General features: G+C 36.0%; 1 protein-coding gene across 1 annotated transcript; it reads right to left on the bottom strand.

The window, feature by feature from the left end:
- Window positions 1-36,565: 36,565 nt before the first annotated feature.
- On the bottom strand, window positions 36,566-114,565 carry XCT (XAP5 family protein). Its single transcript, XM_089810228.1, has 12 exons — window positions 114,270-114,565; window positions 114,019-114,084; window positions 113,825-113,889; window positions 113,500-113,615; window positions 111,455-111,524; window positions 111,182-111,258; window positions 111,013-111,074; window positions 37,816-37,947; window positions 37,471-37,524; window positions 37,217-37,282; window positions 37,053-37,127; window positions 36,566-36,933 (listed from the first exon to the last, which is right to left on the bottom strand). The coding sequence occupies exons 1-12, from the start codon at window positions 114,432-114,434 to the stop codon at window positions 36,883-36,885; spliced, it is 999 nt and encodes a 332-aa protein (XP_089666354.1). The 5' UTR covers window positions 114,435-114,565; the 3' UTR covers window positions 36,566-36,882.
- Window positions 114,566-144,179: the final 29,614 nt, after the last annotated feature.

The following is a 144,179-nucleotide window of genomic DNA, read 5'->3' as shown; positions in this document are numbered from 1 at the left end:
TATGTTGACATCAATGACAAATACAATCATGAATGCAACATGTCAATACTCTCAAATGCTTAGGATACACCCCCAATGTAGTATCATCAACATTGATGCTAACAAAGGATGTTTTTCTTCTTTCTTTAGAAAGTGTTGATGATTCTTGAATTTTAGATTATGGGGCTTCATATCATGCTACACCCCATAAAGGTTATTTTATTGATTATGTACATGGAGATTTTGGATTTTTTTATTTTGGGGATAATGAACCCTATAAAATTGTTGGAAATAGAAAATTTAAGATTAAGTTGCAGAATGGGAATCATTGGATACTACATGAGCTAAGAAATGTTCCAATGTTGAGTAGGAATTTAATTTTAGCAAGAAAATGAGGTAATGAGGGTTGTGTAGTTACTTTTATTAATAAAAATTGGAAGGTTTCAAAAGGTTCCCTTGTAGTAGAAAAAGGTGTTAAAGTAAGCACCTTATATTTTTGTACAGGTCATATTGTTTCTTCTACTTTAATTATTTTAGAGAAAAATGAATGTTTAGGAATAGTTGTTGCAATTGATCAAGGAGAACAAATAGTTGTTGTTATGATCCTAGTGGGCAGCCTTCACTAGCACCTCAAGGTTTTGGTGCAATGGTTCATACCATGTGGTATTAAAGCCTCCACCCAGGTTTGAGTCTTCGAGTGGGTGGCAACACTGGCATTGCAGTGTTCGTTTGGAGCTCATACAGCCAAGGGAGGGCCAACTTTATGGGTGTACATCCAGCCCAAAGTCTAGACTTTGGAGTGTGGTGGGATGTTATGATCCTAGTGGGCGACCTTCACTAGCACCTTAGAGTTTTGGTGCAATGGTTCATACCAATTGTTATAGATTCTAATACAGCGTTATGGCACAACAGGCTTGGGAACATGAGTGAGAAAGGTATGAAATTACTTCATTAAATAAAGTTTTACCAGGTCTAAAATGTGGCAATATGGATTTCTTTGAAAGTTGTGTATGAAAAACAAAAGAGAGTGAGTTTTGTGAAGAGTGGGAAGGAAAAGAAAATTGAGAAATTAGAATTTTTGCATACAGATGTATGGGGACAAGCTTAGGTATCTTCCCTTTATGAATCTCATTATTATGTTACATTCATTAATGATGCAACTAGAAAAGTATCGGTTTATTTCCTTAGACATAAATTCGATGTATTTCAAACTTTTAAGAAATGGAAATGCTTGGTTGAAAATGAGACTAGTAAAATGCTAAAATGTCTCTAATCTAATAATGGTGGTGAGTATTATAGTTATGAATTTGAATATTATTTCTCCACTATTTGTATTCATAGAAAAAAAAAATATTCCAAGGACTTCATAGGAAAGGGAAATAATGGAGTGTGTAAAGAGCATGAGGTTACATGGTGGGCTGCCCTTAAAAATTTTGGTGGAAGCTTTCAATAATATTGTATATTTGATTAATAGAGGTCCCTCTACTCCTTTGGGTTGTGGTATGCTAGAGGAAGCATGGACTAGTAAGAAGGTGAGTTATTTTTTTCTCAAAACCTTCAGTTGTGAAGCATTTACACATAGATTCTGAAAATAGAACCAATCTAGAAGCTAAGTCAAAGAAATCTATATTTTTTGGATATGGCATAAATAAATGTGGTTATAAGTTTTGGGATTTTGAAAATCATAAAATTTTAAGAAGCAGGGATGTCATATTCAATGAGAAAGTAGTGTACAAAGATCTATTATAGTAGCATGAGAATAAAGAAAATGATTATGTAGTGTTGGATGATACTCCAAAAGATGATGTTCTAGTACTTCATCATGCTCTACAACAACCACAACAAAAAATACCACACACCCCAGCAAATGTTAGACAATCAACAAGGCTAATTAGACCTCCAAAAATATTTTCTCCCTCTTTGTACTCTATTTTACTAACAAATGTTGGTAATGTTATGATGAAGTTGTGTAGGTGGATAATAAGATTCAGTTGGAGTCTACGATAACAGAAGAAATCAGCTCCTTGCTGAAAAATTAGACTCGAGATTTATGTAAGCTGCCTACAGGTAAAAGGGTTTTATAGAATATATGGGTTTGCAAGTTGAAAGAAGAGGATGGAGGTAAGAACATATTTAAATCCAAGTTTGTTGTAAAAGAATTTTCATAGAAAAAGGGCATTGGTTTTGATGAGATATTTTCTCCTATTGTTAAAATTATTTCTATTCATACTATTTTAAATATTGTGGCTAATAAAGATTTACATTTGGAGTAGCTTGATGTTAAAATAGTCTTTATTTATGGTGATTTAGATGAATAGATATATATGGCATAGCCACATGGATTTGAGCTTAAAGGTAAGGAGAATCTAGTGTGTAGATTGAAGAAAAGTTTATATGGCTTGAAGCAAGCACCTCAAAAATGGCACCTTAAATTTGATAATTTTATGCATGAGCATGGTTACACTTGATGTTATGTTGGTCATTGTGTTTATTTTAAGAGGTTAGATGATGACAACTACATTGATTTATGTTTATATGTTGATTATATGCTTTTAGTTGGGTCTAACATATATCACACTAAGGGGTTGAAATGACAATTAGCACATTCATTTACTATGAATAATTTGAGGGCACCAAAACAAATCCTTGGTATGAAGATTTTTAGAGATAGGGAAAATAGAAAATTGACTTTATCTCAGGCTGATTATATTGTGAAGGTGTTGCAACGTTTCTCTATGGAGAATGCTAAAGCAGTCATCACACCTTTACCATGTAATTTGAAATTGACTAAGGAGATGTGTCCAAAGACACCAGAAGAGGAGGCTAAAATGTCCAAGGTACCTTATGCTTTAGTTGTAGGGAGCTTAAAGTATGCCATGGTATGTAAAAGGCCAGATATTGCACATATAGTGGGAGTTGGTAGCAGATATATGAGTCATCCAAGGATTAAGCATTGGAATGCAGTCAAATGGATTCTCAGATATTTGAGAGGAACATCCAATAGGCATTTACATTTTGGGGGCTCTACTATTGATTTATAGGGCTATGTTGACTCAGATTTGGTAAGGCATATTGATACTAGGAAGAGTACTAGATGTTATGTATTTATTCTTGGTGGGATAGCAATGAGTTGGATTTATTAGTTGCAAAAGGCTAATGCTTTATCCACTACAAAGGTAGCCAAGTAGGTGATATGGCTTCATTTATTCATGGAAGAATTGGGACACCCATAGAGGGATATTTTTTTTTTATCAATAACTAGAGTGTCATTCATCTTTCCAAGAATTCTACTCTACAGTCAAAGACAAAACATGTACAGTTCTGATACCATTTCATGATGGATAGTTAAAGTTGGAGAATATACATATAGATGATAATCCAACAAATATGTTTACCAAGGATATAAAAAGGGAGAATTTGATATCCTCTTCATCTTCATTTGGTCTTCTAGACTAAACAAAATAAAAGAATAATAGAGTCCAAGGTGGTTTGATATTCTAGTGGGACCTATAGGTTTAGAGGAGCTATGATTAGTCTCCAAGTGGGAGGTTATTGTTGTGGATTTTGATCAGTCTCCAAGGGGGAGATTGTTTTGATGTGGAGCCTAATCAAATTTGAAAGTTTATTTGGCATAGCTCCCCCCCCCCCCCCCCCATGATTATTTCTACGTGGGTTTGAAGGCAGTACTCCCTAGATGGGGTAAAGGGGTAGTGCCCCAAGTATACTCCCTATCATAGTATAGGGTAGGGTTGAGGGGCAACACCCTCATAGGAGTTTATGGGGGTAGCACTCCCAAAGCCAAAAATGAATCTACTATTGTAAAAAAATGTCAACTTTTATTTTTCTAATGGATGAATTATTCTAGCCTTAATTTTGTATGTGGTGCAAAATCTTGTATAAAATGGCTTAGGATTAGGGATTTCATAATGTATGATGAGATTGTAACTTCTTGTGGTAGTATTGAACTGTAAGGGATTACAAATTTTGATCACTAGATAATAATAATATTGGACTTGTTGTTGGTTGATGTAGCCACAAGATTGGGTGAACCACATTAAATCTTGTGTCTTGTGTTCTCTTTTGTGCAATTTATTATTTTTTGATATTGGTTATATTTGCATGTAATTGTTATTTCTATTTGTGGTTAATCCTAATACTAAATGGCTCGCTCCTTCCCTAACTCATCTTGTTGTGCCAATAATGCCCTTGGGGAAGTGGTTATAGCTAAGATATAGAGTATAAGTGGTTTCCCAAGAATATGAGGAATTAGAATGGGAGGTTTAGCCAAGTATGCCTTTATCTGATTCAAACTCTTTTCACATTCTTCATTCCATACACAGGTAACTCATTTATACATATTTTTGTTAAAAGGATTTTCTCTATTAGTCAGTTGAGATATGAACCTCCTAATTGATTAAAGATGCCCTTTAAGGCTTCTCATTTGAGTATTTTTCTTGAACATGGCATATCCATTATAGCTTACAATTTCTTAGGGTCAACCTTAATGATTTTAGCTGAAATAATGTACCCAAGTAGTTTTTCTGAGGTGACACCAAAGGCACATTTCTTATAATTTGATATTATATTAAACTTCTCCATCTAATCTATGATTAAACCTAAATCCTCAAGGTGAGTGTTTCTTTTATTTGATTTATCCATAGTATATCAACATAATACTTCATAGATTTGTGTGTCATATCATGGAAAATAGTAGACATAGCTCTCTGGTAAGTAGCTCCACCATTTTTTAGTCCAAATGGCATGATGTTATAGAAAAAGGCTCTCCATATGCAAATGAAAATAATATTTTCTTGGTCTTTAGGAGCTATTTTAATTTGGTTGTATCCCAAGAATCTATCCATAAGAGAATACATTTCATAACCCACAATGATGTCCATTATCATGTGTGTGTTTGGAAGTGGAAAATCATCCTTAGGGAATGCTTTATTAAGATCCAAAAAGTCACCCTTAGGAGATGCAAAGAGTCATTGGATGCATCGTTTATTTTATGAATATATAATAATAAAATTAAAATTATTAAATTTGATATTAAATATGTTAAACTATAACCATGATGGTTATATTGAAATGGATAAAGTGTCTATGCTCAAAAGTAGGCACACTTCTATAAACCCTTCTATCAAAGATATCCAAGGGAAATAGAGTCTTAAATGGAATCTTATAGCTTCCTATCTATGACGTTAAAGAATCTAAATAGTATGATGGTGGCTCTCAAATTAACCCAAAGATGGAGACCCTTGCAAAGTGCAACATAGAATGGAAGATTCGAGGAGTAAAAGCAAGGATGCTAGCATCCAAGAATTTCAAATGATAATGCAACGCAAACTAGCTAAGAATGAGAGTGTGAGATTATGATACTATGATATGGAAGAACAAGAAAAGTATATCTAAGCTAACAAGATGAAGATTGTAGTCCTCCTAATTAATTTGTGTGAGTTAATCTAAAAGCAATAAAGGAAATAGTAAGCTAGTATGGAAGAGTGCAAGTGAGTGCTCAAGAAATTAAAAGTTAAAAGGAATAAAAATAGCATAAACAAGATAGATGGAGAGAATGAGGAGAGTTCCTTTTAAACAAAATTGGCAATTAGCGATAAAGAGACAAAATCAAGGGTGGCGATTTATTCTCATTTTGACTTTAAGTTCAAGATTCTCAAGTGGAAAAATTAAAGACTATGTTTAAAAGGAAAAAGAATGAGTGGAGAGGATTAAGAGGCAAAAGAGATTCCACTCATCTTGAAAATCGTGCATTCAATTTGGAGACAAAAATATTTTCCTTTTTTATTTTTAAATTGAGAAATTCTCTTTTCATGTGCACACATAGGATAAAGAGATTCTATTTAATTAAAAGGGGACATATTCTTTTGATCAAATAAAGATTTAGGATAAGGTGGTCAAGCTATATGATAAAATAAAATAAATGATTAAATGATGATTTGATCAAGGATTTTTTATTGATAAATTGTGCAAATTTGATTTAAGCACAATGTGATCTAGCATATAGATTTAAAAATGTTGAAAGGAGGGGCTTATAATTTACTTCACCATTTTTGGATGAATACAAAGTGTTCATAAAAACATATTTTGATTTTTAGGAGCAATTTGTAAAATTTGTGTTTATGTCATTACTGCTAATAATGTAGATATGTCTTGTGAGTTTACTTTTTTAAAGAAATAATGATAGAAATGGAATTGTATCCCTCCACCTACCACTTTGAGATAAATACAAACATGAAGATCACAATATTAAATAATGCTGAAAATGAGATTTTCTTCAAATTGGCTTTTGTCAATCATGTTACACACGTTGTTCAATTATTTAGCTCTATAAATTATATGGTTTATTTTTTTTAATAGAGCAATAAGTTTATCATTAAATCATCTTTGACTTAATCATTAAGTTATCTTTACTTCTCTTTTAAGATACAACTGTATGCATTAGTGACATTTAATAATTATATTAGTTATTGAATATTTCATTTTTCAAAGTTTCTCACTTTAGGTTACTCAATCTCCTTTATAAAGATTGATCATTGTATTCTTAATCAATTCATTTGATCTAATAATATAATCTTTAATATTTTTAGAGCCCAAAGCTTTGCTTTCTTATTCCATTCTTCCCAGTGATAGGTTAGCTTTGCTTCCATGTGATCTTGGATTTATGAAGTTGGATTGACAATGTCTACATGGTATCAAAGTGTTGACTTGTTGCAACTTGTTCTAGTTTTCTAAAGAAATTATGATAACACAGATTTTCTCAAATAGATCATAATTTTTCATTAGTTTTTTAATAAAATAGGGGGTTACTTTTTTTATGTGCACTTTGAGCCCAAATGAACCTCACTATTGGGTTCATAATGCCTGAAAAACCTTATTTTCATATAAAATTTGAACAAAGATGACCGCTTGGGCTAAAAAATTGCCCCTAGGTGGTACAACATTTGAAAGATTCTTGAGATGTTTTAGATTATGATAAAAGAAAGTTTTGAAGGGACCCCGAAACCCTTTAACAACTAGGGAAAAGATATAGCAATAAAACCACCAGGAAAGAAGTCCTAAAACCAACAACAAAATCAATTTTTACAAGGACCTAAAACCACAAACATAGTCCAAAAAAGAGAACCCAAGTTTTACAGGGACTTGGAACCACTAAAATAGTTTAGACTAACAACCAGTTAATAGGACCAAAAACCAATACCAAGTACCACATCTAGAAAATAGGACCAGAACAAGAAAAAACCAAAGAACAAAAACCCAAGGCAACTATTGCAACTCCGTAATCATCTTGATAGCCTCTTCACAATTCACAGTAGTATCTTGGATGGAATCAGCAGCCAAAGTAGCAGCATCTTTCAGGGCTTTCTTCCTCGAGCTCTGCCTAGTTCTTTTGCTTGGACCCTTGGGAGATATAATTTCTTCATTGACTCTTTTGCCAAGGCTCATAGCAGTAGCACAAATACTAGATGTGACCTATTCCATCCTTGTTCCACTTTCCTTGATAAGCATTTTGAGATTTTGTTCATAGTTTTAGAGTTTATTAGGAATATCTCCCATTTTCTCTTCCAAATGGTTGATTTTGGCACGGTCGGTATCCTGGATGTGTTGCAGAGTTTCCAATTTCTTATTCAGCCCAATCAATTCATTATAAATCCAATAATCAACACAGAGAATGGAGTCAACTTTGAGCTTGGAAAAATGCAAGAAGGAGAGCTTGGTTTCCCTCTGAAAAGAATCAGTGGTACCATCTACAAACTCATGAGGAGGGGAACCAACCATATCTACATGTTCCTCCCTATCCTTTTGTTTCTCCTCCCTAGTCTCAATAGGAATCTCATTTTGAACAAGGTCCTCCTTGTCATGACCTCTAGTCTTTGTAGTAGGTAAGGTAGGTTTAACCATTTGATCCTCCTCTCTCACCTCAACAGGATTCACAATAAGAATATATTTGTCTTTAACCCCTCCACCAGAAATAGTCTAAATGTCCTCCTCAAAGTTGCTATGTTCTGAATTTCCTTCACTTATGTCTATCTCATTTCCTTTCTCAATTTTTTCTTTGGTCTCCGGATATCCTTCCAAATTTGAGGTAAAGTCCCCAACATCCATACCATTCTCTTCCTCACAGATATCATTCTCTGAGCTAACAATATTCTCAGACTTAGAAATCTCTTCCATAACTTGTTTCTGAGTATTAGAGGGTTTACATTTGGGGTCTTTTTCTTTTCCTTTTACACTACTCTCCTTCTTAATGTTTTTTGAGTGAGAACCCTTATGTTTTTTAGAGGGGGTAGAGGATATAGATTTAATTTTACAATAACCCTCTATGAGAAGAATCAGACCTTCATACAAAATAAAATGAGACTTCTTCTTCCTATGAGCATGCAAACTTTGAAGCAAAGAAAACTACAAATAGAAAGGGAAAGAAAGTTTATCCTTATGCCTGAAATGATTGAGAAAAAAAAAATGAAACTTATGAACCCTTTTATTTCTACCATCAAGAATAAAATACTCATGAATACATCATAGCACATCCCGCAAAATTTCTTTTATCTGGTCCACATCAAAGAAATCTCCATTCTTTTCCAATTGTTTCTCCTCAGCATTTGACTTCAGAAAATTTTTGTAGGTAGCATTGGAAATACTGGTCTATTTGGTGAACTTAATGCCATCCATGGGGAACCTCATGATCTTATAAATAAAGTCCTCTGTTAAATTCATAGTGACTCCATGAAGAAGGACCCTGTCGGCAAACTAGTTATTAAAAAAGGCATTCGTGATATGGGGTTTAAAACCATGCAGTCTCTCCAGGTAATTGGTCACCTTCCCTTTCTATTAGATGTTCCAAACTTCCTTCTAAGCCTTCTCTTCATCACACTTTTTAGGTTCTTGCTTTCATGGTTCACCCCTCATATTTGGAAAATAGCTAGAGCCAAGAACCAGAAACAAACAAACACAGAGAGCCAAGTTAAAATAAAACTAGATTTTCATCACTTGAAAAGGAGCTCGCTTATTCAATGATACGTGCAAAGGCCACATTACATTCATATGAGTGTACTTCCTTGGGGAGGGTGAGCTGACAGTCGTAAGGTCACTCCAAGAAATCATTAACTTTCTAATTCAGGAAAATCTTTCTCACTTTGAAGTGAATGGCATCATAATTACTGATAGCTTTTAAATCAACGTGCTTGTTTAACTCATCAAGTCACCTCATCTTATATCCTAACTGTACCGCATGATTGGCTATCTAGTCAGCAGCCCCATTGGCCTCTTGATAAGTATGGGAAATGACAACTTTTTCAAATTTATGTATTAGGTATTTGATCTCCATGACCGTTGCTTCTATCATCCATGAAATTGAATTTTTGTTATTCAAAATGTTAACAATATTCAAAGAGTCACCTTCCAACCATAGATTAGGGTATCCTAGATCAACTGCAATCTTTATAGTGTATAGGGCAGCAGTAGCTTCAGCAATATGATTGTTAGAGTGACCTATAGGAACTATGATCACATCTATTACATTTCCCACATGATCTCTCAAAACTCCTCCACATCCCACTCTTCCTGGATTTCCCTTAGCTGCTCCATCAAAATTCCCTTTAATCCAATCGTTGGGAGGAGTATTCCATCTTATGGTCAGTCTTGGATTATCAGTTTTCAAATTAGGATCTTCAGATCGCAAAGGAGTATCAAATTGAAATGTTGGACTAGTTTTCCTCTGAGAAATAAAATTATCCTTGAAGGCTTTAATGATATTTTGTCCAAGCACCCATCCTGGTAATTCTTTATTTCTGAATGTTCTATTATTTCTCTCTTTCCAAATGCCCCACTAGAGATGAGGAAGAGTTAATTTCTAGAGAAATTGAACATTAGGATCCTTCAAAGGACAATTTCAACTTTTAAAAGAAAGTTCAACATTGTTTTGGTGAACCCAGGTCAAGCTCTACTAGTTAAGAATTTTAGCCTAGACTTGTTAAGTATAAGCACAATTCATAAACAAATGATCTCTATCTTCAAACCCATTTTTACATAAAGGACACCTTTTAACCACATTAATGCCTCTTTTTTGCAGATTGTCTAATGTCAAAATTTTATTTTGAAGCATTAACCAATAGAAGATATTAATTTTGGGTATGAGACCCTTAATCCAAGCATAAGACCACAAAGGATGATTGCCCTTTTCCCTAGAAGAAAAGATAGTGGAAACTTTAAATAGGCCACTTGGATCAGCATTCCATATTATCTTATCTTCAAGAGATGGATAAAGAGAGATAGCATTTAGAGACACTTGAATATTATTGAAACCTTGATCAATATCGGATAAATTCACCCAGGAATTATTCTGCCAATTATGAGAAACTAAAATGTCATATCTTTTTTTGCATATATCAACCTGAGCATTATCCTAAAAATATTCAATTAGAGGATGATCCTTTAACCAAACATCTTCCCAAAATCTCACCTTATGCCCATTTCCAATTTTCCAAGAGCACCCTTTTACAAGAGTCTTCTTTGTCCCCTGAATAGCTCCCCAAATGATAGAAGGATGAATAACATCAGGAGAGGAGAAGAAATCAGCTAGAGAATTAACATTGAAAAGGTACTTATGTTTCCAAATGATACTCCATTCCTTGTTATCATGATAAGTTCTCCATCCTTTTTTAGCCAAGAGAACTTTATTCATACTTCTAATTTTCCTAATTCTCAATCCTCCTTCACTGAAGGGCTTACAAACTTGATCCCAAGAAATTAAATGCATTCTCTTTTTGTCCTCAATGCCAGACCATAAAAAAATTCTTTGAATTTTTTCAATAGCCTCTACAAATTTTAAAGGAATTCTGAAAAGGCTCAAGGCATAAGTAGGTATGCTTTAGAGACAAGCTTTGAAAAGAATTAATTTACTTGCTTGACTTAGAAGATAACCTTTCCAACCTACCAATTTCTTGTTGAATTTATTAATGAGATCAACCCAAAAGGAATTAGGGACTTTCAAGCCTAGAGGAAGACCAAATAGGTTGAAGGGAGATACCCTATTGAACAACCAAGGATCTTAGCAATTTAAATTTGTCTAGGAATAGGGGTATTGAAAAAGAAAACAACACTTTTATTCTAATTAATCAATTGACCTGAGACTGAATAATATAAATTAATGGCTTGCTTAAGACTTCTAGCTTCCTTAACTTCATATTTACCCATAAAAATAGTATCATCAACAAATTGTCCATGCGAACAAATAAGAGGGTGGGAAGAGGGTTGCAAACCCTTAATGACTCCTCTTTGGACCAAATCCCCCATATATCTCCCCAAACAGTCAGCCATAATAACAAAAAGAATGGGGGATAAAGGATCACCTTGTCTCAAACCCCAAGAGGGATTAAAAAAATGAGAAAAGCTACCATTAACCAAAACCGCAATAGAGGGAGTTGAAATCCACTGAAGAATGACACTAACAACCTTTTGTTCAAAGCCAAAAGCATATGAAAATTTTGAGAGGAAAGCCCAATCAATTCTACCATAGGCCTTGGCTATGTCAACTTTCATAATGAAGCTCTAATTACTAGAACACGACAAGGAATGGATATTCTCATGAGTAGAGATAATAGAATTAAGAATTTATCTACCTGGGATGAAGCCATGTTGCTGATCAACAATGATCGAAGGAGTCACCAGGAGCAATCTGGAAGTGAGCACTTTAGAGATAATTTTATAGAAAGAATTACAAAGGTTGATCGATCTGAATTGATCAGGACAGTCAGCTCCAGATTTCTTAGGAATCAAGCAAAGGAAAGTGAAATTTATTTCCTTCAGCATTTTTTTTGCTCCATAGAATTCCTTCACAGCATCACAAACATCTTTTCCAACAAGTTTCCAAAGTTTCTAAAAGAAAAACATGGGAAAACCATCTGGACTAGGTGCTTTGTCTCCTCCAAGAGAGAAAACAACTTTAAAGATTTCTTCATCCTTTGGAATTGAGCTTAACAATTTAATTTTTTCCTTCGTAAACAATGGAGGAATCACTTTTAGGAAATCAGCCTGATTATCCAAATTAATATTAGGGTCTGCAGTCATTAGAGAAGAGAAGAAACTCACCATTTCACTCATAATATCCTTATCCTTAGTAATTTTTAAGTCTCCCTTTTTAAGATGTGAAATGTGAGTTTTGGCTTTGTGTTTAAGGGTGGAAAGATGAAAAATTTTGGTATTTTTATCCCCTTCACTCAACCATATCAATCTAGATCTCTATCTCCAATATATTTCTTCTTTAGTAATGATGTCATGATACTGGGCCAACTTTTCATTTTCTTCTAAAAGAAGGTCAGGAGTATATCCTTCTTTCTGAATTTTGTCCTGAATTTTTTGGATTTCCTCCTTCACAGTATTTTTATTCTCAAAAATATTCCCAAAATAGTTTTTATTCCAAATTTTAACTTCCTTTTTGACATTTTTAAGCTTAGAGGCACCTCTAAAGAGAGTTGTACCTTCAATATGAATACTCCACCATTCTTCCATCTTACTTTCAAACAGTGGGTGCTGCATCCACATCTTTTCGAATCTAAAAGGAAAATTCTTCTTAAAATTAATCTTTGTTGCAATAAAAATGAGAGGAAAATGATCCGAACCAATTCTCTGACAAGCTTCCAGCTTGCAAATAAAGTCTTTAGTCCAGTCAGAAGAAATAAGAGCATGATCTAACCTCGCCTGGATACAATCATTACCCACTCTCTTATTACTTCAAGTAAACTGGGTTCCTTGAAGATCCATATCCATCAAACCCTCTTTGTTTATAAACTCCATAAGGTCCAATCTCCCCTCCAACTGGGTAGCATTACCTCCCATTTTTTCATCATCATAGAGAGGAACATTAAAATCTCCCATAATTATCCATCATCCAGAATAATCATTACTTTTAATATTGGAGATAGCATCCCAAAACCTTTTCCTTAGGTTCTTGATGTTGGGAGCATTTATATTAACAATATACCAACCCACCTTTTGGTCAACACTAGTAATATTGGCTATCATAAGATATTTACTGGCAAACAAAATTATTCCAAAGTAACAATTCTTCTTCCATAACATCAAAGTTCTTCCTGAAGCACCCTCTGAACTACTAGCATTTGTTGAATAATTTTTAAAGGCTTTAATATGCTCAACTTTCTCTTTATCCATATTTGTTTCTTGCAAAAGAAGGAAATCTGGCTTCTAATCTCTAACAAAATTCCTAATTACATCTAGTTTATGGACACTATTCAGCCCCCTAATGTTCCAGGAAATCATTTTCATTTCTATCTTTTAGGGGTAAAATCTAGAATAGTTGCTTGCCTACCATTGGCAATATTCCGCATACTCTCTAAATCTCTGGTTTTCATAGAGGTTCTTCTTCTAGGATGGCCTAGGGTACCAACATCTGGTTTCACCTTGAGTTGCTGATCCGCTCTATTTCCAAAAAATTTTGGGGTAGATTTCTGTGGTTTCACTTTGGTTTGTTGATCTATTTTACTGCTTCTAGTCTCTACCCCCTTCACAATTGTATTGCTCTTTTTTTCAGCCTTTTTCCTTTGATTTGGTTTAAGCTTTGAGTTTACTCCCTTTTCCTTTGAAACTTCTAGGATCAAAGGATCATCTCTAGAAGTATCAAATCATCCTAATAACTTAATGAGTCAAACACCTAAATCTCCCTGGATAGGGAGCAATGTAAATCTCCCTCCTTAGGTTGGATTCTAGATTCAACCAAGATTTCACCCTCCTCAAGCAAGATCTTCTCATCTACATCTTCCCACTGATCTTCCATCTTTTGGTAAATAATAATTTGTTTTGTAAAATCAGCCAGACCATATATACTTTGTTTAGGCACCATGGATTTAAATTGAGATTCATTCCCTTCTTTTTCAATATTACCTCCCTCAATATCCGGCTCAGAAACATTCCCTTGCTCATGAATGTTCTCAATAACCTTTTCTGCCTTAGCATGTTGAGCTATTAACTCCACATTTTTCTTTTGCTCTTTTGGAGGAGAAACTTTCTTTTGTTGGATTTTAGCCTTTTTCACCTCCTTTTCAATGCTTGGGAAATTTTTTCTTTTGGTAGGACAATTTTTAACCAAATGTCCTTATTTTTTACAAGCTTAGCAAGAGTTTGGGAGATCTTCAAAAATAATTTCTAGGGTTTTTTTACCAAGCTTGGAAATTAGTTCCACCTTATCTGGAAGATGGTTCAAATCAGCCAATTTAACATAAAGTCTAGCACTTTGAAGTTTAGTTCTAGCAGCCATAGAATGATCTAGAGCCAACAATTCACCAAAAGAACTAGCAATACCTTTAAAGATGTCCTCATGCCAAAATTCCAAAGGGAGGCCAGGGAGACGAGCCAAAATCAGAGTTGTTAAGAAAAAAGAATCTGAAAGATCCATATTAGGCTCCCATCCTTTAATGGTGAGTGAACATTTTCCAAAAGACCACGGTCCTCCACAAAGAACCAGATTCAAATCTTCCTTACAGTTGAAGATAAATGAGAAGAAACCATTCGACATGGGTGTTATATCTACCTCTCCTTGAATAACCCATTTTCATTTGACCATTTTTCTTAGTGACTCTAAATCTAATCTTGCCCCTTTTTCCCAACAAGATTCTTGAGATGTTGATTATATTACTTTTTATCAAAAAAATTAAAATATAAAATATAAAGCACCTTTTTAAAAATAGCACTAGAAAAGCACATGAATGTTTTTTTTATAAATCATGGAGGCAAAAAAATGTTAAAACGTAAGGGTTTTTTCTTATTGGAACCTACACAACTACTAACATAGTCTTGTGTAGTTGTAATATGTCCTTATCACGGGCATAGAGGCCCACTAGACAATGTCATTGTCTAGCTCTTACTATCACTATTTGGCCCAATGCATGTCACCACTCAGCCTCCTCAGCCCACCTGCTAGTAGCACCCACTAGCAAGGCCTTTGTCATCATCAACAGCTCACTGACATTGCTTCCCAACACCATCCACACCCCTTGGCATCCCTTTTTTGTTTTTCCAACAACTATTTTTTTTTTTGGAGATCAAGCACACTTTTCTAGTAACCATTTATTTTTTCAATGATCAAGAATATTTTTTCAGTGAGTTTTCTAGCAGCCATATTTTTTTGTAGGGATGTCCATATTGTCATTAAATTTATGCCTCTAGATTGATGATATGAGAACCGTATCAGAGTTACATGAACAAGCCTTCAAGCCCATTCTGAGCCCTTTTTGCACACCCTTCAATTTTTCAAATGTATCTTGGACATATAGAGGCAATTTTTTGACAAATCTTATATCATTAGAAAGCTCTTTCTAAGATCTATTTGCATTTGGAGGTTTGAGTTTCTTTGTTTTCTTTTTCATGGATTTTTTTTTCTATCAGTCATAAATTCTATTATGCACTTTGGGAGACATAACTTGAGCATCTGAATTTCACTTTTTGAAAAACTTTTATCATTTAAAATTGGCTTTGTTCTCTTTCAAGTAATATGGGTGTTTTTCCATATTCTTTTCTAGGCATATTTTATTCAATTTTTTTTGCATTTTAAACTTTAGTGAATATCTTGGATGTTTCAGATTCAAAGATTATTTTCATTGAGTGGAATAACTCATATTTGGTTGTTCTTTTTGTTTTGCCATATTTTTATCTCTTCTAATATTAGACATATTTTCTAATATTTGTTATAAAAATACACTAAGATAAAGTATCATTGTGTCTTGTATACTTAGGATCTACCACATCTTGTGCACTATCATACTTGCACTACTTATAAAGTACCATGTGGGTTTAATGTTCACCTTCATTTTTCATCTATCTTTGTCAAGTGAGTGTTCCTTCGATCATATCAACCTCATGATATGTGTCAATAGATTGATCATCTCATGATACCATTATGTACTTTCTATGCATCTTGATGCTCCTAATTATTAGACATGTAGTTCATGTTGGCCATCTTTTTTTATCTATCTGTCACCTCTCCCTTGTCTGTATTATGTGGGGGATGTTCTCTTGTTAGTTCTAATTCTTCCTTTATTTTTTGAAGTGACCTATGTATACATTAATTGTTAATATGTACTAAATGAATACAGTGGTTGAGTACCTATGCATTTCAATGAGATTGATCATTTACCATATGAACACTTTCATTTCTATTTCAGAGGCAACCTTTCATCTTCAATTGATCATCTCTTCAGGATTTGGCATTTTATGTCATGTATATCTTCAAGTTCAATTTTTGCATCCTAATCTGAGTAGTTTCATTTGAGGGTAGTTATGCAAATTATAGTCTTCTCTACCTAGTCATGTGCTATTTTAGTCAAGGTTCTTCAAATCAGCAATTACTCTTTGACAGTGTTTACAGCTTCTTCATGCTTTGGTGGTGTTCTTCATGATCATTTCTATGTTCTTATTTTATGGGAAATTCTCTAGTTTGGAGGCTTCTTCAATCCTTTAGGAGTCTTCAAATTCTTCTTTTAGCACTCTTTCCATCTCTTTTTCGAGTAGGTTTCTTCATATGCATTTTTCTCTATTTCTCCACTTTACAAAGATTTGATTATGACTGGGAACCTCACCAAGCCATGTTGTCAAGAACCAAGTTTTCCTTTAGCATTATAGTTTCCTTTTATTTTCTTGCATTGCTTGTAGCTACATTATTGCTCATCTTAAGGGGTGGTGTTAGGATAGAGTAATAACTTCATCATTCATTCATCTTGATTTAATCATTAAGTTATATTTACTTCTCTCTTAAGATATCACTTTATGTATTAGTGACTTTAAATAATTATATGAATTATTAAATGTTTCCTTTTTCAGAGTTCCTTATTTTAGGTTACTCAATCTCCTCTAAAAGGTTGATCATTATATAGTTTATTGATTCATTTGATCTGATAATATAATTTGTCATATTTTTAGAGCTCAAACTCTTGCTTTGTTATTTCATTCTTCTCCTAGTGAGAGGTTATCTTTGCATGCAAGTGATCTTGGCTTCATGAAGTTGGACTGAGAGCTTCTATGGGATTATACAATGTAATATTCTAATATGTTGGTATTACTTAATTTTTTATATTAAAAGAAACAAAAGAAGGTTGTGTCCCTTACAACATCCCCAAGGTGTAAATTAAAAACCAAAGAGGTTGTTTACAAGGTTTGGAATAGACCACAATATAGATAGAAAACCACATCAAGATTAGGAAAGCAACTCTTCTAGATTGCATGAAGGGAGAATGAGGGACTATAGGGTGACTTTTCTTTTATTGATTGACAAATATGCAAGTAACACTTTCATTGGGGTAGATGTGGTTGAACACTCTTTACAAGCCAATCAACACCATGAATAGAGTGTTGGAAATGTGTTTTTCTCCATCAATGAATAGATGGAACTGATTAAGAGTAGTCATCAAAAGAGGGTCCACATGGAACAAGAGATAACACTAGAAACAAGAGTTGGATTCTGATCTACCAAATCTAAGGAGGCCAAAAAGAATCACCTTAGAGGTATGGCATCATCACCAAGTGACAACACCTCTATGATGAAAGAGAGAATAATAAGAAATTTGAATATGGACAAGAATCATCAACATTTAAAGGGGACTCCTTCATATGCCAATGGTTAAGTCCAATACTTGCCCCCAATCATGAGAATTGCACCACCCCAAAGGGTTTAGAGATGTTAATGCCCACTAAAATGTAAGTGATGATAGAGAGGCACATAGTTGTTGTACCCTTGTCTACCTTTAAGAAACAACCAATAGGTTTTCCAATAGCCTTAAAGAAATAATTCTCCCAACAATTATGGGAAAGATTTGAGAGACATACTTTCACTAGACACATTGAGAAATTTAATAAGAAATTTGAAAAAGACTATCCGAGGTTTGGTTGAGAGCGAGTGGTTCTCCCAACCTCACATCTTGATCAATGCCAAATCAAAATATTGAACTAAATAAAAAGAGAAAAAGAAATTCCTTTGCACAAGGAGAAAGAGCTCAATATTATCATAGAGTAAAGACCTCCAAGAACTTGGCATCCAATGACGTGGATCTGGAAGGTAAGTCCAAAAACCAATGAATCCATAGACCAACCCAAAGTGGTGGTCAAACTCCATGTCCTTCACCACATATAGACAACACAAAACAATAATGGATATCTAGGCACATGCAAGAGTCTGGGATTTCTCCTTTGAAGAGACAGCAACAACAGATTCGACAATACAATCAAAACCTTGTCCATCAATGGGGGGCTTTGGAGGTGGGAAGGGGCAGGAAACCCTTCCACTAGTCATATGAAGAGAAACCCCCAAAACACCTACAATTAGGTGTGAAGAAGACACCATCCTGAAAAAGATGAGGAAGAGGGTTCAAGATGAGTCCCCTACGACCCTTTATAAATGGTAACAATGACTACATCTCCAAGGGAAATAGAAGGACCCAGACCACCTACAAGGCATGTAAAAGATAGAGTAGTCTTTTTTGCAAGCATAGATAGAGTAGTCTTTTTATGCAAGCATAGATGCCTTCAAACTCAAATTTTTAGTATGAGTACAAATACTCATCGGTATGTCACCAAAAATGGGCATAGACTACATAATGCTTATTACTCAAGGTATATATTATTTGATTATTGATCTTATAGTGATAGAAATTTAGTTGTGTTTAAATTTTCTTGGATATGGGTGGATGCAATCTTCATGACACATTCAACATATAGCTTGTATTTTTATTAAGTAAAATAGGTTTTAACAAGTTCCTGAAACCCAATGGTTTACAAAAGATACAGACATCAAGTCCTGAACCAAAATAATAAACAAAGATACAACAGGTTGAAGAAGGTCAGAAGAGCCTGACAAAAAGAAATAGCCTCTAAAAGAGCAGGTGATCCATAGGTAAAGAAAGGACTCGAGACCTCATTCATAACAGACCATCAAGATTTACATTTTGCTCTAATCTTTTGAGAATGTAAAGACATATCAAATGAAGGATTGGAGGATTTAACTTTTTTTCCTTTTACTAATGTCCATCCATCCTCCACCTTCCCAATAGCCTTCTGCCAATCAAGACAAATAGCCCCACACCCTCCCCCCAACACCCTCGCATCAAGAGATAAAACTATTCAAGCAACACCAACAATAGTTTCCTAAATAGCTATAGAAAAAGGGACGACAACACCAATCTAAATTTGAACCGCCAAAGGGACAACATTCAAAAAAATCGTATCAAACAGAAGTAGGGACATTAGTAACATTCTAAATCACTGCTGAAGGGACAATGATAGAATCATCAAGGCCAACAATAGAATCCTTTGCCAAAGAAGAATCCATCTAAGAAGAGCTATCCATCCCATCCACAACTATGAAAAAATTTTGAACCGTATAGTGATCCTCTGAAACCCCCAACCATGAAGAAGGTGATTTCTTCATTCTAACCTTTTCAAAGGAGCATCACACAACAAGATGGCCAATCTTATAATGTTTCCTACATCTAAAGGGAATTCCCTCATAATCAAGAAGTTGAAGCCAAGACCCCTTTGGAGAGGCCAACATTATCATTTCAGGAAGCCCCTTGGAGACATCAATCTCCATAAGAATTTGAGAATATGTTATCCTAAACACATTGGAAGACCCTAAATCAACCAACAAAAAGTCCCCCAAGGCCTCCCCCACAACCTCCAGGACTGAATCCAATCAACGTATAGTTTGTTACCTATAATTTATTTTTGTAATAGATCCTAATTCAAAAATTATGTTGATAAATACTTTATGTATTAGATATCTCTAATAATAATCTATATAATAATGACAATTATTAAATACTTATTTTATATCATACTTTTTCTATGGTAAATTATTATTATAGAATAATATTAAGACTCAAGTATTTTAACTAATCTAATGAAAATATAGATTATGTCAATTTGTGTATCTTCCCTTATCAATATCTTGAAGAGTCCAATTACTTAGTAATAAAAATTGGTTTTTATTTTCCCTTTATTAAGTTATATGGATCAATTCTCCCATTCAAGATGACAAAAAACTACTTAGGATAAACAGAAACTTCATCTTTTACATATTGCTTTTTGTGTCATCATGATTGTCCCTTGTGCCCTGAATTCTAGTCTAACAAAAAGCATTGAAAGAGGTTTGAAGGTCACAAGCATAATATTATGAATGTCCTACCCAAATACAAAAGTTTATTGGTGTTAACAGAATTGATAGTACATTTATTTTTCTCATGAATCTATGTTTCATCTTAGTTTAGCGATAATGATAATAAGAACAAGTTTGCTAAGATGATTAAAACATTTAGTGAGGTTGGTCAAGGAAAAAGAAAATATGTGTTGAAAGGACTTGATATAAAAACTCAATGATACATGCACAAATACATATACATACAAAAAATTCTACTATAGTTAATTTCAATTGTTAAATTTATAATGTTGACATCAAATAATAATATTATTGCTCAAAATTTTGACCAAATTTAACCAGCCCATTGGTCAAAAAAAATTTGGTCAAAATTTCAACCAACCTATCAGTCAAAAATCTTCCAGACCCATGGGTCATGTTCTCCTAAGAAGTGGTTGAAACTTCGACCAATGAAGGTAGAAAATTTTGACCAATGAAGGTAGAAATTTCGACTAAAATTTTGGCCAATAAAGGTAGAAATTTCAACCACTTGAGGTGGAAAATTTTGACCAATAAAGGTAGAAATTTTGACCAAGGCTGCAAGGAAATTTTGACCAATGAATGTGGAAAATTCAACTAGTGATACCAAAAAAAATTTACCAATCAAGGTAGAAATTTCAACCAAGTTTGCAACAAAATTTTGACCAATGAAGGTGGAAAATTTGACCAAAGGTAGAAATTTCAACCACTGACACCAGAAAATTTTGACCAATGAAGGTAGAAATTTTGACCAATAAAGGTGGGAAGTTTCAATCAATGAAGGTAGAAATTTTGACCAACGCCTAGGTGTAAATTTTTTCAAGCATTCTATAAAATAGTTCACATGCCTTGCATATGATATGACATTTTGCATTCATCTTGCACTCTCTCATCCGACTGATGATGGATTACGAAGAGTGATCTGAAACGATGATGGTAAAAAACACACACAATCAAATCCAAAACGAACTTGCATTACAAATGGATTGTGGAAATATGATATTGTTAATTTTGCATGCATGTCCACCATGACAATCACAACTTAAGTTGTGATTGTCATGGTGGACATGCATGCAAAATTAACAATATCATATTTCCACAATCCATTTGTAATGCAAGTTCGTTTTGGATTTGATTGTGTGTGTTTTTTACCATCATCGTTTCAGATCACTCTTCGTAATCCATCATCAATCGGATGAGAGAGTGCAGGATGCATGCAAAATTTCATATCATATGCAAGGCATGTGAACAGTTTTATAGAATGCTTGAAAAACATCGACAGTAACTAATCATAAAAACTTGCACAAGCTCTTTGTATTTTTTTTGATATGATATTTAGGAAAAGGATGAGAAACAAAACTCTAAATAAGCACGCAAGCTCTCCATGTGCTCTACACCCCATTGGTAAATCTAGTCTAATAAAAGAGGCAATCAAAAACTAGTTCACTTTGCATTTGTATAAACTTGGGCAGGCTCTTAGCAACATGCTCGCATTGAACATTTGATGCAAAGGAGAAATAGACAAGCTCACAACAATCAAGAAGGCTTTCTTAGATAAGAAGTTTCTGAGTAGACACAAATCCTCACTAATAATGCTACTGCAGTTTTCTTATTTAAATCCAAACAAAGTTGTATTATCTTGGGTAGAGGAGACTACTGTTGTTTGTGGTTAAGGATCCTTTAATTCAGTAGAATCACATGCAAACTAAATGTGACATTGCAGTAAGCAAACTATAATAAGAGCTAGGAGCTTGCCTAGTGATCAGGGTTTGAGACTAGACACTACATGAAGCATTTGTAGGCATTTGAGTCTCAAGTGTCACCAACTCAAAATCAAACTAAAAAGGAAACTTGGTGAATAAAACTAAATAAAAATAGTCTTCTCAAGTAAATATCAACATTGTATGAACAATACCATTACAGTGCACTATACTTGGTACAAATATATTGTTGGCTGAGTCCCATGACATATGTCAATTCCTAGATACGTCAATAGAACATATTGTTCTTTCCCATTCTGTTGCATAATTTGTTATTTTTAGTTTATCGATTGCTTAAATCAAACATGCATTAACATTGCTTAAATCAATTGGTATTTACCTATTAATTGAGTGAACATAAACATTACATAATTATTGTGACCATTTTTATGCACTATTTATAAATTAATTTAGATAACTATAAAATGAAAAAAAATCCTGGCATAATCATTGACAACATTATGTGCTCCCTCTTTATGGACATCCAAGGAGGAATGTTATTGTTAATAACAAAAATAGGCCATACTAAGTAAATAGATCTCATATCTCCATATGGATTGACATCGTCCACTACCAATGAAATCTTCAGATTACGAGGTTCTTCTTTAAAGTGTGACCATGTTTCTTCTATCTCTTTAAATGCAGAACCATTGGTAGGCATTCACATAATGTCATCCTAACTTCTATTGCATGCATGGTAATGCATAAATTGTGCCAAGCTAGCACACCTGAATAATCGTTGCAGACGTGGAATAATGGGATTGTACCAAAGAACCTTGTGAGGCACTTTTTTTGTTATTTGATCTGACCAATATCTACTAATATGACAATCAAGGCATTATGTTGCAAATTCATGTTGTTTATGATATAGAATGTGATCATTGGGACATGCATGTATTGTCTAATACTTCATTCCAATCTAATGCATAATGTTAGATAATTCTCAGTACGAATGAGGCAAAATATTTGATGGTGGTAAGAAAAAATCACTAATCAACCTACAACAACAAATATGTATTGTTAATATAATGAATAGTAATTGTATGCTAACATTGAAGATGACAAAAATGACATACCTTAGCACACATGACATTGCTACATTGGATATACCATTCATAACCTTTAAGTTCACTAACAACACTATAGCCTAGAGTAGAGTTGTTTTGGAGCCTTCGTATAAGGGCTCGTGTGCCTTCTCAAGTAAAGGTATATCAAAACCATCTTCATCATCATTATCAGATTCCCTAGTACCATCATTGTGAGCCTCTTCATCACCTGCCCCAATACATTGTTCTTCAATCATGTCCTCTGGCACATTATCATCTTCTTCCATGGAAGTGTTATCTTCAACTTGGATATTCACACCTCCATGTTCCTCCACTAAGAAATCCACATTTAACAATGGACGAAAATCGTGGCCCCCTTCAATGTGACCATGTTGCCTAAAATGACTCTAGGCTGTTGTGATTAGAATTCTTAGATTCTTTAAGCCCTTACACTTTTTACAAGGACAATAACATTTATCAGGTTTTCTTTGGAACTAGGCCCACAATGCAGCCATTGTCTCATTATTTTGTTCTGGGTTCATATTGTCAAGTGTGGTCTTTCTTTATAGGAAAATATATCTGCAAATAAATTGGACATGTTGTAGTTAGTTTTTATATTTGCACATATGGAAATTGTTGATTAATGTTTTCAAATGTAACTAAAATGATCCTATAATTTCTAGAAGGCCTAGATGTTTGCAAAATGTGGAGTTATAGACAATGTATCTCAATTATTTGCAAAATGCCTCAAAGAGACATCACAAGGTGAAAGTTACTTAGGTGCTATCAGCAACATGCCTTGACTAATCCTGATAGGAATGACTAATGTGATTGATGCATCAACCAATGAAGATGACTAAAAGATCGAAACATATTATATAGCAATGTTTTCCTCGAGGAAATATTATTCTAAAAATCAAATAGAGAAACACTTCAAGACCTTAGAAGTGGAAATATGATGAATTTACCATGGCTATTGAAGGGTAGCTTATAGTGGAGGATTCAAAAAGTTGTACAACCAATGAAGGGGATGTATTCAAATACAAATTCATAAACCAATCCCATACAAGGATCCTCGCTGAAAATACACAAGCCAAATCAAACAAATTTTCTTGGCATACTCTAGACAAGAACAAAGGGTAGCATCAAAATTTCAATCCAGGTAGCAATCATATAGCAGAATTAACAAATAGGCCTCTCTTCTATGCTCATGAACGACATCAAAATTAATGGTTCTAATTTAGGTTCAATAACTCTGCCAAAAGCTTCTGGGGTTGGGTTCATCCACACACAAACATTTAAAATCAAAAATTTATTAAAATTTGCAGCAGATATTAAGTTCAGAATATCACATAAGTACTAATTAAACTCAAAATACCACATAGCATCTTAAAATTAACTAAACTACCATAAATATTTAAAATACTGTAATGCAAATCAGTTAAATGTCATGAAAAATGTCCCAATGAGCTTTGCAATGTCAATTTAAAGACTCTCCAATAGTCAGAGGGAAATGTTCTAACTTCATTATTAAAATTAAAAATACTAATGTCAATAAGCACCCAAAAAGCCTTAACATCACGTCTTCAAAAATTTCATCATCATCATCAATACTATGTTATGTTCTTTCTCCCTATTGGATTTTTCCTTCTTTATCTCTATCTTTGGTTTAAGCTAAACCCAAAGAAGGGGTCCCTTTATAGAAAAATTGTAGTTATTTGTTTATACAATTCCTATTTGAGTCTCACCTCTCAGTCAAGTCTAACCTCCTTACTGGTGATCACCTAGTGAAGCATAACACTTCCTCTGTATCTAAAAACAACTTAGCTGCTAAAGCATAAGAGTAGAAGTATCTGCCAGCATCTGATAACCATTTCATTACCTAATAAAAGTGAGTGGAGCAAGGTTTATTACAAAAGAAAAAGGTATGAATGAATGCAGAAATCCAATCTTTAAAAAGGCTTAGTTCCATCATTATTTTATTGTTTCTTGTATGGTTGAATCAAATCAAGATCAATATGAATCCTTAAATGAAGAGAATGTTAGATTAGGAGAATTAAATAGGAAAAATTATTTGGAGAATACAGAAGGAGATGTTTCAACTTTCAAATATTGAGATATATATTTAACTTTCAAATATTGAGATATATTAGAAAAAATCTACTGCAAATTTAGAAATGTTTGTTATACCCTAGGGCCTAAAATCAAGTTTTCGAGCTTCAGCTTTTTAGATTTACAAAAAACACCAAGATTGAGGTATAAGACCAAGGTTGAGGTATAATACTTTTCCAATAAAGTATAACACTTGAAGTGAAGACCTAGAGAAAGAATACTATACTATTCTATCTATAATAATCTTCATATGATAATAGCTATGAAGGAAGAAAATCAATATAAACAGGTATAATCCAACGGCTATAGATCCCCTCGAGAAAGGTCCAAATATCCATGCTCTAGTCATTTTAAAGCCTCATAGATACAAAAGTAACTCTAGCTAATTAGGCTATTTGTTACTTATGTAGATAATTGAATAACCCTGTAATCAAGCCTCGGATTTTATCTCTAGTAAAAATATTTTAAGATCCTAATCTTTATAGAAATAACACTAACCCCTTTTAAATCTAAATCTATTTTCACCAACAAATTTTAGAATCCTAGTTTCAACCAAACAAACTCAAAGGCAGAGTAGATATAGATTAATAATCACAACATTTATAATAAACTCACATTCAACAAATGGGAACTTACTTTTTTAAGTGCAATAAACACACCACTGAGAACAAATGTTCCTATCACAAGGAACCATCCAATAATGACCAACCTGCCATAAATAGTAAATTTAATCAAGGTGGCAAAAAATAAAAATAAACTAAAAAACCTACTTTTCATGAAGCATATTAAAATTTTGAAGAAACCAAAATAAGGCTTACCCACATATAATATGCTTGAAGCCAAGAATAGTCAATACTATCAGTCAGTCACCCTTAAAAGCATCAATATAGATATGATATATTTTACCTATAGTAGAGTAAAGGAACCAATAACAAAAACACTAGAGTCTAGAACCACTAAAGCGAAAACATGTTGTTTTAATGTTTGTAGGAAATGATGCACAGAGAGAGAGAGAGGGGGGGGGGGCAGAGGGACAGAGGGATAGAGGTACATGCAGAAACTAAGGTGGGAGATTAAGAATTCGACAGACCAAAGATGAATCTGTGTAGCCCTTGTGCAAAGTGTGATGTATGTGTATCTTCTCATTTATATGTTTGCAAAAGCAATCTGAAGGCCTTCTGAAATACCTGAAAGGGTAACTAGTGTGCAAATTACCTGAGTAGTAAGTGCATGAAGTGGTAGAGTACTAACGCTACAAAGAAACTACCCTGCAAAGTTGTTCATCAAAACAATAGACGTAAGCTGCATCCAAAGGACCCTAAGCAAATCTTAGAAATTAGTGATAAAATAATCAATTTCATACCCCAAAATCAAATGTACATAGACAAGCATGTGATTCTTAAAATAACAAGAATTATACCCAAATTGCTACTGCATTGATTAAAGACATTAGAAACAAAAAGTGATTACAAAGATATCTTAAAATAATTTTAAAATATATAATGTAGAAAACTTTCTGGTAATATATGATAAAAAACCAAGAGCTCCTATAGATATGTGTATTCTAATCCATACCCAAAACCAAAAGAATGAAGCTAGCTCAAATGCATTTTGCAAAATCACACACCAAAGAGAACACATTATTATCCCAACCCAATTCAATGCCATAGGGACTAAGAGTAAACACAAAAGCAATCTATAGTATTTTATACTTGGAAAAGTATGAAATGGATTAGAGAAAGAAGCAACTCTGGCTTGTTAAACCAAAACAATTCATCCTATGGCTTGATCTTTGAACTAGATAAACGTCCACTTCCAGTCACATTCTCTAGTGCAAGTCTTGCAATAACATGTTGTAGCTTTGTCCCCACAACAAGAACAAGCTACAATAGACACATAATATGTGGGAAAAGAATTAATTTTGTCAAGAAGCAATATTTAAAAACCTGCTTCCTTTTACTTATTAAAGATATGTTGTATTTGATATGCAACAAAATTTCTCATTTAATGGTACCATTCCAACTATTGATATTTAGATATAAATTTTCCATTAGTATATTCTTCATTAGAGATATAACAATCAAATTAAAACACTTTTTCAAGTTAAAATTCATTAGTGAATTCTTCCTTGTTGATTCAAAACAATATGGATTTGAAAGAGTATGCAATAGATCTTATTACTAACTCATTATTAATATTCACTTTATGTGGGGAAAGATTGGCTTGTCTTGGATTTATTTATACTCAACATTATTAAGATTTTCTCTTTTCACTCTTTGAATGACTCCAGTCCCACATATATGTTTCATCCTTCTAGTAGTTTGTAAGGAGATATTTAATCCTATTGATTTAAGAACAAACAGGATGGTACGTTTTCATCATTTCTATTACCCTCAACTTGTGCTAGCTATCATTTTGTTGTTAAGAACTCACCATTTTTCCAATGCTTATACATGAACAATAAACCACTAAAACACAACGCAGGCAAGATCTGTGAATCTTCCTGCTATGAAAACTCCAGAGGATTACCACTAATAGTATATCTAAAATACACATGCAAATGTAGTCACACCCCTTTTCTTTCGGAGGAGGAAGAAAATAAGTAAATTTCCTTAAGGTCTAATCACCCAAAAGGTTTTCATCATCATCTTGCACTATTTTCAGTACAACATTTCTTGTTATTTGGGAAAACAGAAAGATAAATGAACCAAAATTTAAAACTTCATCACACTGAATGCTAGTTCACATTATTGAGAATCCTTAGTGGACCTTACCAATCAAAATTATAGGCCATTGGAAAGATTTAACTTTTGAGTCCTTTACTGCAGATTTTGTTAATGGGTATATATGTTATAATACAACGTTAAAACATTATCAACCAAGTTCATACCATTACAGTTTTGGAATAGAGATATAGCTAGGCCATATATTACTTCAGTTATGATACTTATAAGAAACTACTACAAGTACAACAAGTTCTCAAATTGATTTCACAACTTGGTGGGAAACCAAAACCTTCTTTCAAGTAATGAAAATAGTCTATTTTTATGTAGCAAGCACCATTGATTAAATTCAAGCAGTCATAGTATTTTCTTCTTGATATAGCATTAATGAAATGTTTTAAGTCTACTTCAATAGATGCATTTATCAACATTTGCTTTGCCAAGTTTGGTGACTATACCTCGAGTTTTTTCTTTTCAATTTAAAAATATAATAAAATATGAGAAATTGTTTAAGTGCATTGGCAATTATAATACAACATTAAAGCATTATCAACCAAGTTGATACCACTACAGTTTTGGAATAGAGATATAGCTAGCCATATATTACATCAGTTATGATACTTATAAGGAACTACTATAAATACAATGGATTCTTGAATTGATTTCACAACTTGGTGAGAAACCAAAACCTTCTTTCAAGTAATGAAAATAGTCTATTTTTATGTAGTAAGCACCATTGATTAAATTCAAGCAGTTGTAGTATTTTCTTTTTGATATAGCATTAATGAAATGTTTTAAGTCTACTTCAATAGATATATTTATCTCACATGAATTCACCTGTAGACTACGTATCATAACGGACAACATGTTTACTCAAGAATTAGATAAGGAGAGAAATCATTAATGAAAATAAGATATAAATTTGATCTCCTTTTATCCTCTCTTCCTTTGTTATTATGAAGATAATTATAAGCCGTATGAAGATAAGTCTTTCTAGTTCCTTTCTCATCCTCATAGAAAATGAACGGAGGGTGTGGGAGATAGAGGGGACAAAGGCGGGCATAGATGGATAGACATCACATTGAATTTTGGGATCCAATATAATTGAAGCAACTAGAATTTATGAAATCAGAGCATTGCTATAGTTCAATAGATGGAAGAACTACATTGAACAACTAGATTAATCAAATGCATGAGCTATCCTTTCATGAAATTTATCATTGAAGGATGAGAAAGGATTACCTTGATCCTTTCTCACGACTTAGTAATTATGGTGTCTATCATTGCCATAAGTCCATTATTTGGAGTAGGATGATTATTATTTTTAAGTCTTGCTCTTTTACAATTGGAATTGGTCATAGAAATACATGGCTCAGCTCTATTGTCCTTTGTGTTTGCTTTCCATATCAAATTCTTGCCATTGTTTCTGCCTTGTCATTCCACTCACCATAAAGATGGAAACATCTTTATTTTCTCCATATCTTGATTCCTTCCTTCCTGTGGCATTGACATTAACTTGTCATAAATTTTCAACCTTGGATCTCCTCCAATATGTTGAACATAATTTTTTTATTAAAATTCATTACAAGTTCTGGCCCCAAGGTGGACATGTAAAGAGGTTGGCCTATTGCTAGTGCCACAATCCTCAACTTTAACACCTATATTTATATTGGAGGTGGAAAATGGCAGTGTTGGGTCTCGTGCAACTTTACACAAATCCAATTCTGACAAGGATGAAAAACAAGCAGATGGTGGAACTGAAGAGACACAAGATGGAAATATAAAAGAATCACAAAAGTAATAATGTAAGGTGTTGCATCTAAATTAGGCTAAGAGAAACTTGTTTATGTAATACAAGATTACAATCAAAGAAATAAAGGTTCAGCTGTTGCACCTTTGATTTTCCTATATTGACTAAACTTCGATGTTAAGTATATGTTTTTGTTGTTTCTTACAATTTTTTAACCTCAATGAACACTCTTTTTACTGATATATCTATCCTCGAGTGAGAGTTATGAAAATCCTGCCATCATTGAATGCATAGTCTTGTTTATAGTTTCCTTAATTAGTGCAATCAACTTCAAGATAGTTCTTTGGCAGTTTCTCCAAAATATGGATAGTCTCAAACCATTTTTAGTAGTAACTAACATCAATATGTTTCATTTTTCAGGTCAAACATATGTTTCAAATGCTTGTAATTAAATACCAACCACAATGTAAAGGTGACGTCAACAACCCTAGGCATAATGAGCATAGCTAAAGCAATTGAAAGTTAGACTAGGCAGTCCATTATTCAAATTGGTTGAGTCCAATCTACTCTGGCTGCATGTGGTCCAAGTGTTTGTATGCAAGTAAGTGACATTTGAAGTAGTAATAAATCAATTGAGCTATCTTTCACAAGATAAGAAGCCAAGAGATTGGAACATAAGAACGAAAATAGAATCAGTTGCTAAAAAGGAGTTGAACCCTAAATCACACAACCAACTCACAGATCATAAAGTAAGTTGTAAAATTCCAGTAGTTAGATAGATGAAAGCTTTCATCTAAAACCAACAGATATTAAACTAGTCAAACATGGACATTGGAGAAAGCTCATTGTTTCTCCATGTTTGAAAGAACTTCCAAACAATTTATGATGAGGCGAATCATTAATGACTTTAGGGCAACAGGGACCAAAATTTTGCTTCTTTAAAACAATCAACCAAGAATGATCGAAAGGCAATTGACCCTGTTCTATATACCTAGATCAAAATAGAGCGAAACACAAATTTAAGATGTCAAATTCACGATAAAATTTCCAAATAAAAATTAGCTAAAAACAATCTTGGAACAATCAAGATACTGGATTATTTTCATCAACGCCAACACAGATCAATAGTAATTCTAAATTTAAATCAATCTTGGAGAAACACTATTCTTAGCCCATTTTCATCAACAAAAAACATAGATCCATAGAAAATCTAAATTTCTTGAACTTATATGCAATTTCTACCTTTCCCGTCCCCCATGAACCCCTTGACTCTTATAGTCTATTTTCTTGTAATCACCTATGAGAATAAAGAAACCCCTAGGGTTCTTGAATCTTAGCTACCTTTTATAATTCCCAGACCAGAAATCAGTCCCATTTTGAGCTATGTTGTTAGGGTTTGAACCAAAAAAAAAGAGTATTCCTTATCTTCCAATACCTTGAGAATATGTCTATACCCTAGGTATTAAAAATTATAATTTTGTAGTATTTAAATTTCTTATTTTTAAATACTATTTTTAGTCAAATGGCAATGATTTTTTGCAGCTATAAATTTAAGTTCATTTGCAAGTATTTGTAATTCTGAAACTCATCCATTCAGATGAATACAACATAGATTGATCAAACTTTAAGTTCATTTACATGTATTTTTTAATTCTGAAACTCGTCCATTCAAATGAATACAACATAGATTGATCAAACTAAAGGGAAGATTACTTCTATTATAAAAATCACAGTGATTATCTAAATATTATCATTGAACTCATGAATATAATGCAAAGATTTTAACATTGGCTTAACCTAAATGCTAATTATTAACTGTTTTGCACAATTTTGAATACATTTATCCTTCTTATTTTTATTTTTTGATGTAGATATGGACTATGAATTGTTTATGCAAAATGTGACAACTCTTGAAGCCCAAAATATAGCTATGGAGCAAACAAAGGAAATTGTTTAAATGTCCATGAATGACCAATACAGACCTCAAATATTACTTCCAGCATACATATCAATGAGAACTGAAAGGAGGTGGAAAAAACATAACCTCTATTGCATTTGTAGTTCTTCGTACTTTGGATTCAAGTCTAATTTGCAAGGCATCAGGTTCATATAATTTCACTATTAGTTGTTGCTTCTACAATAGAATTTAACTAATACATGTCACAGGATGTTGTGCTAGGTTCATTAGTTTTTATGTACGAAATGAAATTATTTTTGCATTAGTTTTTGTATAATCACCGTCTTATGTATTTTGCACGTGATATAATCAATTATTAGTCATATCCTACTAAAACATGGAACTACAATGGGTGTCATGTAATAAATTTGTTCACTGATAAATTGCAAATGATTTTTTCTGTAATATTGTTTGAATGATAACATTATTTGGTTATGGGGTTCCCCTTAGCAATGAGCATCCCGGAGAGCTTGATGGATAGTTCAATTTTTTGTGATGCATTTTGCCCATTAATAAAAAGATCTTGAGAGGCACAAGCTTACACCAGTTCATCATTGTTTTTCTTCAACTCTTAGTACCATTATCATGTCAAACTAAATTACTACATTTTGAGTTCTTGTTTAATGACTAATCAAATATCATAACGATCAATAAAAATATCATCTTTATTATCCATATTATATGAATATACTATGTACAGAGGTTGTACTATTTCTTCTTTTATTTATGAGTTTGTGCCCCATTGGACCTCCATTTCACGTGGCTGAGTGCTTATAGATGGTAAGTTTTAGTGCTTGGTTTAGTAGAAGTTTCTAGAATTGTTTAATTATCATCCATATCAATATAATAATTTCTTTAGGAAAGCTCTTGCAAATACATTTCAGAATATTTATATCGTTGTCTATCTTTGCTAGGTCAAAGTTGTTCTTTTCTTTTATTTTCTTTTATTAAAGATGTTTTGTCAAGGGAGTTGGGAATGTAGATTCAGATTTTTCGAATGAGATATCAATTGCATTTTGGTATTGAATAATCAATGGAGAAACTAACTCTAACATTAAATTTCAAATGTGACTTTCAAAATTACTTTGTAAAGAGAAATATCTACTTCTACACTGCAAACATATTTCTACTACTAAAATAAAGCTAATTGTTTAAATATTTTTTCCATCATCCATGTTATCCTTTCCCCATTCTCCACTTTTTAATCCAATCATGAAGCATTACTAAGAATGCATAAATTATCTTCTAGACTGTATAAATACTTAAAATAAGATTTTCAAATTTGGAGCTTCATCCAGGATAATGATTACACTAAAAGAAACAAGAGTGGTGCTGTGGAATTTTATGAACAGTGACTTGGTAGCCTATACCACTTTTTCTTTTTAATTTAGTATTCAAGATTTCTCAAAGTAGTAATCACATGCTTCTACTTTTGTTTTTTTTGTCTTTTATAATATTAAATTATCAATTCAAATGAGATTTCAAGTTTCTAGGAGGTACTCTTTCAATGCATGCTAGTGCTCTGGGTAGGCCATTCATTCTTAGAATCAGAGTAACCCATGTTCAATGAACAAGTATACTAGACTTGCTCAATAATGGAGCTTGATCATTTATCAATTACTAGTATTCAATGGAAGGAGAGCTACCACTTCCCATTGAGAGAGGTATTAGTGTAAATTAGGTTCCTAAAGGTTTTTGTGTGGATATTTGGCAATATTATAAGTATTTGTTCTTTTATGTGGTAGGGATGTTTAATTTCTAATTCCTCATATCATGGACCCAATATGTCGTTTTCCTCCTCATTATATGCCATTGCATAAGACTACTGAACTAACTATGTACATGTAGACTGCAAACTGGAAGAGAGACGAAACACTAGTACATATCCAGTGACTTAGATTGGGCGGTCATAGAATCTAATTTTACTCGTAATTCCATAACCTAACCTGCCATATAGTGTTTAGCCAGTATCCTAGAAATTTCAACATAAATTCATAATTAGGTGGAGCAAAAACCTAAGCTTTCCTAATGCCATCAAATTCAACACATTCTATCAATATACACAAAATTTCACAACTACTTGTACCATAAAAATTATTGAAAAGAAATCAATAATACGATTGATGAAACTAAAAACAAAAGCTAGAGCGGCATAAATAAGAGCAACCAAAACTCTCAATTCAATAAAATTAAACAACCCATATATCTTTCTAGTCTAAAAGAAACTCAGTCGAAATAGTAGATACCTTAGTTTTTTGTGAGCTTTAACATATCAGTCTGTCTGTAGTGTTTTCTTCTCATCCCTGCCATGGTTCCAATAAATTCTAAAGGTATGAAAAGATGAGCTCGATTTTAATATCCCTATCCAAGGGTTACAAGTAAGAATTGTGCTGAAAACACTACACATTATGTGTTAGGGTTACAAGTATACAGAAGGCGCGGCACAAAAACAAAAACACAAGATATTGGTAGCTACAGTAAGCACACTATATAGTCATCTTTTACTCTGCAAGCTCTACCCTAAAAAACTTATGAATAGTTAAAATAATTTTATAAATCTAAAACCCTCTAAATAAAATAAACCCTAAAATGGGGTTAAACATGGGATGCTTGAAAATTACTAGAAGACCTTGACCCTAACCCAAACCCTATGTCAAATCTCCATTTACAAAATAGCACTCGTCCTCCTCACCAGGCATTCACCAAGCACTCGTCCTAAGTCTTTGCTCGTGTGTCCCTTCTAGCTCATACAAATAGCCCAAGAAATCTAAAATACTAGTCGTGCGCCATGAGAGCAGTCATGTTACAAGACTGCCACAGAGACTATCACTCACGAGTCTTCAACCACTCTCAACACTCGACAACAAAAACAAAATGTGAGTCCTTGTGGTCACGAGTCTTCAACCACTCTCAGCACTCGACAACAAGCATCCATGAACCACGAGTCTGAGAATATTACAAGGAGAAACAATCGGCGCATATTCACAATATCAGACCTAATTGATGTATTCGGTCTCTCTCTTGAGTAAATGTGGTTTATGGTTTACAATGTCCTCAGCCCCATGTTGAATAAAGAGCCCTTAATGCGCGCAAATTAAGGTTTATGCTTTACTATGTCCTCAACCTCATGTTGAAGGAATAAAGTCTATTGTCGCTCTCTTTGTAAAAGCAAAGCACAAAAAAATTATAATTCCCTAATTAAGCTGATGTTGGTCAAATTTCAACCAACACAAGCATGGATTTTTTTTTTAAAAACATATTTTTCATTGCATATTTCGACCAATTTGACCCCATTTTAATAATGGTCAAAAATTTTGGTCTAAAAATAGAGTCGAATGTACTAGTGATATGAGGTCTTAGGGTCGAGTCTACTCAAGATCAACAAATAATAATAATTAGTCACAATACATAACAAGAGCTCTTTGCAAGCTAGTCCTTGCCTTTTGGGATCATCTTGAAATGTTTAAGTGGAAGTCTAGTGATCTACAATGTTTCTTGTGTCTATTGTGTGAAAAGAGAAGTTATAAATTTTAACAAATTTAACCTAAAGCTTTAATTAACATTTTAAGATTTAGTTTTGCAAAATAGTGTAGTGAGTGGCTATTATTAAAAATTATACAACTTAATGCAATGTATAGATTAATTTTTATCTCAAATATCAATATTTCAACTTATTTTAAAACTTCTAAAATTACTGATAAATATTTTGTTCAAAAATTATTTAATTCCGTAAATTTTAGATATTTATTTATTCAATTTTAGAATTTTATTAGCATTTTTAGATTTTTAGATTTTCTCTAGAGAAGATAATCAATTTGAATTAGTATATTTTATTGAAAGAGATTTGAAAGCTTTAGATTTTAAAGAAGATTTGAATTTAAAAATTAAAAAATAGATTTTATTTTCAAAATTATGTCAATATTATATCAACGTATATATGATAATTCATATTATTTTACTTTTTAATATAATAGAACAAATAAATTAATACCAATTATATATTTTTATAAACATCCAAATTTAATCATTAATAATGATTGTTTATTATTATTATTTTTTAAAATGGGAACCTTTTTATTTTAACTTTTTAAAACTTTCTTCAAAATAAAAAATTATTTACAATGTTGCAAATTACTCCTTTTATAAGAAGCAAGTTATTGCTATTATCTATACTTTACAATGACTATTAACAACATCGTTTTCAAAAACTAAATTTTAAAATATTTAGTGACAAAATTGATGGGATGCGTAGTAAATTTCCTTGCTGATCCAACCGACATCATTTCCTGCAAACACGGAGCACACATTTATTACACACATTTATTAGATTATTATGAATCCAAAAATCCGATTTCCGCCAAGGAAATTAGCAACTAGCCAATCACAATTAAGGATTTTGTATATCATAAATGAATTAAAAAATACTTGGATGGCTAAAAAGAAATGGCAAGGGGGTAAACCAAAAACATTAGTTCCCTGCCTTCTATAAGGCAGGGACTAATAATAACTTATGAGTTGTCTTATTGATGTAAAATACAAATATAAGAAATCTAATTCCTAGACAGCCAAATTTGAACCTAGATCATTTGAATGGTGATGCCCAATCCCAACCACTGCATCACAACCCGATGGGAAATGCAAGATCATTTATAACTTTCTTAGCGAGGATGAAGATAAGGGTTTCTCTACCTTTCAAGTTGCAACTTAAGTGCATACACCATTAACATAGGCATCAAAAGCAATCTTGCTTCTACATCCCACTCTTGTAATTTATGCTCTTTAAACGTTTAAATTTATATTTGTTCTATAGTCAATATCTAACTTGTCTGAAAACATCTAAAACGTTTGCAGTATGTTACATCTAATAGCACCAAGGCAAGGGGCATTAATGTGAATTTAGTCTTCCTAAAGGGAAAAAAATGAAAATCTCAATTCTTGAGACTGATGTTTCACTATATCTCAATATCTCAGCTGCGTCACCACCCCCCCCCCCCCCCCCCCCCCCCCCAACTTTTTTTTTTGTGGGTAAATGGTCTTTCAACCATACATCTTTAAGGGAAAAAAAAATTGTTAAAAGGAATATTGTTACAAAATCCCAAAAAGCATTTATTTTCAGGATGAGAAGTCTCATTATATAGCCCATATCTAGTCTTATTCTTTTCTTTATAACTCTACACAGATTAGTGCTTAGCAATGAGGGTTGCAACCTTCAATTGTAAGTAAAATAAGTTGCTTCCAAGTTGCTCATTTAGTTAAGCACTAAACATATGGAATTAAAGATGTGCATAACTGCAATATTTTCTCGTCTTGAGAAAAGCAAGCTATGGAAAACTACAATTCTGCCATTGTGTTCAATAAAGCTTGTATTCAATCCCCGTGGATAGTGTACCGCTCCCACTTTTTGGTTGGATCGTATATCTGAACAATAAACCAAATTTATCATATTAGTGTCTCACTACAGAGAATCAAGTCTTGTCATAAAATTAGGATGAAATAACCAGGCACAAAAATTGTAAGGGTATGGGATAGAAGCGTGCCTCCCATCTAGAGGCAGGAAAAATGTGCTTGTTCTTTTCATACCAATGTCGTTCAACTACCTTACCAGCATGTGACTGCAATAAAATATACCTTTGGTTAGTAAAAAAAATTGTTCCATAAACATTTGAACAGAAATAATATGTATAGATATGAAAGAAAATACCTCATCCTTCTCTATTGTAGCATCAGCAATGGTCCGAATATCTTCGTGAACATCAAAGTGGAAAAGCTGCAAAAGTAAATTGGTCATAATATCTGTTACAAAATCATTCAATATATGCAGCTTCTTTAGAGGAAGTACATGTCAAACAATTTTAGAATACAAACAAATATAGCAGGGCATCATGAGAGCATAGCACACAATGCAAATCATCAACTACTGTAAGAAAAATAAGAAAAATACAGCAGGAAAATTACCGGTCCACTTTTGCCTCTTGCTTTATTAATTATTAGTTCATAAAAGCTGTGTTGCTGCATTCCACAATATAAATATATTAGCATAATAAAACTAATTCTGAAATTAAACACTCTAGTTGCTTACCATCAGTGGTACATCATAGAAACCAAAATGTAAGAGCCAAACTTTCTATTTGTAATCAACAGAGCATATATCACCAACAGAAGCCTTGCAGTGGATTTTACAGTACAAGTTTTGTGAGGGTCTCACAAGTGACATTATACTCTAGTTGATTAATACTCAATACCAAACTGACAAGATGATTCAGTGGAACCATATTGATGGTAAAGGACAAGCAAGCATACATGAGGTAGAATTAGATCCTCCTTCACATATAGTAAGTTTTCTACCGAGGCAGTTCGGATCTCTCTGAACTCAGATGCAAGCTGCTGTTGTACAGCTCGTAGAAATTCAGCTATTGTATCTCCTTTTCGAACCTGCAAATGGGAATGCCAAAGTTGAGAATCAAATAAAACAGCTATTCTACCAGAAATATTGTCAAAAAGTTATCTATATCTAGCCCCTAAAGTGCTGAGGTACCAAGAAGAGGCAGTGGACCTAACAACGAAAACCCAGTCACCCATGTTTGCTGCAAATGAATTCACCGTAGCTTAACAGAAAAAAGGTTTCCAGTATCATGAAACTGCAAAAAACTGGACATAAAATAACTTGAACCAAGTATAACAACCATAGAATGAATCAAAAGCTAAATCATGCTTCGTTCACCAAAAGAAATATCCATAAAATTTTGTGCATATGCAAATATTTGTAACTTGATGAAATAGATGATTTTTAGGGAAGTGGAAAGTCAGTCGTGATGAAGTATGTAATACCTTAAAATAACCTTCTACAACCTTATGCACTGAAAGGCTTTATGATTTATCTCACCCAAATACTTCATAAGTCCCAATGAATCTTGCGGAAAGAAACATTCCCCCCTTGCAAAGAGTAGGTTGAACTTTTAGGCTTTTCTACAATAACTAGTCAACAAAACTACTTGGAAACTCATTCCAATATTTATTCATTTACAAGGCCTATTCATCAGGCCAGTAAAGAAAATATTAGCACCATTTACATCCCCAATGTAGCCTCATCTATGCCTGGTTGACATAAAACAAATAATTTAAGACACTTTACGAATAAATTTTCTATTTTAAAATGAATTTGAAACACTTAACAAATTCTCCTTGTAAATCAGATAAAATCTTTTAGTAAACATTTCTAGTTTGTATACTAGAAAGCAGTAGCCTAATCACCAGCTACAATAATAAAAATATATAAAAAGTTGTTAGGTGCATTAAATTTCCATAGTCCATAATAATGTGTCTTGATAGCTTCTTGATTTATCTGTGTTAGCAATATCTGTCATCGCCATTTCGAATCATGCTCCATGATCCATCATAAGGATGAAAAAGCTTGAAAAGAGAATAGGAAAATAGAAAAAGCCTGTAGGGATATGTTATTGTAAGTTATTTAGGGGGTTGGAGATGTTGGCATGGCATACATTTCTTTAGTTAGTTATATTGGGTCATGTGAATAATTTGTGTAATTAATCATACCAAGAGTAGCATGGGCCTTCATTAGGATTTACTGTTCCATTCTACTATCAGGAGAAAGTATATACTATATATAAAGGAAGCTGGTTATCATTATAAGAGATATGTGTGAAGTATGATTGCATGCAGTGGCTTCTTCCATAAGGAGTATTGTATGGTGCTACCCTACCTCAAGGGTTTACTATATTTTACATATATCGATTATTAGGGAATTTTTACACAAACATCTACTATGCTGCGTGAGATCTATCATTTGAATTATATCATTCATTATTTTCATATTATGTGTGGATCATATCAAGTGGTATCAGAGCTACAATTTGGGCAAAAGTGGATGTAAACTCTAGTTTTTAAAGATTTGCCTATAATTTCTAGACGACTGCGAATTTTTCAGCAAGATTTTTATTAAAGTGGAGGACTATATAAAGAAGCTACAGTCCTAATCAGGTTTTTATAATTAATAATTTAAGTTACAGCAACTCAATGATTTTTCATAAATTTTCTTTAATTAGCACAAATCAAGGATTTTTTGAAATTTTTAGCAATCTGGACAGCTCAGAAAGATCCGTCATGGCTCTATAATTTCAGTTTCTAATGTCAGGCCAACTACATTTTTTTAAATCAAAAGTTAAATCAATCAGATTTGATAGAATGGTTACCTATTGAGAGCATTTTGTTTACAACCCTAGTTTCAAATAGAATTTCCCATTTTGAATAGAAGTGGCAGTGCATTAGAGTACTGGTATAAATATGAAATAGTTTATGATAGATGTATAAGATGAAAAGTTATTTTTTCATTGAGTTCAATTGGCGAAGCTTGGCAATGGTATAAATCATTGGATAAGGATATTTCTTCTTTGGATGAACTGGAACAAGCTTTTTTTTATAGATGGTCCCTAGAAGAAGATGACGAAAAGGAGGAAGAAAATGAAGAAGATGAAAAAGGAAAGGAAGAAGAGGTGGCAGAAATGAGGAAGAAGAAAAAAGGGAAGAAGAAGAAGAAGATGATGATGAAGAAGATGGACGGAGATGATACAAGTACATGCACTTTAGCTCCAAGAAAGGAAGATTCAGTCTTTCATCACATGGATGCTTTTACAAGGAAAAGGTGATAGTCTCTATAAACCCTAGCAACAAGTATAACTGCATCAACAAGGAAATAGCAAAAAGAACATACATGTGCAAGAAAAGAACATTATGAACAGTCAATTATTAGGTATGGATACTCAGATTTATGAAGATATAAAGCTCTCTGGCAAATATGATTTGTATTCAAACTTTCATACTTTGGATATGTATGAGATCAATATTGTTCTTGGTTATCCTTAGAATATTTGAGAACAATGAATACTAATGCGCAAAAAAAGTTAATAAAGCTTTGGAATAGGAAAAAAAAAGTTACTATTATGCACAATAGAGTTCAAATCCCAAAAATAACTTGATAAACAACAATAAAAAGTACAAAAAGAAGGCACAAAAGACACAAGCAATTATCCTAGGAAAACCCTTCCACATGAAGGGAAAAACCTAGCCACACCAGGAAAATATCTCTTTTATTAATAATAAAAATGTTCAAGTAGCTTTCATTTGATTGCATTACAATACTCTTAAGCAATCACAAATAGATTGAAAATGAGACTCTTCATATAATACACAAAGGTCTCTTCACATTCCAAATACAAGACTTCATATTTCCAAACTTTCACTACTTCATATTATGCATGCCTCTTCGCATGACATGTGTTATCAAGTATTATTACAAACATCTTCTTCAGCTGAAGACGACTGTAACAATTATAACTGTCATTGTTCTATTTCATAAAATCAAAGATAAAGATCTCTATCATAGCTACAATCTTCAACACTCCCTCTTAGCAAAAGAGAGATCTTTAGTAAGGCAGGTACACATAGTTGCAACCAAGATGATAATGATAAATTCACATCACATAACACATAACATAATCCACCATAGTTACTTTATAAGCACATAAAGTTGAAGATCTCTATCATAGCTACAATCTTCAACACTCCCTCTTAGCAAAAGAGAGATCTTTAGTAAGGCAGGTACACATAGTTGCAACCAAAGATGATAATGATAAATTCACATCACATAACACATAACATAATCCACCATAGTTACTTTATAATCACATAAAGTTGAAGTCCTGGAGTCACACACATGACTTCCACCATGCCTGCTCGCAAAAGGTGGTCCAAGGTCTTTCACCTCAAACTTCTCCCAGAGAAAAATGCATTTTCACCATGCCTCAATGCAGAGGGTGCACCAAGGGCTTTCACCTCAAAGTTTTCACAGAGAAGAATGCATTTCCACCATGCATCAATGCATAGGGTGGTCCAAGGGCTTTCACCTCAAACTTCTCCCAAAGAAGAATGAATTTCCACCATGCCTTAGCGCAAAGGGTGAATCCACCATACCTACTCGCATAGGGTGGAACAAGGGATTTCACCTCAAACTTCCTTCACAAAGAAGAACTCATTAACAAGGGATTTCACCTCAGACTTCTATCACAAAGAACTCATTAACAACTAAGATTCTCACTTAATAGAGACTCCCTCTCAGCAGGGACAACTTTGTACACCACAATAAGATAGTTGATGTAACCTCCCTCTTAAGCTGAAACATCTCCCTCTGAATGTATATCATCAAAGCAAAAACCTCATATCATTGCTTTTTGTTGCACCCTGCAACCAAGAGAGATATCAATGCTTCATAAGATTAATTAAAATAGAGATAAATGTTAAAATCATGCACTATTCTCAATGATACAACAAGAATTCATGATCTATACTCAAAGATATAAACATAGAATACTTATCTCTTCCACAATTTTCTTCATTGTCATCTACAACCTCTTGTTATGGATTGAATTCTTTACACAAATCTTGTCAATAACATCTAAGACTGACATCTCTAAATAATACAAATAATACTTTCTTGTTCATGTAAGAATTTTTTACTACTATTGACATCTCTATAGAAAACAAATAATAATACAATCTATATAGAATCTTCAAAATATTACTAACATCTCTATAGAATCATCAGAATACAAATAATATCTATAAGATACAAATAGAAAACATAATCATTATTTTTAAACTTTTAAGCAACCCACACCAAATGAGTTCTAAATAAAACATGCAGATTAAGATTTTAGTGACATCTTGGCATCATAAACGAAAGAAGAGACGAACAGGAAACCAATGAACAAGGGATAAGAACTATTGGTTGACACCAATCAGAAAAGAAAAGAAAAAATTTGACGACAAAGAACACTTAACACAAATGAGTAAATATTGTTGTGTTTCCTCTCGAATTGAGGACACATGAGCTTTGCACACTATGGTCACACAAGATGACCATTTGCCAAATTGCCCAATATGAAAAGCCTTATTCGGTTTGCCAAGAGACTTGCTCTACCCGCTCTAACAAAATATTGAGAGAAGTCGAGGTGGGTACCCCAACAAGATCCCAAAATGAAATGAAATGAAGAAAACGTATGTTGAAGACACAACATCGAAGGAAAATATTAAAAAACACAATCGCAAAGCATAACTATCGAGAGATCAAAAGAAACCAAAATGAATGCCTTCAGAATCACCGTCAATTGCAAACACTATTGACGTGGAAGAGAAAAAGATGATCGACTAAGATACTCTACCAAGATATACATGTGCAGATAGAACCACTCTGATAATACACGAGAATAATAATAAAGGATCGATACTGGGCCAAGAAAAGGAAGCCAAAAATACACAAAAGGAAAGACAAGAACATCTTCACCAAAAAAAATGAAAAGACTCCACGAAGGGAACATAACTCCACACTGGAGGAAAACTCCTCCACAACAAAAAATTGACGCCCTCGATTTCATTCATCACAAGTTACGAAATGAATAATTTCAATATCAGTGACTACAAAAGAAAGCTCTCAGCACTCCAAAGGGAAGTACAGAGGATAAAGTCATCACATACATCTCTTGTGATAGGCAAGAAAGGCTCTATATAGACGTCCATCAACCATTACTCAAGAAGGTACACCTTAATCAAGATTGCCCATACCTTTGCCTAGGTGAAGAAGATTTAAAAATCTTCGTATACTCCCGACCACTCCAATATGATCCATAATGAATTGAAAATACTCTGAAGAACCCTGTCTCCTTCCCTCTCTTTCGTCATGCAACTCATGACAAAATTGATGTCACACACAACTTGTCAATACTCAGCCCTACTACAAGGAAATTCTGCAATTTCTTCTAAAGCAGCATCCTTCTCAGTCGATGACCATGTGTCCAACATGGTACTCCGAGCATATAAGGATAATGAAATCCCATTAAAAATGCTGAGAAATCTCATAGGACCACAAAAATGGAAGAGGTATCTTATTTTGAATAGAATCAAAGGCAACCACCAAAGATGAACTGATCTTTCTCGCAGCTACACAAATTCAACACTTCAATTGCCATATCCAAACCTTGCTTTGATACCATGTCGATGTTTTGCCCAAAAATAACTTGATAAACAACAACATGAAAAGTAGAGTCAGAAAGCACAAAAGACACAAGCAATTATCCTAGGAAAACCCTTCCACATGAAGGGAAAAACCCAGCCACACCAGCAAAATATCTCTTTCATTGATAATAAAAATGTTCAAGTATAGAGCTTTCACTTGATCGCATTACAATTCGCTAAACAAACACATAAATAGATTGAAAATGAGACTCTCCGTATTACACACGAAGGTCTCTTCACATTCCAAATACAAGACTTCATATTTCAAATTATTCAACACTTCATATTACACGTCTCTTTGCATGACACATGTTATCAAATATTAATACAAATATCTTCTTCACCTAAAGATGACCATAATGATTATAACTGTCATTATTCTATTTCATAAAATCCGGGATAAAGATATTTATCATAGCTATTATCTTCAATAGTTGTATTCCTATTTTAATGGTCACTTCTAGATATTGTGAATATCATGTATACAGTATAATAGATTATTTATATTTTTTGTATGTTTCTTTTTAGGAACATCTCAATTGTAAACGCTATAAGAACAATTCCTTCTTTGTAAATAAATCATTCAATTATTTACCAAATGCCTCCTGCAATATGGTATCAGAGACTCAGTTTTTTTTTTCAAAAAAATTATAATTTTGTATTATGAATTTAATTTGTTTTTTAAAAAATTATAATTTCCTATTTTGAAATTATAAAATTCTGAAAGTTTTGGACCATTTCTTGGCTGTTTTTATTTGCTCATCCTTGAAAATGTAATAGGATCTATGATAGAGATAGATTATACTGATTTCTTCTCTATAACTTATACAGATCACCAATGGTAAAGTTCTGATATAGAATGTTGATATAGAATTTTGAGTATCTCTTATATATAGAATTCTGATATATAATTTATACTGTAGTATGTATGTATTTTAATGTCAAGTATATTCTGGAGTCTTTTAAATTATAACTCAGAGTTTCGTCACCGATAATACATTGCCTTGTAATTGATGTCTCTCAGCCAGCAACTGGCAATGACATTTATATTAGCAGGTCATGTCCCTATGGGGACATGACTTGAGTAATATAATTATGTTTAACTCTAAATCAGACGGAAGTCACAATTGTCTTTTTGATAGTATATATGTATATTTTCTTAGATAATCAATTAAGTATATGAACTAATACTGAAATGCATAATCAGTAACTATGTAAGTATGTATGTATATGTATATGTGTGTGTGAGAGAGAGAGATAAACATAAATTCATATTCCAAATGTTAAGTGTACTTCACTTCTACTAAAGCTATACTTTAACACTCCCTCTTAGAAAGGGAGAAGTGAAACACCAAGGTTTCTCACATTCTCTTCACATGTGCACAGGTATCATCTTTAATGATATCTATCAGCAGAATAGGTTATCAGATTCACAATACTTAGATACAATGATCAGGAGTATTTCATTTCATAACCAAAATCACAATGTCATGAACTCAATTATGACAAGTATTATATCTTCGGCACTCCGGGACAACAACTTAATAAAGTCTAATCATAAAACTTTTGTTATCAAGACTTCCAGTTATTTGGAATAACTACACAATTTTGCAAAGATAACAAATATACCACTTGTAAGATCATCACATTACAATGATTACCTTCTGAATATATATGTCAATGAAAGATCATCACCTTTCATTACATATTTATGCAACCATAGGACAGTAGCATAAACACATAAATAAAAGAAGAAAAACTAAAACTTGATTTCAGTGTTTACAATTACAATTTAATCATACCAAGTTTGCCTCTAAAATATTCCAATTTGGGCTTGGCAAGATTTTTGGTAAATACATTTGTTGTCTGTTCATTTGTACTTACGTATTCTAGTTTGACAACATCTCGATCTACAATATCTCTAATATAATGATAAGGTATTTCAATATGCTTAGATCAATTGTGAAAAATTGGATTCACTGATAGCTTGATATAGCTTTGATTATCGCAATGGATGATTGTAGGCTTCAACAGTTTCTTGAATAATCCGACTAGCAACTTTCTTAACCATACTGCTTCTCTGGCTCCCATGGAAACAGCTACGTGTTCTGCTTCAGTAGAGCTTAAGGCTACTGATGATTGTTTTTTGCTAAACCAAGAGATCATTCGCTGACCTAAGACTAAAACATCCTGTAGTACTCTTACGATCAGTAGAGCTGCCTGCCCAATCAAAATCTAAATATCCATGGAGCTTATTTTTAACTTGATCATATTTGAGACCCATACCAATTGTATCATGTAAGTACCATAAAATGTGCTTGGCTGCCATAAGATGTATCTTCTTTGGTACACACATGAATAGACTTAAGGCATTAGTTGCATAATAGATATCAAGGCGAGTGTTTACCAAGTCATTAGTGACCCGATAATTTTCCTGTAGTGAGTAGGATCAGGAGATTCAAATTCAAATCCGTCATTCTTCAGTTTAGGTATATTTGCTTCCATAGGAGTAGTTAAGGGTTTACAATCCATTCCAAACTTAGTTAGAATGTCACCAGTATATTTTCCTTGATTTAGGAAGTTGTAATTCTCCTTTTGCCAGACTTCTAAACCTAGAAAGTAATGAAGAAGCCCTAGATCTTTGATGTTGAATTCTACTATTAGTTCTTATTTGCATTTAGCTATAAGATGTTCTTCACCTGTTATTAGTAAATCATCAACATATAGTACAAAAATAATCATATCACCTTCAACTATTTTGAAATATATGTTAGGATCAGCTTCATTTTTGGATATCCTAATTTTGAGAGGTAGTTGTCTATTCTTTGGTATCATGCCCTGGGAATTTGTTTAAGACCATACAGTGCTTTCTTCAGTTTACATACATGAGAATTTTTGTCATGAGTGATAAATCTTGACAACTGAAGCAAAAGTTTCTTCATAATCTATTCCTTGCTTTTGTGAAAACCCGCAAGCTACAAATTTGGCTTTCTATTTTTCAATGCTACCATCTGGTACATACTTGATTTTGAATAGTCATTTAGAAGAGACAACTGATTTATCTTTAGGTCTGGGTACAACATCCCACACATCATTTTTTAATATGGATTGATATTCTTCAATCATTGCATCTTTCCAAGGTTGACATGATAATGCTACTTCAACATTTGTAGGCTCTGTTTTGATGAGTTCAAAGAGTAGTGCTACATATAGCATGAATGGTTCCTTGTTCTCTTGTTTTCTCTGACTGCTTCATCAGGTTCTATATGATTTTCTTCTATCATTTTTCTTGCCCAAAGTGGTCTCTTTTTATTGTTAGGATTTTCAATATTCTTTGAATTTGGATTAGGAGGTGCAAGATTCTCAGTATCAATCTCCCTCTCATTCTCTACTGGAAGGTTCTCGTTTAATTCAATAGTAGGTTTTGAGTATGATTCAACAATGTTCTTGGAGAGATTAAAAGCAATGTCTTCTTCAAATTTAACATCTCTATTGATTTCAATAGTTCTTTGTCTAGGGACATAGATCCTGCAACCTTTGGATGATTCACTGTATCCAATGAATATGTTCTTCTTTCCTGATGGATCTAGTTTAGTTTCTTTTCTTTAGAAATGTGAATATATACAGGGTACCCAAATATTCTTAGATGGCTTAAATCTGGTTTGTTGCCCATAAATACTTCTTCAAGAGTTCTATTTTCCAATATTGAGTAAGGACATCTATTTTGCAAATAAACTGCACTATTAGAGGCTTTGACCCAAAAGGAGGTGTGAAAATTTTGATCATGCATCATAGCTCTGGTTAATTCAGTAACAGATTTGTTTTTCCTTTCTGCGACTTCATTATGTTGAGGATTATATGGTACAGAAAACTCCCTCTTAATCCCAACAGAGATGCAAAAATCTTTAAAGATTTCTGAAATGTACTCGCCCCCATTATCTAATCTTAGGGTTTTGATTTTTTATTCAGATTGGTTTTCAACTAGTGCCTTATATTCTTTGAATTTGGATAACACTTCGATTGATTCTTTTTGTTTAAGGAAGTAAATCCAAGTTTTCCTAGAATAGTCATCTATAAAAATTACATAGTAGAGACATCCGCTTAGGGAAGGTACAGACGTTGGACCACATAGATCAATATGAATGAGTTCAAGTATAGATTTAGGTTTGTGCTCACTTTTGGGGAAGGACCCTTCTGTGTTTTTACCTAGGGCACATCCTTTGCAAATACCAGAATGATCAGGTTTTAAACTAGGTAACCCAATTACTATTTTTTCTATGGATGATAAAGCACGAAAATGAAGACGACCTAGTCTTCTATGCCAAATTTCACTCGTGTTTGAGATTTCATGATTTAGGGCTAGAATTTGATGGTTACAAAGTTTGTACAAACTTTCATATCTAAATCTGATGGATATAGCATTCTTAATGTTGGAGTTCTTTGGCCAAAATAGTACTTTATCCTCTTGGAATGTGATATGATACCCTTGGTCTGCAAGGCTCGAGATGGAGACCAAATTTTATTTTATACCATGTATAAACAAAACATTCTTTAGTTGAAGAGTTATATCTGAATTTAGTTGAATTATACACGATCCAATACCTTTTACTGGATATATAGAATTATCCCCAATTGTTACTTCTTCAAAGGAGTATCCTTCAAAGCTTTCGTATTTATCTCTAAAGCCTGTAATATGACAAGATGCTCCATTGTCTATAATCCAAGTATTCTTGTTAAAGTTTAGTTAACTTGAAAGTGCTAAGTAGAATGCAAAGTTTTCATCCTTTTCCTCTCTGACTTCTGCTAGAGCTGCTTGTATTTTCATTCTGGACAGAAATTATGAGTATGACCAAATTTGTCACATTTGAAGCATTGTACTTTTGACCAATCTCTTTTCTTATATGTTTTGTTGAGTTCCTTTCTTTTTCGTTTGAATTTCCCTTTCTTTCCTTTATTGTTGGCATTAACTTGAAGAGCTTGAATATCTCCCTCTTGATTTAAACTAATCCCTCTTGAAATTAATTTTGACTCTTCTTGAGAACATTTGTTTTTAACTTGTTCAAATTTAGGAAGTTTAGGTCATCAGCTTAGTCCACGAATAAAATATTCCCAAAATAAGGGTAGTCCTTTTAGTGCTATAATGCAAAATTCTTTATCATCCACTTGACTTCTAATAGTTGCAAGTTTATCTTTTAACTCTGAGATTCTTCGGAAATAAGATGTAATCGATTCTCCATTGGCCATTTTGATGTATAGTAGATCTTGTTTTAATGGTCTTTAAACAAATCTATAATGATCTTCATAGCTTTATTGTTATGTCTTGTCCAAGTCGTTTTCTCTAGATCATTTTCTAGCATAGATTTATCTTTCTCTATATATCCTTCTAATTCCATTTCTCTTAAAATAATCATTACTAGTATTTTCCATGATGCAAAGTTTGAGGCTCCTTCAAGTTTGTCTTCCAATCTTACATGATTCGCCATTGTTTTAGATTGAAGATAAATTTAAATCTGTTATGAGACTAACTGAATTTCTCTATCAGTGTGGCTCTGATACCATGAAAATGTAATTGGATTTCTGATAGAGATAGAATATACTGATTTCTTCTCTATAACTTAAACAGATCAGCAATGGTAAAGTTCTGATATAGAATGTTGATATAGAACTCTGAGTATTTCTTATTTTAATGTTGATATAGACTTAGGTTATGATCTTTAATTACCTAAAGACTTCTCATCTCCATTTCCTTTTTCAGGGGCAGGAGATTGAGATCACTTCCTCTTATATGTATTTGAGAGTTACGTTTTATGGTCCTTGCTTCAGCATGAGACCGGCAATTCAATCTAGAGTTAGTAAGGGTATAGGTTCTCTTGCTATGCTTGAGAAGCAGTGTTTCAGACATCATTTCCAAGATACCTCGTCAAAGTTATCCCTCTTGGACTCCCTTGTTTGACTGACTGTTCTCTATGGCACAATGGTCTAGGGGCCTTCTCTCCTTAGTTCTGACTGGGCCTCGATTGAGCGGGTTCAGACATTGCTTTTACGACGCATCATTTGATGTCATAGATTTACTCCTCACAGTATCATTATTGCTGAGTTTGGTGCTCACCCCTTCAATCTTGTGGCTATATTTGATCTGATTGGGTTCCTTCATCGTCTACTTGGTTTTGTGGATTCAGTTAGTGAGCATGACAGATATTCCTACCTGGCATTTTGTTCTTCTGTTGCTATTGCACATTCTAATACTAGCTCTCGTGCTCATTACTTGTATGCACAGGCCTCTTCTCTATTGAGCTTGATTGGGATTGACATTGACATTGATCATCTCCCCCCTTATCAGTTCTCTTTGAATGCCCTTGCTCATCTTCTGCCTTCTAGACAAGAGTTAAATGAGCATATCAGACTTGACATTTACAGACAATATATTATTACTACCTAGACTAATCCTCATGGTGGCTTACGTCTAAGGATGGCCTTTTATGTAGAGCACTTTCTAGAGATCAGTGATGGAATTATTGTCCGTCCTAGTTACCTTTCTCGAAGGTGGAGTCATGCTCTTCATATCTCTTTGGGGTCTTTTAGAGTTGGTTCTCACCATCTTCGTGTCCAAACTGACCATCACATCGATAGAGGCGAATGGATCTATAAGCTGTGTACTTTGGCTGAGGTCGAGATAGAGATTCATTTTATTTTTCGATGCCCTATCTTCTATGAGATCAGAGGGAGATTTTATTGCTTATTCAGAGATTGTTTTTCTCTTACAGCTTTCTTCTGTTATTATGATCAGCAATGTCTAGTGCTCTATCTTCAGAAGGCCACTCTGCTCCATGATAGTACTCTTTAGTCACTACTTCCTCATCGGCATAGCTCGGATCAGCCTATTACTTCTTATTTTGCACCTTTATCTCCTTTACGGGGTGTAAAAAGTCTGGCTAGTCCTATTAGTGCTCATTCCAGATTGGTTAGACCTCGCAGTGGTTGCTTGCGTCAGTGAGACTCCTCTATGAGTTCTTAAAGACAGTTCAGCACTCCTGTTCACTTACAGTCTTATCCTTCTATGACTGGTTTCTTTTTACCTAGAAAGGACTCCTAATCTTTCTCTTGTCCTCTCTCTTCCTCTCTTCTTCTATCCTTCTTCTTGTTTGCTTTTCACGGACACCATTTGGTGTTCCTGTTGTTGTCAGTTGTCTGGTTGTAAACTCTTAGTCCCATAGACCCTTTGTGGTCTTTTGTTGGACATTAATAATTTTATCTCATCTTATCTTATTTATAGAATTCTGATATGTAATTTATACTGTAGTATGTATGTATTTTAATGTCAAGTATATTCTGAAGTCTTTTAATTTATAACTGAGTTTCATCACCGATAATACATTGCCTTGTAATTGATGTCGATCTCAATCAAAAATCGGCAATGACATTTATATTAGCAAGAGAGGTCATGTCCCTACGGGGACATGACTTGAGTAATATAATTATGTTTAAATCAGACGGGAGTCGCGATTGCCTTTTTGATAGTGTATATATATATATATATTATATATATATAGACGGGAGTCGTGATTGCCTTTTTGATAGTGTCTATATATATATATATATATATATATATATATATATATTCTGAGATAATCAATTGAGAATATTAACTAATAGTGGAAAGCACAATCAATAACTATGTAAGTGTGTGTGTGTGTGTGTGTGTGTGTGTGTGTGTGATAAACATGAATTCATATACCAAATGTTAAATGTACTTCACTTCTACTGAAGCTATACTTTAACAATCCTTCCTTGTATAGCTCACATTCATCCTTGAAGGCATCATTTTTTTCCAACAAAGGTCGAATGCCCTTTTTTCTACTTGTTGGTTCTCACGTGGTCATTTTTCTTTCTCTGGTTGTCTTACCTTGATGGCATTGGACCCCTATTTTTGACCATTTTTGGGCCATACTTCCTACATTTTAGCTAACTAAGCTTGTTGCTTTTGCGGCTTTGGCCTTCTTTTGCGTTTCTCTTGGCCGATATCAGTTTATTGTTTATTCCAAAGGGTTGTTTTTTTCTGATTATCTGTTTCTTTCAGTCTTCGTTTTTCTCTCTGCTTCCATTCCTAGTGCTCGTCCTTGATACTCATGGGTCATCTACCATTTCTAGTGCCGTTGTTTGCCAACTACCATTTGTAGATTGGCATTTTTTTTCTTAATCGACTAGGGTTTGACCAATACACACTGATTATTTTGTTGAGTTGAAATTCTGATTATATATTCCTAATGTGTTTTTCAAGACCTCAAATAAGTTGTCTTCAATTTTTCTAGGTGTCTCGATTTTCACACCTCAAAATTTGTGTCAATCGAAATTTTATTTTGATTATTAATTCCTGGTTGGTTTTCCAAGCCCCAAAGTGGGTTGTTTTCAGAATTTTTAGGGTGTCTGATTTTCTGTGCCTCTAATTTTGTGCCAGCAATGTCACATTGAAATATGTACTTGTACCTACCTCTGCAAACAGCACATTCACATCTATGCATTCAGCCCTCTAGTATTCTGCTTTTTTGTGCCTCAAAAAGCATGCAATAGCATCTTTAACCAACATTCTATTGAAAGGCAATCAAAAATTCAATGGTAAGAACTACAATACCTAGAAGCAGCATATAATGACGATTTTTAGACAGGTGCCTTGACAAAATTGTCTTGGGAATGACTAAATGTCCCAAGGAAGCAGGCAAAGAGACGGATAGGCTTGATGAGCAGAATTGAGAAGTTGTCGTGCTCATCATACTTTTTCGCCACTGATGATCAGATCCTGCAGGCTCCTTCGGGTAAAACAATTGCAGAAATTTAGAGTCATCTGAAAGGTTTGCATGAAACCTCAAACAAAAGTCGTGCATTTTTTTTAAGAACATGCTCTTCTCAACCATGATGCATGATTAGGTATCTCTACAAGAGCATCTCAATAAAATCAAGGATATTTGTTAACAGTTGAAAGCCATCAGACACAAAATGGAAGAAGACATGGTGGTGATCACCTTGAAGAGTATCCCATCTTATGAGAACTTCGTTAATGTTGAAGATTGTAGATGCAATCAGAGATCTGCAATACAGATCTTTATCTCTGATTTTATGCAATAGAAATGTGACCGTTATGGTCATCTTCAGCTAAAGAAGATTTTTATGATAATATTTGAGATAATATTATATGAAGAGACATGTCATGCGAAGAGGCATACGTTTGGAAATATGAAGAGACTTATTTTTGGAAATCGAAGGGACCTTCAGTTGTGATATGAAGAGTCTCTCAATTCTATGTATACATGAGATTGCTTTCTGTGTAAATATACTATATCAAGTTGAAAAAATTGTACATGAAATTCTATTATTAATAAAAAAGATATTTTCTGGTGTGGCTACGTTTGCCCCTCTAGTTAGAGGGTTTTCCCAAGATAAAGTTGGTGTCTTTTATACATACTTTGCTCTACTTTTGTTTACTGTTGTTTATCATTATTTCTAGGGTAAACTTAAACATTTTAACGCTCAACATTGCTTGCAATCATTTTGATGTTTTGTTTTCTGATCTCTATATATTGCTTCTGCAACAAGATCATTGGGAACAACAACTTGGCAATGGTACCAACTCATCTTCTAGCACTCAAGCCTTCTCAGCTAAATCCACAAGAAACTATCTCCTCAGCAGAATCCTTCCACTCCGTGATCAAAAGGCATGATGAAGGAAAGTGTTTAGTGCAACTACTATCATAAGTTTGTTCATATGAAGTTATGAGTGTGGGAAACACTTAGCTGCTCAAGCCAAACAATCTAGTTCACAGCCTCAAGCACATGTTGTAGAGCGCATCAAGCCAAGTGAATCTTCCTTTTGTGCCTTCATGCCTAAAAGACCTATAGATCATCAATATCCTCTAGCTAGTATATTGATTCAAGTGTCTCCTGCCACTTCACTCATTGTCGGGATTGGTTCACAGATTTCCAACCATTCTCTGATTCAATATGCCATTGCCAACAGAGGCAATACCTAGATTCAACCTAAAGGAAAGAAATTAACTTTCCTTGATGTGTACTATGTTTCAAGCATGGAACTCAATCTTTTGTTCATCAATCAAAATTTGAGACATTGTCCTTGGCTTGATGTGACCTTCAATTCACTATAGTACAATATCATTAATTGGGAAACTCGGTCCACAATTGTTGGTTGTGTTGAATACTATGGTCTTTTCGGACTTCTTGACTCAAGGGATTCTCAAGAGCTTTCTATGGCAGGTCATCACTCCTTTATTAGTACACTCCAGCATCAACAATATGGACACTTAAATGTGCACCATCTTTCTCATCTTGATCGGGAAGATCGTCATTGGACTGTCCACGATTTAGATCCAAAATCTTGGAAAATTGTGCAACATTTCACGCTGGGAACCAACGTCACACTTCTTTTTCAAATGGCAACTCCTGCAGAGCTTTTAAGTTATTACAGTTAGTCCATGTTGATGTTTGTGGACCCATGGCTACTCCCTTTATTATTGGGTTCAACCATTAAATGTGGACGTATTTTCTTCATGAAAAATCAGAGGTGTTTGTAGTATTTCAAATTTCAAAATCATTTGTAGAAACAGAGTCTGGTAAACATATTATTTCTCTTAGAACTAACAATTGGGGAGAGTTTTGTTCCTCTGCCTTCTCCCAATTATGTGATCAACATGGCATAAAGCGCTAATTAACAACACCCTTCAACCCTCTGCAAAACAGTATCAATGAGTGTTGAAACTGTACAATCCTTGAAATGTCCTGGTCTATGCTTGAACACAAGCAGGTTCCAAAGAGATTTTGGGCTGAAACTCGCCACACTATCCTCTATCTTCTCAATCGCTCTCCTATAGTGGCTATCAAGAACCGGACTCCAAAAGAGGCTTGGTCAAGTTGTAAACCCAGAATCAGTCATCTAAAAGTTTTTGAATCCACTGCATTTGTTTGGATTCTTGATGCTAAATGCACCAAGTTAGATACCAAGAGCTAGAAACTCATGTTAACTAGCTACAGTGAAATTCCCAAAGCCTACCACTCGGTTGGCATTGAGACAAATCATTTCATCTTTAGTCATGATATGGTTTTTGATGAGAAGCAAGGGCCATTTTGTCATGTCCCCATTTTGGAGGCAATTTGATTTAATTAATTTAATTAATTAGGTTATCCAAAATAATGAATATTTTATGAGGATGACTTATTAATTATTTTAATTAAATAAATAAGTGGTATTAAGTTAATTATTTATAAAGTTATCAAATAAATAAATATTAAAAGGTAACTTTATATTTAATTAATTTAATAAAGTGACTTGAATTATAAAATATTTTATAAAGTCACTTAATAGATAAAATAAAATAATATTCTAGAAGCTTCTGGAGAAAGTGGAGAAAAAAGAATAAATAGGCACCCCGGGCTTCATTCTAATCATCCAGTTGTTTATTTCTCTCTTGACATCAAATTGTGATTTAGTCACATAGTCTATTGTGGAGCCAAGTGGTTTCAGATAGTCAGTTGATCTTTGAGAACAAAAACTCCCTTGGATTTGCATAACTGAGGAAGTGAAATATCTTCTGAGGGTTGCACATTTGGAGGTGATACTTTAGTCACTTCAGCTAGGGCATCATTGGGCCTAAGGCCATTTTTCAGCATTTCAAGAGGCATTTTTAGCAGGGCCGAAATTATTGGAGGTCATTTCTTGCAGGTCCGAAATTATAAGAAGCCATTTTAAAGCAGAACCGAAAAAAAAAGGCCAAAAAAGCAGTCCAAAAAGTGCAGGCCGAAAAAGCAGACCTGAAAAAAGCAGGCGGAAAAAGCAGTCCGAAAAAGCAGCTCCAAAAAAAGCAATCCGAAAAAGCAGTTCAAAAAAGCAATCCGAAAAAAGCAAATCTGGAAAAAGCAAGTGGAAAAAGCAGATCGGAAAAAAGTAAAGCAAAAGGGGCAGCATTGTAGAAAATTATTACAGCCATCTACAATCAGGTTCTTCACTTCTCATTTGGCATATTTTTTGAGAAATGTAGGTTTTCAGCTGAGTACAAAATATAGCTTTAGCACTTCACTATTTTCATATTGTACTTGTCTTTGTTTGCCATTTGGCATTATTGGTATCAAAGGAAGGCTAGGATTTTGCAATTGAAAGAGCATTGTAATTTTTAGACTATCTATATTGCAAAGCTAGAGTTTGATGATCAGCTTATTAGTTTGCATGCCAATTGTTTGACAAAATGTCAATTGGCTGTAAGTTCTCTTTTCGGCATAAATAATGTTATAATTTTGCATACTAAGTGTTTATATTAATGCCATTTGGTTGTAAGTGCATTAATGTCATCCTAGGTTGCATCCAAAGTATTTGTCATAATTACTAATTGCTGTAGCTGCATATTGCAAGTAGTTTAAGTCACATATTTGTATTGAATATTGCCAAAATTAGTTGCACATTCATGTTAGGTCATTGTTTAGACAATCTAGAGTCTTTTGTAAGCATTCTCTTTGATGCAAATCGAAACAAGAGTTATTGCAGCAATCTGAAAAGTTATATCAGTCATATGACCCCTTGTATGCAAAGTGTTTGACAAAATTCTTCGAGCCTTCAATCAGCATTTTAAGGTCGGATTTAAGCAGGGTCATTACAGTGGTATCAGAGCTTGCTTGCAAAGTGTTTGACAGAATGTCAAACCACTGAAGTATAAAGATTTTTGGTGTTTGAAGAAGTTATAACTTGTTGGGGTTATTACACATTTCAACTCTCTCCAATTATGAATTCAGAGGATCTGTCCCTCCAAGCTCAAGACTTGGATTTCCATCTCCCATTACATCCACTTGATGGGAGGGTTCAACTGAGAAGGCTCCAGTTGTTGCTATTCTTGCCTCTCCACCAATTCCTTCTCTTGCAAGCTCACTCAGACATGCAGCCATACCTCCTAGTTTTGCTCATGCTTCGAGTCTTAGCTCTTCTACTCTTCGGCCTAAATGGTGAGCTAAGACAATTGGCGGTCTTCATGATGATGATCTCATCAAAGGTAGAACTACTCAAAAGAAGAGAAAACCTTCTAACTCTATAAGTTTTGCTCTCGTTGCCAATATTCACGATGTGTATGAACCTCAAACATACTCAAAGGGAAAAGAGATAGCATAGCGAGAAGAAGCTATGCGAATTGAGCAGCATAGCCTTCTGAAAATAAGACTTCTGTTTTGTCAAATCCTCCTATAGGAAAGAAACCCATTGGCTGCAAATGGGTCTACAAAGTCAAATACAAGGTTGAGGGTACTTTAGATGAGTACAAGGCTCATCTTGTTGCCAAAGGATTCTCTCAGTAGGAAGGAATTGATTATGAAGAGACCTTTGCTCCCATTGTAAAGATGAACACCATTATATTAGTCCTCACCATGGAGGCTCAATGCGAGTAGAAGGTTCATCAAATGGACGTAAAGCATGCTTCCTAAATGGTGCGTTACAGGAAGAAGTGTACATGACACCTCCTAGATTCAAGGTTGCCAAGTAAAGAACACTCGATGATTAATATGTCCAATAGTATTTCTTTTGTTTATTTTCCAAACCCTAACCTGTTGGAAATAAATGTTTGTACATTTATTGCCTGGTAGTTATTGATGTCAAACATTGCGATCTGGAGAAGTTGGAAGTATTGTAGTCTAGAGGTGTTGACTGAAGACAAGTTCTGGTATATCTATGATCATAAGAAGGTGGTATTCATCAGTGCTTCAGTGTTCTATTTTTATATCTGAGAGTCTATGTGGTCCAATTGTCTGTGTTTCCATGACAAAGATATACTATTGCACATTACAGTGCTACTATTTTGCTTTTCTAGAAGGCTTCCACTCTGGAAATAAAGGTTGAAGACATGTAAATATACATTGTATGGTATTCAAGTTTTGGTTTTGGTTGTGTTTTCTGGGGTTCTGGAAATTGTTTCTGGTTCTCTGGAAATAATATTACTAAGTGTTACAGTTATGAGTTTGTTATCTGGTCTGAACATATTGTCTTCGCCTCTGATGTGGACTGTCGGCAAGTGGTATTGTTCCTGTTAATGTTTCTAGTAGTGGCAGGAGCTATCATGCATACCTGCGACAGCTGTGTCTATCATTCCTTGCTATATCTGCTGATTTTAAGTTCATTTGCCAAGCCAAGTCTGGTTGCAGAGCATCCTTGCTGTTCCTTTTGATGTATTTTTTGTTGTCTCAATGGATTGGATATATTATTGTTGTCATTAGTAAAAATAAATTGGTTAAATAACCATTTTCAGCTTCCAAATCATCTTTTGCTCTCTCTTCTGCATATTATCTCCGACTTAAATGATTTGAATGTATTTGAAGTTGCAATGTTTCCTATTTTCTGTAGTCACGTCCATTCTCGAAAGAAATCCAAGCGCCATCGGTTGGTTAGTAATTCTGTGAGGAATACATTGGTTCAACTACATGATTACATAGTGACCAAATGAAGAATATTAAATGGCATGAGTTACTGTTGTGGACAGCTTATGTAGCATCGGGCTGTATTCTGCAGAGCTCAGAGCCCATCTATGTGGCGGAGATTATTGGCATTGAAGCATCATACACTTGATAATATGTAACAGAAATTATTGACAACTGTTGGCAATTTATACATCTCAGGAATTAGAGATCTTGTTGTTTAGTTATTCTTGCTTCACCATTTTTAAAGTGTATTGGCAGATACTCAAAGGTCACACGATTCTAAATTGGGTGTGACTTCTGCGAAGGGAAAATATTGCAAATTCTATGACTGTTGAAAGGACGTACATCAGCTGTAACAAGCTCTATGTCTGCTACAATCTTATCTTGTGTATGATCTGTGGACAATCATTACAGTGTGTGAATTTCCAAGATATATGAAGTATTATATGTATTGCAAATGCAAAGTATGTGTTGCTTGATCTGTTAAAGGGCATACTCCTTGATTGTTAAGTGTTAACAATCATTACTTAGATTATCTTTGACTGAGCTCGAAATCACTGTACTAGAGTTTTGAGCTTTCAATAAAGGATTGATTTTTTGGTGTGGCTGGGTTCTTCCCTTGAGGATGAAACTTTTCCCAGGGTAATTTTGTGTTTGATGTCTTATGTAATCTTCTGTTTGTCCGTGCTTGTTTTAAGTTATCTGCTCTCTGTTTATATTATTCTAGTTCCAAAAATTTAACAATTCCTAACCTGGCATGTGGATCTTACCATGGTGTGTTGAGGTACGGATTCAGTTGGCAACTGGATCTTTGGACAATGTGTCTACATGTTTGAGTTGATCAGTGAAGTTGTTACATTAATTGCAGATCTGGCATTAAGCTATGCGTAGCGTTTTCAAGGTCCCTTTTTCTCTTGGAATGGATCTTATCCAGTTGGATCCACTCTATGTTTTGATCCAGCTGCTTCTGCCATGGGACCTTGTTGTGTTTTATTGTTGCTTTGGCCAACTTATAACTTAAATTGTAATTTTCTTTTGGCATGGCCGGCCTTGTTGTAATCTCTAATGATCTATCTTGTATATAAGTACAATCTGTGATTTGGCAAAATGTAAGGCATGAAGCAAGTGAATTGTGAACGAACCAGTTAAGATCTACAATCAAGAAGAGCAAAGTTCAGTGCTAGTGGTAGAGAAGAAAAGGCAGTAATAGCAAGTTGCTGAGATTGACAGTGTTGTGCAGATCGGCTAAATTATCTGGAGAATCTCTCTTTATCTTTTGCAAAGAACTGTTGTACCTTGTTCCTAGGACAGTTAGTCTTGGGTGCACAAGTTTGTTGTTGTATCTTGTTACTTTGGTAGTGAGCTTTTGTTTGCAAGTCCAAAGCAATGAGCTCTGGATCTATTTCAGTGTTATATAGGCAGTGATCCTTTCCGGAGCAGTGAGCTCCTACTATCATTGTTATCAAACTATATATATATCAGTGATTCATCTTTGTGGGCAAGCAATCGCCATGGTTTTTCCTTGTTTGGGCTTCCAAGTATAAAATCTTGGTGTTCATGTGTTGCTGATTCTGTTCCTTTTGTGATTATTGTTTTATTTGGTGAATGATAAAGTTAGTTGCTTACTTAAGTGTAGTTTTGGTTCATGCTGATTCAACCCCCACCCTCTCAGCATCTAGAATGTGTTTAACATAACCTCCCGTCCTCTTTTGAACCTTTACATTTGAACATTCCCAACTGCCAAATAAGTTTCATTAGCTTTAAAGATTTGTGAAGTTTGTCTAGAATCCTTCCTACCCCCTGCTACCTCTTGTCCTCGGTCCTCCTGTGTGCCAGGCTCTTGCAACTCTTCAATTTTCCGTTTGCAGACTTTGGGATGCTCACATTCCAATTCTATATCCTTTCCCCACATATTTTCCTATTAGGATTAACCCCAGACAGAAATGACAGTTACATGCAAATATAACCAATATCAGAAAATAAAGATCGCACATAAGAGAACACAAGAAACCAAGATTTAACATGGTTCACCCAATTCCTGGGCTACATCCCCCAACAACAAGTTCAATATTATTACGATCCAGTGATTACAACTTAATTACAATCTGTAATCCCTTACAGCTCAATACCGCCGCAAGAAGCTACAATATCACCATTCATAATGAAATCCCTAACCCTAAGCCTTTTTATACAAGCTTTTGTCGCTTACAAAATTAGGGCTAGAATAATATAAAAATAGTAGCCGATGTCTTTTACAATATAAGGGCATTTTTGGCTTCGGGGACGCTGCCCCAAAAAACCCCTGCAAGGGCATTGCCCCTCGACCCCACCCTGTACTACGACAGGGAACTGACCTAGGGCGCTACCCCAGGACCCTGCAGGGGCATTGCCCCTTGACCCCATCTTGGGGGTGCTGCCCCTAAACCCCCGTAGAAATAATCTGGAGTGAAATCGCGCCAAATAAACCTCTAAGTCTGATTAGATTCCACATCACAACAATCTCCCACTTAAAGACTAATCAAACTCCACAATAATAACCTCCCACTTGGAGACTGATCATAGGCTCCATATTACAACATTTCCCACATCCTCAACTCATTTATTATCATTCATTTGCAGAATTTTGGAAAATTGTTCTAATGCTTTTGCTGATGATTTCTTCCCATGCAGATCTCAAGATGACTTTCAATCTTCCATCCAGACATCTCATTCTAGCCTCTCTATTTTCGCATCTTTCCTCTACATTCCTTTCAAATTACTTCATTTTCTCACATCAACCATCTACGGAGTTTCAATAGGCTTTTGGACTTTCATCCCCATGGCTAGTCCTGCCCTCTAATCCCACAATAAAACCTCACATCCCCTATTCTATACTCCCATCCTGCATGAAATTTTTGTATTTCCACTAGATTTTGTCACTTGACAAATGCTACTAGAACACCATTAATCACCAAATTTGACTCCTGCAACTACTCCAAGAGGATTTCCTACCTAAAATTATTGTTATAAGGGTACAGATCTACATGCAACTTCAATAATGGATGATAAGGTCTCATTAAACATGACTGTAGTGTAATGTTCCAATGTCCCTGTGTGTTACTTCTAGAGATTGCCTGAACAATGCAAGACGTATGGAGAACTAGAAGACGACGTACGGTAACAGGGAAATGGCGTTCGGAAGCAATCAGTGGTCATGCGGTAGCTAGCTGTCAACAGGAAATTGCCGTACAGTACACAGAATGGGAATGTCATACGGTAATTAGGTAGTCGTACGGTGGTTCAGGGACCCGTATGGTTAGCAATGGATGTCGTACGGTGGTCTACAGGTAGTACGGCAATGGAGTCCATACGGCTAGTGGTAAATGTCATACAGAATGTGAGCAGCCATACGGTATTTCTATGACCTATATTGTTAGCAAGAAGGCCATACGGAGATATTGGCAAGCTGTACGGAGATTGCAATTGGCAGTACATTAGGAGGTGAGGCAAAGTAACTGAGTTTTGTACGGATAGGTTATGTAACAGTGTGATTTGCAGGTGGGGGAGGGGGAGAGAGCCGTACACCATAATACATCAACTAATCTTATTAATTAATGGCAAACACAATGTAAACACCAAACAATGCTCGTACCAATTTGAAAGAACATTCACAGATTGATAGGTATTTGCAAATGATGAGAGCACTCCAATATTGCCAGATACAGACCGAGTCAAACACCGACTGAATAGGGTGAGGGTTGATCCCACCAAAACCGCGCGAGCCAAATAGGGAAGATATTCCACATCTAAAATGGCAAATTACAGAGAATCCCCAACAGAAATTCACAGTACAGAGCAAATATAGTCCCAAGCATAACTACAGACTACCTACAAACCGTGCTTAAATACCTATCGGGAAACTTTCCAAGGGTGTACAAAGATAGCCGATGGCGACACAAACTATGGAAACAAAAATAAATATGGATCCGAGATACATTAAATCAATTGGCCCATTACAAAAGTTTAATTAAATACATTTATTTTATGACGGGAACATTACATGTAGTCATGGAGTTCTAGCTTGCCATGAATGTGATGGTTTAGTTCTGATTCTCAATTGTTCTTACACCTGTTCTGAATCACCCATTTAATAGATCCCATGGGATTTCGCTTCTCTTGCATGCCACATTTATGATCTCTTCTTCTCCTTTTAATCCTCACAAAAAACTAAATGACCAAGCAAAATGTTATATATACTAGTTTGTGATTCATCCAAGGGTTCAATCATTACTGCTTCTCACACAATTGCAAGTGCTAAGGATTGTTTGAGGTTGCAACTCCTGAAAGTCCAGTTGCCAACAAAGCAAAATGTTTTATAAATCGTAAGGAGGTTGTAAATTTATAACTAGTGCCTCTAACAAAATGATAGTGTTTTGTTGATGTATATTGGATATCTTGCAGTGCTTTTTGCTTGTTTATCTTCAATTGAGAGTCTTGTGACTGATCCCCTTAAAGATACCAATAGGAACACCCTTCTCGGTCTAGCTGAGCCTAAAGTTTCAGGAATTCGCCTAAAATCACTTACATCTTGTTCACAAGTCACAAGATGTTCAATACCCCTTCAGGATAACATATCCCTCGCCTTGAAGGAGATTGATTCATCTAAGAGTGTAAGAAAAAATTTGGGGACTCAATAAGAAAGATCCAACGTTGAATAATGCCGATATATGTCATTTTGTTTACTTCAATATAGTGATGATTTTCATTATATTGAAAATCCAACTAGGAATATTGAATTACATGAATATGAATTAGTTCAACAATGTATACAATGCTAAGAAACTTGTTGTGGACCTTGGTCACTGCATTTATAATGAGTTGTGAGCCATAAAAAAAAAATTATAAAGTGACACCATTCTCTTTGGCCAAATTGACCCTATTTTACACCCTGAAGCATCAATGATATACCAAGACCAGCAACAAAGCTAAGATGGATTTTTTGTTGAGAGTTTTTCTTCCCTAGCCAATTTAGGGTTTCCCTAAGATTCCCCATCAAAAAGTAGGGAAAAGCCATGGCAGAAGAAAAGAAGGGTTGTCCTTGATCATTTCCCCCTTACTCTAATTAGTAGTAACTTGTGGTTTGTATTTGTAGTATCCTTTAGGAGGGGCTATATTACAGAAATAGAATAATAGATGCATATTTATACAGCAGCTTGACCCATCAACATTCCTAAATGACTGCTAATAAGATTAACAACAAACTACTTCATGATTGACAATTCACACACATAAACTTGACAGCTAACTGAAACTTATGGACACGTAACTCAAACACATATACAATTAGATATTGATTAAAACTAATACTCTTTGACTCACACTTGAACTGAATTTATGTTGCCAGTAACTCAAACAAGGTTGGCCACATGTGCAACATTTATTTATTTACTGCTATTGGAACATTAACTCCAACACCTCCACTTAATGTGACAACTAAAGGAGACGTTATGTAGAAATTAAACTTTGAAAATAGGTCATAGAGGAGTGAGACTTCCTCAAGTTGTTCCCACCTACTGGTATAGTCATGCAGCTACCATCCATCTCCATATGAAATTCCTCGTAACCCTTGTAAAGGTATGATACCAAGCTTCCAGATTTTTAGATCTCCCTGAACTATTGGACACCAACCACACGTGTGCCTCTTTACCCTAGTAAAGGTATAGTTTCTCTGATCCTATAGCACTTCAAACAATTCGAGCATCCATCTAGCCTCTACCACATCTTTTCCTATTTTTCAAAGCATTGATCTCTTCAAAATCAAACAAATTCTTCAATGAAACCATAATCATCTGGTGGTTCTTCTCTAGGTATCATCTTCTTAACAACTTCTCTAACACACACAACTTAATAGGAAGATGGCTCTGATACCATATTAGAAAAAATAGAGCAGATGTAAAACATAGAAAGAAAATACTTCCAGCTTAATTTTATTGAACAATAGATGCAATTTTATACAATAGCTTGACCCATCAACATTCCTAAATGATTGTTAATTATATAGACAACAAACTACTTCATAATTGACAACACCCATATAAACTTGACAGCTAACTGAAACTTATGGACACCTAACTCAAACACAACTACAATTAAATTTTGATTCAATCTAAAACTCTTTGACTCACACCTGAACTGAACTTATGTTGTCAGCAACTCAAACAAGGTTTGCCACATATGCAACATTTATTTATTTACTATTGTTGGAACATTAACTCCAACAGATTGTACATTCACAGTGACTCAAGCCAGGGAGTTTTGGTCCTTGGAGATATCTGAGTTTCTAGCCATTCAAATTTCCCCAAAAGAGGTACCTTGGGAGATGTCTTATAATAAAAGTCCATTAAGACTCTTTTCTCACTCTTTACATAGAGCTGGGTATACTGATGTCTTCTTAAAAGGATTAAGGTACTGAAATTTAAGACAGAACTGTCCAGAAGATAATGTCAAACATCTTTAGCATGACACAATTGATTAAGAGATGGCCTTTATTTTCTTCTTCATGCTTGCAAAGAGCACATCAATTAGTGCCAACTATACCTCTTCTTCTCCAATTACCTAAAGTGAGTTGCTAATTTTGCATAATGAGCAAAAGTAAAACAATGCTTTTGGGAATAGCTTCCATGTGCCATATATGCTTCCATCTGGGCATTGTGGAATGTTTACCTCTAACCATTGTGTAGCCTTTGTTCGGTAAAAATACTCCCGATCCTGTGATACTACCCCATATGATTTTATGTTCAATTCTGAAATCAATAAGAATTCTTACTTCCGTAGAAAAAATAAAAGATTTTCAGGCCATTTTCAGATGCAAGGGTACATGAAGATCCAGACTGGACTTCATTCTGGGTTTATTTTGGATGTCCACACTCGATTTATACCACAAATATTTCCATTTTGGAATCAATCTATTTAGCAGGCAGAAATTTGAGGTCTAAACTGCACTGAATTCTTTCTCTTAATAATTTGTTCCCATTTAACAAGATGAAAATCTCTTATTTCTTAATAAATTGTCAATCTTACTTGCAGTAGCCTTCGAAGCATAGACAATGCTCATTTGGTAGATGAGGAGGGAGGAAAGCACATAATTTATTAGCAAGACTTGAATGGGAGGATTCAACAAGAGATTAATCCAATTGCTTAATTTTTGCCTTCATTTTAAAAAGAATCTTTTCCCAATGTTGGGCGTTGGGTAAGTTCAAGAAATAGGCACCCCCCAAAAAGAGAAACGTTGCCCACAACTTGCCGCATAACCAATTTTCTTGAAATATCAGCAGCTTCCCTGAGGCTGCCATGAGAAAAATATATGATAGACCATTGCTATTCACCATGTAACTAGTAGGAACAAAGTAGATTTTTAAAATAGAAGAAAACCTCCTTGCAATTTGGGAATACCAAGAAGGATACTTTGCTTCCCTTTATTTTACAATGTTTGGCCCCAAGAAGAAAACAGGGAGGGAGTGGAAGTCCTTATCTTAGACTTCTAGAGAGTCTAAAAATGTTTGTGGTACTGCCATTCAACATGGGGGAAATTAATCCATTCCCAAATCCATCCAAAGTATTGATATCAAATCCCAACTTGTGCAAAGGACAATAGATCGTTTCATGGTCCAAACAGTTAAAAGTATTAGCCATATCCCCAATTTAATGGCTATGATTTTTTTGTTCTCGTCTGCTGGAGTGGATGGTCCCTTGGGTGAGGATGATATCTTCAGAGATGTGTAAACATGTGGAGGAAGACTTAGTTTTCTCGTCTGAAACAAGAGTATACCCTTTCAAACCTTTGAAAGTGATTTGTGTGACCCTTATATAAGAGGTGTTGCAAAGAGATATAGACATGTATCTATTGATACTCATCACTAATGCTTCTTTTGGAATTGAGGCCAAGAAAGAAAAATTAATCCCTCCATGGAGTATCTGATTCCATCTGGAGTCTCCGCCATTCCCAAAAGACAATTTTGATAACATCCCAAATATGTTGGAAAATAATTGTATTAAATCGACCAAAATGAGGAGTTTTGTCTCTTATAATGTTGAACTAAACCCTTTTCAGTTCATTGTCATTGCTCTAAAACAATCTCTGTTCTTGGTCCTAGAAGATTGGAAGAGGGATATTAACCATGAATTTGGATAGCTCAAAGTATTTGACCTCTTATTCTAGTTAGTATAATTGCTTCAAGAGGTTGTAGATCTACTCTTTGCTGTCTCTCACTGATTACAAATAATGTCCATTACCAGATTGAGATTTCATTATGGTGTTAGAATTTCTTCTTTAATGTTTTTTTCTTAAGCAAGTATTTGTTATTTCGGTCTACTTCAGATAGCCGATGAACTCTGGGGATCAATCTCCATACAGTCTCTTATTAAAAGGGTTGGGAAACTGATTACAATAATTTTGTCGTTGCACTAAAAGATATTCATAAGGGTCCTATTATTCAATCAGATATCTCTGAACTTCCTCAAACTCAACTTGTGGGAAAAAATACTCGACAATCAATTCCTTAGCCTATTTTGGCAAGAACGCTCCTATCAAACAAGGAGCAAACTGACACAAGTATGAGCTATCAGCCACAAACTGAAGGACAAACAAATTTTGTAAACAAATGGGTGGAAGGATATTAAGAAAATATGTCAGAGGATGTAATGTCCCCTAGTAGGACCTAACTCAATCTGTCCTGAAATTCTCTTTTGAGGTGTGAATAATGCTTGGGAATGGACATTTTCACTTTAGTGTCATGATGCAGATCCTACAACCAAATTAGTATCACAAGGTAAAAATAGATATGCTAATATTGTACAAATAGAATTCAAATTCACTGTTGAAATATTTTAAATGTACATATCAGATACCTTTGAAGTTCCATCCAATCCAACTCATTGATATTATGGATTGCTAGTCGGGAGATCATACAAGGTGCCTCAAGCCAATCCAGCCAACCCAGGAGCAGGGAATGACAACCTTTTTCTCGCCTTGCAGCCCCATTTGGGGTGTCTCTACCAGTCTGGCTTCCTAGATATTTGCATCCTTCGTATGTATAATATCTCCCCTCCAAAATGAGATGACCCAATGGATGAGAATATTTACAAGAATCTTCATGTGTCATATTGTACATAGCCAAAGTATGGCAAAGTTAACCCATAAAATGTATATTGGCTATAAGCTGAATATGCAAAATCTGACGCAAATTTGATGATTAACATACAGTTCACTACGAAATGCATCATACTCCCAACAAGTATATAGAGGTTGCAGACCAATATTTATGTGTTCTCTGAGATTGTATACTTCTCAGATTGCTCATTGATCCAATGTTGTTGTCCTTATTCAATGTCTTGTCTTGATTGATTCAAATGATAGAAAGACTGAATCAATTGTTGGAAGAATTAATTATTGGTTTGTTTGCTTGATTCTCAATTGATGTTTGACGACTGAATGATTCCTTTGATTTGATGACCTGATATATTAGTGAATGACAATTGTTTACCGTACAGGGTAAATGGATATTTATCGTGTTAATAGATTAGAATGTAACACAGAACAAATACTTTATGCATATAAGCACATATGCAATTCCAAATACAATGATGATCCATAAATCCATTTGGACAATGTACATATACTTCCCGAAGGGGTGACTCAACCGTCACGCAACCTTTTGGATAGCAACTCGACCTGTTGGCTACAATATAGTTTTTATCGACAATATCATCCCTCCCCCCCCCCCCCAAAAAAAAAAAAGTCGTCTCTGGACAACAAAATAGAGACAACTTATACATCAAAACTCACAATATGACTCAAACTACTAATTACATCAAGACTCATAACAAACTAAGAAGTAGAGGGATACGTCCCTGATAGTGCTGATGTGGTAGATGCCTTCTGTGCCCTAAGCTCATTTAGTCGTGCTCGTAGCTCACGCACTTGCTTGGTTCGTATCTCCAAATCTACTTTGGCCTACATCTGAATCTCCAAGGCTGATTGTATCATCTTGGCAATCTCTCCAAGCTCTGCCTCCTTTTCTGTTGACTCCTGTTGTAGCTAACTCTTCTCTCACCTAGCCTCATCTAGCTGAGCCATAAATGCTATCTTCTTTGACTCCCAGGTTGTTCTTTCTGACTCTCGAGTTGCTCTCTGCAGTTATGTCTACCTTCACTACTATTAACCTAGTAGCTAACTCCTGTCGAGCCCTCTCTATCGCTACCTGGTCTGCCTAGCTCCTCCGAAGAGCATAATAAGCATCACGATATATCTGGACTACCTCATGAGTCAGAGTCTTTGTGCGGCTCTCCATAATCGGCTCTCTGGTGGTGGCCCAATCCTGGCGTATCTCCAAAGTCTCTACTCTAGGGCACCCACATTCCTCAAAGCAGACTGAAAAGGCAGTTGAGCACCCTACTCTCATGAAGGATATGACGTGCTCCAGCTCCTATACCACTAAATCCAAAGCATGTTTCTGCACAGAGATCACCACTTGGCGAGCTTGAGTCACCACATTAGCCAAAAATGTCTCAACATCCTCTCCCATCGATGTCTCTGGCCCCACTATATGTTGTTGTATACCCATAGCCATCTTCACTGCTTCTATCATCCACTCAGCAATGCTATCCATTGAGGAGTGTGGTACCTCATTGATCTGCATCGGATGACTCTCCTCCACTTGTGTCTGTGTGCGAGTAGAGTCTCCTTCCAAGGCTACTGCTCGGGTAGGTGAAAGAATGCTTGACGCTCGTGGTGCTGGTATGCGATTAAACCTCGTACTCAAGTATGTGCTCAATTTCTAAGATTTGCTTGCCCTGCTCCGCTCCTTTGCTACTAGCGTTGCTAACAACGTTGCGTCTACTATGACTACTACGTCCGAGCCCACTACATCTAAGTGAACACCAAGTGTCCTCAAACCCTCACCTATTTATGCCTATATAGGTACCTCCATCACTTCCTCCTATTCTGCCTATGTAGGTACCTCCATCACTCCCTCTTGTGTCTCTACCTCATCATTGGGTATAACTGTGGTTGTATGTGTCTCAGCCCTTATCTATGGTAGAACTACGGCTATAGCTGGCAAAGCCTCTCAATTGACTGAAGGCTCAGCAACTCCTAAAGGTGCTACTATTGGTTGGACTAATGGTTGAGATGTTGGCCGTGCTACTAGTCTGGTTGCTACGGTGACTAGAGCCATAACCACCAATTGCCTAAGCTATCCAAATCCAAGAATGTAGATGCTTGCAAGGACTAAGTGTGAGGGACCTCGGAAATAATAGTGGTGGTGTTGTAATAACCTCAACATCCTCATCATCCTCCTCGTCCTCCACTTCCTCCTCTGAGTCGTCAATGTCTTCGAAGGATGTGTCATGCCTCCCACTATCAGTGTTCCCGTGCTCCGAGCTCTCTACCTCCTGCCACAACCTCTTCTATCCAGTGGCCTTTTGCCCTCCTAGAGTATCACGATGCTTCCACTGCATGATCGAAGGCTCCCCTAGTTCTATCAGACCCAACTTGATCTCGAGTATATCAACAAGTATCATTTGTGCTATATCATCAAAAAATAGGCCAATGGCGTAATGTGGCATATAGAATGTTTTATGTTGCGGGATCATGAACTTATGCATGCACTCAGCCAATAAAGATGCCCAGTCATATACTCTACCAATCATGATGTCGTTCATCATGCTCAACTATGGGAATGAAATATCTAATGCCCTATTCAATCCAGTGAGTCTACATGTTACCAAGTCCATCAGACAATGCCAGTGTCCTTCCTATATATCGAATTTCTTCAATCCTCTTCCCTTTGAAGTATCCATTAAGGCTTCGTTTTTTGCCTATTTATAATACCTTTCCCTTTCGTGAAACCTGCCAAGCCATACGGTGACTTCTTACAACCTCAATGTTTTCCACTCTAAGTTGTATGGTAGACCTTGTTAGCTATTCACACATGCTTTCCTATTGATCGTTTTGGCCGTACGGCACCCTTAATGTTCCCTTGCTCTATGGTCGTATAGTATCCTCTCCACTACATCAGCTTAACCATATGACTTGTATTCTACCTCTAATCGAGTCTTCAATACTGTATGGTATTCATATTTGGTCGTATTGTGGTCTACATTTCCTTTTGGTTCTCTTCGATTGTATGGTGACTCGCTTAGTAATGCTCTCTGCTATGTCCGTATGATATAGGTTGTTTTTCGTGCAATGTTCGTACAATGTGCTACATACCCATTTGCTGCAAAGCCCGTACACCATACGGTATAACTCTTTTCCTAAGGGATCCTGGAAATTTGTAGGTTCATACACCGTATAGTATGTGTATTTACTCATTGCGGATTTGCATTTTTTTCCTCTTATAACCTATCTATCAAGGTCGTACGACTTGCTATGCTTCTTATACTTTGTCTTCTACATCTGTAGGGCTCTAGTGTCTTCCACATCCACACGGCTCTACTTTCTCCTTCTCCATTGGTCGTACAATGCTTACTTTTATTTGTACTTTGCTTATATATCGGTATTTGCTAAGGTGCTCTCTTTAATCTGGAGTAACTTTAATGTGGGCCTTCTTTGCTCTCACTTTTTTTTTGGCATACCTTTTCTCTTATTATTATTATTGTATGTATACAAATATTACTATTATATTTATGTATTTTTTATAATGCTTCTGAGTTGTTCATCCAAGTCTCATTCTCTCCCGGGACCTTATTCCTTTCATAATATATTTTTGATTTCGACACATTTACTGCATCCATCACCTCCTTTCATCCAACATCCATAGCTTTATTGCTCCGTTATCGCCTACTTCACGAATTTTATATGGCCTAACCCACTTCACCTTAAATTTGTCTGGTTTGATCTCATTATGCCCGTTATACTTTAATACCAATTGACTTGGTTGGAACCTGTTCAATTTTAAGTGCCTATTATGCCACACCTTGTGTCTGCACTGTGAAACTTCGGTAGCCCATTATGCTTGTAATCGTCATTCATCAAGTTTATTCAGGTTGTATAATCTTTCCTTGAGACTTTCCATATCTCCCAACTTATTTTCAATCGCTATTCGCAATCTTGGTACCATGAACTTTGTTGGTACTACGGCTTCCTCTCCATACATCAGTTGGAATGGAGTGTGTCCTGTGGTGACTCAGTATGACCATAATGGCAATGGCAGCTTTTCCTCCCAATCCTCACCTTCAACTACACAAGACTTATAGATTACTACAACTAAGATTTTGTTTGTGGCTTCTGCTTGTCTGTTTGCTCTAGGATAGTACAGGCTCGATAGAGAATGGTATATTTTGAACTCTGTGGTTAGTAGCCGAATGACATGATTGACAAAGTGTCCCCCACAGTCGCTTGTCAACTATATCAAAATCCCGTACCTTGTGATGATGTGTTTGTAGATGAATCTTGTTGTGCTTACTGCAAAATTGTCTGGTAGGGCCCGCGCCTCTACCCACTGGGTAAGGTACTTTGCTGCTACCACAATGTACTTGCATCTCCAAGTTTTACTCACTTTGAGGGGTCTGACAAAGTCCAACCCCATATGGTTGAATAATTCATGTGCGTGTGAAGGGTTCAGAGGCATGAAATCCCTCTTCAGTGGTTTCTCAGCCCTCTGAAATGTATCACAACAACCCACTCCCTAGCGTCATTATGCACGATTGGCCACCATAACCCTACAAGGAGTATCTTCCGTGCAATTGTATCTGGCCCCATATGTCCTCCTACCAGTCTTACATGTGCTTCCTTCAATACCTTCAAGATTTCTTCCTCTAGAACACATCATCGTAGGATTTGATCGAGTCCCATCTTATATAGTAACCTATTAATCAATTGGAATGTTTGACTCCTCAGCACCAGTTTCTTCCTCTCGTTTGGCAACACTTCCCTCGAGAATTGCCCCGTCGAAAAATATTCACTGATACTCGCGTACCATGATGGTAATACAGCGATCTGGAACAGTTGTGCGTCGAGAAAATCATCATTGACTCCCTCTGCTGATTCTCCCGATTTGATCCTTGATAAATGATCCACGCTTACATGGCTTTTCCCAAGCCATACTAAAATTTTAAATGTAAAATTCCTACAACAATAGTAACCATTTGCTTATCCGTTATTGGATGATCGGTTTGTTCATGAGATATAACAATGCTTGATGATCTACATAAAATACAAATGGAGTCGCCAGTAGATAATGTCTAAACTTCTGCATGGCGTACACCATTCTAAGAGCCTCCTACTCTGTTGTACTATAATTCTTCTCTTCTTTAAACAATGGTCTACTTGCAAAGTACACCGGATGGTCCAATCCGTGATCGCCTGTCTGTGCCAACGTTGCTCCTATTGCAGAGTTCAATGCATCGACATGTACATGGAACTCCTTGTCCCAATTCAAATAAGTCGGAATCGGTGTTGTGGCTAAGCGTGTTTTCAATGCCTCAAAGGCTTCGTTCTGATCAATTTCCCATTTGTAGGGTTCTCCTTTGCATGTTAGTTTTTCGAGCAGGTAAGATATTTTCACAAAGTTCTTAATGAACCTTCGGTAGTATCCTTTGTCCCAGGAATGATTTTACCTCCGTCACATCCGTTGAAGGTGGCATTTCCAAGATTACCTAGACTTTGTCAGGATCCGTCTTTAATCTTGCTTTGCACACGAAGTGTCCCAATAGTTTCCCTTGCAGTACCATAAATCTGCACTTCTTCGGGTTTAGTGCGAGTCTTTCTCATTTACATCTTTCCATGCATTCTCTAAGTGCGGTCAAATGCTTGTCCTCCGCACTGAAAATTGACCAAGTGTCCAAAAAGGCTTTGAAGATTTCAACTAACATCTTATCGAAGATGTGCAAGATAATTCTTTGAAACATTGTCGAGGCATTGCACAAGGCGAACGACATTCTATTGTGGGCATATACCCCATCTTCTACTATGAAAGTTGTTTTGAGCCTATCTTCTTCTGCGATGGATATCTAGTTGTATCCAAAAAATCCATCCATAAATGAATAGATTTCATGCTCTACAACTTCTTCCAAAATACTATCGGTGAATGGTATTGGGAATGGGTCCTTAATCGTTACTGCATTCAAGCATCGAAAGTCCACACTTATCCTTATCTGAGTGATGTCTTTCTTCAGAAATATCACAATCGGTGATACCCACTCACTAGTCTGTACCCTAAAAATTATGCCTGTTTCAAGCATTCAATTGATCTCATCAGTGACCCGTGCGACATAGTTTTTGTTCATCCAGTAGGGCCGCTTCCGTACGAGTACTGCTCTTATCAGTGGTATATAGTGGACACATAATTCCGGCAGTACCCCTTTCAAGTCCTCATACGTCCACCCAAAAACATCCTTATATTCCATAAATATTTTAAAGGTTGCCGCTTTCAGAACTGGATTCAGTCATCTCCCACAAATATATTTTTCAGGTTAGCCTTGTCCCCTAAGTTCATCATCTTTATTGTAGGTTCTTCGTATTTAATAGACTTATCTTCACTAAATGTATGTGCCAGTGTTTTGTCTATTTGCACCTCTCCCTCCTTCACTTCTCTATATTCCTTCGGGAATTCATTTTCCTCTTCTTTATTTCCTTCCTCAACCCCTAACATGTAATAGCTCGGGAAGAGCTCATAGTCCTCCATTTGCCAAAGGAGTAAGTCATTCACCGAATCGAGGTCGTCATCGTTGGACCCTCCTTCCAATCTCAAGATTCCTTCTTTGTTGGGCTCAATTCATTTCTTCCCTTCGTTGTCTCCTTCGCCTTCAAATCTGACGAGGTTGCCTCCTCTCCTACCATCCATGTATGTAGGTCAACTACAAATCTATGAACTCCAACTTCCATGGGCATAGTGTTCCTTTTCCAGTCGTGTTTTACCTTCGCTTGTACTAGCCAGCCTCGTCTGAGGATGGAGTTGTACCATTTCTTTTCAACAGTATGACCACAAAGTCTAGTACGAATGGTTGTGTCCCGATCATTACAAGTTGTGTCATTAGGGTCCCTAGGGGTTTGATCCCGTGTTGATCGGTGGTGAGCAGTTGGAATGTAGGTGGTCATAATGTAGGTTGCCCTAACTTCTTTCGTGTTTCTTCCGATAGTACATTCACTCTTGACCCTCCACCTACAATGGTGTTCGTGAGGATGGTTCTGAGAATACCCATCTCCACTACTGCAAGGTGTCTTCCTGTGGTGAACACAAGTAGCATTGGGTCCGCTGCGATCGTTATGCTTCCACCTTGTGCGTCTTTTCTCGGCTCTTCCATCACCTTCGGAGATGGTGCCATGTGCAAGATTGCAGTCCGTAACTATGGCATTGTAAGAAGGTCATTCAGCTTCATGGGAACCTCAACTTGCATTACTTGTTGTAAGATATTTTGTTCTACCAGGTTCCTCCTTGAGGTGTCGGCAGTGTCCTTTGGTTGCGATTTTTCAGCCTCCATTTTTGTGTCTAATTTTGCTCGCGCTTGTTGCAACTTTTTCTTTTCCTCTTTCGGATCTTGATAAATTTTCACTTGCGAGTGATGGCTAATGTTTACTCATCATCACATGTTTCTATACTTAACAGGTTCACCTCGGGCTTAGGGCATTTTAAATCCTCATGGTCTCCAGGACCACACCATCTGCACAACAGTTGTGGTGTTCCCTTCATAGTACAGTCTCTGGCAAAGTGTCCCCAGAGGTTGCACACACGGCATTGTATCATTGGTCATCCACTCGAATCATATTGTATCCAGCTCCGACCCCCACTATTGTTATTATTATTGTTGTTGTTACTGCCTCGTCCGTGTCGGTTGTTGTTACAACACCCTCCTTAGGTTGTCGCATCGTTGGTCGTATTCATTCATGCTCCCGAGGTGGACACTTCCTACATTAGTAATACTTGTTGATGTCCCTTCATTTTCATATTGAACGGGCATTCCTTGGTGGAATATCCCGCAATTTGACAAATATTGCAAAAAAAAAAAAACGGCCAGGAGCCCTTTGTGTGGCCCTCCTCCTTACAATCCGTACACCACAGTTCCCCTGCTCTCGCTTGGCCAAGATTCTTTTTCATGTTTTTGAACTCCTTCATCATACGTAACATGTCCTTTTGTAGTGCTCGAACCTTCTTACTTGACTCCTCATCGCTAATGCTTTGGGAGGATGAAACTTCAGAGTCTAACGATTTGTTTTTTTTCTTTTTACCCATTTTTTGTTCACTTTCCAAGTCCATCGGGCGGTTATATGTTGGAGGTACAATTTTCATCTTTTTCCACAGTGGTGGTTGTAACCCTTCGACGAACCACCTTTTCTTCAACCCGTCTACTGGTTGGCTTTCCATCTTTCCTATGAGTTCCTTCAACCTCCTAGCATACACGTAGACTGTTTCATTCTTATCACATTAATAGATTAGAATGTAACACAGAACAAATACTTTATTCATATAAGCACATATGCAATTCCAAATACAATGATGATCCATAAATCCATTTGGACAATGTACACATACTTCCAAAGGGGTGACTCAACTGTCACGCGACCTTTCAGATACCAACTCAACCCATCGGCTACAATATAGTTTTTATCGACAACAACAATTAATGAAAGTGTAATTCATAAAGAGATGAGTGACAATTCAGCGAGTGTTGATTTGATGTGCTCATGAATGATGACAGATAAGTGATCCTTGAATACTTGGAATAATTTCTCCTTTATACTTTATTGGTGAAAGGATTGCCAACTTTCATAAAAATTGAGTCGTCACTTTTTATTGTTGTCTTTAAAAATAATACCCCAAATTGATCTCCCTTCCATCCTCCTCAATAGTAACCTTCTGTTACAAATGTAAATGGCGGAAAATTTGAATGAATTAATCAGAGATCAAACTGATCTATATATACAAAGAGGAGAGTCGAATAGAATAGAAACATTCTATTCTAGACTATACTAAATATTAGAAACATTCTAATATTTACAGAGATATAATAAGATACAATAGTGAGCATTAAAAGGAAACATGAAGGTTATTTTAATACCCCCCCTTAATGCTCAATCTATTTACTACACCAATAGATCCCCTGAATTTAACAAACTTGTCAGGACCAAGGGGTTTAGTGAAAATATCTGCTGATTGCTCTGAGGTAGGAACATAGCTTAACTGAATAGATCCATCTTCTACTAATTGTCGGATGTAATGGCAATGAAGCTCAATGTGCTTGGTTCGTTCATGAAACACTGGGTTCTTGGCAAGTTTGAGTACGCCCTGATTGTCTGAAAACAAAGAAGTCGGACCTACTTGAGGAATATGCATATCTGCAAGCATCTGCCGGAGCCAAACTGCTTCACAAGCTGCCTTGACAGCTCCTCTATATTCTGCTTCTGTAGAGGAGAGTGCATGTGCCTATTGCTTCTTACTGGTCCAAGTAACTGCTGCAGATCCGATACTAAACACATAGCCAGAAGTAGATTTCCTATCATCAACTGAGCCGGCCCAATCGGAATCAGTGAATCCACTGAGCTGAGGAGTAGTACTCCTTGTGTAAAGAAGACCATAATCTGAAGTACCATGTACATAGCGTAACACACGTTTCGCTGCAATCCAATGATCAGTCTTGGGGTTTGTCATGAACCGTGAGATGTAGCTGACTGCAAAACTGAGATCAGGTCTAGTAGTAGTAAGGTAGATGAGACTACCTACTAGCTGCCTGAAGAGTGTTTCATCTCCAGGAGGAGAAACAGATTGTGCGGACAATTTCAGACCAGTCTCCATAGGAGTGGAGGCAGATTTGCAATCCTGCATTCGAAACCTATCAAGCAAACTTCTGGCATACTTGGACTGAGACAAAAAAATGATGTTGGCAGTCTGCCAAACCTCAATACCTAAACAATAATGAAGCAATCCGAGATCTGTCATATCAAAAGTTCTGCATAGATCCTGTTTGATTTCTGAAGTCAAATGTTCTGAATTTCCAGTAATGATCAAATCATCCACATAGACAACAAGAAAAAGAATATCATTACCAGAGTGTTTAATATACAGATTACTGTCTGACGGACTACGCTGAAATCCTTGAGTAACCAAGTAATGATCAATCTTTATGTACCAAGCCCTAGGGGCCTGTTTAAGACCATAGAGGGCCTTCTGGAGTCTACATACTTTGTGTTTTGAACCAGCAACCTTAAAACCTGGGGGCTGCGTCATGTAGACTTCTTCCTGTAATTCACCATTGAGAAAGGCGCTCTTCACATCCATCTGATGAACTTTCCAACCATACTGAGCTGCAATTGCAAGAAGAATGCGAATAGTGCTCATTTTGGCTGTCAGTGCAAATGTCTCCTCATAATCAATGCCTTCACGCTGGGTGAATCCTCGAGCAACAAGTCTAGCTTTGTATTTGTCCAAGGTACCATCTGCATGGTACTTGACCTTATAGACCCATTTACAGCTAATGGGTTTCTTCCCAGGAGGAAGATCTGAAAGAACCCAAGTGTGGTTCTTTTGAAGACTCTGAAGCTCAGAATCCATTGCTTGTTCCCATTCTGGAATTCCTTTGGCCTCTGCATATATCTGGGGCTCAGGGATACTGTGGATGTTGGCCATAAGAGCTATATTAACTGTGTTGTGCTGAAGGCTCTTATTTCTGGAGGTTCTACCCTCAATGAGTTCATCAGGACGAAGATCACTAAGCGTTTGAGCCCACCATTTTGGCCGAAGAGTCGAGGAGCTAATATCAGATGCTGTTGGAATAGCTGGAGGAGAAGCAGGAGCAGGAGTTGTATTATCTGGAAGTGACTGAGGTGGTGTATCAGTGGCATCAGATGACTCATATAAAATAGAAGAACCTAAGCCAGAGATTGCTGAAGACTGAATCTCGGAATGTGGTGGGGAGTCAGAGAGCGGAAATGGTCCAAATTCCTCATCAAACACAACATCACGACTGAAGATTAAACGATCAGTATTTACATCAATCAGTTTGTAGGCCTTATGTGTGTGACTGTATCCTGTAAACATAAGTTTCTGGCTTTTGGAATCCAACTTAGTGCGTTTGGCATCAGGAATCCATACATATGCCAGAGAGCCAAAAACTTTCAAATGGTTGATCCTAGGTTTGCGACCAGACCAGGCTTCCTCAGGAGTCTTATGATTAACTGCAAGGTTGGGTGACCGGTTAAGAAGGTAGACAGCTATGGATACTGCTTCTGCCCAATATTTTCTGGGAACATTTCTATGTTCTAGCATAGCCCTAGCCATTTCTGTGATGGTACGGTTTCGACGCTCTACAACACCATTTTGCTGAGGGGTGTGAGGTGTGGTGAACTGACGTCTAATGCCATGAGTAGTACAGAAGGCAGAGAAAGCAGAAGAACAAAATTCCCCCCCATTATCAGTCCTAAGAGTACGGATGGAGGAACCAGACTCTTTTTCTACTAGAGCTTTAAACTGCTGAAATACAAGAAAGGCATCTGATTTTTGCTTAAGAAAATATACCCACATTTTGCGACTGAAATCATCCACAAAGAGTAAAAAATAACTGTTCCCAGTAATAGAAGGAGTATTCATAGGACCACATACATCAGCATGGACTAGCTGGAGTACTTTGTATGCCCGCCATGTTTCACCATTCTTAAATGGTGTCCTATGTTGCTTCCCTGCTTGGCAAGCTCCGCAAACGCGATGGTTCTGGGTCTGAATATTAGGTAGGCCATGGACTAAATTATCTCGAGCAAGTTGTGCTAGATATTGAATGTTCAGATGACCGTATCGCTGATGCCAGAGACTGCTAAGAGCGGATGATTCGGCGATGAAGGCATGCTTAAGGGAATCGCCTGAATCTACAAGCCTATAAATACCATGATCCTCAAGACCGGAAGCAAGGGTAGTGCAAGAAGCACGATCAATAATCGAACACTTATTTCCACTGAAAACGACATCCAACTGAGGGGAGTGCTTTATAATCTGACTAACAGACAGAAGATTATGTTTCGTGCCAGGAACATAATATACATTGAGAAACATGAGTTTTCTTCCTCCAGTCTGAATCTGAACATTGCCCTTGCCGACAATATTGTATTCTTCACCGCCTCCAAAGATTACTGAGTCAGAATAGGGAGTGAATTCAACAAACCAATCACGCCTATGAGTGAAATGTCGGGAGGCACCAGAATCGATGCACCAGGCAGAAGATTTCACATGATTTGCAGGTATGCTGGCCATAAAGGCATGGTAGATAGATTCTTTCTGCTCTGAGTGTTGGGTAGCATTGGCGTACTGTTTAATTGAGTCCGACTTCTGATGCTGCTGATACAGATGCTTATAATATGTGAATATTTCAAATGGCACAAACTTCGAGGTGAGAAAATGAAAGACTCAAAAAAATTGGAGAAGTACCCAGAAAAGAGCTCGAAAAACCCAAAAATAAAGTGTTGTCGGAATTCGGATCCGCTGGCTCGAAAATTGAGGCACAAAAAACGAGGCACCCACAAAAATCTGATGAAGACCCATTTGAGATTTCAAAAAACCCACCAAGAATATGTGATTAGAAAATTTTTGGAGTTCAAAAAACTAGGGTTTCGAGCAAAAACCTAGTCGACAGCTTCGAAGGTCAGATTTGCAAGAAAAATGGCAGATATAGGCAGATTTTGGAACAAGCGGATTTGAGATAGACGGATCTAGGCAGATAAGGGCGGATTGAACACGTTTTCACTCACACAAAATGCCGAGTTGCAAAAAAACGGCGAGTTGCAGAAAAACGACAGTAGAAACCCGCGATTTGTAGAAGATCAGACGTGAGCCAAAGAAACCTGCGATTTAAAAAACGTGAACTCGGGATTTGCAGAATGAATTTCAGATTTCTCAGAACAGAAACCCTAGACGGGTTGTAGAGAAAATGGCAGAAATAATTTCAAAATTTAGAGCAGATAATTTCGAAAGAAATTATAAACTATTCAAAACCATTTGAAGCAATAGCTCTGATACCATGTTACAAATGTAAATGGCAGAAAATTTGAATGAATTAATCAGAGATCAAACTGATCTATATATATAAAGAGGAGAGTCGAATAGAATAGAAACATTCTATTCTAGACTATACTAAATATTAGAAACATTCTAATATTTACAGAGATATAATAAGATACAATAGTGAGCATTAAAAGGAAACATGAAAGTTATTTTAATACCTTCTCGCCTTTATATCTTCCAATGTGAGGGAGAAGTTCTACCTCTTCATCATATCTACCCTTTGGCAAGAGGCGCAAACCTTTAACAATTACCACCTTTGAAAGAGTCAAAACCCTTCATCATTCCTACCCTTTTAGAGAATCACAACCTTTCATGATTACAAGCCTTTGATAGAATCATAACCCTTCATCATTGCTACCCCTTGCGAGAGTAACAACCCATAGTTGGAAAACTCAGACTTGGCAACAACTCACCAAGCCCCCTAAAAGTTTATTCGGGAAAAAATCGGCCATTTTTTAAAAATACTTAGGAACCTAAAAAACTGTTGAAGTTTAATTCAAAATACATTTTTTTGGCAAATTTCAATGAGAAGATGCATCTAATGAGTTAATCAAAGAGAACACAAAAGAAACAAGCAGAGTTTAGATATATATAAATGCATAGTGAAAACAAAATCGCATTCTCAAGCGGAATGCTGATGGCAGGGAGCATAATAATAAATAGTTTGTGTCAAACTAGATGTAAATACATCATTACAATCAGATCTTCCTCTTCCCAACTCTTCTAGCATACTATGATTCTCTATTTTACATAATATATATAGGCTTTTTGCCTTTTGTTTCTAACAAAAAAAAATTAATTATTATTTTTATTTTTATTTAAAGAGTTTTTCTGAAAAACTCGCCAATTTTTTGCAAAAACTCGGTAGTTAATCAGCGATTTTTTCACAAAAACTCGGCAAATTTTTCTCTAGCCGAGTCGCAATTAAATCTAGGAAAAATTTGTCAGTCCCAAAAATTTGACGATTAGTAGAAATTCATCGATTTTTCAGTGATTATGCCAACTATCTGACAACCTTTCATAATTACAGGCCTTTTGTAATAGTCACAACCCTTCATAACCCTTGCCTTTTGGAGTTACTTCCTTATTTTATTCTCAATTAATTCTTTCTTAATTAGCATCGTGCCTTTTCTCTTCCTTTCTCCTCCATTTTAAATGAAGTTATCTTCTCCCTTTTATACCTCATAATTGAAGGAGTAACAACATTTCAACTTGTGTCTAATGACCATTTATTAAAGCTTAACTGGAGTTTAGTTGTGTTATGTTTTATTTTATTATTTTATTATTTATATTTTAAATTTTATTTTTCTTCTTTTATATTTTAATTTTACTATTAAATCCTAATTCAAAAAGGGGGCATTACAGTCCTCCCTTCTCAAAATTCTTTATCCTCAAGCAATGTCAATTATATCCAAGTCTTTCGATGTGAAGGTACCTAAACTAATCCTTAGATCTCTTTGTAATATATTGTTGTGCAACTCTGATATTACCTCATATATGTCTTTAATTCAATTGTGAGTTATCTCAACCAATAATCAATAACAAGCAGAGTTTGTGGTATACAAAGAAGTTTTCTGTCACTTGCATAATGTCGTGGATACCTCCTTGACTCATAGCAAGAGTATGCTTTCCACAAAATTAAAATGACAATCAAAAGAATGACATACATCTAGAATGTTGTGTGTATCAAGAATGGAGCATGTGCACCTCAATTTAAATTGGAAGGCAAGAATATGGATCTAGAAACAGTTATAAGTACTCACACATAGAATAACTTGCCGAAAATATTACGATAATAGATATTTTCTATTATCTCTGTATGGTATCTAATGGTTACCTATTGTAATCTTCTATAGATATTAGAATGTCTCTAATATTTAGTTTTTTGCTTCTAGAACAGAATGTCTCTACTCTTTACGATTGTTTCTTAAGCAAACATCATCCAATCTCTTGTATAAATTGATCTCTTGATCACTGTTAATACAAGCAAATATTTTCCAATTACTTCATAATATGGTATCAGAGCCAACACTATATTTCGAAAATAATTATAATTTCTTGGTTGAAATTATCTATTTTTTATTTTTTTTATTATTTATATGCATATTTGCTTCCAACTCTTCTATTATCCGACTAGGGTTTTTGTTATGAGAGATCTAGATCCGTCAACTTTTGGTTCAATTCTACAACCCATTTCTATCCAAAACCGTATGTTTTTTCTGCACATTTTTGCCATTTTTTGTGGTTTTTTTTGCAGCATGGCCATTTTTGTCAAAAACCCTAATTTTTTGTACCGGATCAAAAAAATTACAAATTCTTGGTGGGTTTTTTGAGATCTCAACTAGGTTGTCTATTTTTTTTGGGTGCCTCAATTTTTGTGCCTCAATTTTCGAGCTAGTTGATCCAAAAATCGACAACATATTCTTTTTGTCTTTTTCGAGCTCTCTTCTGGGTCACCCTTCAAATTTTCTAAGTCTCTACTTTTTGAGAGTTGCATGTACTTGCATTTTGTTTGCATGTGTTGCTTTACCATGCAAAGTCTCATGTTTTGCCTCCCTAAAAAATCATGTTGGGTTTTAATTGATTTTTCACCACAAAAATCATGTTGGGTTTTGAAAAAAAAATGGCTTTTCGCGGTTTGTTTTGGAGCATTATGCTCATCTACAAAATTTCAGAGCATTATCCAAAGTACCATCAATAGTCTTCTCAGCAGACATCCTCTGCTCCAGATTTAAAAGGCTCCCCGAAGAAACACATTCAATGCAATTGCCCATAACGAATAGTGCGGTGCCCCTTGAGTAGACAGAATCAACCTTTCATGCTTTTTGACAGCTTTGTGCTCTGGATAGATTAACCATCAAGGGAGGGTATTACAACAATAATAGATAGTTTCTATTATCTCTGTTTAGTATCTAATGGTTATCTATTGTGATCTTTAAATATTATAGAATGTTTCTAATATTTAGCTTTTTGTTTCTAGAATAGAATGTTACTATTCTCTACGATTATTTCTTAAGGAAAGTTCATTCAGTCTCTTGTATAAATTGATCTCTTGATCACTGTTAATAACAAACAAATATTTTCCAATTACTTCGTAATAGAAAACACATCAAACATGAGGCATACATCAGGAAAGCATGCACATCCATGAAGTAATTGTGCTCAAAACACCTGAAACACAATGCATACATACAAATTCAACAAAGATGCAAAACATATCAATAAATACATATTTAGTATAGACATAAATATCCATAAGGCATGGAGTATACACTTAAAGCATGAAGCATATAAGTGAAGCATGAAGTATACACATGAATATAGAGGGACCATGTATCGTACACATGAATATACATAAGGCATGAAACATATACCTAAATCACACAAAGCATGAAGTATACACATGAATACATGTGAGGCATGAATATGCGCAAGGCATGAAGCAATATAAATGCATGTGAGGCATTCAACATACACACTAGACATGTAAGGCATGAATCATACACAAATAGATGCAAGGCAAGTAACACATGAAGCAATACACATTAATATGCACCGAACATGTAAGGTATGAAGCAATACATGTCAGACATGTAAGACATGAAACAATGCACACAAGCACAAGGCATACATGAGAAATGTTCTCATGAAGTAAACATGCTGAAGTTCATCACTCGTGAAGCAAACCCAAGGCATACATGTAAAGAACATCCATCTAGTACACATGAAGTAAGTGTGCTTATACCGAAGTAGTTGAAGGCAAATACATATAGAAATGCAATGTTGAGCTATTCAATTTTAAGTTTGACCTACCTAAGAAAAGGACTCAATATTTAGCCCTACATAGATGGCAGTTAAAGTAGATTTGCCCCACAGGCTGGCAGGATTATTGCTCTAATTCCAGTTGTAATATCCTCTACTGGGACTTAACCTCACCTAAAATTCACTTTTAGGGTTTGTGTCATGCTTGGGAATGGGAACTATAACTTTAGTATTGTCACGTAGATCCTAGAACAAAGTTAGTATCACAAGATAAACAATCAATAAGCCAATATTGTACAGATAGAATTCAAATTCCTTCAAAGTTTCATCCGTTCCAACTCATCGTCATTACGAAGATCATACTAGGTGCCTTGAGCCGTTCCACCCAGCCTAGAAGCACAAATGACAACCTTAATCCAGCCTCCCAGCCCCACCTGGGGTGTCTCAACCAGCCTGGCTTCCAAGCTACTTGCTTCCTTTATATATTCTATATCTCCCTTCCAAAATGAGATCACCCAATGGATGAGAATATTTAAAAGAATCTTCACGTCATATTATACATAGGAAGAGTTATAGCAAAGTTAACAATAATATGTATATCAGTTGCAAAGCAGAATATTCTATATCTGATGCAAATTTAGTTATTAACATATAGTTCACAACAATATTCATAATACCCAAATATATATAGAAGCTGCAGATTTATATATATGTTTTCTGAATCGTATCCTAATCAGATTTCTCAATGATACGATGTTTTGTCCTTGTTTGATGTCTTGTATTGATTGATGTTTGAATGATTAATATAGACTGATTGAATTTTTGGAAGAATTGATTGTTGGTTTGTTTGCTTGATTCGCAATTGATTTTCGACAACTAAATGATTTCCTTTGATTTGATAATTTGATATATTAGTGGATGATAATTGAATGAAAATGATGAGTGATGATTGAGTAAGTGCTGGTTTGATGTATTCTTGAGTGGATGATAGATAAATGATCCTTGAATACTTGGAATAATTTATCCTTTATACTCAAATGGTGAAAGGATCACCACCTTTCTTTAAGAATTGTGTCACCATTTTTCATTGCTGCCTTTGAAAATAATATATTGTTCCCCAACCTAATCTCCCTTCCATCCTCCTCAAATGAACCCTTCTCCCCTTTATATCTTCCAATGTCAGGGAGAAGTCACACCTCTTCTATACATCTACGCCTTGGCAAGAGTCCCAACCTGTCACAATTACCACCTTCCAAAAGAGTCACAACTCTTCATTAATCCTACCCTGTTAGGGAGTCACAACCTTTCATAATTACAACCCTTTGAATGAGTCATAACCCTTTATGTAATGTCCCTTTTTTCTGGGACATTATATTTCTGTGTGGCCAGTGCACTTCGCCTAGGTCTTGGGGGCAAAAAGGTTCTTTACGAGGTTTAGTTCAAGTTTTGGCCTAGACATTTCCAGTTCCGGACCCACTAGAGCAGTTTTGACAAGTTGTCCAGATGCTTACTATTTTTAGTAAGTAAACAGAGCTCAGTATTCTTGATATTCCGGTGTCGATTTGGAAGTGACTTGCCAAGAGCTTTCCAACGAGCTATTGCACTTGCTTATCCGAGTTCGTTTGATCAGTTATTTTAATGCCTAATGATTATGTGGGTTTTGACTAAGTGACTATTAAAGTTCATTTAATGTGTCACTTTACTTTAAAAAGGCACTATGTCACTTAAGTGACTAAAGGACAAAAAAAGTGTTTTATCCCACATTGTCTACAAGAGCGTGCATCACATTGGGAAAAGTGATAAAAGGTACAACAAGCTTCACATGAGGGGATATATGAAGATTATAATATTCAAACAAATATTAATCTGGGAACCGGAAACAGTTGCTGGTTTCTTCTTCTAGGACGCAAACCCTTGGAGAAGTGTTTGAAGGTTGGATGCAAACCTAGCCTTCTTACAAGTTTTATCTGCATTTGTCAATCTGACTGTTTTTACTGTTTGTAAGATTGGATCATTTGGTTGTTAGCATGTTATTGTATTGCTATTGTAAAATACAGTAACGTATTTGATGACTAGTCGAGTTAACTCTTGATTTATATATGTACTTTTCTGAATATTGGAGGAATAAACAAGTTTTGAGTCTTATTGTATGTAAATCTGTTGGTTACAAATCTGTTGAAGTTCTGGAATTTATATTACATATTGGTTATCTATTCGGGTTTTAAATCTGCACTTTAATATCAAGGGTTTTGGGAAAATATCCGGAAGGGGATAATACAGCGGTATCAGAGCTGGTTTTCCTGCCAGCTTGTGAAATTATACGGGCAATTAAATTACCAGTGGGTGGCAATATATCATGAAACTGGAAGAGAGATTAATTAGGTGAAATCAAGTGCATGGGTATCAAATGTTTACTGCCTATTGTTTCAAAACCATTAGCCAGCAGGTGACAGAATGGCCACATCCAAAACAGTAAATCGTGTGTGAATAGGATACGTAATAACCATCAAATTGACGTTATTCAGCACACAGCAGATCTGGGTGTTTGGTTTTGTCCATTTGTGGGAATGACATCGATTCCAGCAAGTTTTAAAATATTGCAGTGGAACAAGATTTTTTGGAGGTAAGAAAGATCTGTGTTTTTGAAATATTCAGGCTGTGTTATTATTTTGATAAAACTGGATTTCTAGCTTATTGTTATTAAAGCAAGTAATTGTGGCAAGAAAGAAATCCAAGGGAGTCTCTAGAACTCGTATCCCTTCAGGACATCATATAAGGAGCTTCATACTTTAACAGTAATAGGCAGTGAATGAAGTTTGGTGCATTGAGTTTACTGTACACAGTTGGCAATACTAGTAAAGGTGTCAGATTTACTGACATTTTGGTGATAACAGGTCGTGTTCTTGCATGTATACCGTAGGGTTCTAAAAAACAACAATCAAGTTGCAGTTATCGGGCGTCCACATACAGACTCTAATGGCATGCAAGTTGAATGTTTAACTGTGATTTAAAACGTGAGTGGGTATTTGAAAAGAAGACTCTGGCTAGCTGTGCGTCGAAGGGCATCTTAGGCGTTTAACTCATCACGTAAGTGACTAAACAGTGCCTACACTCCTTCCATGGTAGGTTCCGCAAGTGAGTTCATCAGTCAGCAATAACAGGCAGAGCTAATAACAGATATAGCGCACGATGTTGGAAAATCTGCAGAAACATTAAACATTGGCAGGTCGAAATCACTCCCAGGCATAACATACAGAGATCGGGGTGTCTATAAAGACGTGAATAGCACTAGACTTATACAGAGCAGCAACACATCACAGGGTCTCCCTCTCACCTATTCTGCTGAGTCTCACACCCACACACGCTTGAAGCAGTGAAGCGGGAAGCAGGACGAGAATATAATCTCTGGCGTCAACTTTAGGGTTAACCGTGGGTTGTGGTTGGTCTTCAAAACAACCCTTCTTGTGATCACACGGCAGTTTACAAGTTCGACAAATAAACGTCACGCATCCAACATGTAAGCATTCGCGACAAGAAGAAGATGTAGTCAAGGACGAGTTCAACCCGCAGCGAAGGTTGTAAACACAATGAGGGCCAGCTCAGCTTGGACGTCGAGTATGGAAAATAAATAAATAAAATAAACGCATGGCAATACATTCATGGCCGAAATCCAAACACGGGTCAAATACTCCTCCATTCGTTCGTTTTAAAAAATTATTTGCATTCATGGGTTGTAATAACCGCCTATTCTGAAGGTTCACCACTGTATGTATTTGCTATGATGATGCTGATGCTTAGAACTAGTTGGTTTTCGTAGCAACAATTCTTTGAATGTTAAGGGTACCACTTAGTTATTGCTCTAAATATGTGTGCTCTTAATCTGAATATATATGGTTGCTTGCTGGAACAAGGAACTCCTGATAACTGTTTTATATAATGCCTAGTTGAAAAATTGAACTCTGTGATTTAATACAGAAACTCCTTGCCCCATTTTAAGTTTATGCTCCGAGTGTGAAGGAAGGAGATTATTAAAGCCAAGACGAATTCAGAATTACCTTGAGCCACGTCTATGAACACGATAGCTCAGAATCTATCAAGAAGCATGCACAGCAGGCAAGAATAAGTTCAGCGTGGGATTAAGAACCTTCACGTGACACGTATCAGACTAGATTAAATCGTGAGTGGGTTTATGTTTCATTAGAGCCGCGGGTTTGTTACCAGACGAGTGGTATATAGGCGGTAAAAATTTTGTTGCCGTGTTAATGCATTCTTCGTGAAAGGGACAACAGTTATGAGAAGCAGATTTTAATACCTGGGGCTGGCAGCATTGAGTGGACATCTGGAGGACTAACATCCCTGTTGCTGTTACAAGAATATATTTGAGAAAAGTCAAGAATCTCCAGCGGTGATTATAAATTTTGATCTAGCATACGTTAAAAATGCAATGATTCCTATCCGAACTGATTTCTAACAGGTGCTTTAATAATCTGAACACAGTTCAATCTGTTTTGTTTTGAAACCATAACATTTGAGAAGATTATTCTATCTTGTGGTGCATTGCTATAAGCAGTGAGCCTGTGCTTGATGGTGAAACAGGTTCTGGAAAAACTATTGTTTGTCAACTACTGAGCCTTGATTTCAAACATTACTTGCACATATTAAACTGTCTTCAACACACAGAGTCATCAGCCTTTCTTGGGGGTTTTTAACCAGTACGTGAATGAAATAATGCCTAGTCTCAATTTGGATATTATTAAATTTCTTTAGTTATTAATGTGGTACAGTCATTGGTTCTGATTCAGTGAAATTTCTGAGCAGTGGTGTTTGAAACCGAATCTAAATTCATTGTTAGAAATGATATTCGTGGTTTTCCTTGGATAACAATTACCAAATATAAATGCCGAACTTATGTTTGAGCTGGAAGTTTCCTTTAATGTTGAGACAAGGACAGGACTCTTGTTGCTACTTAATCTAGTGGCATTGCTATATGATTATAATCTGCATCTCCCAGTCACGCTATAGTACAGTAACCTTGGTCACATGAATAGTTAGCTTTCAGTTTGCAGCAGTACAAAGCAGATCTTGATCAGTCTCTCAATTCAGGTATAGAAAGCCAGGAAATTGTTGAAGACACAAAACATGGCTACAACAGACTTTCAAAGAAATAAGTATTCAAGACACACTCATGATGGGCAAGTCAAAGGTTCTTATGATTGTAAAACTGAAGTAAGGAGACTATACGACAATTATAACAAATTTCCGTCAAAGCTTCAAAAAGACTTGCCTTTTATGGACTATGTGGACTTTCAGCTAGAATTGCAAAACAAGACGGATATGATGAGAAACAAATATTATGAATTGGCTCAAGATCTCCTTGTAGAGGACAGTTACAAAGATTTGCAGAGGGAAGATATCAATCAACCTGATAGTAGTGCTAAAAAGGAAGAACAGCCTTCGAATGATGATATACAAAACAATAATAATGGCACAAGTATACTAGCACATAATGTGGAGACAGAAGTATCTCTTGGAGCTGTTTACACTAGTCCTTTTGATGAACATTTTGATGGCGCAGGTAGAAGAGTTGACCAAACCGCCAACTTTGGCAAACCCCCATCTTATTTAGACAGGGAAAACACTAGCATCTTATTTGGGGACATGGAAATTAATCTGGATGAATTTTATGATGATAATAGGTTGAAGATTATGTCAAGTTTTGAAAAGGAGCAAATGGACCGCAATGTTGGCAGGATAGTTGACCTAGCACACACCGAGCTGGAGGATATATTTGAAAATGTTGTTTTCTCAGGTGATGAAAAATTAGAAAACTCTATGGAGAACAACCCATTTGTGTTGGAAAAAAATGGTCAAAAACCATTATCACTTCTTGACTTATTGGATATGCTTTTGGTCAAAGAGGACAAGATTGTCCAAGTGTTGATGAGGTTGGATGATTCTTCCAATTTGATTGAAGATCTCATGCAGAAGATTATGATAGAAGAGAGGCATGGGTTCTAGTATCACAAGTACTCTATTACATACTATCTTTGAAACGTTGAAAATGATTAAATTTGAGTACTTGCAGCTATTAATGGACAGGGATCTAGTAATAAAATTTGGAAGAGACAAGGAGCGTGAAGTAGATGAGTTATCTCTTCAATTGAGCTTAACACATTATTCCATCCACGAAACTGAAAATCAAACAAGTGGGGCAGCCACTTATGAAGAAGATGACAGTGGTTCAAGAACACAAGAAATCATGCAAATCATTGAAGGAATTCATAGAGTGGGTAGATGTAAAGGCAAGCAATGTGATTCAATCACGTATTTCCCGTTTGAGACTATGGCGAGAAAAAATTTATGGATCAGCAAGTTGATAAGACTGAAAATTCTGATTTTTATGACAGCAGCAGTACATTTTCACAAAAGGACATGTTTAGTGATACAACAAGTGAGGATAATGCGGAGTTTTCAAGTAATGGTGAACCTTCCTTTTATGAAGACCTTGACATGAACGAGAGTACTTACGGTGGAGTGGGAAATTCAAATTTATCCTTTGCATGCACTGAGGGATTTTTCAGCTTACCCAGAGTTTTATCACCTAGCTCTTATGAGATGGTCACGAGCTACTTATTAATTGGTGATTTCACTTGTTGGTATATTCCAACTATTAGTGGTTTACCTGTGTATGTTGGTAATATATTCATTGATTCTATTTGGCCTTCCAGGGTCAACGAGTTATTTGCAAGTGAGTGGGGAGATCACACATTACCCTAGATTCCACATGAGGTGTCTACATTTCTACTTCAGCAAGGTATTGAAGACAGCATTAGCACTCATGATGTTGGTGATTCACCAACCGCTCTTTCATTTACCCAGGATCATGTTGATTGGGTGGCCGGGAATCCAGGTGTTACTAGTATTTTACATCTAGCAGATTATGTTGTGTTGCTACACAGTCACATGATTATGATCCGTGTTTCAGCCTTTTGACATACCTGAGATCTAGAGATTAGGATTACTTCGTTTTCACCTAGGTGATATAGTGATTGAGTTAGATTGGTCGGATCTATCATTATCCTCAGTACAGATATTGCAAGGGTGGTACAATGGTACAAAGGTGCAAATATTCCAGGAGTTGGTCAGAGGTATCTTAGACAACACGCGAGTTCTCACTTGGGATCCTAGGGGAGCATCCTTATGTATACCCTTTCATTGGGGAGCTAGGAGGAGAATTTGGATGTTATCATCTTGTGGAGGATATTGGCATAGTGTCGAGCTCCCATTTTCACTTGACAGTAGAGACTCACAGGGTCACTCATGGAGTGAGACATTCATCCTGACTGCAGATTTTGGTACTCAAGGCAGCAACAGATGGCAGTTGGTGACCCTTAATGGTGAGCCTTGGGACCCTGGCATTCAGTTAATTGGCACATCGATTCCTCCTGTACTGTTTCGCCATTCAGGATTTGAGATGATGCATGCCGAATTACATCAACCGAGGAGTAGAATCGCTTTCTCAAGGCAAGTATGGGATCCTGGTATTTGATTTCTGCAGGTATGAGCAGATTGCTTGAGGGCAAGCAATCTTTGAGAGGGGAGGCTTTGTAATGTCCCTTTTTTCTAGGACATTATATTTCTGTGTGGCCAACTCACTTCACCTAGATCTCGGGGGCGAAAAGGTTCTTTACGAGGTTCAGTTCAAGTTTTGGCTTAGACATTTCCAGTTCCAAACCCATCAGAGCAGGTTTGACAGGTTGTCCAAATGCTTACTATTTTTAGTGAGTAAACAGAGCTCAGTATTCTTGATATCCTAGTGTTGATTTGGAAGCGTCTCGCCGAGAGCTTTCCAACGAGCTAATGCACTTGCTTATCCGAGTTCGTTTGATCAGTTATTTTAATCCCTGATGATTATGTGGGTTTTGACTAAGTGACTATTAAAGTACATTTAATGTGTCACTTTATTTTAAAAAGGTACTATGTCACTTAAGTGACTAAAGGACAAAAAAAGTGTTTTATCTCACATTGCCTACAAGAGCGTGCATCACATTGGGAAAAGTGATAAAAGGTACAAGCTTTACATGAGGGGATATATGAAGATTATAATATTCAAGCAAATATTAATCTGGAAACTGGGAACAGTTGTTAGTTTCTTCTTCTAGGACGCAAACCCTTGGAGAAGCGTTTGAAGGTTGGACACAAACCTAGCCTTCTTATAGGTTTTATCTGCATTTGTCAATCAGACTGTTTTTACTGTTTGTAATACTGGATCATTTGGTTATTAGCATGTTATTGTATTGCTGTTGTAAAATACAGTAATGTATTTGATGATTAGCTGAGTTAACTCTTGATTTATATATGTACTTTTCTGAATATTGGAGGAATAAACAAGTTTTTTTAATCTTATTGTTACAAATCTGTTGAAGTTCTGAAATTTATATTACATATTGGTTATCTGTTCGGGTTTTAAATCTGCACTTTAATATCAAGGGTTTTGGGAAAATATCCGGAAGGGGATAATACACTTTATCATTGCTACCCCTTGGGAGAGTGAAAACCTTTCATTATTAAATGCCTTGTGAAAGTCACAACCCTTCATATAACCTTTGCCTTTTGAAGGAGTCACTTCCTTTATTTTCTTCTCTATTAAGTCTTGCTTGATTCACACCTTCCCTTTTCTCTTCCTTAATCTCCCCTTTCAAATAAAGTTATCTTCTCCCTTTTATACCTCATATTTGAGGGAGTTGTAACTTTTCATCTCAAGCCCTCTGGCCATTTATTAAACTTAACTAAATTTTAGTTATGTTACGTTCATTTTTTTTTTTTTTAAATAATTTAAAATTTTATTTTATTCTTTTATATTTAAAATTCATTATTATTGTTTATTATTAAATCCTATTTTTAAAAGGGAACATTACACAAGACAACAAAACACGTGTATCGAATTGTAACATTTGGGAGAATATTGTTACAAGTTTACAACACAATCCATCACATGTCAATAGCGATGAGCCCCCTTCAAGACCTAATATGGATATAAGGCAACCTCCTTTAGCAGTTCGATCCTCCAAGAAAGTCGTGTACCAAGAGTCAAGGACTTCATACAACAAAACATGAAATTATTATTGCAATCAAAAACAATCTACATCACCCACCGACATAAACAAAATATATATGTTGATTGAAATTAAACCAAAAGAATGTTTGAAGTAGTGAACTTGGTTTTCCTATGACTATAACCATACAAACAGTTTTCACTCAAGGTCAGTGGAGCCGAGAAACTTAAAACCTCAATTTAATGAGCCATACAAAATTTTGAAAAGGATAGGCAAGGTGGCATACAAATTGAAATTACCTGCAAACAGCTGAATCCACAATGTCTTCCATGTATCCAACTCAACAAGATATTAGGACATGTTACCTTGAGTTCGGAACTGCCCCCAACTTGAAGATGAAGGCAAGTTAATTCTGGAACCGAAGACCACTCTTCGTGTACAAGGAAAAAGGTTAAGGAAAAAGTCCATTTCCCAGTATTTGGTTAAGTGGAAAGATCTGACTGCATAATATTCTACTTTGGAAGGATTTGAAATCTTCAACCATACAAATATGAAATTGATCGGAGGCGAGCAATTTCAAAAGGGCAGACTATGGTGCCCTTGCCAAAGCAGTATTGATAACTCGCCATAAACAAAAGGAAATTACCTTATTTATAAGAAATCACATTTCCTGATCAGTAAAAGGTAGGGATTCCGTATTAAAGACCACAATCAGCATAGTTAAGGAAAGCAATCATGCAATAAAGGCAATTAAGTTAAAACAGCGCTCATGTTATAGTGATTATGAAGGATTAATTAAGAATAACAATTTAGTAAGGTAGTAATCTTAAAGAGTTAATATTTAATTAACAGCAAATGAAATTAATTAAGGGGCATGTGGAAGATAGATTGTTCTTTGAGAGGAAGGTAACCACCTAAGAGACACAACCCTACAGCAAGATAGAAGGAAATTTATAAAAAAGAAAGGCATCATTCCAAGCATCATTGAACCATCAAAAAGAACATTCAATACATTCAAGGAAGCACTGAACTTCAGAACTGATTCAGAATTAATAAAGGAAGGAAGCCAGCATACTTGATAATAGTAAGATCCTTGGAAATACTTGGAAACAATAAGTATTGTATATGTATTGCTGTTATTATAAGTTTTCATTCTTGCTATCATGTTTTAATACATGCATAATTAATTATATTAATAAGGACCCCTTAAATACCCTGATCTAACCAGCCATCCGATTATCAGGTGAAGAAAAATACATGATAAGCAAGCAGCATCCCTGTCACCCCCATCACGTACGCCAACCACTGTCGTGAGGCCAGGAGGCCAAATGACCACGTACTCATTTGGTGGACTTGGGCTTGATTGGAAAGGACAATCTCTGAGCATCTTATATGATTAATTTGACTCTCCGAGGGTTTCTAGAGTGTGGTTCACTTCATGGGTTATTGACTGAAACCCATCATGCTCTCAAAGAGGATGAATAAAGAAACATGCATAGGGCGTGCAGATTCAAGTGTGCCACTAGGTAGCCAACCGCATGATGGATGTCCAATGTGCCTGCCATTTCGAGCCAAGAGGGATGGTATATCGACACTTGGGCTTAGTGTGGAGATGCTTCGGGCTGATCCTATCACGATCCTTCATTCAAACTATATTGTAATTGGACCTCTCTAATGAATTATAAGTATTTGTATTCATGTGTGTGATTAATAACCCTACTGAAGATAATTGAGATTTATGAATTACATGCATGCACACACATACATCCAATATTTTTTAATTATTCATACGGTTGTTGGACTTAAATCAAGGTTTATCTTGTTTTAAATGGTAGAGTTAGACTTTTAACTATTTTACATTTCTTATTTATTAGAATTTGTGATTTTAGGCAAGATTTAGGGCAATCCCAAAGAGGGGACGTTACATTGTCCTTGCTCCAAGGACCCCCTAGCAAACAAGCCCGCCCTTGCCTAGCTTATGTTTGAAAAAGCAAAGTTTAAGCCCAAATTGCTCTCACTGAATTTAAGAGTCCAGATATGCCATGCAGCTAGGCCCAAACAAAATACCAGCATCAAAGATGGGTGCCCTTTATTAGATTATTCACAGAAAGAATTATCATTTCCCCACCTCCATCATCCCAGTGGGGCCCTACTATCTATTAGGTCGGTCGGGGAGACCAGCTAAGTGTTACTTACGTCCAAGTGTTGCCCATGCTGAATATATTGGTGGGAGGGCCTTAGGGAAGCTCTCAGGTGTGCTTGTTGGTGCAGAGGGCCTGTAGGTAGATTGTGCTTGGTTATCGGGCTTTTGGTGCGTGCAGAGGCCCTAGGGGGCTCTACGGGCCTACTTGATCTCCCTACCCCCAGCCAAATTGTAGGGATCGAGAGGGTGAAGCCCCCTCCTTACCCAATAGTTGTCTACAGCCCCTAGAAGGCAAGGTAGTGATCGATTCGATTGAACTGTGCCAGCCATCATCGATCTAGAAGCTAGGCTCTGCACCTTTGCAGCCCTGTAATTCCCTGGGGCTGGTTTATGGTGGTTAGCCTTAAAGCGGGAACGGAGAGGAGACCCGCGGCACAGTTTGGAATCAAAGCCACAACGACGGCAAGAGGGTCTGATGCTAGTGTCGGACAGCAAAGATGTTGACATTTCAGCATGCGTGATTAGCTAGGGAACGGTAGGGGAGGTGAAGCAATCACTAGATCCATCGTTTATGATTGCTTTTGCAACTGCCCGAATCACAGCTCATGCTAGCATCAAGCGGACAAAACCAACCAACCCATGTCTACACCTATGGAAACCAATCTTCACAAGCTAAACGAAGTAAGTCTTAAATCCAGACTAGATGATCCCACCTTATACAGACAGATAATTGGGTCCTTGATGTATCTTGTAAATACTCGACTTGATATCTACTATGGAGTGAATGCATTAAGTCAATTCATGTGTGAACCTCGTGAGATTCATCTTGTAGCTTTGAAGCAAATATTGAGGTATCTTCAAGGTACTATTGGATATGAACTTAAATATGAGAATACCAACTTGGAATTACATGGATATACTAATTCTGATTGGGCCAAAAGTGTAAATGACCAGAAAAGCACATTAGGATCTTGCTTCAATTCAGGATCAGCCATGATCTCCTGAATATGCAGAAAGCAAGCTTCTGTTGCTCAAAGTTCTATTGAGGCAGTGTATAATGCAGCAGCGATGGGAGCTCGAGAAGCAGTGTGGCTTCGAAAGTTGCTTTCAAACTTATTTGGTGAAACTTTGAAACCTACTACGATTCCTTGTGATAATCAAAGTTGTATTAAGTTATCTATGAATCCAGTATTTCATGATAGATCTAAGCATATAGAAATTCCTTAACACTACGTGAGAGACATGGTGGAAAGAAGAGCTATTCAATTAGAATATATTAATACAAGTGATCAAACTGTTGACATTCTCACCAAGGCTCTCCCTGAAGTGAAAGTTGATCATTTCAGAAAGAAACTTGGCTTGATTGAAATGTAAGTTTATGAGATTGAGTATCAACCTTGTAAAATTTGTTTAATTAATTAATGATGTTTAAAGTGTAAACTCTTTCATCATATGTGTGACTCTATGACTCATGGGCCTACCCTATGTTCATTATTCAAGGAGATAATCTTTTATAATGGAGTATTGATTCTGATAATATAAGGTGACGACTTTATTATTATTAGATTACTATCATGATGAATATCATGCGACTTGATATTCAAGGAAAGATCATGTTAGTTAAAAGAGCATGTTGATGAATATCATGTGACTTGATATCTGTTGAAAATCAATATCTTCAAATTCATGGTGGATATTATGTGACTTAATATCTATGGATATACCAAGAACTAGTACGATGTATATCATGTGACTTGATATATTTATACCCACCATAACTGATAAGAATATCATTAGACTTGATTTTATTATATATATCTTGAGGATATTACTTCTTATAATGAGAATATTCATATTCACTTTGTCTTCCCTAGCTAAGAGGGAGTGTTGAGGCAAATAGCTTTGGTTCAGAAAATTGCACTGATCTCATGAGTCCATACTCATGCATATATACATGTTGATATGCAAAATATCGATATGTATATGTACATGAATAGCATCTGAATATTTTAATGAAGATTGCAGCATTCAAAACTACCGATGCATGTTATTATTGAAGTAATATCTCAGATTTGAATTCTAGAAACAATCGTATTTATACTGATTGTTATCAATTGTAAATAGACTTAGTTAAAGTCTTAAACGGAATTAGTTCTTGTTACGACTAATCATTGGGTGTGACCATTCCACCGATCAAGCACATCGGTGAATGGACATGCCCATTCACCCATGTACCCGTCCACATCATATATAATGTATATGCCGCCCAATATTGCAACATAGTAATTGATTAATGTGTGCAGATCAAAGGCATCTTAAACACCGATCTTGAATAATATTTATTTTGCATTGAATTTTATATATACTATACAGCACTTGTATACCTCATTGGCATTGACTGTACCTGTAGGAAATAGACATAATTCAGCAGCGAAAAGGAAATTTGTAAGCAAGCTTTACATGAAGAACTAATCATCGGGTGTGACCATTCCACCGATCAGGCACATCGGTGAATGGACTAATGGAGACATGCCCATTCACCCATCTACCCGTCCACATCATATATAATGTATATGTCGCCCAATATTGCAACATAGTAATTGATTAATGTGTGCAGATTGAAGGCATCTAGACGCTGATCTTGAATAATATTTATCATCATTTTGCATTGAATTTTATATATACTGTACAACACTTGTATTACTTCATTGGCATTGACTGTATCTACAGGAAAAAGACATAATTCAGCAGCGAAAAGGAAATCTGTAAGTAAACTTTACAATCCTTTAAGAAATCGCTATTAGAATCTCACAACCCAAGGATTATATTTGTTCTATACTGCCACATTGGAAGTAACAATTTAAGGGTTCAACACCTTATTCAATCCACTGCAAACTTTCCCTTATTCTAGTTCCTCTTTCCTTGCATTCCTTGAAATTTTTGACTTGAGATTCTATCTCACTAGCTATTATGAAGTAATTGGAAAATATTTGTTTGTTATTAAGGGTCATCAAGTGATCAATTTATACAAGAGATTGAACGATGTTTCCTTAAGAAATAATCGTAAAGAATAGAAACAGAAAACTAAATATTAGAAACATTCTAATATTTACAGAAGATTACAATAGATAACCATTAGATACTAAACAAAGATAATAGAAACCATCTGTTATCGTAATACCCTCCCTTAATGGTTAATTTATCCAGAGCACAAAGCTGTCAAAATGCATAAAAGGCAAATTTTGTCTGCTCAAAGGGCTATGCACTGTTCGCTATGGGTTGTAAACTAGATTGCACAGATAGGGCAACTAAGCACTTCTGACATTCAACTTTCATGTGCCCAAACTTGCGGCAATAGTTGCATTGAATGTTTTTCTTTTGAAAGCCTTCTAAATCTAGAGCAAAGGATATTTACTAAGAAGACTGTTGATGGTACTTTGGATCATAGTTCCGAGAATCACCGATCTGGCGATTCGATTCAAGTTTGACGATTTTTTTGGAGTCGTGAATCGGTTCAGCCAATTTTTTGCCATAAATTGCTGATTCATGCAATTCATGCGAAAAATCCCCTGAATCGACTGCGCGACAAGGCAAAAAATGAACTTGTTTTTAAATTAAAACACGTTTTTTTTTTTGCCTTTCGTCTTTGTTTTAACCCTAAAGGGCCTTCTAATTGTTTGAATAGAAGAGAGGAAAAGTGAGAGAGAAAAAGAGAAGAAAAACCAGAGGTTTCCAACCAACAAGAAGGGAGAGCACCAAAGAGATCAAAAGTCCATTTGGGGAGGCCATAAGATTGCATTGGGAGCATTTAGGAGTCAATAGCAACACTCCTCAACTCATTTGCACAAGATAAGTGTTGATTTTTTTGCATGTTAGTGTATTATGCATTTTTTGTTAAATTATTTTAGTTTTCATTTGCAAATCTTGAATGTTTTTTAGTTTTACTAAATTGCAAAGTAGGGTTTTGTTGTTTTGTAACTTTTGTTTATTAGTTTCAAACTTTGAGGTTTTACTTGAATTTTCTTATTGCAGTAGCCTTAACTTTCATTTTCCACAATGGGTAAAAAAGAGATGAATGTTGAAAATATACCGAGGACTCTCTTGGAAGAAAACAATTTCAAACGAAATGTATGTTTTGTAAAGAAATAAATTCTGGTGGTATTTATAGATTCAAATACCACATTGCTGCTATACCTGGACATGATATTACAATTTGCACTCTACAAATTGTTGAGGCAAAACGCACTTGTTTAGTGGCATTAGAAAAATATGAACAAGATAAATTGAATAAGAAAAGGCAACTTGAAGGGTTAAGGGCTATTGGCTCCCATGCTCCTGCAGCTGTATTTGCATCTGCATCTGCATCCGTAGGCTATGTTCGAGAGGGTTCTTCCAAGCCTCCTTTTCGTCCTAGTTCTAGTGCTCATTCTAGTGCTTGTGCTAGTTGGTCTTGTATTGAGATTGAGTCCAACCTATTGCAGCCTAGAGTGCGGAAGAACAGATTAGATAATTACTTTGTGCCCTGCACTACTCCTGGCTCACAACCCACGCTTGAGGGCATGGGTCTAAACAAGGAGATTCATGATGCTGCCGGAAAGAAATTCACAAATTTTGGTATTTTTGCAACATTCCATTTGTTGCATCTATTTAATTGATTCTTTTTTCTTTGTTTACTTTAAGCTTAAAGTAAAATTTTAATTATATCTACTTGTTTTATGATTCATTGATTAATCACAGATTCACTTTACAAGCTTACATAATGATTTGTTATCTAAATTTCTAATCATATTCTATTTGTGATAGGGCTCCTTATTGACCAAACATGATTAATGCAGTTGTTATTTGTGCTCCGGGGTTTAAAGCCCCAACTGAGACTAAGTTGAGTGGATACCTCTTAGATAAAATGGTAGACAATATGAAGGTTGAGCTTGAGGACCACCGAAAAGAATGGATTGAAAAAGGTTGCACTATCATGACTGATGATTGGATAGATAGGAGGAATATAACACTCCTCGATTTTCTTGTTTCTTGTAGAGGTGATTGATCATTCTACTTTCCTACATATATTGTGAATTGTGAATCGTGATTGACTATTTGTTGATTGCTAATTTGTTGATGATCCATGATAATTCATTGTTTTGTAGGATATACCATTTTCCTCAAAACCATTGATGATTCCGCTCATATAAAAAATGCCACATATTTATGTGAGGTTATTGAGAAAGTCATAGCAGATGTGGGGGAACAACATGTGGTGTCGATGGTGACGGATAATGTAGAAAGTTAGGTTGTTGTAAGTAAACTTTTAACTTTTCAAGTTTTGAAAATAAATTTATTTGAATTTTAAACTTTTTCTAATTCTAAGTTTCTAACATGTTTGAATTTCTAATTAACTTAAAATTGTAGGTAAACTTTTGATGGACAAATTGTTGTAGGTAAACTTTTGATGGATAGGCACCCCACCATATTTTGGTCTCCTTGTGTAGCTCATTGCTTAAACCTCATGTTGGAGGAAATTGGCAAGCTTGAGTGGGTCAAATCATGTATCGAAAAGGCAAAAAGTATAAGCAAATTTATCTACAATCATTCATTCGTCCTTAGCACAATTAGGGACTACACAAGAGGCAAGGAGTTAGCTCGTCCAAGCATCATCAGGTTTGCCTCGAATTTCATCACACTGCAGTCCTTGTTGACATCAAATGATGATTTGAGGAGCATGTTTGTTGGGCAAGAGTGGATTACATCTTCCTATGCTACGACCACTACAGGGGTAGATATGGTGAATTGCATCTTTGATGATGATGGTTTTTGGAAACCTGCTAAAGAAATCCTTAAAGTAAATTTATTGCAATTTAACATTTAGTATTTTACTATTTAGCATTTAATATTTATTATTTAATTGTTTAATGATTTGGTTTTATACTTTTAGTTATATTATTTTATATTTAAGTTTTGACTAAAATGTTTTTTTTTACATTATATCCAGGTCATTGAGCCCCTTGTATCTCTCCTTCAAACTACTAATGGGGAGAAGTCCTCTATGAGCAACATATATGAGGGCATGGATAGGGCCAAGGAGATCATTAGAGCCCAGTATGCAGGAGTGCAAGAGAAGTATGCCCCTATTTGGGATAGGAGATGGCAGAATCAACTCTATCAATCCATTCATGCAGCAGCTTACTATCTGAATCCAGCATTTCGTTTCCGTCCTGACTTCAAGGTGGATGAGGAGGTTCTCACCGGCTTATATACAGTGTTCTAGGGGTTGAGTAGTAATGAGGATAGTGCAACTGCAACCATTGAGCTTGACAAGTTCAATAATAAAGAAGGGCCACTTTTCTTTGGCAGGATGGCCATAGATACTCGGACAACAATACAAATAGGTAAAAATTAAATAATATATTCATGAATCTTAAGTTTATGACTTATAAGTTGTGCATTTTAATTGTTGATTATGTAATTTTAAAGTTGTAAATGAGACTAATTGTTTTTTTTCCCTTATTTAAGATAGATGGTGGCAAATGTTTGGGCCCACAACCGCCAGACTTCAAAAAATTGTCATATGTATTCAGAGTCAACCAAGCAGCGCTTCTGGATGTGAGCGCAATCGGTCCATGTTTGAGCACATCCAATCAAAGAGAAGAAATAGGTTGACTGTGTAGAGGTTGAATGATCTTGTCTTTGTTCATTACAACATTCATCTTAGGATCAGACAGATTTTGGGCGTTGACTCCTCTTCGATCATTCTGGAGGAGATTGATCCAGAATCAAAGTGGCTCACTAAGGCTATGGATCCGATCTTCACTGAGGAAGACCATGAGTGGGTTGACTAGGTGGATAGAGACACTGAAGCTGTGACCATGGCAGAGGAGGTAGCTAGAGCACATTTAGGCACTGGTAGATGCACAGACACAGGCCGTAGTCACGTTGTTCGTGAGCCCATCTCACATGCGAAGGGCTATGGCTCAACAGTCCTCTAGGACCTACCTTAGACACCTTTCTAGAAGGTAGACTGGATACTCAGAGGCTGAGGCTAAGGCTGCGATCAAGCTTGAGGATGATGAGGCCTAAGCTAGAGCCTTGTTTTTTCATTTTATTTACAAATATTGATAGACATATGTTTGATGGATTCTCATCTTAGATTCTTACCTACATTTATGATTGATGTCTTATGGATCTTCATCTTAAATACATTCTATGATTTGAATCGTTATGATCATATAATTTCCATTTACTTTAGCTACAGCCTACAATTTACATTTTACGTGTAACATAGTTACGTATGTGTGATGGATTTATCATTTATGTTCCATGTTTATGTATGTTAACTTCTATTTGATGATGTTATAGTGTGTTTAAATTAGATTCAATAAAGGGTGCATGAAATAAGTTTTAAATTGTTTAAATCTCTAAATTTAAAGGATTTTTTTTAATTTTCCAATTCATAGCCGATTCGATTCTGACTCATGACTAATTCATGATTTGACTCGGCCTTGCCGATTCCAATTCTCATTACTTTGCTTTGGATAATGCTCCAAAACTTTGCAAATCAGCATAATGCTCCAAAACAAACTGCAAAAAACCATGATTTTTGTGGTGAAAAATCAATCAAAATCCAACATTACAAAGCTTCATTTTTTTTAAGAAAAACGATAAAACACAACAGATAATTTTTGAGGAAAAAGTTACAAACCCACAAAGGAATCCCACACAACTTTGCAAATTACAGAATTAGAAATTTTTAACGGAAAATTTATAGAAACCCATTAAAAAAAATTAGGGAAAAAAATATGAAAACCCATCAAAATTTGATTTTTTGAGGGAAAAAAATTATAAAAAGCCACCCAAATTTTTAATAGAGGCAAGACATGAGACTTTGCATGGAGAAGTAGCACATGCAAACAACATGCGAAACTCAAGTACATGCAACAAACATGCAAGTACATGCAACCCTCAAAAAGTAGAGACATGGAAAATTTGAAGGGTGATGCAAAAGAGAGCTCAAAACACCCAAAAAGAATATGTTGTCGATTTCTGGATTGACTGGCTGGAAAATTGAGGCACAAAAATCGAGGTACCCAAAAAAAAGACATCTAGTTGAGATCTCAAAAAACCCACCAAGAATTTGTAAAAAAAACTGATTGAGGTCAAAATTAGGGTTTTGAACAAAAACGGCCCTACTGCAAAAATACCACAAAAAATGGCAAAAATGTGCAGGAAAAACAGACAGATCTAGACAGAAATGGGTTGCAAACCGAACCAAAAGTCAGCGGATTCAGATCTCTCAAAATAGAAACCCTAGTCGGATTATAGAGAGAGTTGGAAACAAATATGCATGTAAATAATTTCGAAAATAAAAGGCAGATAATTTCAACCAAGAAATTATAATTATTTTCGAAAAAATTTAGAGTATTGGCTCTAATACCATATTACGAAGTAATTGGAAAATATTTGTTGTTATTAACAGTGATCAAGAGATCAATTTATACAAGAGACTAAACAATGTTTCCTTAAGAAACAATCATAAAGAATAGAAACATTCTATTCTAGAAACTGAAAAGCAAATATTAAAACCACTCTAATATTTAGAGAAGATTACAATAGATAAACATTAGCTACTAAACACAGATAATAGAAATTATCTATTATTGTAATACTAGCTGCCTGCTACATTTTGGCATTGAAAGTAATCAATTTCAACTTTACTTGGCTTGTCAATATTGAAATCAGACTTCTTGCCCTCTCACTTTTCATGCCCAACCAATTATTTGACCCCAAGCTCAATGAAGCATAGTATCATGATAAATGATTGCTTCCAAAAAATCAAAGATAAAATTCTAGCAATAGCCCTCAAGCAATTCTCTAAAGCTAGAAGGGAGACATTTATCTTGTAAAAAGAATGTTTTCATACTGATCGTAAGCCCCAATTATCAATCATGGCTATCCTCCAGACAAAATGCACATTTGACCAAATTTTAAAAGATCAAAAACACAATGGATTCCCTGAAATTTTCAGCATTTGTTCTTACATGATCTGCATGTTTTGTAATCAATAACAGCAAAAAAAAGAGAAAAAAATTAATGTCTTTTCAGAGATATGAAAAAAAAATGTTTTGACTTTTGGTGCATTATGTCCATAGGATAGCCGGTGCCATTATCAATTGAGTGAAAAAAGAGAGGGTGTTCTTAATCAAATAATCCACAATTTGTGCTTGCCATGAGATGAACAACTGGCAGCTTGCAAGATTGCATCCACTCTACTCTATTTCTGATATCATCCTACTTGGCCATTAGATAAAAAATACCAAAAATCCGAATTCAAAAATATAATTATCCTCTTGCAATCAATCCAAGCAATACATATTCCAACTCCATCAAATAAATAACACCAATATGGGCCACTCAAAAGTAGGAACTGAAAATTATACTAAATGAACCATTGGCCATCGACACTAAGCAGAACCTCGCACTTTGCAACCAAGCATTGGTGTCATCCAGCATCACCATAAGATGAGATCATAATCTCTAAAAATAAAAGATCTTAGACAAAACATCAAAATACGTCCACACATATTTACCCTCTAAGTGAAAGGTCAAAATGTAATATCCATTCTACTATCCATTACAACTGCATTCTAAAACCATGTACTTATCTTAAAGGAAGTACGCATGTGCTTGTAGATTACTCATAGTTGGTCAATCAACTGCCACTCTACCAAATCAAGATGGAATTTATTCCTTCTGGAAAGAGCTCCAACAAATAATATAAGATTAAGGCTACAGTTTTATCATCGGAAGGATAGGATCTTTGATCTTCCCCAGCATATGGTGGGTTGCACTTCCCCTTCTTTTGATAGATATGTATGCGTTGAGATTTTTAGTAGCGGCAAGAGAGCCTATCTACTGTGAGTTTTCTGAGGTTCATCTGATATGTTGTCTGATTAATTCATGCTACTGGTTTCTGTTAGCTGCTCGGTATTATGGACCATTCTTTCTTTGGAGCCTGAGATGGAGTAGTTTCTATATTGCTATTAATTAAATTCTTCATGTTGTGTGTGTTGTTGTCCTTCGCATCCGTTTGAGCTATATGGCAGATGATGTGAATCTCATATTATTTCCATCGCTGTGTCTTACATGAGCTTACTTGGCACCATGCGGATGTATTGAGCTGCTGGCAGAGTATATTGCTGAGAATAAAATATGAACCATTTCTGTATTTGAGTCGTCCGTCTATGTCTTGTTAGCGTCAATTCATTGATACCGGAGTCGGCTCATGCATTGCCATTCTCAGTTTTAAAGATGCCATTTCATTCTTCATCAATGGTTGATTGCTCTTTGTTGGCAATCTCTTAAGTTTTGTGTGAAGTCATTTTTGGCTATGCTGTTCTCAGATTTGATCATCAGGTTCTGGTTTGAGCAGTTCTCAGTTTTTATTATCGTGAGCACACCTATGGGACAGTTGTTCAGTTATAAAGAAGTATTACGGCATCGGGGTTGTGTGTTTATCCTGCTCTGAGGATACATGAGTCTCAATGTATCTGCAATTATCATATATATTTCAGTATTCTGTGAAAATGGATCAATCCCACTAAGTGTATATGTGCTGAGACTGAATTATTTTGTATTATCTATTAGTATATGATCCTTTTGTGTGATCGTTGATCAGTCTATGTGATTCTTTAAGTTTTATTTTTTAATCAGTTGTATTAAAAGTCTGTGAGACTGTGGAAACATTTTTAATAAGAAAAAAGTCAGGCTTATTGATTGACTCACTGTTGACTTCAACCATAAGCGAGAATACCTGTATTTATTTTGAGATCTAAATAAGGGATCTATCTTTTGGGTGTGGCTGGTTCTTTTCCCTCGACTAGGAGGTTTTCCCCAGCGTAAATAATGGTGTCACCTGTTTGTATGCTTTTCTGGTTTTCTGTATATTGCATTCATATTATTCTGGTTCAAAATATTAAACATGGTATTAGAGCAAGATTTAAGGAAACAATCAGAACCAGAATAGAAGAATTGAATTCTAGATGAATCATGATGTCCAATGGGTGCCGAATATGATGTTTAACATGAGGGATTTATTTGAGAGCATGTAGCGGAAGAGCCTTGGAGGGTAGAATCCCTGATGAAGCTTCTTACCTAGATGGGATGCTATCATGGTCGTCTATGCTAGTGTTCAAATTTTTCATTCTCTGTCTGCACTATAACTGTGTGATGGCAAAATAATTATTGGTGGACAGTGAAGCAATTTAGGCAATCAAAGAGATAAGTATTTGATTATTGATCATGATTTTATGTAATTAATTCATGCTGTAATATTGGGTATAGTGAATCGAGTATGTTTTTAGCATCTTGTTTGTATGGTTCTCTTCAAGATAGTTTGATTCAATGAACTGTTGCTAATCTATCTAAAAGTGTTTCCAGGACGGATGACGATGAGATATAACATGCAAAGTTATGCAGGCTATAGAAATGAACATGAGAATGTTGCTTGCATCCATCAGACTAAATTGGTGGCACGTAGCTTCATTAAAGAGAAAGAACCTATTCAATTTTTCATTGCAATTAGTTTCTTTGGAGAGGAAGAAATGACATTTGGAGGCAGTCTCTTCAGCTGCAAAATCAGATTTAGAGGGAGTTTGAGTGGCAGATGTAGAATGTCAAGCCCTGTGCAGAGGATCTGCAAGCTTGTGTAGCAGTGTCACTACAAAAGCTCTTTGTTGGACATAAATTGGAGTCAATTTCCTAGTATTGTGATAATCAAAGCTATGAGATACTGCCCATATCAAAAGGGAACAGCTTAAACATCACACACTAAGCTTAATTCCTAGATCAAAAGTGTTAAATAGTCAAAGTTGACTTTTTTTTCCCAAGCTTAATTATTCCCTTAGTGTGTGATGTTTAAGGGTGGCCTGTTGAGAGGGAGTCTACATTCAAATGATATTTTATGCTTCTTTAGTGAGTTCTTCTATGAAAGAGAGAAGTTCAAGGTGTAATCCCTTGTTAATGAGTTCTTCTCTACAAGAGAAGTTTGAGGTGAAATCCCTTGTTAATTAGTTCTTCTTTGTGAAACAAGCTTGAGGTGAAATCCCTTATTAATGAGTTCTTCTCTGCGAAAAGGTTTGAGTGACTGACATAGAATGTCAATCCCTATGCAGAGGATCTACAAGCTTGTGTAGCAATGTCACTGCAAAAGCTATTTGTTGGACATACATTGGAGTCAATTTCCTGGTATTGTGACAATCAAAGCTATAAGAATGCTGCCCTTGTTGAGAGGGCGTCTACATTCAAATAATATTTTATGTGCGCTTAAATGAGTTCTTCTTTGAAAGGGAGAAGTTTGAGGTGTAATCCCTTGTTAATGAGTTCTTCTCTACAAGAGAAGTTCAAGGTGAAATCCCTTATTAATGAGTTCAAAGTTTGAGGTGAAATTCCTTGTTAACGAGTTTTTTACTGCAAGAGGAGTTTGAACTGAAATCCCTTGCTAATGAGTTCTCTGCAAGAGAAGTTTGAGGTGAAATCCCTTGTTCCACCCTCTGGGGGTAGCCATGGTGGATGTCATATGCAAGACTCCATGACTTAATTTTATGTTCTTTCACCCTTTGGGAGTAGCCATGGTGAACATCATGCTGAGATAATAATATTATGTTGAGAAAATCTGTGATGAGATCTTGTTATTATTACCTTTTTGGTTGCAGCTCTTTGGACTTGCTATGCAAGCTATGAATAATCTCTGCTAAGAGGGAGTTTTGAGATTTTTTATAGCATCAAGAGAGCTTATCTGCTGTGAGTTCTCTGCAGTTCATCTTATATGATTGTCAGATTAATTCACGATACTGGTTTCTATTAGCTGCTCATTATTATAAACTGTTCTTTTTTTGAAGCCTGAGATGGGGTAGTCTCCATATTGCTGTTAATTCTATTCTTCATGTTGTGTGTTGTTTTTCTTCGTATCCATTTGGGCTATATGGAAATTGATGTGAATCTCATATTATTTTCATCTTTATGTCTTACGTCTTCTTACTTGGCACCATGCAGATGTATTGAACTGCTGCCGGAGTATATTTCTGATAATGAAATATAAATGTTGACCATTTATCTATTTGAGTCGTCAAATCATGCCTTGTTGGCATCAATTGATTGGTACTGACAATTCGTTGTCACTGTCGGTTCATTGATTGTCATTCACAGTTTTAAAGATGCCATTTCATTCTTCATTGATGGTTGATTGCTCTTTGGCAGTGATCTCTTAAGTTTTGTGTGAAATTATTTTTGGCTATGCTGTTCTAAGATTTGATCATCAGGTTCAGGTTTGAGCAGTTCTCAGTTTTCATTATCGTAAGCACGCTTATGGGACAGTTGTTCAGTTACAAAGAAGTATTACAAAATCAGGCTGTGTATTTATCCTGCTCTGAGGAAATATGAATCTCAATGTATCTGCAGTGATCATATATATTTCAGTATGCTGTGAGTTCTGGATCAATCCCACTAAGTATATATGTGCTAAGACTTAGTTATTTTGTATTATCTATTTGTGTATGATCTTTGTGTGTGATCATTGAGCAGTCTATGTGATTCTTTATGTTTTAATCAGTTGTTTTAGAAGTCTGTGAGACAGAGACATTTTTGATAAGAGAAAAGTAAGGCTTACTGATTGACTGGTTGGAGACTACAATCATAAGCAAGAACACTTGTATTTATTTTGAGATCTAAATAAAGGATCTTTTGTTTAGTTGTGCCTAGGTTTTTTCCCCTCAAGTAGGAGGGTTTTCCAAGGGTACAAAATAGTGTCATCTGTTCATATGCTTTTCTGGTTTCCTGTATATTGTGTTCATATTATTAATTATTCTGGTTCAAAACATTAACAGTATGCAGAGCAATTCTTTGTTAATTCCTTTTGTCGAAAGTGATTTTGGGTAGAGATTTATCAAAATTGTTGGTGCGGAAATGAGATTGACTTTCAAGCTTATTTGGCATTGACTGAAATGTCTCATTGCTCTCCTTATATTCCAAACTCCTAGCACTGCAAGCATTGCTAGATATCATGAAAAAAGCATGTCAAAAAAGCCAAAGTCAACAACCTTTCCTCAACATCATCCCAGCATAGGCCAAAATGGTAGCATTGGATGAGAGTATTGAGATCAAAATCATGTGAAAGAAGATCCTATCAGGTATTGTTGTAATTGCTATGACAATCTTACGTAAAATGTGGATCATCCAGGAGAAACAAAACTTGTTTGAATGAATGCCGGACCAAAAAGTCATCTCTTGGGTGTGCACATATGTGACCCTTGACTTGTTTCTAATTTCTAAGCCTTATCCATGAACTCCCTAAAGAAAATGTTCTCTCGTTGTCCACAAATTTTGTAGGCCATGCACAGATCTTGCTGTATATGAAAGCCTCAGTTGCAAGTAGAAGGTGTAAATCCAGATTTGTAATCCTTTGCCAGCTTCCTCCCAGCTTATGGGAATCTTGAAGCTTTGAAACACATAACGGAAACCTGTTAATCAGAAGCAAGCCTGTGTGTGATAGGGTTATGGCTGTCATAGCATATATGTATGCAAGATAAGGCAGCATAGAGAAGAAACACAAAATGTTTGACAAATTGACACAGCAAACGACAGCTTCTTGAACTGCAATCATCATTGGACATGTAAAAAGGCACTTATTTTTGAGTTTAGGACCTTTTTAAATGACTGCAATTAGGAGTATTCTATAACCTCTAGGACTTGAAGTAAAACTTGGAGATTTGAAACAGGATGGGAACAAGGCAGAGTAGGAAGATGATTCAAAACCACAGATATAGACAACGACTAAAATTCCAGTTAGACCAAAGAGTTTAGATTTTAGAATGAAATAAAGAACCACAAACCCAAGCAATATCCAAAAAAACCACCTTGAAGAATTTTGTTTATGAAGTGCATGTAACCAAGAGATCCTCAAAAGCAATGGTAACACAGTTTCCGTTTTCTGAAGCTGGCAGAGTTTGATATGATGATGAAGGTTCCTGTGCTCAAGTTGGGTATCAACAGGGCTCCAGTCTGTGTTTGATTCAAACAAGGGAGTGCAGATATAGTTGCTCTGTTGAAAAACAATACATATACATGTTGAGATCAGGTGAGTTGTAAATTAGGATTACATTAATCTGTGAATCCAATAGTTTGCTTTCTGAATGATCATAGGACACATTCATGATTACAAACAAGGGATGGTCTTCATATACATAGCTTGCAGAGGGTAGCACTTGGTATTTGCTCTTCTGTGCTGAAAGGTATTTCGGAATGGGAAGGTAGGGGAACAACTGTCCGTTATCATTCCCACTATATTAAAGATATTTTAATCTTTCATTTTTGCCAGATTATATTTATTACAGACTCTTTGCCTTTTGCATACTACAGAGTGGTAGATGCGATTAAGCACTTAGTAGAGGAAATGGCTCAATCTGTACTCATTTCGGTATCCGAATCAAAATAAATAGTTAAAATGTTCGCTGCATTGTAATGTTCTTATATCTTTTAGGAGTTTGTCCCATTTGAACCTTTTAGTGTTTTGAAACGTCACGGTTTCAAATTATCCTGATGAGAACAGAATACATCTAAGGGCAGCTACTTGCCATCTGCAACAGAACCCATATTTATCCATCCAAAACCCTCAAAATCTGACATATAACAGGTTTCTGTCCTTCGAATTTCACTGTCTTTTCCTTCAACTGCTAAAAAATTTGCCTCTCTCTCTATATATAGCAATGCCAAAGTTAGATTGGTTAGTATTCAAGCAATGAATTTAGGTTAAAAGTTGGGCTATAGCCAATTTCTTTTATGAATATTTAATTTCCCCGAATGATTTGTGATCAGCTTGTTTACCATCCAAAGAAAATCCTTATAGCCATACAGAAGCTACAGTAAGACCAAAAAATACAAATTAAACCACACCTTAAAGATAATCATGAAAATCATCAATAAGTCTTTCAGGTACCTGAATGACACGCCTATGACCAGCACCATCCCAGTAACTATAGGTAATCTCCAATGGTTCATCTGCAAAATGCATAAATAAACATCAATAATTTATTGCCACACAAATTATGTGGCATTCTATTTTTTAGTGTAAAATAGCACTGCCAATAATAAATTATGAGGCATACTTTTGATACGCCTTTGTTCGTCCAACCATTGTTGTCGCAGACGCTCACGCTCACTCTGATCCTCTGCCTCTCGATCTCTGAAGTATCACCCTCAATTCCCTTAAGGTCACAAGTTAAATTCCATAGAATAGACCTTACAAGAAATGGAAATAAATTTTGAAGTAATTATGAAAGAAATATTGTTTTAGAAGATTGGCTCGATTGTAAAGGCAAATCCTTCTCTGTTTGACAAATAGCCAATTCAATTAAAGGTTCAATTCGTTGAGATGGTACCTGTCAGGCAAGAAACTTGTCTCAACAGTTGGATCTTTACCAAGCTTGGGCTTCCTCATTTCCCCGTTCTCTGTAAATAAGAAATATAACAGGTGAATTGCTTCGTTCATACAATTTCAGCAACTTAAAATTGCCTCTCAAATTTATTCGTAAAACATAAATAAAGTGTCACTTCATGCTTTTGAGTAGGTCTACATACAGATTTAAAAACTAAAACAGCTAAGCCTAGACAGAGTTGATCTTGCTGAGCAGGCTTGCAACATATGTATTTTTCAAAGTTATTACAAACTTAGGATGTTTTAACATCATGGACCTCGGGTGGGATCATATGTGAGGGCTTAAACTTCTATTTTTCAGGAAGACAAGGTCCCGCAAAGAAAAATATTCTTTGCTAAGGGACTATTTGGAATCTTTTCCTCGAAATAGGAGCTCCTATTTTCTAGGCTTGCATATTTGACCAGTTTAAATATGCAAGCCTAGAAATTCCCCCACATGCTTAAGAATGTTATCTATCACTTGTCAAGCATCTAAGTTTAGGTTTTTCTTAAAAAATAACTTTGGAGGGAAAAAAAAATTAACTTGTTCTTATCACTGCACAGAGATAGAAGATAAATGTATTGTATTCATAAGACCACCAGCTTGCCTAAATTTCATAGCTTGAGAGTTAAGCTGAACGGCACTACAATATTCATAGGACCAGCAGCTTTAAAATATTCCCAAAAAATCTCAGCAGCTTCACCTCTATTTTTTAGGAAGCCCCTCTCCATGTGACCCCAGCCTTATTACAAGTAATGAGATCACAAAAAGTTACAAAAAGGCAATTTTTTTAGGAAGTAGTAGTATTTCTCAAGCAAGGGAATACATGTTATTTCCTTTTCTGAACCAAAGATATATGATGGGCACAAAAATGTAACAGGGGGATGAGTTATCCTCAGTAAATGTTTAGAAGAATTTACAGTTAACATTGTTAACAGTGGTTATCAGACACTATGTTGTGCACTATATCAATATTGACCAGAGAGTAATGTGGTATACATGCATGCATATGGATAAACAACACAATAATTAGATGGTTATAGTTTCTAGGTCGCATGCTTTTGATAACAATAGTACTGTTTCTTGGATGTGGGAGTGAGTGTTTTTTCCTCCCTGCAACCAGATATATGATTGGTGCAAAAATCTTGTAGGGGAAGCAGATATCCACAGGAGTTCAGCAGAAATTCTGCGTACCATTGTTAAGTGGTTATGAGACCATTTTCTCAAGGACACTATGTTGTGCACCATGTCAATATTGATCAGAGGGTAATGTACGTTAGTGGATATGAGGGTGCAAGCATATGAATAAAATTACAAGGCAATGGGTTGTTTAAAGTTTTTATGTGCCAACTTTAATCGCAATAGTAGCATTTGCTCAGTTGTTGGAGAAGGACTTCTTCCTCCCTGAAACCAGATATATGACGGTTACAAAGATGTCATAGGGCAGTCAGTTGTCCTCGTTAGATATTTTGCATATATTATATTTAATGTCCAAAAAGATTTACAGTGATTGTGAGGAATGTTTTCTCAAAACTGGAATGTTGTGCACCATGTTGACATTGGTCACCGGATAATTTAACTCTATGAATGTGCGGGTGGATTTGTATGGATAAATGACAAGCCGATAGAATGGTTGAAGTTGCTAGGTGGTGATGCCCTAAATGACAATAGTAGTATTTAGTAGAGTATGTAATTAACATTGTTAACAGTGGTTAAGAGGCCATTTTTCTCAAGGCTAGGACATGGTGTACTGATCAAAAAATAGTAAAGATCTGTCAATGTATAAGTGCATGTGGCTGTATAGTAATCAATGAAAGATGCTGATTTGGAATTTGTTAAGGATTCATATCCATAAATAAGTAAAATGAATTATGAGTTCAATTTACTTTTGCAGATTGAGAAAGTAGCTATCTCTAATCTCGAGCTAGAATCCAAACAAGTGCTACTATCCTCTTACTGAGAAAATAACACACAATTTGAAACAAAATGCTAAGGAACAATTCACATACCACTAGGCCCGTTGTCCTCATTTTCTTCATCTTCCATATCATCTATAAATGACAACCGAGCAGCAGGTGCTTTGGCCCTCCTTTTCTTTCTCTTTTGATTTTCCAACTCTTCCTCTCTAAACCCAGAGAGCAACAAATTCTAAATCAGATTTAAAAAAGATCCCCCCGTACAAATAAAAAACACTATGAAAGGCCTTCACCCTGAAGATTGTAACAGACAACTTCATAATAGAATGTCCATAAATCTTCCTAAGTTTGTTGGTATATGTGAAGGATAAAAAATCCACACTAGTGTTTCTGGAAATTTTGAATATTTCATTCTTACTCTTGTTGAAGCCTCTGCAGCTTCTCCTTCTCTTCCTCCTCCATTTTGCTGCGAATATTGACTCGCTATAAAATTAAAATAAACGCATAATATCAGCTAAAATTAAAATGCTTGATCCAACCCTAATGATTCTACACCCTTTCATTTTCAGCTCTTGTAAGTTTGATGTACAGTAGTGAAAAGAAAAACGTTACCTTCTCAACATATTGTTCTCTGGTGACAAGTCCAACTGTCTCCTTCTTAAAAGCAGTTTCCAGAATCTGACCACCGACAATATTGCAGACTAAGATTTCGATATATGCAATCTATCTTTATTTATATGGATTATTCATAAACCAAAAGAAACCATACTTATAATGTAAGAAAAGCATGACCAGTGGCATTTGTACTAACGGAAGAACATAAATAATAGAAGAAAGGTCGTGTTTAGCGTTATTTTTACAACCTCTGAAGTGCCAGAACCAAACTGAAGAAGGCCAGTCTGCCCGCCAGAGGATTTGTTCTTAAGCTCCTGGATTTTCCTTCGCTCAACTTCTCGTTGCTTCTCAAGACGCCTAATTCTCGCAGCATCTTGGGCAGTGCCCACATACCCATCTCCCATACCAGACATTGTATGCTCCTTCCTTTACGCAAATTATCTCGCCTGATACAGGATGTAATCTCAGAACTGTGTGTGAAGTGTATTACCAAAATGATGCGGAAAGCCCAGTAGGTGTTTATGAACGACTACTCAGAAGAGAAAGCAGTAAGCAACATTTTATATTTATTTTTTAATTCATAAATATTTGTGAGAGGCATTGTAATAATAGTATTTGTTTGGTATTAAGTTATTTTAAAGTAGGTTGATTAATTATATAAAATTTAAAAGGAAACTATATGATGATTCAATTGGTTTTTTAGGCTTGAGTTTTGAGTTTTTTTTTTTGAATAAATTTTTTTTTAAATTAATGAGGAAGGTTTTTGGCTTTTTTAGAATGTTTTTGTAGATTTGTTAGTTAATTTTGATTTTATAGTCAATTTTTTTTGTAGTGTAATTAAAGTTGAGTTTGTTTCTTAGATTGAAGATTATTTTTATAAAAGTAGTAGCGAGAAGGTGTTGGTGTATGGTACAATCATAGCACAAGTCTAAAGGGCTAACACTAGACACCATAAACAATACATTAATAGCAACTAGTGATAAGATCCAAGATAGAATAACACCAGAGTATAATCAGAGAACAAGCCTAAAGGGATGACACTAGACACCATTAACAGCACATTAATAGCAACTAGTGATGAAATACAAGATAAAGCAACACCCTACATCTACCTTTGCTAAAAATAAAGGTCCAAATGCAACTAAACCACCAACCATTATCAACATTGTCAAAGATCATCTTAGGACAAACCCCTACAAAAGTTACAATTTTAACCAAAAACAAAAATAAAGGACCAAAGTGAGCTCTTTACAATTGTCTGCAATCACCTAATCATAGGAAGAAATTAAACTGAAAGAGAGACACTTTCATCACTGTAAAATTGAAGAAGCAAACTCGGGCAGCAAATAGCATATCCATCTTTCTCAGTCAAAAATAAAGGTCCAAAAATGACTAAACTACCAACCTTGGCCAACATTGTCAAAGATTTTCCAACCCATTGCAATCTCTCTTTCCACCTCAATAGCGAAAGGGTCCACCTTAAAAGGAGTAGAGAGGAGAAAGAAACACCCTAGTTGTCAATCTGAGTAGATGCAAACTCCCTTTTCACCTTAATGGTAAAGGGGTCCACCTTGATGGGAGTAGCAACATGAACAAACAACACAAAGCAAAAGTCATTATACCACCAACCATTAGCGTGACTATAGCATGGAGCACAAAAAATCTCCACCTTAATATGAGATCCATCAAAAGGAGACTCTTTCATGTAAAACATCTCCACCTTAATAGGAGATTGTTCCACCTCCATAGGAATTGTGAAAGAAGAATCTGGTAGAAAGCACCAAACCCACCACCAAGAGAGCAACACAAGAACCTCAACCAAAGGTTTGGGAGAAGCCCCAAACCAATAGCAAACCTTAACCAAAACCTACCCCCCAGAGAGAGGTCAAATGCAAGACCATAAGAGCAAGAGTATTCATTGTCCAAATTAACCAAAAAGGACATACTTGCATCAAATGAACAAGATCATGAAGAGAAAGCCCCACCCATCACAATAAGGTTAACAAATCAGGCTGCAAAGAGCCTGACCATCAAGAAAAAAACTTCCAACTGACAAGCCAACAACATTATTTAGAGCCAACCAAACCTTAGTTAGGTCCCTCTAGAACACTAATTAATAGACCCAGCAGTCATTCATAATGCCCATAATCCACATAACCATGGGAAGGGCTTCTAGGTCACTCATGGCAAGAAAGAAATGCACTATGTGTCCATTTGAGAAGCACATGCAGTGATCACTAAAGCTAGTAGAAAACACAAGCTCAACAACACCGAAGGGACATGGCCTCCATAAAAACTCAAACACCAACTATGAAAACATTAGATGTAATAAGGTGCAGAGCCCATAAATAGGGGGAAAGATAGGTAAATTATTTCCCTCCCTAACAAAAACAAGGTTGGAGGTCCTAGCTCCAACAATTCATGGATTTATTACCATAAACATCCATTAGGCCACATAGGAAGACTAGTCATCCAATGTTGCAAGAAACTCTAAACCACGAGGACAAACTCGCATAAGACCTTTGCAAAAAGACACAAAGGGAGTGACACCAACATAAGTTAAAGGAAGAGAAGCATGTGGTGTGGGCATTGTTGGCACCAACAATCAACATCAATTTCCGAGAAATATGGACTATAGCCATATGCATAACAAGAGAATCCAAACATGGGTCTGCACCAACAGGGTTGTAGACAAGAGATCCCACAAGAAACACAACTGGGCCAAGCAAGCCTGTTCTTCCTTGAACATCGATGGAAGTAGATGTAGCTCTAAGCACATCCCCCTCCAAATGCAAGACCCAACCATAGAAACCAATCCCCAAATAAATCCAAACCAACCCTTCCCCAAAACAAGCACATAGCTAGGGAGAAGGGGGATCCATAAAAAAAAATCACACAATGAGAGATAACCCCAAAAATAATTGACCAAGCATCCTTGAGTATTGACGACTATAGCAACTTTGGAGTGGCTCTATAGATTTGCATAATTTATGAATATCCAAAAGTATAACTGATAGTGATTATTTAAAAAGAAACAAATCTCAATTGATGTAATCGCTTTGCATATGGTTGAAAGTACAATTGATAATAATAAAAGCATGCGTAAATATAAATGGATGCAGTCATTTAGGACAATGATGAGGACAACAAAAGATTTATATCACTATAAAAAATGATGAGAATGTTTTCTAATGCATATCAAATACCAAGACCTTGAATCAAGTGTTAATCTTGACAACTACCACTCAAATATTTTATTTATTTTATCTTTAAAAATACTCAAATAAATGTGTGAGTGCAAAAAAAAAAATCAATTCATTTTAACTCGTACAAATGTGCATGGAATCTCTTGGTAGACCATATTTCAAAATTCATTTTAAATATCCCAACATCTTCCATTTACTCTTGATTTTTTTAATTAAACATAAGCTCCCAACTTCATCCATAGGAATACAAAAGGGTCAAAAAAATTTTACTAGCAACACCATGCTATTTTTGAAGCCGAATTTTTGGAAAACTCATTTCGGGCCAATAGAACTATCTTGCAAACTTTACAAGCAACTCAAAACATTTTTTATTTTAAGAATAATTATTTATTTTCATACCTATGTACTAAATTTCTTCCTCAATACTTCTACAAAGTCAATTATCAAATTCTATATCAAGTGTGAGAATCATCTAGAGACACATCCTTTCCATTTTTGGAATGGAATTCCCAAGTGCATTAAATGTACCACTCCTCCAATGTTTATGGCAATTCAAATTTATATCCACTCCTTAATTTGGTGCTCAAAATGAATGTGTGACTAGATAGGGTCATACTAAATTCGAGCATTGAATTTTTATTTCCTCTAATTTAGTTTTTAATGCCAAGCTTAATTTTTTTTATTAGATTTTTATTTTCTTGGATGAGTTTGTTCATAAAATGGTTGTGATGTAGGAGCATCTTGGGTATTTAATCAATCTTGCATCAACCAAAAAGATTTCCTTTTATTATTCATGTATGTTGTTCGAGGAATGGTCATTATTGTTTGATTTTTATCTTTCCATTTAATTAACATTTAATGTGGACCTATCATGGATCTTGTACCTAAGCTCACAGAAATAGTTTCATCATTTGTGGGAGTTATTTGTCTCTTTGTTTGAGGTGAGCTTGTTTCCTAACAGCTCGAGTAATGTGTACATTCGGCTTGGTGAGGTTTTTTTGGCATCGAGGCTTTTTATGGCCTTAGAAATATTTGCTTGGATCATGTGTGGACCTATATTTGTCTCTGAAGAAGTTGATTTTCTAGATTGTAAGGTTTTGGTTTCTCCTTTGGGATAGGAACTATATTTTTGTAATAATATGCTTGACATGCTTGTATCACTTAAAAATCGTTAGTGTCAATGAAATACAATGGTTGAACAAAGCACTCAACAAACACAATAAGGTTAACACCTATGAATGGACAAAAGAAAAGCATGTAGAAGGGGATGCAAATCCACACGATTAACATTCCAAACCTCCCTTGATGGGTAGATGTGTCCAAGATGGTGATATGTGTGCTCAAGCGTGCTTCAAGCCTTCAATGGATGGGAGCCTTCAGTGGATGAAAGATGGGGTATGGGATGAGTGTGGGTTCATGCATGGTAAGGGCATGATTGAGTGATTTGTTCTCCAAAGGGGTAGTATAGGTTTGCACATGAGGTGGTTCTAAATTGTGAAGGGAGAGGGCATTATTTATAGGCCAAGGGATGTGAGGATGGAGGACTAGGATGCAAAGATGGAGGAAGGATAAGGGGAGGCTAAGACTGAAGGAGAGGGAAGCACATGGATTGTGCTTTTTCAAATCCATAGCCTTGTGATAAGTGTCACAAGAGGATTGGATTTGAGGGGATGGTCAAAGTGAAGGGTCAAAGGGAGTTATGAGGGAGACGGATTGCATAAGAGGAATGTAAGAGGCCTTAAAGTCTATGTAAGAGCCTTTAAGTCATTTGGATAGGAATTTAAGAGGGATGGGATGAAAGTTTGACTTTTCTTTGGCTTAGGGCTTAGTAACCCTTTCTTATAGTTGTACACATGTTTGGGGAAAGGACTAGGCTTAGCTTAAGAGGGAATTAGGATGCAAGTGGCATGTTAGAGGGATGCAAGTGGGCTAGCACTTATTAAGTGGGTTATTTAGTTGGCTAAGAGAGGTTAGTGATACAGGGGCTTTTGAGGTTCCTGAAGATTCAAGCATTTTTATGGAAAGTTGGAGGTGTGTGGTAATCACTATGGTGTTTCTTGGTTGGAGGCTTGACCAAATGGGCTTGGTAGATAATCTTGGTCCTCAATCGAAGAAGAAGGGTGGATGCTCGATCGTTATTGGGCGAAGTGTTGGCTGAGGTGCTTGATCATTGAAGGGGGTTTGGTCGTTGTTGGAGATTGACATCTTCTGTTGCTCAACACTTGTTATGCTTGGCATGTATTGGTTTATGAACACTTGTTGTAATCGACATGTATTAGTTGCTCGACAATGATTGGGAGTTTGTTGACACTTGATAGGGTGTTGGTGCCAACTAGAGTTCTTATAGATTTTCTAGATCGTGTTGGAGCATTTAAAGCATGTAGCATGTGATCATGACATGGATCGATTTGGGAGTTTGTATGGACCTATTTGGGTCTTGGTTGTCTCTACTATGTGCATTTAATTTGTGTTGTAAGCCTTTTAAGGCATTTTGATATTTAATATATGTTGGAGGCCAACTTATGGCTCAACATATATTTAATGTTGGGATTTAATTTAATTTATAATGAATTGGGCCGACTTGTGGCATAGTTGGGTATAAGTAGGGGGTCTTGGGGAGTCTTTAGGCATTCATTCATTCAAAGGAGTGGATCTTGAGTTCAGTGTGGAGTAGCTGAAGGGCGAGTTTTCCTAAGTCTATGGATAGAGCACTAAATGTGAGGTAGTTTACAGCAGGATTGTAGTAAAGTTGTGAGTTTGTGAGCAAGGCTAGTAGCTAAGGCTTGAGAAACAGAGAATTTCTTAGTGGATTTAAGGGTACAAGTGTAGAATCTTCTTGGTGTTCTTATCCATTTGTGGATTGGGACTAGCTAGGGTTTGAATTGGATCTTGAAGGATCTTGCAAAACTATTACTTGCTTTATATTTGGTTGTAATTGGGAAGGCCTTACAACCTAACACATTGCATGTAATCAGTTATATCTATGAATAAGTATTGTGGTTTGGTATCAGATCTTGCTTTTTTGTTGTGTTTCCGATGAGTGGTTATTTGTTGGGGGCTAGGACATCTCCTTTGGGGATTCTCCTACCTTGCATTGTATCAGATAGCATGGGTGAATGGGTTGGATTTAGCTAATGATAGGGATTTAGGAATAGTTAGAGGTTGGAGATTTGATTTAAGATGAATTATTAAATTAAAGGGATTTTAGGATTAAATTTATATAATTATTTATTTACTTAATTTAATATGAGAATAGGGATTTAATTGATAATTATACTTTTGATTTGTCATTTAATTTTATCAATTGGACTATAGTCGATTAACTAAATTTATTAACTAGGGGACATTGAATTAAATAAATATTTAATACTTAATCAATGATGCCTTAGGAGATGACTAAACATGATTACTTAAATGATGTAATCAAATTTAGGTGTCTACATTTTGCGCCTCTTTGACATAATATTGGGACAATATTATTTTAAAGAAGTTTGAAGATAGATGACATGAAGAAGATTTTTAAAGCAACAAAGTTGCCCCAATCTCAAATAGAAAGAGGAGAGACTGGACTATGTGATGCCCCCTTGAGAAGGCAGTGAGGAGAGAAGATGAGGCCCAATGGTTACTTGAAAAGGACGAGAATCTAGGGCAAGAGGGAGGACTTAGATTGGCTAAGAGAGGATCAACAGGGACTCAAACTCTCACTATAGGAGAATGAGAAGGACTTGGTAAGGACTTAGGGTGGGGATGGGGGGAGGGGAATTGGTTGTTTAAAATGAACCCTCAGGATAGTGGGTATGGAATAAAAGGGGGGACTAGAGTGATGTGGGAGATGGAAAAGAGGTGGGCAACTTGGGATACTATGAGATGGATAGAGTGGTTGGATCATGATTGTAGGACTGATTGGATTGGATGCTTGGATAGGATTTTGTCTTGGATCTGGCATAATTCTGAAAAAATGGAGGGAGGAAATCCATTGAAGTTTGAGTATGGGGAGTTCTAAAGGGGAGCACCACCATGTAGTTGAGCACTTATTTTGATAGAGGAATATTGGAGACATGTCAAGGTTACAAAGAACATCAAGGCCTTTTCACCAATATTACATAGGATTGATGTAAAATAAACACGCAAGGGTTGCCCTAGTATCACACATGAATCCCAGAGGAATCAGAGTGGAAATGACACTAGGTAACCCACAACTAAACGATATTTCCCAAGTGCATTAGGTAACCACAAGTGATCACATATTTGAAATATGCAAGGGTCGCATCTGATTAAGAACAAGTAGAAAAGAAAGAGATGGAAGACCTGATCAAGACCTTGCTCTCATATTGCTCCATTCACAACACACCATGATATAAAGGATCATGGTGACTTTGAGGAGTGAACAACCAAATTGCTTGGGAAAGATACTTTAAGAACCAAACTTGAAATCCTGAAAAGAAAATAAATCAAAAGAAAATGTAAATCCATAAAGAGCAAACCTTTTTCCAAAGAGATCGGGAGGACTAAATGTTGACGAACCAATGTCAAACATGAGGAAGGATGCATCCTAAAAGGACCTATTGATAGTATCTAGGACTATGATGACATGAGATGGGAAATCATAACCTTTAGGATAACACTTTGATGATAAGGGATCTCATATAAGAATGTGTTAAAGCACTAAACCAAGAGAAATGCAAATTGTGACCAGACATGAACTAATATGAAAACTAAGATATAGACAATGGGACTAAGATAAGGATGAACTTTGGGATATACAACAAAATGACCAAGACATTGTACAAAAGCGTGGTATGATAAGAAAGCAAAATTGATCGAAGATATTACACTGGAAAAAGCTCAGGATGAGGAGATAGCAAAAATTCTCTGATATGGTATACTAATTATAATATAGGGGTATGATACATAGATAGGATACATAGATATGATATAGGGCATATGATACATGTGATGGGATACATGGAAATGGTACAGGTGGGAATGCCAGGATATAATACATTGCTCTAATTCTGTTTCCAAGCTCAGGAATTGGGATACTGGTACTGGTAGTGTTGTGATGTTGGACCATCACGGGAACATGGGGAGATGAGTGAGTGCATTGGGTGAGAGGGTGAGAGGGTGTGGATAGCTGATAGATAATGGGAAGGCCAAGTACACATTGTGCCTATTGTTAGGGTTTTACCAAGGTACTTATCCAAGGCACTTGAATTGCCAAGTTTTCACCATTGGATGCTTTTTTTTTCTTTACTATTTTCTCTTGCTCTTTTGGATATTTTGATTTTTATGTTCTTTTTGTAGGATTAGAAGGATACACTGAGGGGCTTAGGCATAAAAATTCTTGAGGTGAATGATTTTGGTGGGATCATTTAGAGTTTCACCTTCAAGTGTTGATAATTGATATGCTCTTGAGCCAAAAGATGTTGTGACAACATATGGACCAAACCATGTGGACTCAAACTTGCCCTTCTTTTATCAATCTTCCTTGACCTTCATGTTTTCTTTGAGTACCATGTCACCTACTTGAAATTATCATGGGTGAACCTTCTTGTTGAAGTTGTGCTTGAGTCAATTTTCATAGACTGTAAGGTGGTTGTAGGCTTGTTGTCTTCTTTCATCTAGTAGATCCAGTTGTGTAAGTTTGGCGACTCTGTAATCCTCATTTGATATTTTCCCTCATAAAGATATGTGCAAGGATGGGAGTTTAACCTCAATAGGTAGGACTGCTTCAACACCATAGACTAGGGAGTATGGAGATGTGCCTATGGATGTACAAAATGAGATGCGATAAACCCATAAGGCTAGGTTGATTTGTAGATGCCAATCGCAACTAAAATCATTGACATCTTTCTTGAGGATTTTGAGTAGGGTTTTGTTAGTTACCTTAGCCTAATCATTACCTTGTGGAAACTATGGGCTAGAGAAATGGTGATGAGTGTGGAGGGGTTCACAACTTTTCCATATTAAGATTTTCAAAGTTACCTCTGTGGTCTGTAAAGATGGTAGCACAGATACCAAAGCAGCATATAATATGATAGAGGATGAATATAGATACCTGAACACTTGTGGTAGTGATAAGTAGGACAACCTCAATCCACTTGGTGAAATAATCCATAGCAGTGATGATCCATTTGTGGCCTTCTAAAGATAAGGGTGCAATAATACCAACAAGTTCAAACCCCCAACATGAAAATGACAATGGTGGTGTGGTAGGTTGGAGATCTTGAGCCAAAGCTCATATCAACTTTGCATGTTGTTGAATAGGTAGATACCTTTTGACAAATTCATAAGCATCATGTTCAATAGTAGGCCAATAGTAACCTACTCTCAATATTTATCGTACTAGGACTATACCACTCATGTGAGCACTACAAAGTCTAGAATATACCTCTTTTAATGCCATAATAGACTCACTTTGGTTTAAACAACTAGAGAGAGTATCATGGTAACCTCGATGATATAGGTTGTTGCCTACAATAGTGTAGTGGGATGCTCTATGAATGAGTTTTTGGCATTGGGTTCATGTGAGGTGAGGGGATATGATACCATTTTTTAGATAAGCATGAATTTCATGGTACCATAGGGATTGGGCGCCAACCAAGATGCATAACCGTGTTGATTCATCATTCTCATATGTGGGCTCATGTAATTGCTTGACTAAGAACCCATATTTTGTAGCTTCCTGAGGAATTTCCAAGAGTGAACTAATAGTGGCCATTGTATCTGTAGCCTTGTTTTGCAACCTTGGTACCTCTATGAATTGGATATGGGTGAAATGTTGCTTTAACCAATTCCTTCTAGGGTAGTATCTTGCCATCCTTTGTTTGGTATTCATCAAACACCTATATGATAATCAATTATGAGTCTCCAAAGATGTGTAGTTCTATGATGTTTCATTCAACTATTGTCTTAAGCCCTGCAATTAGAGCTTCATACTCTGAGATGTTGTTGATGCATTAGAATCATAACTTGAATTCTTTGGGAATGTAATCGTCTTGAGGGGTAATCAATAGTATTGCTACTCTTGACCCATGGGAGGTATAGGATTCATCAAAATATAGCTTCCATGATGGTTGTTCTTCTATCATGCAGAAATGTTCATATGGAAACTCCATAACTAGAGAATAAGCATCAACTAATGGTGCATTGGCTAAGTGATTTGCTATAGCCTGTCCCTTGATTTCCTTTCTATTGACATATTGGATGTCAAATTCACTAAGGAGCATGACCCATTTTTCTAGGTGACCTATGAGTGTTGTGTGTGATAACATGTATTTTAAAGGATCAATCTTGGAGATGAGTTGTATAGTATGACTTAGAATGTAATGGTGGAGCTTCTGAGTGGTGAACACTACAACCAAACAAGATTTTTCCATAGGAGAGTAATTAAGGTTGTAGCCAACTAGAGTGTGACTGATGTAGTAGATAGCTCTTTATTTTTCGTTATCATCAAGTTGTGCTAGAAGCGCAACTGACATGGTTAGAGTAGCTATTATTTATAGTATCAATGGTCGCCTGACAATTGGCAAAACTAATATGGGTGAATTGGCCAAGTGTTGCTTGATCTGTTCAAAGTTGTACTGACATATAGGATCCCATCTAAAATTCTAATCTTTCTTGAGTGAATGTGTGAATGACTAATGTAATCACCCAAAAATGATCATCTAGACTATGAGCCCCTTTTATGGCATTTTTGCATAATATATATAATGCTTATCCTTGACCAAATCTCCAAAAATCCATTTATTTGATTTTATCCTATAGTTTGACTACATATCCTAAGTTCATATTTAGTTAAAGAACATGTCCCCCTTTTAATTAAATAAAATTCACCGCTCATCTCTTATCCTAAGTTGCACACACAAAAGCATTTCCCTTATTTAAAAATAAAGGAAAAGACATTTTTGTCCTACATGGGGGACAAAAGTCCACTCTCCATCATGATTAGTGGAAATGCTTGTGCACATGGATCACTCCCACTTTCAAACTTCACCCTTGATCACATGCATCTTGCCTCATGATCTCTATCATCCATTTCTCTTTCAAAGGGAGAGCTCTATCCTCACTTGAAAACTCCACTCTTTTACTTAAGTTATGCTACAAGATTGAAGATCTCATACTCGTGGAGCTCCTCTTCTTCTATCTTCTATTCTTCATTCTTCATGCTTCTCATTCATCCTAGTTTCTCTCCATGCTTATAACTTAAATCATCTAGTCTAAATTGGGGTTTTGTATTCTTTCATACTTGTTAGCTTGCATTTTGAATCTCATTTAGTTTACTTTGCATTTGCATTACATACCTATTTGAGGTTTCTTGGATATCGGCACTCATTGCCTCTACTCTTTAAATCTCTCCTTCTATGGTGCATCTTGCAAGGGTTGCATAGTTTGGTTCATTTGAGAGTCACCATACTATTATTTTTCACCTTTGCACGTTATAGATAGAGATCTATAAGCCACCTCTTGAGATGCTCTCTTTCATGGGTATTCTCAAGAAAAATGGTTTATAGAAGTGTGACACTTTTTGTACACATAGCTGACATTTATCTGTAGGTTGTGAGATTAACCATCTTACTAATTGCAAATTACCTAGAAGAGTACGAAGTTGTCACAATGTCTAAGGAGGAGGCATGTCTATGATGGCATTGACCTTTTGAGGGTCAATCTCAATGTTACATCATGATACAACAAATCCTAGGAGCTTACCATGTAGTGCCTCTCCCATTTTCTTTTTGCAAGTCATCCTGATGGATACAACCTTGATGATCTTGCTTGGTGAGGGATCATGATTGGGACCATGAGTGGTCTACACCCTTGAGGTGATATGGCTTAAGTTACTATATCAATTGCTTTGATTATACTTATGGTTGATTATGAGATAATGATGTGTTAGATGGTTCACTAAGGTTTGTGCCAGTGGTTACTTGGATCGATGTGGTATTATGATGTTGTTCCATGATTACCATGAGATGTGTGCAGAGATTGCACTATGTATTATTATCCTACTACATTGGACTAGGTTCTTATAGCAGTGGTTAGTGATGTATATGACCATGTTCACCTATGTGTTTTAAGTCACCTTTTTAAGTTGTTTAAACAATCATTATTAAATGCTTAAATATTAGAAGTGAATTGTCCATGTTAGATTACTATGTTGTTTAGTTAATCAAATCTACATGATGATGCCTTTTGTTTGAGATGATAGTATGTTTTATGATCATATCTGGTTATCTGGTATTTGGACATATCCTCTGGTTATGTTTATATGTTGGATTTAATGCTATGGTTATTTACTTCATTCTTGCTTTGTGATGCTTTATGCAAAAGTGGGTGATGTAAATGAATTATTTCAGTATAGTTTAATTAAATGGTTAAATTAGGTTATTTGATGCATTTATTGCTTTGACTCTATTATTATATGCAATTGTACTTGATTATGTGTTTAGTATGCAAGATTTATGTCCCTGGCAATGGCACATGGAGTTAATGATTCAGTTGTTCATATTTAACCAATGTCATCCTTGTATGATCAACATATTCTATTTAATTATTTAAATTAATGATTTAATAAATCTGGACTCATTTGCATTATGTGATTAGACTAGTAAGTGTGTTTGTGCATTTAGAGGTTCACATTTATCGCAAAAGTAATTAAGAAATTTTGTTTTGTGGTTTAAGGGATTTTCGGGCTTTATTTAATTTAATTTTAATTCTTGGTAGCTTTTTCGTTGAATTCCAATTACTTGGAATAGTCTATTTTTGTTTGGGTTGATTTGGGGTCTAACTAGGTTACCTAGTTATTTACCCTAATTGATTATTCACTTTTATTGATTATACACTGAAAAAGTGAATAAGTATCCAAAAAGGAATTTTATTTCTGACTTCTCACTTTTGAATTAGAAAGTTTGAGAGTAAAACTCAAAATCCTCTTCATGAGGAATTACTATTTTGTTTGTTGTGGGAACTGTGAGTATGGGATTGACGTGAGATCAGTCTTGTTGGATCCAGCTTGACCTTGGTTTGTCGTGACTTTTGACAGCTTCCACGAGATATTTATTTTATCTGATTATTTTTTGTTTTAGCCCTTTTGGCTGTGAGGTAGGTCTCTCCCATTTTAATGATTCAGCTTCGTTTTGACTTATGTTTTTGGTAGCCATTTGTTAGGAGATTGAGAACTAGTGTTCCCCCCCGCTTCTGAGTGCTAGCTCTACTTGGTTGGGTAGGTATGAGCATTTCCCTATTTTCTAGGATATGGCTTTGGGGTTTTGCATCGCTACATTGGTCATTTTTTCATATGAACTCCAAACCCAAATTTTATTGAATTTTCATGGCTTTTGTGCCCTAAGACCAAATGGGTTTTATTTTTAAAGTTTCTTGAGTTTTGGGGTTTTTACCTCGATTTGTGTGCCACCTAGTTTTCTCAGCTTTTATTGGCATGATGTTGGTCATGGACTTGAATCATTTGTAGGATGTCAGTTAGACCATTGTTGCACTTATATGTTGTATTGGGATGCATGCCACATCTATCCTCCTAAGCTTGTATTTGATTGAGTATTATTTTTCTACTTGTGTTCTCGTCCAACCCTTGTTTTATGGTCTTCATGATGGTGGCGGGCCACACATGAGTATATGCACGTGCATTTTTTGGGTGACTTGTGAGGCCCGAACTCCTAGTTGTATTACGGTGAGTATGTTCATTTGGGGTTGGCTTGGGCATAGAATATGCATGTCTACGAGCATTCATCATGTGATGAGCATGGGTGTGTAGGGTAGCATGGAAGGGGATTCTCTCTCGCAACCGGCTTGTGATTATTGTGCCCATAGGATTAGTGTGAAGAATTTTTTAATTAAGTGATAAGTAAATAAATTAATTGGGTAATCAATGAAAGATAATAAAATGTTAAGTGAGCACCTGATTTAGTTTGAGGACACTTGTTATGTGACCACTCGGTTAAGTCTGAGGACATAGGATTGTGCTCTTTCCTAGGGAAGTAGATCTTCCAACACTAGCCTCGGCTACTTGATGCTAAGCTACTTACCCTCCAACGAGCCCCTATATAGTGACCCATAGAGTATCTGACTAGGACCTAATCCACTTGCATTGTCTCATGATCTTGGTTGTTATCCTCTTTACTATATGGTGTGTGTGTTAGCCATGGACATTTTCTTTATGTATGTTTGGGGTTGGATCATTATCTCCATCAGCACGACGGGAGTGAATCTATGGGTTTCGCATGGTTGGGAGGCATAGCTACTTATGCCACTACTAGGGACCAATGTGCAGAGATGTTCTTTTATTCCACTGCAACCAATGCTTGATGTTCACTTGGTTTATCTTAGTTTCTAGAGTATGTTTCCTTGTGATTTATGTTTTACATGGAATGCTTGGATATCATGTTTAGATGATGTTAGTTTTTGACACATTCCTTCATTACAATGTTTATCATATGGTTAGATGATGTGATTTACTTGTTGGAGTATCTATTGCTTTACTAGATTAACATGTTAGATTTCCTTGTTCTTATGAAGTTATTACATTTTAGTAGTGACACCCTCATAAGATAGGTCTGACTATCTAGTTGGAAGTTTGGGATGTTACACACGGGGGATGGCTAGGGCCTTCGAGGTCTTATGATGCTATTATGGTTAGGAGGACCATGCACAAGTGTTAGTTGTGTTGGTGCTTTATTTTTTATGTTTTCCTTCAATGATGTTGGTGCTCTATGAAGTATATTCCTTATTCTTAAGATATATTTTGATATATGCAATGATTCATTTGAGATAGGTTCCAAACCTCTCCGAGATAAGATAAAGATTTTAGAAAATTTTAGGGCTTCAAAAATTTAGAATTAGCCAATTTTTAAGGCTTCAGGATTTCTGTATGAAAACTTGCAACAAAAAATATAACCATTTCCACATAACCCATAATAGATCTAAATAAATATGCAATTAAAATCCACATGCAAGAGAATAGACAACATACCCACAAAAATGTGACACAAGATACACCCTAGGAAACCCTTATTGAGAAAAAAAACTAACCTCCAAAAGCACCCATCACCATGTATTATTAAGCAAAATTACCATTGAAATACAACCATGGAAGCCTTCAAAGCCATAGCCACAACCAATAAATCCATGTGAACAAGCATGAATCCACACATCCCATGCCATGCTTCTAACCTTCACAAATGCTCCCTTGGCTAACCTGTCAAGCCTTGTCCCACTCGACTCTTTCCTTTTTGCCTTCTTCTTATCACACCAACAACTACCCTTGTGGTTGCTTATATAGTAGCAAGTCCCACAAAAACACCAAGTGGTATCACATAAACCATGTGCTACCTAACCCATTGACCCCACATTTAATATTGAAAATTTAATTCTTTTTCCTAGTATTAAATAATTACATGAAATATTATCAAAATGTTACAATACAACTCATCAAGTATATCTCATGGGAATATTTACGTGTTGCACGTCCATTTAGGTGCAACATTACATAATAAAATAATATAATATAATATAACAATATTATGTAATGTGTGCAACACCCATTATCTCAACAATCTCCCACTTGTTGTAAACATTGCATAGGGTCAATCTGTAGCCACATAAATGAACAAGGGAGCAATCCCTCCTAGCACATCCACCATCATGGATCAAAGTACACAAAGTGCTTTATCGTAGTACTCACAACAAAATCAAAATATCCAACATCTCAAACATGAATTATTTCACCTCCTATTATGCCACTACTACCAAACATACATAGAAGTCATCCAAAGAGAAAGCTACCCAATCTATTGCATTAGAAGATCATTAAATCCTGTACCAATTGAAATGCCAAGCAAAAAAACCTAATCCAAAGGTAATCACATGTATATGTAGTTTTCAAAATATCCATAGCTGAAATAGCACCCAGAGCAAGTGCCAAACCCATCCAATTATCCATACCTCCAAGGGTATACCAAGTGAATCTCACATCATCAACATATCCAATCTATAACCTACAATCAAAAGCCTTAAGAGCAATACCTACCACATATATACCAAGAAGCTCCCACTACAAAAGATAATGTCAAATATATAACCAATCCACTCACAACATCTCAAATAAGTGAATCCATGTAGTCTCAAGGACATCCACACCACATAAACCAATAACTTGTAAGAACAACTCTCGTAAAAAATCTCCAACAATCTACCAAGTTCTCCACAACCAACAGATGAAAGAGACAAAGGAATAATAATGTCACCTCTCACATGGCATACATGAACACAAACCAATGATCACAATCTCTAACCAATCTCAAATCCAATGTAAGCAAAAACCAAACATCCAAGAAGATAATCAAGATCAAAGAGAAACCATGCAAATTATAAATTGTATCATGTCCTTCTACACACACCTCTAGATGTAAACTATGCAAGTATGATCTCCTCCATAAAACCCCAACCAAGAAGAATCAACAACACCCAAACCATACCATATAACTAATCATGGATGTAAGCCTCTCACAAGAAGATCAAACTCATAAACCATTCCTAATCCAAGGAATACGCCCAATATAAAACCATCTCCCAAATTCAACTAGCATAAAAACATATGTAAATGGAGATAAACAATGCTAACCATCTCTCAAATGAACCCTCTAGCACTAACTCATATACCATAGCTCAAGATCCATATCCATGAAAGATAAACATAAATATAATACACTTGAGAGAAACAATGAGCTATACCTCTCAAGTAGAAAACCATCGAGTAGACTAAGAGTGGGGAATGAAAATGCTCATCAAGATATCCAAGTCTTCAACCAAGACTCACAATCTCCTCTCAAGTCCATATCAAGTGAATACCCCTTGGGCTTCCTGTTGAAACCAAATAACTGTCCCAACAAATACTTCTCTTATTCAAGAGAAATCAACATCACCACTTCTCTAAGTATCCATGAGCACCTATAACCAATCAATCCATGCAAACTCCAAATGCAACATAGCAATATCATGAAGTATCCAACAAATGATTAATGCACTTAATACCAAGAAACTAAACCAAGATCAATGTCAAAGTTCCAACCATGGCCTTAGGAACATAAACATGACATCATGATCTAAACCATCTCAACCAAAAGAGACATCATGCTCCATTTGAACATAGTATAACATGTCAAAACTCTAAACGTGTATTAAGAGTTTACCACGACACAATAATTAAACCATCCTAACATCGAGGATAACATGTCAATAAAAACATAAACCACACCTTTACCAAGAACCCCATGAGTCCTCAAGATGCAACCATCTCCACACACCATGAAGAAAACAAGTGCACAATGCAAATATGAACGATGCTTTTGTAGTAACACGATCTAAGACAAACCTCCAACATCTACAAACACTCAATAAATATATTAATGCCAACAACTCCCACTCAATCATGGTATCGAGTCACCCATGGCATCATAAAATCTATCTTCTACATGAAGATCCTTTAGGTCTATACACACAATCAAAGTGTCAATACCAAGTGAAACCAAGATCTCCAAACCCAAGAAGATACAAACCAAACTAGGAACTAATCCTACACTATCACAAGCTCCCACTAAACTATGTATCCAAGCTATCTGTGACATCATGATGAAAAAACCATCCTCTAATCATGAGAATCAACCAAGATATTAAACCATCAAAGAACTCAAAGTGCACATCATGAGCTCCTCAAAAGAAACCAAGTAACCATGATCCTCAACCAAGAAGGTATACCACCATAATGAAATCATAAATCTAAACCGATGAACATTAAGGATGTACCTGTATATTCAATCATGTCATGCAAAAATCCATGACACCATGATCACATCCATGAATCAAGCATCTGACGCTCAATATGTCCAACCTGTCAGCATAAAATAGTCCACCACAATCCTCTACCATGACTATACTTGGTAACAACATCTCATCCCTTCTACATGAAGAAAAATTAGCAAATTGTTTGACTTAGGGCATAAACAACCCAAATCCAAGCCACCAATCTGAATATGCATCAACGTATAGACCGCTTACAACATTGCACAACTTATAGACCCAACAAGTCATCATACATATCCAAAACAAACACTATATTCATATCGTCATGAGACTAATCTGAAATATGAGTTGAATATATAATGACATCAAATCTTAAATCTCCAAATATATAATGTAATAAAATCACAATGCTATCATAGTCAATATATACCATAAATTGTAAAAAATATATCACCAAATAAACCATGTCAAACCTACACCAAATCTAAACGAATGTGTAGAGCTCTTCAAGAGCTTTTTGTTGACTACTCAAAGTCTAAAATCTGACTCTGTATGCCCAAGTTATGCCCTAATTTGTACTTAAAATAAACAACATCTAACTTTTGAGCTCTTAAAACTAAACAAAATATCAAAATCACTGAACCAAACCTACACCAAGTTGTAGTGCTTTGAATTAGCTTTCCAATGCCTATAAGAAGTCTAAAATCTGATATCTCGAGAGAAAGTTATGGTCATTTTACTAAGACGGTCATTTTACCATTTTCACTATAATTTTTCACTTTTAAATTTTATTTTATTTTGTAGTGAAAATTCTGACAGGATTAAATTTGACAGCCATAATGGGATGAAACTAAAAATCTCTTTCATTTCCTGTGAACATGGCCAAACTAGGGCATATTATATATTAAAATTAATGGAAACATCAACTTGGATCCAATGGTGAGGTCTATTTTTACCCAAGAGGTCATTTCTGCAAGCTCCCTCTAAAACCCTCATTTAAATGAAATATCTGAAAAAACCATAATTTTCAATAATTTCACATGCCTAAAATCTACCAAGATCCCATCATAACAACAAATATAAAATCCTTAGATCTATAAACAACTCATATATCTTGTCCTTTTTATCCTCTCATGCATTCCCATGGATTCAATCTAGAGTTACAACAATAAAACCATAGCTCTAATACCACTTGTAAGGAAACTTGCAACAAAGAATATAACTATTTCCACATAACCCATAATAGATCTCAAATAAATATGCAACTGAAATCCACATGCAAGAGAATAGACAACATACCCACAAAAATCTAACACAATATATACTCTGGGAAACCCTCATTGAGGGAAAAACCCTGCCTCCAAAAGCATCTATCACCATGTATTATTGAGCAAAATTACCATTGCGATACAACCATTGAAGCCTTCAAAGCCATAGCCACAACCAAGCAATCCATGTGAACAAGCATGAATCCACACATCCCATACCATGCTTCCAACCTTCACAAATGCTCTCTTGGCTAATTTGTCAAGCCTTGTCTCGCTCGACTCTTTCATTTTTGTCTTCTTCTCCTCACAACAACAACTACCCTTGTGGTTGCTTATATAATAGCAAGTCCCACAAAACCACCAAGTGGTATTACATAAACCATGTGCTACCTAACCCATTGACCCCACATTTAATATTGGAAATTTAATTCTTTTTTCCAATATTAAATAATTACATGAAATATTAGCACAGTGTTACAATACAACTCATCAAGTATATCCCATGGGAATATTTACATGTTGCATGTTCATCTAGGTGCAACATTACCTAATAAAATAAAATAAAATAATATAACAATATTATACAATGTGTGCAACACCCATTATCTCAACAATTTCAAGCTTAGTGAAATTTCAGGAATCAACATTTATCTTTCATCTTGGTGTTTAGTAGATGAGTGGTGGTAACTTTGATCCCTCATCTTTTGCTTGATTGTTGTTGGTCTATACTAGTGAATCAGGATTATGATATGACTGGTGGATATGGACTTGTTGTCTAACCAATGTAGGAGCTTTTACTTTGGGATTGAACGAGAACATCCCCTTGGTATTTTCTCATGATTCATGTAGTGTTGGTTTGTGAGTTGAAAATTTGAGCTTGGAGATCTTTGGAAGTATTTGTAAGAATTTTGTTGGTGTAGGTGAACACGTAAGTCTTGTCATGTTCCCTATTCTTATCACCTTGCATTGATGCTTCACTCTTGCACTTGGTTCCTTTATGTTGTTCTTCAATAACTTATCTAAAAATAAAATAAAAATTATTTAGTTCATGTTTTATCCTTGTGTTCCAAGGATCTTCAGGTGGGGCATTACATCCTGCATGTGATGCCAAAAATGCATTTCTTGGGGTTAAGCATGAGGCAATACTTTGCTAATTGATCAAACACTTCTTCAAGGTCAGATAAGTGATCCATAGCAATAATTTATTTGACCAAGATGTCATCTACATAGTCTTCAAGAGTTTTATGGACGAGGTCATGGAAGATGACCATCAGCTTGTTGATAGGTTACTCCTACATTCTTTAAACCAAACTACATCATGTTGTAGTAAAAGGTTCCCCAAGGGGTGGTGAATATTTTCTTATGTTTATCTTCTTCTTCTATATATATTTGATTATACCCAAAGAATCTATCCATGAGTGATAATAGTTCATGGCCAACTATGAGATCCACAATCATGTCGATATTTGGCAAAGGAAAATCATATTTGGCACAAGCCATGTTGAGGTCTTTGAAATCTATATAGATTATGATATCACTAGAGGGTTTTGTGACCAGTACTATATTGGAGATCTAGTCTGAATAATCAATTGGACATATGATATTTTCTTCTAGCATCTTTTGTAATCTAGATTTGACCAGTAGGGCAACCTTGGGATGCATCTTTTAGAGTTTTTGCTTGACTGGTTTGACCTTTGGATCTATTGCCAAATGATGTACCACTAACTTAGGCTTTGGTCCTAGTATGTCTTGGTAAGACCATGAAAATTGACCAATATATTCTCAGAGTATCTCAATGAGAAGGTCTGCTTGATCTGATGGTAAAGATGCTACAATGTATGCAATCTTGGGTGTCTAGTGTCCTCGGTTAGGATCAATGATACTACAGGCTTAGGATCTTGTAGGAGAAGGATGAAATCTCCATCTTTAGGCACCTTAGAGAGGTTTTCACCATCAAATATGTCCTTTATTTTTATTTAATTTTTTCAATGACTTGATGGCACTCCAAAAGAGTTTTCAGCATGGGATACCTTTGTTTTTCTTTTTGGATTTTTTTTTTGTATTTATCACTTTTGCAACTAGAGATTTCATCCTCCCTAAAGTATCCCTTTGGGTCCAATTTGTAGACATAAGCTGATGGTGGTTTTGGTTTCTTGTGTGGTGTCTTGACCCTGATGAATTTTAGGAGCGCATGCTCTGTAGAAAACTCATCAACATGGATTACACTTGGTTGGTCCCAATCAATGAGTTCAGGATAAGTGAGGGGAAGGTCTATGAGGTTTATGGATAGTTCATAGAGAATAGAGGCTCCTAAGATGATTTTTTCAAGGAAAATATTGTCATAGGATTTATTTTCAACTTCTTCATGGATGTCTTCAACTTCTACAAGGTTGCACTAGATGTTTAAGAAGGCATGCTCATCCTTAGTAGTTCCCCTAGTTGTGGGGAGTCTATAGATTAGACCTTTATTTTTCTTGTCCTTGTATGCCTCTACTAGGTGTCTAATACCTGACTCCTTGTGCCCTTAGCCATCTCCTTGATTATCCCATTGTTTGGTAGCAAGTTAGTGTGAGCACAGATATTTCAATTTGAAGTAATCAAGGAGTTGTTTATCTTTTGGAGGTGGATCCTTGTTTCACCATGTACTGATGTCAGGGGTCATTTATTTCCCATTAAGGATCCCATTGGTAACAAATGTGGTGGGACCAAGTCATTTGAGCCGAGGAGTTGTGTCTTTCTTTGTTCCTTGATAGGTTGGGCACCCTCAAGTATGTGGGTCAAGAGGTAAAGCACCAACAACAAATGCATCTAAGAGACTATGTTCACCAAACCCTTGGTGGTTGATCTTAATAGTGGAGAGTGTGGAGGCTAAGATGGTATCGAGGTCATGGTAGGTACTAGAAGAACTGGTGATGGTGGTACCAATATCAATTCTAGGGCAATGATTATCATAGGATGCTTCTACCACATTGCAATATGCAAAGGGTTTTGGATCAGCATGGATGGTTATCTTTGTGCCATGATGCAAAAAATTTATGCACTAATGATAAGTGGATGAAAGGACCTTTATAGTGTGAATCCATGGTCGACCAAGGAGGATATTGAAGGGTAGGTTAAGATCAACCACATGAAAAACAATTTCCTAAGTAGTAGGCCCAACTCTGATAAGGAGCAAGATGGCTCCTTTAGTGGTTCACTCCAAATTGTCATAAGCTTTGGTGGTGATGACTTCATTTATGATGTTTGCCTCAATGTAGCCTGATTGTTTGATGAATTTTATTGTACATAGTTTTAAAGCCAATCCATTATCTATTATAACCCTCTTGATGACAAAGTTGGAAACCATGATAGGTATGCAGAGTGGAAGGATGTGATTTCATTCAACTATTGGGACATCAAAGGTTTTGAAGGATAGTGCACATGGAGTTGAGAGATGGCATACCGAATTTTGATGTAGCATTGATATCACTAGGGACACGAGATTCATGAAGTGCACTATCAAGGATTTCTTTAAAAAGTGGACTGGTGTGGAGTAAATCTAGGATAGAGATTTGGGTTGACATGTTCCAGAATATTATATTGCATTGTTGAAGGAGCGAGGGTAGGAGAAAGTGGCCTTGTGATATTGATTCAAGTTCTTCATGTAGTGGTTGCACATTAATTATCAAGGCCTTTGATATTGATTACATTAATAGAAGATTCCACCTAGGATAGGAAGCTGATCAAGCTGCCATAGTCTAGGTATGCAAAAGTGTAACCTTGATATCTATTGTGATTATGACCTTGCTTGGTTTGGGTATTATTTGATTGGTTGGTGTTGTTGGTATTGTTGTTTTATATAGGTGCCTTGCCCACATTTTTTTTTATTATGTGGTGGGAATGCATTTTAATAGATCAATAATCCTGCATTTGGAGAGGTGGAGAGGTTGTGCTCCAACCATGATTTCCTTATGATCAATTAGATCTTGCACATAATCTTTAAACTACATGAATTTGAGAGTGAGATGCCCTTTCACATAATGAAATTTGTAAAACTCATTCTCTTTGTACCATGGTGCTTTAGACTGGTTTGGGTCTAATAGTTGTGTTTGTGGGTAGTGGATACAATTATCTTTGGCCAATTTGTCAAAAGTGGTGTCTAGCGATACTCAGGATTATCTTGGGACCCATAGCTTTGGTCCAGGTGCAATAGTGAGAGCATTGGTTTGATTTAGTAGTCCTTGATAAGTGGGTGCTAGTGTGTTATGTTGATATTGATGTTGTAGAGATAGTTGATAGCATGTGTTTGGTTGATATGATAGTTGTTGTTGTTGAGGTATTGGCTGGTAAGGAGTGTTTGATGTGTTAGGCATTGTACCAACCACTTGGACATGTCAGGTGTCAGTGGCACCATCTGTGACGATATTCTTGTTTATGTTCTAGTATAGTAGTTTGTCATTAGAGTGTCTTTGCTCTTGGTTATTTTCTTTATGGAGCTTTATGATTCCATCATTAATGAGCCCTCATTCAAGGCACATGCCTTTTCCTTGATCTCTTTGTATGTTTGAAGGAAATTCATGACCATGTGGTGAGAGAGTCTAGGATGTATGTTGTCAATGAATATTTTGACAAGGTGGCACTCTGGTATTTTGCAAGAAATTTGTGTTGTGAGAGTTTTCCACCTTTACAGGTCATCAACAAGGATTTCACCCTCTTTTTGTTTCGTATGGACTAAATCAACCACAAATGACTTAGTTTTAACAAGATGGACATATTATTCCACAAAAGGCTTTTGAAAGATCAATAAAGGTGTTCATTGTGTAGACACCGAAATTTGATTACACTGCTTTGGTTATCTAATTTAGCCATCTCTAAAGGCATCATTAATTAAATTCTTATTTAATTAATCCTTTGCCGTCCCTAGTTGATTAATTTAATTAATCATCTATAGTCCTAATTGATAAATCAAATAATCTATTATTTATCAATTAAATCCTATTCTTCTATCTAATTCCAAAAATCCCCATTTATTAAATAAATCTATTTGATAAATGAAATCCTCAAATTCAAAAACCCCTAACCTATCTCTAATCCTCCATTTAGCCTAATCCACCCCATCCACCCATACTAACCAAGCTTAGCCACTAACTCACCCACCCTCATTAAATGCCATCCAATTGCACATCTCTAACATCCCTAAGCTAATCCTAAACCCAAGCCTAATCCACCCCCTAATGTTGTCACATTCCTTAAACAAGTTTAAGACTTTCCTAATCCAAACCAAAGTCTCCCCTCAAAAAAAACCAACCACTAAGTCATGAGTGCTCTTACAAAACATAAAGACTCTTACAAGCCCACTCATGACTCTTACACCCATCTTCCACACTCTTCCCTCTTCCACACTCATTCCTCTTACATCCCTCTTACATACTCAACCCCACTCATCATGACTTTAACCAACCCTTTACCCTACCCTCTCACACTCATCCTCCTTGTGACAAGTGTCACCTTCTCATTGGTGCTAAACAAGCACAATCCATGTGCTCTCCTTTGAGTGCATCCTAGCCCTCCTTAAGCCTTCATCCATCCTTGCATCTAAGCCCTCCATCCCTCTACCCCTTAGCCTATAAATTGAATCCCATCCCAAGCCATTTCATCAACAATCTTTGAGCTAAAGTTACCATGCTATTTTGAGAACCAAATCCATCAATATTACCCTTATAATGCCAAATTGAGAGCTCACAAAGCTACCAATTTGCCATTACCCATCTCCATTGAAGCAACTTTTGAGCATCTTGAGCATACATCCACAGCAAAAGGACACATCTACAGAATCAAGAAAGCATGGAGTGCTTTTTCTTGTGAGGTTTGCACTTCTTGTTTTCTTCCTTTGTCTAAGCATATATGTGAATTTAGTTTTTGGTTTGTGAATGTTTACTTTATTTTTTAATGTTCTTTGCATAGTAATTCTTGTTCTACATTTTGGCACGCCCGGTGGGACCCCACTATGGGTCATTTAATCATCTATTTTTATCTATATGTCATTTTTCTAACCATCTAATGTTTGTTGTTGTTTGAGTGTGTTGTGAGGGTGTTCTGCTTGTTTTTGCAGGTTAAAGAATGCACTTAGGAAGAAGAAATACCATCTAAATAAAAAAATTCACGTTTTTCAGCTTTTTTGGCGCAGTTTTGGCGTCTGCAACCTATTCTGTCTGCGAAAATCTGCGTCTGCGAAAATCGACGTCTGCGAAAATCCGCGTCTGCGCAAATCGACATCTGCGAAAATCTGCATCTGCGAAAATCGACGTCTGCAAAAATCTGCGTCTACGCAAATCGACATCTGCGAAAATCCGCGTCTACGAAAATCGTCATCTGCAAAAATATGCATCTGCACAAATCGGCATCTTTGCTTGTCACCTATTTTTTGTGCCGCAAAATTTGTTCTGTCGCCTTCAAATACTAGCGTATCTTTATTTCTGCACTTTGTAGCTTTAAAAAAAAAAGAGTATAAATCAAAATTTGACTTTTAGTGGTTCCATAGGATTTAGACCATTTTAAGCATTTTTACGCGTAGAAAAAACAGCAAAAAAAGTTAAAATTTTTTTTTCCATAGTTAAGCTCTCATTTTTTGAAGATTTTGGATAACTAACTAAATTGCTTTTTTTTGTCTCATTGCAGGTTGGAGCACATATGGAACCACTAACCATGTTTCTTGTAAGTTTTCATGTTGCTAAAAAATGAACTTGAATGCTTAACCATTTGTCTTTGAATGCATGTTGCTAAAAAATGAACTTGAATGGTTAAACACATTTTCCATTGAATGAATGTTGCTCAAAACACACTCTTGAATGCCATGGATTAAAATCAACTTTCCTTGGAATGCATGCTTAAAAAAACAAATCCAATCTTGAATGTCAAGGATCAATTAACCATTGCAATATCAAACACTTCATTTGGAGCTTCTAAAATTGAACAAAACAAATCTCTTTTCCACATGCAATCTAGGTAAAGTTTGATTTTTGGACATTTAAGAAACTTTGTTAAGTTAAAATACAAATTTACAAAAATCAATTTGAGTAGTTCCTTGCACTCACCTCTTTTCTAATCACCCATCAAATATTAACCATTGGTTGCAATCTCAACGCCATTTATGGGGATGGGTCTACTTGAAAAAGGTGTTAAATGTTCCACAATCTAACTCACTCACTTGGTCTTTGAACGTTTGCTTTAACTTTATCAAAATTCTTAAATGGCCAAAACTCTAGATTAAATCGATCACACTTCAAGTTTGGGCACTAAAATTGAACAACAACTGATGTGGAGAGCCTCCAGGCGCACGCTTGAAATCGAATCTCACACACTTTTGTTTTGAGCTTAAAACAAACTCACACTCAATCTTGAATGCCTTAAAGAAAATTAATCGATACTTGACGTGGAGGGCCTCCGGGCGCGCGAGTTTGCTTTTGTTGACCCTAACTCTTCTTATTGTTTGCATTCTTCGATCGATTTACTTTTGTTGGCGCTTCAAGTTGGAATTGAACATTGTCTCTTAAACATGAGTGCTTGCAAAGTCTAGATTAGCACACATAAGAGTCAGTAGGTAAAAGAACAAGCATGTTTTTTAGCCCAAGGTCATCCGAGTCTTCTCTCCCCTTGTCGTCTTTCGAGGCCATCTTGGGTGCATAAGATTAGGATCCAAAACCTTGTTTCTTTTTTAGGAGGCCTGCTTGGGGATTTCATCACCCCTTGGACGACCTCAACTCCAGCGTTCCGGCAGAGTATAAGAATCGGGAGGTGAATCGAAAGACACCTCTCTTGGGATCAAGATTTTGTCATTTGGGCTAAGCCTCAAGGAACTTTATACCCTTGAGAAGTGAAAGAGGAGAAGTGGGTTACCGCTCCTCTCGGCTGTGTGACATCCTTTTGGTCTCATCTACAGATTTGGGCCTCACGTACCTTTGCGTATATCGAGGACTCCCTAGCTAAACCAATCGTCAACCTTGCAGAAAACCATCTAGGATGTTAATGTGTTTGGAGTGATTGATCGAAACATTCGTAGAACATACACACTCCTTGGCGCAAGTATCACATTCTGAGAACCACAAACTTCTATCTGGGTGTTCCTATCTATTGCTTGTTTTTATTTTACTTGTTGAATGAATGTTTGCCAAACTTGGTCAATCCTAGCTTAGGGCACACTTAGCGTAGTCACTGCCTATTTTGGAAGTTGAACAAGTTGAAGCAAAACAACTGAGATTTTTCCCAAAGCCAAGCAAATTCAGGAATTTATGTCGGAACAACCCAAACCCAAATAGAAGTTTCACAAGGTCAAACTCAAGCCATCTCTAGCATACCAAGAACTTTCAGCCAAGAGAAAAGAAATAACACCAAGCCCACGAATTGCCAAACTCCACAAAGCAGAGGACAAAGCTATCGACGAAGCCCTTCAAGATGCCTGGTTAGAGCGCACCATCAAATTTAGCCAACATCCAGGAGTTAATCCTACTTATGCCTTACCAACTAGGCATGATTTCTATGATTAGACACCCTTGTCATCTTCTTGGATAAGCTTCACTTTAGAGTCATCTTTGTAGAAAAGCCGGCCATCTTAGGTTACCCCCTTAAGCATTATTAGCTCATCCATCTCATTTAGAATCAAACCATCTAGCCAGCAATCCAAAATCTGCACATCTAAGCTTTCAAAATTGTTGTCACCTTGCTAAAAGTTTGCCATTCCTAAAATCTTCCAAATCCACCAATCTCACCAAGGTTATCCCTTTGACAGAGCTTTGTCTAGGGTAATCTAGCTTTGTCACTTGTTATCCCTCATCACCTTGAGCTAAAGGTTGGGATCCGCAAGTGGTCAATCTCGTGTTCTTCCTAAAGGATCATCATTCTATCCTTAAGTTGACACAATCACCACCAAGCTTGCACATAGGAAAGCAGACCTTTTGTGCTTTGACAACATATCTTTGAAGTTAGAATCCCCAACCCAATCCTCCTTAGGTTTTGTCATATAGCTTTACCTCAACCTAGGAAATCATTTGCATAGAAAAGCCTTCCCCCTTTTGCATCCATCAGCATTATTGCATCTCATCCCTAGGAGCATTTTTCATGCCACCCATCACTCGCTTAGCCAAGAAGAAAGAAACAATGGAGCCCTATCATTTGGATCGAACAGCCTCACCCCCCTTGAGCACTCAGCCATCCTTCAGCCCAGAGCAAGCTATGCCATCACCTACTGACATTGAAGCTTTCATGAACCAACCAGGAAATGCAGTATTGGTAAATGCCATTATAGACAAAAACAAAGAGACAATCATGGCTAATTTTCGAAGGGACAATGTAAGAACCTTTGACTTTGGAAGACCCCCTCCATTATCAGATCCATCTCACTCATTGTTTGGGCAGCTGCCACCACCCATAGGCTCTTATGATCCAAATTATCCTCAATATATTCCAAAAGAAGAGCCTCCAGCCAATCCATATGACCCAACAGACCCAAACATACCATCATCCACCCAAGTTGAAATCTCCATGCCGCAACCCAACCCAACCACCACCACTTCATCCTTGGTTCATACCTCTCCGCTCCAAACCCCCTTTACCCAAAACACCTCACTGTTCACCCCCTTCACTATTGCTGCTGCTCCCCAACCCAGCCTTCCAAATCCACCCATCTCCCAAATCAGTGCTAGCATCTTTGGCCAACCTCAGCAATATACAACAGGGATGCCACCCATGGGGCCAAGTAATCAACCTTTCATCACCCCCAGCTTGTTCACCACAGCCCAAAGCACAATCCCATCATTTCCATTAGGTCTTGGGAGCTCAATACCACCAGCCACAAATCCACAAGCTACTACCTTCACTCCACAAAGCTATCAAATCCCACAAGCTACTGCCAATCTTCTACCAAGCTCCCAAGTGACCCCAGCTCCCGCCACCACTATACCAAGCTTCCAAATCCAGCCACCAAGCTATCAAACCCCATCAATTCCATTCCCAAGCTTTCAATTCCCACCACCTCTACCACCAACTAATCCATTACTTCCTATTACCAACTACTTTTCAATGCCACTTCTAGGAGGTAATCCACCGCCCCAGCCAACCACCAATTATTTGCAGATACCATCCCAAATGGGGGCACAACCCACATATATTGGTCAAACCCCACAAGCCCTCCGATCCTTTCCCCAAGCCTCACAACCATCTTATACCTTACCTCCACAAAGCAATCCATTTATCCCACAGCCAGCTTATGTTCCTCAATCCCAACCTCAAATCCCATATCAACAGCAAGCCTCGCAGCACATGCAGCAATATGCGCCACCTCCCCCTCAACAACCCGTCATCCACCATGCAGCTGCCCAAACAATGTACAATCCCTATCAGCAAATCCCTCACAGCCATCCATATTCAGTGGCCCCATCCAGCACATACCTACCTCAAGGCACTCCTACATTGGGGGCACCCCAACCATCACCTATCAATTCAGAGTGGGAGCAAATGAAGACAGCTCTGAAAGCCATCCAAGAAGGGAATGATCCAAAGACATTCAAGTTTGAGAATGTGTGTCCTTACCCATTTGACAGAGCCATTACCATGACACCATTTCCCAAACACTTTGAGGTACCTAAATTTGACAAATTCAGAGGAAAAGGAGACCCTGTCACACATATCAAAGAATTTTACATGCATTGCCAGGACGTGGCATACAATGATGTCTTCCTCTTGCGCCTTTTTCCCAAAAGCTTGGCTGGACTAGCTCTTGAATGGTTTTATAGAATCCCCTATGGCACAATTAAAAACTTTGCTGAATTATCTGAGGCATTTGTAGCCCAATATGCCCATCTTGTTGAAACAGAGCTATCAATAGTTGATCTTGTCC

The sequence above is a fragment of the Cupressus sempervirens genome, chromosome 11 (genome assembly GCF_028749045.1).
Source record: "Cupressus sempervirens isolate cs-2001-9-10 chromosome 11, ASM2874904v1, whole genome shotgun sequence".
Lineage (NCBI taxonomy): Eukaryota > Viridiplantae > Streptophyta > Pinopsida > Cupressales > Cupressaceae > Cupressus > Cupressus sempervirens.
This window is presented reverse-complemented; position numbering and strand designations above follow the sequence as displayed.

Bases quoted from the DNA above. Each gene is read 5' to 3' on its own strand.
- XCT (XM_089810228.1), bottom strand. From the start codon at position 114,434: ATGTCTGGTATGGGAGATGGGTATGTGGGCACTGCCCAAGATGCTGCG. The intron at 37,525-37,815 runs GTATGCTTGCTT...TGTGGAATGCAG, and splicing joins AGGATCTAATTCTACCTCAT to CAACACAGCTTTTATGAACT. The intron at 37,283-37,470 runs GTAATTTTCCTG...TTACTTTTGCAG, and splicing joins CAAGAGGCAAAAGTGGACCG to CTTTTCCACTTTGATGTTCA.